This window comes from Aristolochia californica, unplaced genomic scaffold (assembly GCF_029961685.1).
Source record: "Aristolochia californica isolate CCGP_79_NKW_82.1479 unplaced genomic scaffold, dmAriCali1.0.hap1 SCAF_3, whole genome shotgun sequence".
NCBI lineage: Eukaryota > Viridiplantae > Streptophyta > Magnoliopsida > Piperales > Aristolochiaceae > Aristolochia > Aristolochia californica.
In genome coordinates, this window is record NW_027181992.1 from 2,951,294 (window position 1) to 3,082,200 (window position 130,907).

Below are 130,907 nucleotides of genomic sequence, written 5' to 3' on the forward strand. Positions count from 1 at the left end.
GTAGCCAGTATTTGCTCAGTAGAAGAAATACATGTATTATACAAGTCTAAAAAAATACGCAAGAGTCATTATGATTGTACCGTCAGCGTATATAAATGTTAAACTAATGCCAGATAACACTAATAAATATGTATTTCAAATCATGTTGGGTTTGAGTTGGCGGTAGTGTTCTTAACTAGTTAAAATTATTTTGGAAATTTTACTAAATTATCCATTTTTTAACAAATATTAACAAAAATAACCGACTTCTAAATTTAATATATAAAATATTCAATTTTGACTGGTCAACGATACATACTTACAGTCCAAGACAATTCATCTTTGACCGTATATATGGTACCTAAGCTTACCTTTTTTTCTCCCATTTTCCTTTTAATATCTAACACAAATTCATTAACTTTTATTTTAAATAATAAAAATATAATTTTTATTTATTATTTATTTAAAAGTATTTTTGTAATGTAATTAACACCGTACATTATTGATTTAAGAAATTATTTAATTAAACATAGAATTTTGTAAAAAATAATTTAATTTTTAAAAATATTATTTGTTGGTACATATTTTATTACCTTTTTTATCATAAAAAAATATAAAAAAATTATATTACTTTTTTAGAAGATCATATTCTTACCTATTTAACAACTTTTATTATTGATTTAAGATATTTTTAAATTTTAAAAACTGTTTTAGCTTTAAAAACTCATATGCATTGGTACATGTTTCATTAACTTCTATTTATTGTAATAAAATATCAATTTTCACATTAATTATTTTTTAAAATTTTTCTAATATAATTAAAACCTTTCATTAGTGATTTAAGATATTTTCTAATAATATATATATATTATAAAAATTCATTTTTGTTTTCAAAAATCATATATGTCAGTACACGTTTTATTACCTTTTATCTACAATAATAATATATAAAATTAGTATAGGGCTTACGGCTTAGGGTTTAGGGCATAGGGTTGACGGTTTAGGGTTTGAAACCTTAAGCCCTAAAAAATTGGAAAAGGTTTAAGCCCTAAACACTCAAAATTAAAATTTGTAGTAACAAAAAGAAATCATCCATTAGAACAAAAACATCATTACTTAACAGAAATAAAAGACAACATTCAAAATCATCATTATTGAATAATCTGCTCAATTTACCTAAATCAAATACAACGTTCAATGACATAAAAATCCATAAACTAAAATACAAATAATTAATAAATGAAGAGATCAATTCAATCGAGTTTCAATTAAACTTTGTAATAACTTCGGCTTTGAGGATGAAATGATAGGCTTCGGTAAAAACCCATAAACTCAAATACAAAAAAAGTTAATAAATGCAAAGATCAGTTCAATCAAGTTTCAATTAAATTTAATAATAACCTCAACTTTGAGGATGAAATGATAAGCTTCAATTTTGAGAGAGGGGGTAATAAAGGAAAATGGTGAGAGACATGATTGAGAAGAAGACCAGGTTGAGAGAAATGCCAAATGTGTGAGACGCAAGCATTGTGAGAGCGTGAGGGGAAGGTGTGGAAAACTCTGAAGTGTCTAGGGGGAAACACACACCAACAAGAGGAGCATCAAAAGAGAATGAAAGAAAAATAAAAGGGTCGAGAGTGGTCTATTGTCACGAAGCCTAAGCCCACGGCATACTCATTGGGCCTGTGATCCCTTTGAAGATACATAGAGGAGGTTCTTGCCCAAGCCCTCTATGGATGGCCCAACCCATGTTCTAGAAGGAGGGATCTCTAGAAGCTCTCTAGAAGGCTCCACACATATACCAAGTTGTTGGGTTCGGTATATGCACTTGGGCATACACCTTAGTATTGTATATAAGAGTCTAAAAAGGTCCATAGCTAGATGGTAGTGGAATAGTCTAGAAGGATCCAAACCATTGGATCAATGACAAGTGTATACAATCTAGAATATTCATTGCTCCCCCTCATAACTATAAATAGGGGAGAGTCTCTCATTTGTACACAACACATTGGAGTGTAATACAATCTCTCTTGAGCAAGTCCCTTGAGTCCTCTTAAGTTCTCTTATTGCTTTCATCGGGCGAGTGAGTGTAGCCCTTGCAAGTAAGAGTGAGAGTTAAGCTGACTTGTGTATTTGCAAAAGGAGTTTGCACACAAGTGCCGCACGGGTTAAGTAAAGGAGTTGCGACCCCGTGACAGTTGATATCAGAGCTTCGGTTCAAGAGGGGAAATTGTTGAGGATTGTTGTTGCATCATGGCTAGTGATTCGCAAGTGACCAATGTGGCGGTAGAAGGCCAGTCTTCAAAGTCAAAGAGAGATAGGTCAAGGGACCGAGGTCGGGAATCGGCGTTGGATGCTCGTATCTCTATATTGGAGACTCGGTTAGGTAAGTTCGAACAAACTCTCTTTGAATGTTTGAACAAGTCAAATGCTTTTGTAGATGCCTTGCATAGTCTTGAAGCCGACATGCGAAGTGAGGTAGGAGTTTTTAAAACCTTGGGTGAAAAGACATCAGAGAAGGTCGAGAGCATGTCCGAAAAATTTGAGACTATGGAAGGCGAAATGACTAGCCTCCGTGAGGAAGTAGCTGCGCTTGAAGATGTTAAAATTCGATTGGCTCTGTTAGAGAAGGCGGTGGCCACTGGGGGAGGGCTTGGACCAAGGGAGTTCGCTTCAAAGGTCAAAGTCTCAGAACCTAAGAGCTACAATGGGAAACGAGATGCCGAGGACTTAGAGAATTTTTCGTTGGCAAATAGAGCAATATTTTAAAGCTGCCCAGATTTCAGAGGAAGCCATGAAGGTGGATACAACCGCTATGTATCTCACCGACGATGCAATGCTATGGTGGAGACAGAGGTACGGTGATGTAACCGAAGGCCACTGCACTATAGCAACATGGGAAGATTTCAGGAAGGAGATCAAGTCTTAATTCTTTCCAGAAAACGTGGAGTACTTGGCTCGAAAGAATCTAAAACGGCTAAAACATACGGGGTCCATTCAAGAGTATGTCAACCAGTTCACAGCCTTGTTGCTGAATATATCTGACATGGCTGAGAAAGATAAGCTCTTCTTCTTCATGGATGGATTGCAACCTTGGGCAAAACAAGAGTTGCAAAGGCGTGGAGTTCAAGACTTGGCCACCGCACTCTCAACGGCGGAGAAGTTGATCGAATTCACAAAGAAGGTTGAGGGCTCGAACAAAGACAAAAAGGGCAAACCTAACCAAGGCAAAGGCGGGGGAGACAAGCCGAAGTACCAGAAGGAAGAAGGCCAGAAAACCAGCTATGATCAAAAGGGCAAAGGTAAGTTCGTCCCTCATCGCTCGGGTTGTTTCATTTGTGATGGTGATTATCAAGCTTTTGAGTGCCCAAAGAATAAAGCTTTCAATGCTTTGTTGGTAAACAAGGAAGGCTTTGAGGAGGAGCCTAAGATGGGGGCACTTAGACTCTTCAATGCCATGAAGGGGCAGGCTCATGTGGCCATGTTTGCTGCCCATTCAGTCAAGGAACTCATGTACGTAGATGTGTGTTTAAATGGCAAAAGCACACGTGCTATGATTGATACGGGAGCCACTCACAACTTTATCTCAGGAGAAGAGGCCAAGAGGTTGGGTCTCAAATTGGAGAAGGATGTAAGTAGGATGAAGGCGATCAACTCTGAGGTTAAGCCGGTGATTGGGGTTGCAAAGGGCATCGCCTTTAAGGCAGGAGAATGACAAGGCACCATTCACCTGACAATAGTGCATAGATGACTTTAAGGTCATTCTCGGAATGGAGTTCATTAGCTCGGCCAAGGCCATTCCTATGTCATGCTTGGGTGTGTTGAGTTTTCTGGATGAGAAGGTACCTTGCATGGTCCCGGTATTGAAGGATGGCCAGAAGATAGGTAAGATGTTGTCGGCTATGCAGCTGGTCAAGGGTCTCAAGAAGGGTGAGGTAACCTACTTGGCCACCTTGTCAAAAGAGAAAGACGGAATGCCCATGCCACGGGAAGTCGAGAAGGTCTTTAGTGAATTTAAGGACGTTATGTCGCACGAGCTACCCAAGAGATTACCACCAAGGAGGGAGGTCGATCACCAAATCGAGTTGGAGCCCGGTTCAAGACCCCCTGCACTAGTGATGTAAAATTTAATTACATCGGCTTTTGTACCTCGCAAGCGTACGAATCGTTCATGTAATTTAGCGGGAAGCGAGAGTCATATCCACAGGGAGGACTGAATTCTTCAGTCAACTAGCCTAACCAAATATGATGAATTAATCTGAACTAAACACTAATTATATCCTAAATTATCAAGCAATCATCTAGTTAACTACTTGCACAACAGGAAACGTCAACTCTGGATTTTACGGTGATTCGTGCCTCTCTCGAGCGCCACGTAACCACGGATCCGATTTCTCAATCCTTGCAACTAGCCCCTCTCGGGCGCATAGAGTGAAAGACAGAAATCGGATTAAAATACCAAAATCCAACCTAAATTATAATCCTACCCTAACTAGCTAATTTAATCAAATATCCGAAAAATAAATATTCAATAAACATTAATTATCAAATCACATTTAATAAACATTCAAAACCTAAGTTCAAACTATAGAAAAATTAAATTCCAAAATGACGAATTACTCCCCTTCTTCCTCTCGCTCGGGCAGCAGACTCGTTCTCACAGGTGCTGCAATTTCCCAAAATTGATGGCTTCGCGTAGCAAGAGCAAGTGGTCGGAGGTAGAGACGACGCCGACGAAGAAGGATAGAAGCCAACGGACGGAGGTGACGACCGGCGAAGAACGAAACGGAACTGAAGTCCTCTAAACAGCTCTCTCGAGTCTCAGTCGGAGTCGGAATAGCTCCGGGAATGGTCGGAAATAGGTAATCGACGTTGGAGGATGGTCGGAATGCGGAATTGGCACCGGAGGAGCCCTCTCGGGTCACCTCTGCGCCTGGCAAACAGAAACTGGCACTGTCGAACTCGCCGCGACGGAGACTCTCTCGAGCTCTCCTCAGGTCTGTTCTCGGTTGCCAGACGGTGGTGGACGACGGTGGCGTGGCGAACGACGGTGGCAAAATCCTCTCGGGTCTTCCCCTGTTTCAGTCCACGGTGCTCTGTTTCGGTCGATGCTCCCCCTTCGTTTTAATACGATTTCCCCCTTGTTTTAATACAATTTGCCCTAAAAACTCACCTCCATTTCACTAAGGGCATTTTGGTAAATATTTCCTTCACCAAAATTCTCCTGAAATTCCATAATTGAATCCATAAAAAGCATTTCAGGAAGAAATAAACCCTAAAAGCAATGAAATATAATTCAAGAGAGAAAAATATGCAATATAGACAGTGATTAATGCCAAATTCAATAAATGCACGTTTCATTTGAAAATCGATAAATAACCACCTATAACACAATTATAAAGGTTATTCTATTATAATTAACCTAGTTCTCATGTCAGAATATGACATCTATTAACTAGCCCTATATCGGATGTCGCCACCTAAGCTGGAGGAACTAAAGAGGCAACTACGAGAGTTGCTGGATGCTGGCTTTATACGACCGTCGAAAGCCCCTTATGGAGCCCCGGTATTGATCCAAAAGAAGCACGATGGAACCCTTAGGATGTGCATCGACTACCGAGCACTCAACAAGGTAACCATCAAGAATAAATATCTGATTCCGCTCATAGCAGATTTGTTCGATAGGCTGGTTGAGGCACGGTACTTTAGCAAACTTGATCTACGATCGAGGTACTACCATGTTGAAGGAAACGAGCCGAAGACTACTTGCGTCACAAGGTATGGAGGTTACGAGTTTCTAGTAATGCCCTTTGGCTTGACGAATGCCCCAGCTACGTTTTGCATTTTGATGAACAAAATCTTTCATCCATTCTTGGATCGATTCGTGGTGGTCTACTTGGATGATATTGTGGTATACAACCAAACGTTAAAGGAACACCTAGACCACTTATGAATTGTTTTCCAAGTGCTACGAGAAAACTCTCTCTATGTGAAGAGAGAGAAGTGTTCTTTTGCCTTGAAGGAAGTCTCATTCCTTGGGCATTGGATCGGAGATGGGCGGATCTGGATGGACAAGGCCAAGGTCCACATTATAGCAAAGTGGGAGGTACCCATGAAGGTGACAGAGTTGCGGAGCTTCTTGGGCCTTGTCAACTACTACTGGAGGTTCATTGAGGGATACTCGCAGCGTGCTGCTCCACTCACAAATTTGTTGAAAAATAACATCTCATGGCTATGGACGGAGCAGTGTAAGGAGGTGTTTGAGGACCTTAAGGGCGCGGTAACGACGGAACCAGTGCTCAAGTTGGTGGACCATTCCAAATCTTTTGAGGTACACCCTGACGCTTCTGACTTTGCCATTGGAGGGGTTTTGGAACAGGATGAGCACCCTATTGCATATGAAAGTCGGAAGCTGAATGAGACGGAGCGAAAATATACAGGAGATGATGGTCGTGGTACATTGCCTAAGAACGTGGAGGCACTACTTGTTTGGCTCTCGCTTCATTGTCAAGACGGACAATGTGGCTACAAGTTATTTTCAGACTCAGAAAAAGTTGAATCTGAAGCAAGCGTATTGGCAAAACTTCTTTGTTGAGTTCGATATGGTGATTGAGTACAAGCCTGGACGGATTAACCAGGTTGCAGATGCACTAAGTCGGAAGGCTAGACTCGCTCCTTGAAGCTTGAACACGTGGCTATGGTAAGCAAACTTAATGAGATTTTGCCAGACCGTATACGAGAAGGGCTTAACAAGGATGATGTGGCCAAATGCATCATTCAAGTTATTGAAGATGGAAGGACAAGGAGATTTTGGAAAGAGGATGGGCTTCTCTACACAAAAGGGAACTGTCTTTATGTGCCAAATTGGGGCACCCTCAGAAGAGAATTGATGAAGGAGTGTCATGACACCCTGTAGGCTAGCCAGCCAAGGCAGAGAAAGACCCTTGCTTTGTTGGAGATTAGGTACTATTGGCCACAGATGGTGGACGAAATAGACGAGTACATGAAGACATGCCTAGTTTGCCAACAAGACAAGGTTGAACATAGAAAGCAAGGAGGGTTGTTGGAGCCATTACCTGTGCCGGAACGACCATGGGAGAGCATATCTATGGATTTCATATCGACGTTGCCTAAGATGGATGGGATGGGGTCTATATTAGTTGTGGTAGATCGGTTCTCCCAAGTATGCAAGTTTCATTGCTGCTCCAATAGATTACACAACAGATGAAGCAGCCTGGCCGATCTTGAAAAATGTGGTGAAGTATTGGGGAGTCCCTAAATCAATTATAAGTGACCAAGACCCTCGGTTCACGGGGAAATTTTGGACGGAGATGTTCAAACTCTTGGGGACAGAACTTTGCTTCTCCATGAGCTTTCACCCCCAAACAGACGGATAGACAGAGCGCACGAACACATTGCTGGAGGAATACCTAAGGCATTTCGTGAGTGCAAATCAGAAAGATTAGGTGAAGCTTTTGGATGTGGCCCAATTTTGCTACAACTTGCAAAAGAGTGAGTCAACAGGCTACAACCCCTTTGAGTTGGCAATAGGCCAACAACCACTCACACCATTGACGGTACGGACTAGCTATGAAGGCAAGAGCCCCTGCAGCCTACCAGTTTGCCAAGAACTGGCATGAATAGGTTGACATAGCAAAGTCCTACCTGCATAAAGCCACTAAGAGGATGAAGAAGCATGCAGATGAAAAGAGACGACCACTTGAGTTCAAAGTGGGGGACCTCGTCATGATAAAGTTACCACCCTAACAGTTCAAGGCTTTGCGCGGTAAGTACAAGGGGTTGGTAAGGAGATATGAAGAGTCTTACCCCATCATAAAGAGAGTTGGAAATGTATCATACCAAGTCCAACTCCCACCATCCCTTAAGATCCATCCGGTCTTTCATGCAAGCATATTGAAGCTCTATCATGCAGATGCAAAGGATCCTTCACGAGGAGTTAGCAAACGCACACCGCCATTGATGACTTCGTCGTTTGACAAAGAGGTGGAATACATCATCAGTGATCGCGTAAAGAGACGGAGAGGAGTCCAGCCTAAGACGGAGTACTTAGTGAAATGACATGAATTGCCAGAGAGTGAGGCTACATGGGAAGAAGTTGAACGCTATGGTAATTCGAGGACCAGATCACGATGTACAAAGAACGCAACGAGGACGTTGCGTAATTTAGGTGGGGGAGAATGTCACGGAGCCTAAGCCCTTAGCATACTCATTGGACCTGTGATCCATTTGAGGATACATAGAGGAGGTTCTTGGCCAAGCCCTCTATGGATGGCCCAACCCATATTCTAAAAGGAGGGATCTCTAGAAGCTCTCTAGAAGGTTCCGCACATACACCAAGTTGGGTCCGATATATGCACTTGGGCATACACCCTAATATTGTATATAAGAGTCTAAAAAGATCCATAGCTAAATGGTAATGGAATAGTCTAGAAGGATCTGAACCATTGGATCAATGACAAATGTATACAATCTAAAACATTCATTGTTCCCCCCTCAAAACTACAAATAGGGATGAGTCTCTCATTTGTACACAACACATTGGAATATAATACAATCTCTCTTGAACAAGTCCCTTGAGTCCTCTTAAATTCTTTTATTGCTTTCATCGAACGAGTGAGTGTAACCCTTGCAAGAAAAGTGAGAGTTAGGCTGACTTGTGTATTTGCAAAAGGAGTTTGCACACAAGTGCCGCACGGGTTAAGCAAAGGAGTTGCGACCCCGTGACACCTAAAGTGGCATTATAATGACACAACATCCTTGCATAGTTATTCCATGACGTATCAGGTGACATGGCACCAAGTCCTTTAATTGCCGATGTGGCATGTTAACATAGCACCACATAAGCAATCAAAGCTGATATGTCGTCTTGGACTGTATACATATACAATTGACCAATAAAAGTTGGGAATTTTTTATATTAAGTTTGGAAGTTAGTTATTTTGGTTAATATTTGCTTAAAATGGGTAATTTAGTAAAATTCCCAATTATTTTCTATTCTATTCGTTACAAAAAAAAACAGGTTTTCTGGATCTCTTGCTGGAACACGTCTCCAAATCCTAAAAATAGAACAAACACCTTTATGCAAAAATCAGCCGGCCATAGGGTGATGTGATATATACTCAATTGCAAGACTGCAGGAATCAATCTTATCAGCTTCCTTGTCAGGGATCTCCAGCTTAAACTCTTCTTCTAGAGCCATTACAATTTCAACATTGTCCAAGCTATCCAAACCTAAATCTTTCTGGAAATGCACATCAGGAGTCACCTGAAACAGTAAAAAAATGCATTTACATTAATGGTAAATGAGTTGCTACGTAGCAGCAGGAACAACATACCAACATTTGCTAGGAATACTTAACAATATTTTTTTTTTCTTTTTTGAGATGGCTAGGATACAAGAAAAGAACCAAGAAGCAGAATTTTGAAAGGTCAGCAGCAGCAAGAAAGAGCAAGCAACAATACAGACGAGTGTTCTACAACTAAAGTTACTTGAGCCTTTTCGTTGTTAAGTGCCTAGAATAGTTATAAACAGAATGTTATCATTTGTTGAGAGCGATGATTAGCACCAGCATTGAAGCCTAGTCTCAAGCTATGTTAACGTCTGCTGTGTGAATTTTACATCATGTATTGCAACTGTTGTTAGGTTAGGCTTCTTCAACTCTTTCCTAACAACTACATCAATGCCATTTTAAGGGTTAGGTTCTTGTTGGTCCATCAACTGACATTTGATAAAACCTACCAAGTGATTGCACTACTAGGTATACATCCAGCACAACTAAACCATCTCAACAGGCTCTCTCCCATTGTCTAGTCTGTTGGTGTCAGTCCGATATTCTCTGATCCTCTTCTTTCCAATTTAGACATTCCATTTGCTACTTTGATTTGTATATCATACATAAACAAAAATTCAATGGCAGAACCATAAGATTTGCATTTAATATGAACATTCTTTGTTTTTTTTGTTGGGGAAGAGATGAAGTTTTGGAGTCAAAATAGAAACCATTTTGCCTGAAGAGAAAACTTCGTGAAGTTAAAATCCCCAGATAACAATTTGGGGTGTTTTGAACTTCTGCAATGTACCAAATATGCTGAACGAATCTAACTTTGCTACTTGCCCCAATCAGTAAAAATATCACAAGTCACTCTAAAAATAGAAGAAATATGATGGCTCCATGAATATCAGAAGCCTAATACTGCCCTGCCACAGAAACATGCTAACATGAATTCACCGTTCTTGTAAACATTAGCAGTGGCACATATTAAAGGTCAATACACAGGTAAGATTCCTAGGTAGAGAATCTGGATTAAACAATGAAATAAATAATTTAGAGATTAAAAAAGTGAAACCCAGGAATCTCAAAACAGTGAGAAAGGAGAAAACGAAAATGTAGGTCAGCTTACAGAATTCTGAATTTTGTTTTTGAGAACAATGAGAATAAGCATTCATTAAGAGGGCTCAAAAGGAGCAGAAGGGCTTCAATAAAAGAGACTCTCCCTTAGAAGCCTCCTAGTAAAAAGATATACTAGAAGCAAATAGAATATGGGAACTAGTTTTATTTTTATTTTTTGAAAATGGCAGAATTCCATCAAACCATAATGGCAAAACGAACGGGAACTAGTTTTGTCAAAGGCAGAAATTTCACATCTCTGGCCTTTGACAATGCCACAATGGCCAAGGTCATATGGAAGAAAAGGAAAGAGACATAGAGAGAGAGAGAGAGAGATCCCTGTGCATTCACAGCAAAACATCACAAGCATGTAGAGCATAGACTCTTATATGTATTTCCATCCATCCAAAGGAAAATGAAAATCACTGACAAGTAGGTATTACCGATATGCAGAACCTGAACTTGTGTTTGTTGGTCACATACGGTGGGTTTTCATAAATTAGGCAAGTTTATCAAAAATGAATTATACGTATTTTAGAGTGTTGCAGGAGTATCCAGTCCACAAGATACTCGAACTTGTGGCCCAGGCCCACATTTATACAAACCCTCAGCATCAGAATATCAAGTTTCCAGAGCTGGATAAAAAATTTCTACAGCCAGAGAGACAGCAACATAGTCTTTGGAACCTGTAGCAGCACTACAACTTGTAGCCTAATGTCAAACTTAAGCATATATTTCTGTCGGAGTTACAACTGCAAAATCGAAATTATTTTTTAGGAAAGATTGAATCCAATTTTTTTAATTCGATGTGACTGTGCCTCGACTTCCAAAAAGTTAGTCAAGAGTAGGTTAATTTCTTGCCACATATCTTGAATGACCATAAGAATTGTTCAAGTGACATCTCACTACAAAAAAATACATTGCTTTTTTTGCAGCATTGGATACTCCTCCACACCCCCCCCCCAAACAAAAAATACCTTTTAAACTATTTGTCATTATTATCATGTGCATCATCTAACTGTATTAATGCATTTTGTATGGTTCTATTTTTATATTAGGCGTTTTCATGCTCCCCCACCCCAAAAAAAACACAAAACCTTTTAAACTATTTGTCATTATTATCATGTGCATCATCTAACTGTATTTATGCATTTTGTATGGTTCTATTTTTATATTAGGCGTTTTCATGCAGATGATACTAAATCAAGGTCCGTTTGACCATTTCCTTTCATGTATTACTTGCACATAATCTGATATCCAGTATTTATATTCTTTACGAATATATAGTTTCCATGCTCATATAACAGTTACAGATATAAGATATCTCTTTTAACAAATGAAGATTAAGGTGAATAATATAAGATTTTTGTATTAAAAACACTATGTCATTTTTCCCTCAGTTTCGTAGAGTTTTACATGCAACTATGTTTCCATTTTCACAGGGACCAATGCTATGTATTCCCTTGATCTATGAACCAATACAGACTAACAAATACTCCAAAGAAAGAGAATATGTACCATAGTGTGCATGAATAACTGGGCCTCATCCATGGAGACTTCTTAAAACCAATGGAACAAAATAATCATATTTAAAAATGCAGCAAAATGGATATCAAGTAAATGGATTGTATTACAGAAAGAAAAAATGTAATTTAGCTACATGAGTTCTTGTCCTTGATAGAACAGAGAAGGTGGATTCATGGAGCTGAACACGACATAGTTGGGATAAAGCTACGTCGGTAATGTCTAAAGAAATCAAGACACGAAGCGCACGAAGAAATTCAATCTCCAAAGAAGAATCATGGAATCATTGAGGAAGATAATAAACTAGAAAGAAACTATAGCCAAAATAAAGTAGTATGGAAAATAATTTGCCACAGTTTTAGTTGGGGCCAAACATATAATCATTAGAAAATATTAAATAGAAAGGAATTTGGGGAGAAAAAAGGAGATCTTGAATAAAAACAAATAAGTACAAAATCAATTGCCATAGAGCAGTGAGCATTGAAGATGAAATGGTATGAATAAAGCTATACATATTAAGGAATTTGACGAGAGAAAACAAAAAGAAAGAAGACCGCAACTCTGTAAACTGCCGATATTTTTTAAGTCTTTTTTTTTTGGAAAATTAACTCCATAAGCAACATAAGACACATTGTGCTAGAAGTAGAGTCCAAGGTCATCCTAAAATTTGGTAAAAACTTAAGGACACTTTGTTTCAACACTGCCCATTGGAGCCCTTTTGCTCCCAATACACGTGGACAATGGGTGGAAGCCCACGTCTGAGCACCTGCTCTGATACTGTTAGAATCTGAGTCCAAGACTCATCCTAAATGACTAGCCTCCCAACTAATAAGCCCAAGAAATTTTTACTGTGGAACAATTCTTTCCAACAGATTGGAACCCATCAAAATACGAGGGTTTCAAAATGACATATATGAGTAATTCAGTAATAAAATTTCAGAAACTTGTCGGATATTGCCAAAATCAAGAGATCAAGGGGATTCCTCATAAAAACCAAAATAGGAGCTCTTGAGGACTTGAATAAAGAACTAACCTTGGAAGGATCGACTTTGGGAAAACTCTTGACCACGGAGAGCACTCTCTCTATCACCTCTTCCTTATCGAGATGATCGCCGCCGTGCGAAGACATCGACCGAATCCAGCTGCAGAGGCTCCATTGATGAAAGCTCAAAGTTCGATCTAGGGTAACCGTTTGAGCTTGAACGGGGATCCGAAGCCGACCCAAGATTGCAGCCCTCAGCGCCATTTCCTTCCTAGTCTCCCACGCTCTCCTTTCCAGCCGAGACGTTGCCTTTGTCCTCTGCGACTGCCTCCATTTGTCACAGACTTACCCAAGAGTACTTTAACTATGAAAGAAGGGTATGTTTGGAAAGCAAATAATAAGGTAGACAATATTGAACGTTCCGTAACAGGTTGACCCATACGACAATTTTGAGGCTAGGCCCTCGGTCAACTTAGCCCGACTTTTGGCTATGCCCAAGGGAGATGGGGGGGAGGGCAAAAACCGAATGCCAATATGAGTGAGAAGGGAATAGAACCTGACTCATGAAATATATTTTGAGTAACTGTTAGCTAGAGCTCGGGGCGTTACCCTGCAACCGACAGTTATCGTGAAAACGTATCTGTCTTCTGCTGGTATAGCTATATCCACCAACCGTCTACTGTTAACATCTGCGGACGGAAATTCTTCTTATCCAGCATCAAGGAAAACAGGAGATTTAGCGTTTAATGAGATATAACGTCGGATTCCCTTTCCCAAATTATTGCTCGTTAATATCACAAACAAACCCAGCCAATTTTCAAAATCCTTAATGCTTTGCGGGTTCTGAAAACCTGCTAAGAGACTATGTCAGTCTGTGCAACCTCTCAATCGTTTCATCCAAATACTGATATTCCCTTCAGGATAAATTTGCCTTGTTACCTGCCTTCTTCCCTTGCAAATTCGAAGTGGCGAAGGTTTTCTTTGACTGAGACTGGAAAGGATATAAAGTCGGGTAATAATTATGAAACAAAAAGAGTTCTGGAGTGCAGTTTAGTATCTAAAAGTGACTCATGGGTTACTGTTAATGATGCACTGCAGTCTTTGGATTTCGGTAATCCAGAGGAATGTGCCCGATTGTATGCTCTAATTCTCAAGAATTGTCGTCGAACGGGTGATCTGCAGCTGGGTCGTCAAGTTCATGCACATTTAACAGTTTCAGGTGTGGAGCTCTGTCCGTTTTTAAGCAGTCAATTGCTGGAATTCTATTGCAAGTTTGAGCTTTTAGAAGAGGCGCGTCAGTTGTTCGAGGAAATACCCGAACGGAACCTTTTTAGTTGGACTTCAATGATAGGATTGTATTGTAACTTAGCTGATTACGAGGAGACTATCAGATTGTTTTATTTGATGATTGATGAAGGTGTTAGACCGGATCATTTCGTCTTCCCTAAAGTTTTTAAAGCATGTTCCGAGTTGAAGAACTATAAGGTTGGGAAGAATGTTTATGATTACATGGTGCGTATTGGATTCGAAGGCAATTCCTTTGTGAAAAAATCTGTTCTTGATATGTTTATAAAATGTGGGAAGATGGACACTGCATGTAAGTTGTTCAGAGAAATAGAATATAGAGATGTTGTGATGTGGAACGTGATGATTTCAGGATTTGCATTAAAGGGAGATTTTAAGCAAGCTTTAAAATATTTTGAGGATATGCAGCGTGAAGGTGTTAAGCCTGATCAAGTCACATGGAATGCAATTATCGCTGGTTATGCTCAAAATGGGCAATTCCAAGAGGCTTCTGATTGCTTCTCCCAAATGCAGCGTTCAAAAGACTTCAAACCTAATGTGGTATCATGGACTGCTTTGATAGCAGGGAACGAGCAGAATGGATGTCCTTCACAAGCCTTGCAAGTGTTCAGGCAAATGATACTTGAAGGAGTGAAACCAAATTCAATTACCATTGCTACTGTCGTTTCTGCTTGTACAAATTTGTCACTGGCTCAACATGGAAAAGAGATACATGGTTATTGTATAAAGAACCATTTGGACACCGATGTCCTCGTAGGAAACTCATTAGTTGATTTCTATGCAAAATGTCGGGATGTGGGGATTGCACGGAGAAAGTTCAACAAAATCAGGAAGAAAGATTTGGTTTCTTGGAATGCTATGCTTGCCGGATATGCACTACGTGGTTGTAGAGAGGAAGCTGTTGAACTTTTCAATGAGATGCAAAAGCAAGGAATAGAGCCTGACGTGGTAACGTGGAATGGACTAATTACAGGTTACACCCAGTTTGGCGATGGTGAAATGGCTCTCGAGTTCTTTGAAAGAATGCGAGAAACAGGTATGGTGCCAAATACTATAACAATATCTGGAGCTCTAGCAGCTTGTTCACAAGCGAAGAATTTGAGATGGGGAAAAGCAATTCATGGTTTTGTTGTTCGAAATTTAATTGAAACTGCTACTGGTGTAGGTAGTGCACTTATAACTATGTATTCAGGATGCCACAGACTTGAATATGCTTGTTCAGTGTTCAGAGAGCTTCCTGTTAGAGATGTTGTTGTATGGAATTCAATTATTTCAGCATGTGCTCAAAACTTCTATGGAGCAATGGCTTTAAATTTTCTCAGAGATATGCAATCAAGTAAAGCTGAACCAAATGCAGTAACAGTTGTGTCGGCTTTGCCTGCTTGTGCAAAGCTAGCTGCTTTACCACAAGGGAAAGAGATCCATCAATATATAATAAGGCATGGACTTGATTCGTGTAGCCTGACATGGAATGCCCTGATTGACATGTATAGTAGGTGTGGTTTGATACAGAAAGCACGGAGAGTATTTGATTTGATCCCTCAAAGGGACATAGTTTCATGGAACTCGATGATTGCAGGATATGGGACGCATGGATTTGGAATGGATGCTGTGAACCTCTTTAGTTATTTGAGGGTCATGGGTTTGAATCCAAATTATTGCACATTTACAAATCTCTTGTCAGCTTGTAGCCATTCAGGTCTAGTTGATGAAGGATGGAAGTATTTCAAGATGATGCAATCAGAGTACAGATTGGACCCTGCAGTGGAGCAATATGCTTGTATGGTGGATTTAATGGCACGCGCTGGTCAATTTGAAGAAACCTTGGAATTCATAAAACAAATGCCAGTGGAACCAAATGCAGCTGTTTGGGGATCCTTACTAGGAGCTTGTAGGGTCTACTGCAATCCGGAGATTGCAGAATATGCTACAGGATATCTTTTTGAGCTTGAACCCAACAATTCAGGGAATTACATACTATTAGCAAATATTTATTCAGCTACCGGAAAATGGGAGAATGCAGCAAATATTCGGCGGTTGATGAAAGAGAAAGGGGTGACAAAGCCACCGGGTTGCAGTTGGATTGAGGTGAAACGAAGGGTCCACAGCTTCATTGTTGGGGATACTTCACACCCAATGATGGACAAAATATCAGAGAAAATAGAGTTTTTGTACTCAAAGATCAAGAAAATCGGGTATGTGCCGGATACAGATTTTGTTTTGCAGGACGTGGAGGAAAATGAAAAGGAAGATAGCCTTTGTGGGCACAGTGAGAAGCTAGCTATTGCCTTTGGTCTGATCACGACATCGCATGGAACCCCATTGAGGATCATCAAGAACTTAAGAGTATGTGGCGACTGTCATACAGCCACCAAGTTTATATCAAAGGTTACCGGTAGAGAAATTATAATGAGAGATAGCAATCGGTTTCATCATTTTGTAGATGGGGTTTGCTCATGTGGTGATTACTGGTGAGAGTGCTTTATAGGAAGTACAAATTGCTTGAAACTACCACCTTGCTCTACTGCACAACTCGAATTTCAATTTACAGAATATGCAGCTCTCTCAAGTTACTTAGAAAAATCTCACCAATGGAAGAGCCAACCTTTACAAAAACAGCAGGGAACCCAATGGGGGCTTCCACCCAAGCTTCACATCCATGCTTTTTGTGGCTTTTATGATCTGACTGCCCACTGTATATTGTACCTGTCCAAATATGTTTCCAGGAATATCCTCCTGTAAACGGGAAATAAACTTTAACTTCCTTCTTTCCTTTATCTACAACAGGTGCCACTAGGATTTCTGTACCAACCAAGAACTGCTGAAATGTTAAGCTATGTACATGATCATCATTTGGAAAATGTAGAAACAGATGGCGAGAAATGGGTAGGCCTTTTTGAGCTCCTTCCTGTTTTTGATTGATATCATCATAGCAAGAATTGCTTAGCCTTGAATGGAAATTAGTGAAAGAAAACTGTTGACAAGTATTCTTAAGAATATACCTTTACGAGTTGGATTCGGTAAAATTCCCACGCCTTGTATACTTTTGCAAAACGTGCAAAGTGTGATAATGTGTGGCTATTCGAGTAGAATTGTTTGTTGACAGATGGTTTGTTTCCCTGGGATTCAGTGATAAAGTGTTAGTTCACTTTAATAGGAAGCAGGTAGTGGCATTAAGGAAGCAATGGCCTGTTGACATCCAGAGAACAATATTGAATGAATAGTTCCAGGTTTGAATGGCATGTTCTAAGCACAAAAGTAGGTGTTGAAGCAAGCAATATCAAGCGATTGCATGTGCAGACTGAGTGCAACCATCAACAGGTTAACCCTGAATAACAGTGCAGTCTAAAGATGCTCATTACTTCCAAAAGCTGTGGCCATTGCACTGATATTTCCCTAAGTTGATAAAAACTCATTTACTACGTACTAGATGGCTGAGGGGTATAAACTCTTATATAACAATGTGAAGAGATAATCCATATGGGGAAAAAGCTATTTGCAGGCCCCTTTTTGAAAAAAGTAAAAGAACTACCCACTGAAGCATTATTATCAAGTCATAGGAATTGTGAGCCTCTAAAATCTTCTCACTTTTAATGAAATGTGGAGATAATTGGGGAAACATAGCTATTTGCAGGCCCCTTTGTGAAAAAAAACAAAAGAACTATCCATTGAAGCTTGATTATCAAGTCATATGCTTGAATTTGTGAGCATCAAGAATTCTCCTCATTTTTTTACTAAATGTAGAGATAACACTGATATCCAGACAAGGAAACAGAACTTACTTCATGTGTGCGGAAGACTGTGTTAAACGCATTTAGCTCCATCCAGCGAAGAAGTAACTCTTCATCTCTTCGATACCTGATGATGGGAATGTTCACTGCACAATAGCCTCCAATATCACTATGATTAAATGCATAACCAGAGAGCCCACTGCTGAGCAAGCCCACAACAGCACTCTTTATTCCGTCATTTTTCTGCCAACTAACCATTTGGTCACCTTCCCAAAACAACATTGCCCATCTCGGGCTCTCTCTAAAACCAGCTCTCATAAAAAAGACCAAGCTCTCTTCAATGTCTTCTCCCTCTGATTTCCATTCATCCACAAATTCTCTATTGATTTCAGCCCACAATTCGGGGTATCTGTTATGTGCAGAAATTGGGTCTTCACCTGCAATCAGCAAGAACAACTCCAGGTCAGTTGCTATATAGGAAACTCTGCAGGTGTTATTACAAGAATGCAGAATGACACCATGCAGCATTGTTTAGATGAAGATACATTCCTTTCTATTTTCTTCTTCGTTTTTCTTTCTCTTATTTGAGCATTATGAAGTTTACCATCAACTTTGACGTTTACCTATTTCACTAAAAGCTTCCAATGAAAATTAAATCTGGATATCCAAGCAGTAGACATTTTATTAGCATAAGCTGATAAATCTTCCAAATTATTGGAGTATCTGTCAATCCATGAGTACAACTGTTCATTCTGCTGATGAAATAGTCCATGGCCTTTAGAATCCATCATTCCTAAGACCTGCTTCAATATAGTGTTTGCAAGGAATTATACACAAATGATGAAATACATGACCAATAAGTACAGACCTGAAAAGAGGCATGCATCTAGTGGCAGTCCTTCACCAAAGTCTGCCATCCAACCACGGATTCCATTTTCCACCATTTCACGCAAAATCTGTTTGAACCAAGGTCTTGAAGCAGGGTGAGTGAAATCCAACATGCCCACATCAAAAGCTGTGTTTGGCATCATGTACGTCTCACCAGTTCTGTCTTTCACCAAGATGCCCAACTTATGTGCTTCCTCAAACAAGTTCTTCTTAACGCTTGGTTTGTCATTCATCTGCATGTAGACAGACAAGCTTTACAAAGGACCAGTACGTTGAGTTGATTCCATGTAAATTAGCGAGATGTGTAGAATAAATACTGGAACAAGACATGGATTGCAGTATGCCATCATTCTGATGTTCTCTCTACCGAGATCTTGGACTAGTTGTGCCCATCCTGGATAGTGAACTTTATCAACTTCCCAGTTCCACCAAAGCTGTGAACCAATTACAGTTTTTCTCTTTCCTACCCAATCCTACATGAAAGTGGTTGCTCTTTTAGATGTTTTATTATATACAAAAGTCAGCTACAGTAACATTGACATCAACATATACAACCAGTCACCTGTAACCAAAATGCAGAAATTGGAACATCGTACTCCTTCAACTGATCCCAAACATGCTTTACGGCACTAGTTCCACCTTGCATTCCAACAACAGCACCCGAAATGATCCAGTTTGGGAGCTCAGGGAGTCTCCCAATGGTTTCAGTAAAATGTTCAATGAGCTCAACTGGTGACTCCCCCTGTAATATCCTACCACGAGCAGTGCTATCATACAGCTGCAAATATAAAAAGATACTTAAATAAGGAGCCAGAACAAATTGATATATTTGCTTCAACAATGGCAATGTTTGCATGCTAAATGCTACGAGTACAAAGAAGCATCGGGCCCATATTAAGCACCCACAGGACAGAAGCAATAAAATATGTGCCAAAGCAGAGCCTCTAAGCATTGGCCTGAATGAGAGCTACCAATTCTTACTCTTATCGCAATAACAGTAACCCATTCTGCAAGTGATTATTTTTTTTATTTTTTTTTTTGTCCACCACAACGTAGTTAGGCAATATACTTCAGTTTCAGCACAAGAATGAAAAAACCTTTCGTGACTGAATTTTGATGTTGACCTAATGTAACTCTAACATTTTAGAGATAAATTTCAGCTTCTGAAGGCCATGCAATCAAGTGACAGCTAAAGAGAGTAAAAAGGAGTATTATACAGTATGCCACTATTAACTGTGATTGGTTTTCCGCAGCTGAATTAATGACAGTTCTTGAGATCCTGATGCAGGTGGAACCAACTACAACTTCTGAAAAATCCTACCAAGGAGATCAGATGACTATAATTTTAGCAGGATTACTCGAAGTCATGAATCTACTCAAACGTGTTTCAAGCATTTCTAAAACCAGATATGGCCGAACTTTGACTCATTTGTGAAGTGCTGTGGCCTAAAGAGGGGAAACAAACGAAGGAAAAAGGGGGAGCAAATGTGAAGCTTCCCTGTTAGATTACCTGAATCTGAACTCTGTCATGTCTTGTTAGATCGAAAATCGAATAGTTGTACCCTTCGAGATAAAAAGACCTCATCTTTGACGTCATGTAGAATGGAGAAGGAGCATAAGTTGTACATTGATCCCCCCCAGACCTTCAACGAAGAAAGGACATGTCAACATGTTTAAAAACATCAGTGTCAGAAGAACTCGTCTTTTAACAGGATGATGACATAAAACAATTTGAGTAGATGTTGATAATACCTGTAGCTGACCAAATTGGTAGCAAGAGTAATGGGTTGATCTCCTCTTCCGATCCCTTGCTCTTGCACGAATATGGGCACCCTCCTGCCCTTGAACTCCATATATGAGAACTGCTCTCCAAACCCATAAAACCTCTCATCTTTCTCACTCGAGTATGTCAAGAACACCCTATTGATCTCCGGGAAGTCCTTTACCTTGTCTTCCTTCTCATCGTCCTCCAATAATAATGAAAAACCTCTAGGCCTCGCCAGCAACTGAAGCCGCCGGCTTAATTTACGCGGAAAACTCGAGAAGGATTTGGAAGCGCTAGGAGGGAAAAATTTCACATTGGGTCGTCCAAACTTCACTTGAAACCCAACTTGATTACTACTTTTCTGATCGAACAAAACCCAATACTTCGCAACGATCCAAGGCTTTCTCTTACCTCCGAAACCCAACTTTCTGGTATCTAATTCGAAGCCCCCCTTGACAAATTTCTCAAGCTTCTTTCTACTGAAGACCCAACCAGTAATGAGCAAAGCCGGGAATTTGGCATCCTGAAAGACCTCGGAGAGATCGGTTTTCTGATCCGAGCTGGAGAACCCAGATACGTCCTCAAGAGTACTATTACTCTCTCCCGCACCATCCGGCCGATCGATCAACCTTATTTCCTCTACAGACTGATGCTTACAGGAGAAATGAATATGCCCATCTTTTATGACGAATGATCCTCGGCTCTCCTCGGCCTCGGTTTCTGCGGAAGCCGCAGAAACAAAAGCCTTTCCCGGGACGGTGGAAAAGATGATCTTGTTGGGTGTAGATTTGTGGGAAATCGATAGACTCCCACCACTCTCAGAGGTCCACAGCAGCTTAAATTCGTCTCCAATTGGGAAAAGTTGATGCTCGAGAAGCTTTGGGAGATTAAAGAAGAGACTTCCATTGACGTAAGGAAGAGATTTAGCGGTCGAAGGGAAAGGTCTGTTTAAATGTTTGTGATGTTTTTTTGAAACTCTAAGAGTTGGCATGGTTGCATCGGTTTGAGATAAAATTATGGGCCATGGAATCCATTTAAAGATTCAGAGATCTAATTCACTGTTACCCAATTGCATTTTGGATTGTTTTAGTCAAATTCGGAAATCCTGTTTGAAAGAAGAACAAACGTGAGAAATTTGTTCATACTTGTCCACTCCATCATTTGTAGTTCCTTATAAGAATGACCAAACCAGCAATTGAAGCATCCCTCGAGATATTTACCTTTAAAAATTTATCATTTACGGAGCTTGGCTGAAAGAAAGCTTTACCATGACATGAAAATGAGGTCTATTACTCTCCTTAAAAGTAATTTTATTCATCGTTTCTCCAGTCTTTAGGGGTCTGTCCTATCCTGTGTTCCTTTTCGTAATTGTCATCTTCTTCCACGACCAGACTACAAATGCACCTGGTCTTGGTTGTGGGAATGTTCAAAATTTTCTCCTTCTTCTCTAGCGCAACTAGCCGCAATTCTGGGAGTATCCATTTTCAAGTTTTTTTTTTTCTTTTTTGCGTGAAATTTTCTTATCTAGAGCATGCACCTTGCCACTATTGTCGAAAATGTTCATGGAGAAGATTTTTTATTAGATAGTATTTAGTTATTTCTTATTCATGTGAGAGGTCATGGCTGCTTGCAAAGACAGATCTGTAAGAGATGTACTTGGTACTTGGTCATAATTTGGGAGATATACATCAACAGAGTAAAATTGCTTAAACTTTTGAATGAATTCTATTGAAAAGATCAATCACTCTGTCCTGGGATCGGATTTGTTGTTTCAGCAAACCCAGGAGCAGAAGAGCAGCAAACCCAGGAGCAGAAGAGCAGCAAATTTTGCGAGTGAAACGGTTATAATTGAAGAGTTTATACATAGAACAAGAAGAGTAAACGCGGGGGCAGATAGAAGGAGAGAGCGGAGAAGATTGTCTGAGCGAAAAGTGAGACCAACGAGGAAAGCAGCAGCCATGAGAGAAATAACAGTCCAAGGACTTCTGAAGTAGGTCTCTTTCAGATTGTGACGCCAGTGATGAAGTCTCTTGTTCCATTTCTTCATGCTTTCAATGTAAAATGCTTGCAACTGCTGCTGAACCATGTACACCCGGCTACTTGGATCGATGCATACATCCTCCGCAAGCTGGTTGAAGAGCTTAGCAGTGGATTCATCTGTCCCCATGGCTATCTCTTCGGGTCGAAGCAACGTCTTCTGCTGAACTGATCACTTCGTGGTCGGTATCAGGTTGAAGCCGCCGGAAGGTCATAACGTTTACGCTGATGAAAAGAATTTAGGGGGGGGTTAGTCCAAAATGAAGCGAATTACCTGCACATTACTCGGTTCATTCAATTAGGCCACTAATGGTGAATGAACGCCTCCTCATTTGAATCACGCTAGTAATTTTCTCAGGAAAAAATCGGGTAATCGTGTTTCATACCTATTTTGCAAATCATTCGCATGAAGCGATCGCACGGGACTCGTCTCTCCCTCCCTCGACAAATTTTTTTTCCTCGTTTTGCTCTATTCTCCCTCTCTCGGTCTTCCTCTCCCGGAAAATTTTTCTCCCTCTCAACTTCTTCTCCCTTCTCTCCCTCTCGTCTACTTCCTCTCTATTCTCCCTCTTGGCTTTTCCCCCTTCTCATCCTTCCTCCCTCGAATTTTTTTTTCCCTCTATCTTCTCCATCTCAGCCTCCGTCGCAGAGCCACCATAGCAAAGCACGGGAGGCCGAGCCTCTATCATAGAGCCTCTGGCTTCCCTCTCTTCTCCCTCTCAGCGTACCATTGGAGCACTGCCTTCGTCGCCGTTGTCTCTCGCCATTACCAGCGTTGTGAGGAAGATGACGCATCGGCGCTGTGAGGAAGAGGACACTAGTTTAATTTTTACTAAGCTAGGAAAAAATAAACCAGCCTCATAACTTCATTATATTTATTTTGTAAAATAATCTATATTTTTTTATAAAATAATTATTTTTATTTATTCAGTATATTCGTTTTGTAATTACTGTATTAAATTAGTGATTTAATAGTCATAATTAAAATATTTTTAAAATAAAAATGTGATAAATTATTTTGGTTTAATTATCCCATTGCTATAATTAATTAAACCAATGGTTTTAAATTTTGTGGTAATATATTAATATATATTATATTATTGATAAAATAATATATTTATTTATTTATTATATTTATTTATTACTATATTAAATTAGTGATTTTTAATGTTAAAATATATCTTATGTTATTAAAATTATTTATTTATTTATTTATTGTTGATTTTGAGGACTCCATGAATTTAGCTCATGGAGAAAAAGGGAGATAAACTCATTGAGAGAAAACTGGAGGAAGAAGGGTTATGGAATTAATTATCCTTACCCTCCCATTGAAACTTTATTTATAGATTTATGAAACAATTATATTACAATAATACCCCTAAACTTAGGGTTTAAGGTTTAGGGTTTTAACCCTGAAACTTTAACTTAATTACATCAATGTCATCTCTATGAGATGACCTTTTATTTACTATCCTGCCATCTTGTATGTGGGCCTATGGGCCTTGAACCCGTATTCTATATCTCTTGGTTGCATGGGTCTTCCTTGGTCTTATGGGTTTGGGCCCATCTTCTAATACATTTGGATATGTGAGCCTTCTTTGAATCTTCCAACATTCCCCCTCACGTTAGTGCTCTCGTTCACGAGGCCCAACTGGTATAATAATAGTGAATGTAAATCACTTCTAACCACTAAGACATTGCTCTAAAGTGTCCACTTCCACCACCGTGTCCCTCCACAGGACAACAACTTTCAAATGGGAGAATAATATATGATACTAATGGGAGAAAGTAACATAAATATGATAATAAGTTCATCCGTCATAGAGTTCCAACCACAAAAATTTAATATTTTTGACGGAGATGAAGTTCCTTCGTCATGGACTTCCAACCACAAAAAAATTGATATTTTTTACGGGGATGAAGTTCCTTCGTCATGGACTCCCTACCACAAATAAATTTGATATTTTTTACGGGGATGAAGCTCCTCTGTCATGGACTCCCAACTACAACAAGTTGATATTTTTTACGGGGATGAAGTTCCTCTGTGATGGATTCCCAACCACAACAATTTAATATTTTTTTAGGGATAAAGTCCCTTCGTCATGGACTTCCAACCACAAAATTTTGATATTTTTATGGGGATGAAGTTCCTCTGTCATGGACTCCCAACCAAAAAAAAATTGATATTTTTTACGAGGATGAAGTTCCTTCGTCATGGACTCCCAACCACAAAAATTTGATATTTTTTACGGGGATGAAGTTCTTCGTCATGGACTCCCAACCACAAATAAATTTGATATTTTTTAACGAGGACATAAATAAACTATGGTATGAGGCTACCTCTTCTTCAATAATTATGTCTCATTAACAGAGACACAATAGCAGCAGCCGAAATGGGCTCTGACCCATTTAACACGACCCAAAATAATCCGTATAAAATAACCCATGAAATAGTCCAATGCACATATCTAGACCAAATAAAAATTACATGACGTGTTGAAATGGGAGAGAAACTTATTGGGCTCTGATACCATGTTGATTTTTAGGACTCCATGAATTTACCTCATGGAGAAAAAGTGAGAGAAACTTATTGGGAGAAAACTGGAGGAAGAAGGGTTATGGAATTAATTATCCTTACTCTCCCCCTGAAGCTTTATTTGTAGATTTATTGAACTACTATATTACAATAATACCCCTGAACTTAGGGTTTAAGGTTTTAATCCTGGAACTTTAGCTAAATTACATTAATGTCATCTCTATGAGATTGCCCTTTATTTACCATCCTGCCATATTGTATGAGGGCCTATGGGCCTTGAGCCCGTCTTCTATATCTCTTGGTTACACGGATTTTCCTTGGTCTTATGGGTTTGGGCTCATCTTCTAATACACTTGGATATGTGAGTCTTCCTTAGTCATGTGGGTTTGGGCCCTATCTTCCAACATTTATTATATTCGCTTATGTTATTTTTTACTTTATTTATTTATTTTTCTAATTTATTCTAGTCAAACGTAATTATTATATTAATTTATAATAAACTGTAATCATTAAGTAATATAATATAGTTTTTCATTAATTAGTTTATTAATATATTTTATTACTACACATTAGATCACTTATAAGTGTAGTAACCATGTTTATTTTGGTTCATTATCTGTTTAGATATATGTTCTATTTAAGTATATTATAAAAAATTACTCATTCTCTTGTTTATAACATATTTTTCATTTTGGGGCACTAACACTGGAATTTGTTTTCTAATGTACTTGAACTAGTCTACATTTGAACTAAATCTTAACTTTATTTCAAGTTCATAGTGGACTAACCCCCCCCCCCCCCCCCCCCCTTTACTCAAAATCATTAATGTGTGTCCAAGGATGGAAAATAAAAGTGAATGACTTGTAATTCACTATCACTCACTCTTTCTCAACGCTCTTTGCATCTCTCTCTATGCTCTCTTGCCGTTGCTTGCCTCACCTCACACTTGACCTTGCCGATGCTCCCCTCCCTCTCGTTGTTGCTCAGCCTCGCCCTCACCTCGACACTACTCCCTCCCTCTCGCCGTTTGCTCGACCTTGCCCTCACCACCTCAATCTACTCTCCTCCATCTCTCTGTTGCTCAACCTCCCCTACCGTTGTGCTGTTTCCCTCTCCTCTCTCCGCCCACTCTCTTAAAATCGAACCTTGTCATGAATAATTTTATATTTTTAATTTATACTACACTAAAATCTATTTTGTTTATTAATAAAATACCCTATTTATTTATTTATTTATTTATTTTGTTTACGTATTCTATATTTTATAATAAATTAAATTAATAATTTTATTTAATTAGATTAAACTAAAATCTATCTTATTTCATTAATAAAATATTTTATTTAATTATCTATTATATTAATGACTTTTAATATTATATTATATTACTAATTTAAGAGTGATAATTAAGATACTGTAAAAGTGAAAAAAATTAGACATTATAAAAGTATTTTTTTAAATACAACTATCTTAATAAAATTAAATTTATCATAGTATTTTATGAATAAACTTATTTTTCACTTTTCACTATATTTTCCATTGTGCACACTAACACAAAAAATTACTATATGCTACACTTTTCATTGAGGACGTTAACACGAAAAAGTAATTCACTTTTACTTTCACTTTAAAAATACATTAATCCCCCCAAAGTTTGAAGACCGATGTTTTGTAGTAGTCGCCCACTATTGAGAGAGGGAGGTTGAGGACCAGAGCTTTGGCGAAATACGTCTAGTAGGTGGTGACCTTAAAGGAACTTCTGGTTGACCACCCTCGGCTTCCCCCTCGCAACGAAGAGCAATCTCTCGATGACCACAAAATAAAAAGTATTTTTACTAGTTAAATAATAATTTTATATAATATCTATTTTCCATGTGCTTAGAATACACCAGTAATACAAAAATAATAGACCAAATTGACCATTGTATACAATATGCCATCGTTGCTTATGATGAACAATTTGAATTTGCTTTACAATTGGAGAGAAAGGAGGTTAAACTCAAGTTCTGCTAACCTTGGTTGTACCCATTTTTTCTTGCTAGAAAAATCATGTTATTGAAATAAATTTTTTATTCAATAATATTTATCTTAATGTCTTTTTCTATATTTTATTACTAAAGTTTGATAAAAAAAAAATTCACTTTTAGGAAAGAAAAGAAATAAATGTAAAATAAGAAAAAAATCAAGTTTTCAATCATTTAATACAAATTTGATGGTTAAATAAAAAATTAGTTGTATTTTAATTTAAATAAACTTAAATTATTGCTCCTCTTCTCTATACATTTATTGTCAACTACCCACGATGCTTATAAAGGATACTTAACATATAAGTAAGCAAGTGTGACAGTGACAGTATATATAGATCACATCAAATATTTACCTCATAATGCCACACAATACTGCCAATAACATATCAATACAAAAGCATACTCAGCAAATACATAAAGAGGAACACAATGGGGTGACATGCAGCAGCCACCACCGTGCATGCATCTTTAACATCCGACCCATTAACACTCTTATTAACGGCGCCAATACTTCCTCTCTGGTGCCGGCCATCCCTCCGATGGTAGAATCGGAGGATCCACTTCAGCACTGCAAGGAGTCTCCATTGAAGCCGCGCTGGAGGAACCCGACCTCGTTGAGATGGCTGACGTCGCTCCACGACTTGAACGCCCATTTCTCGTGGGAGAGGTGAAGAACGTTGATGGAGGCGTTCAGCACCTTCCCGGCCTTGGCCTCTCGAGTCAGCGCCATGTAGATCGCTCTGAGCACCCCGCCATGAGTCACCACGATGACTCGCTCACCTGTGTTGGAGAAAATGGCAATTGATTCGGTGAGGAAGAACCGATATTTTTCTTCTTTATTACGACATCATAAATGACTCGGAATACTAACTCGCTGGAGTTGACCTACATACTATCCATTGGACAGATTCACGGTTCACTTTAAATGGATTTAAGGTATTAAAAAACAATTTTAAATCCACTGTGACCTTTTGTACTCATTAATCTGTGGGCTTCAATCAGTTAATCTTTTTTTTTTTCATTTCATTTAATTTTCACCTTTGTGCCTGGAAGCTATTTCGTAAAGAGCAGCAAGAGATCTCTCACAGAGCTGGTTAAAGCTCTCTCCTCCACCCTGACAAATCCAAGAAGGAAAATTTGTATTATAACTTAATCATCTGTGATTCATGTTAGAATTAAGCGAGATAAAAAAAGGGAGAGTTACAGGAATCTCGGAATCATTCTCGGGAGAGAAAAATGCATGGTAGGCCTCAGGCTCCTTCTCTTGAATGTCAATCCAATACAGACCTTGTAAGCTTCCGACATGTCTTTCTTTCAGCTCAGGCACCTCAATCACCTGCCGCACATGGAAGCTTGATCATCAGTAATCTTCAAAAAATTTAGAAAGACGATGAAGTGATATTGAGTACTAGAGATGAAATTAAGAGCTCTACTTCGTGAACATGGCACTTCTTGGCAATCATCTCAGCTGTGTACTTGGCACGCTTTAGATATGACGAGTAAATCGCTGCTGGCTTCGTCTCCGTCGCCAACCTCTCCGCTATCTGCATTGTTTTACGATAACATATATCAGCGTCTGACAGTCTGTCGTCTTAAGCATCGTTTTAATGGCGGAAACAGAGAGAGGGGGGGTTCCAGATCGTACCGCGCCCGCTTGTTTCCATCCCACTTCGTTCAGGTCCGATTCCAGCTGTCCCTGAACCGATATACGATTAAATCAGTTTTAATCAGTGAGCTTATGTAACCATTTGACTATATTAAGATCATTCTGATGAACAAAAAGACTACCTGAATTCTTCCTGAACAGTTCCACGTAGTTTCACCGTGGCGGACGACGACTATCTCAGCGACGTCGTGAGGGATCTCAAGCGGAGCTTCAGTTTCACTCACAATGGCTACCAATGGGTTGATTCTGCAAATCAAACCAAACCCATTAACATAACAACGTTTCGGCTTTGGAGAAAACTTATTTCAAACGAAAATAAAAGAACTCGATGGTACAGAAGAAAGGTAAAGTAGTCGTGCCCTCACGTTGGCTCGTTGGAGACGAGGCAAGTCGCCATTGTTAGTACAGAGAGGTGACTGAGCAGAGTCTTATGAGAGAGGAAGAGAGTAGGGAATATCGAAAGAGTGAAGCTGATTCCAGTTCGTGAGGAAAGCGAGCAAAGACTCCGGTATTTATAGATCAAAAAGTGCTCATGCGCCTCCCTCAATAATTGAAAGTCCATTATTTTAGACAATAATTAAGAATAAAATAAAAACTGAAAATCATTTCTCTTCTCAATTATTGCAGAAAGAGGAAGACTATATCGGATGATTTCCAGCTTCTTAAATAAAAAAGACTCGACGAAACAAAAGGGCGGGCGACAAACTGTGCACTAATTCCAACTCTCAGGCCAAGAATCATAATCGCCAAGAACTTGGGAAGCACAAGCAAAGACCACGTATACAACCTCTCACGTCCCTTAACGTGGAAGTGCCGGCACCTCCTTCAATCATGGTTTGGTTCATGACATCAATCGATTCCGCGATAAACAATAAGAAAGATCACTCTTTCCTGCAAATCAAAACTAATTAACAAGGAAGCCCCTTTAAAAAGAAAGATCACATGTGTACTCGCGACACCTGGTAAAGTGTGACAGTAACCATAGTTGTCCATTTATGTGACAGATAACTTCAGTAAAATAAAATTAGAGATAACATGTGAAGCTATATTTTAATTAAAAATTCAAATTAAATCAATCATGACTATACAAGAAATACAAAGTCAAAAATATTCAGTGGATCCACCGATATTCAGTGAACAGGTGGCATGAAAAAAATGGAAGAGTGGGCCCAGGGATCATGTAATGATTTAGGTGGCTGTGTCCCACGATTATTGGGAATATAGGTCTACGTTCCACTCTCCAAGTGACGTGGCTGGTGATTGACGACAAATACGCAATTTTGGAAGTATTGCCGGTGCAATTCATCCAATCTGATTGAGTAGATAAGGAAATAAAAAAATCAATTAAAAATTAAAATTATTTATGGCAAAAAAATCAAGCTGGCATTCAATCATTCGCAACTTGACGTTCAAATTATTAATGAAGCGAATACCCAGAAAATTAAGTTTGACTAATCACTTGATAATGGACCCACTTTACGATTATTTAGATTGGATCCTTTTCAATATAACATAAAAGTATAAAAAGATTAGAAGAAGTTAAAAACTCGTTTTCCCAATTAGATTTTGGGAAATGCCGTTTGAGTTTTGAACTCCTCAAAACCATCCACATAGACTCCACTCACCAATGTGAAGTTGGGTCCAATGTCTATCTCAAAATGAAATCTCAATCACAAGGTGCATCTCAACTATTTTCCGTTTTTTTTTTTGGTTAGCAACCGCATTTGATGAGTTTGTTGCACATCCACATGACTGCGCATTGCTGCATCAGAATGTTTCCTCCATTTTGCTTGTTCTTTTTCGTATTTAATTTGAGGTCCCAGTTTGATAGAACAGGTTATTAAAAAGAGTCAAAATACATCACCACAATCATGGAGGGGAGAAATGGCAGCAGTCATGATGCCATATCACAGTTCTTGGAAAAGGCTTATAAAGCTTTCCCAACATACGTGGATGAGAAGCAGCTGTTGAAAGTGACGCTACTTCCAGAAATTGTTTTTATGTTAAAAGACCAGAACTTCCATTAATTTCTCATCCGCTTTGTCCGTTACCGTCATTTGGCTCCCACCGAAGCTTTCTTTTATCCACAGCAGCCAGGGATTAATTTAACCATGATGGCCGTGTATGATTCCAGATTACCTGCCAGCAGAACTTTACAAATTTTGGACAGGCGGAGAGAAGAGAATGGAAGCACCAGTAGGATTGCTTATTGGCAAATTTACACTGTTGAAACTCGATACTTGAATTGATATTGGACAGAAATGCTAAAGATTACAAAACTTAGGCAGACTTGCATGTCCAGAGTGCACTACGAATAGAGTAGGATAACTGAACATAATATATGGATTTGTCATGTTTCAAGGCTTAGCCTAATCTATATATCTAAAAGAACCTATAAAAAGGCCAATATTTAATTAGATCCCAAGATACTCAAACATCCTTCACCCCCTCTGCCTTCATGAAGAGTTTCACTGATTAGCCCATTGCAGAAGAGAATGCCGGTATTTACTTCTGGTGAAGCTCGAGAAACCAATTTTCACACATCGAACATCAGAAGAAGAAATTCAATCCTTCACTCAAGCAAAGACAATACTGATCCCTTCTTAAATCCATCTACTTGAATCAGCATGCCGGCCACTGTCTTATTTGGATGGATATTATCTGCTTTCATTCTCTCTCTGAACCCATAGGCAGGAGCCTTTGAATTTACATATGCCTGAAGGAGTGTTTGATACTGCTGCATCCGGCCCACATAACCTGCAAGTCTCAATCTATTAAAAATCTTCTCAGCATTATGAATGTCACCCCGTTTAGCATATTGGCTCAATAGTGCCATATACGAGCTATAATGTGGCTTTGCATTGCTATTCTGCTCACTGGCCTTCTGCAAAAATGAATCTGCCTTCTCCACCTCCCCAGCTTCCACATAGAGCTTAACAAGAGCATCCCATGTGTAGGGCCCAATCTGAATTCCAATGTCTGACATTTTCTTCACCAATTCTTTACCCTTAATCATAAGATTGTTACTAGCATAGACCCTCAACAGGGCTGTATAGTGTTTTGTAGACAGCTTGAATGATTTCTGCATCTTTTCAAACACTGCCTCAGCTTTATCTACTTTCTCCAACTTACCCCAAGCTTCAACTGCGGCAAGAAACTCACCCAGATGAGCCGATGCTTCACACACCTTCCACACACGTTCCACATCATTAGCACTCCCAAGAGTGGCATACAGATAGAGCAAATGAATGCAAGCTCCACGATTCTCCTTCAGATTGTCACCCTCCATCTCCTTCAGAATCTTCTCAGCTTTCTCACGGAAGCCACCATACATATAGTATTTTGCAATCATTGATTGGATGTACAAGTCAGGCTCCATTCCCTCCGCTTTCATGGTCTCAACCACCTGCTCCATTCCATCCATATCATTAGCTCGGCCTTTGGTGTCAATTAAGAGCTTGTATGTGAACAGTGACGGTTTCACACTTTCCTTCTCCATCATCAATAAAACATCTGCTATTTTTTTCTTGTCCAATTTCTTATACAGAATCAGTAGCTGATTGCAAGAAAATGTTGTTAAAGGGAAGCCTAAATCTTTCATTTTATTAAACACCTCTTCCGTTTTGGTGAGGTTTGTCGTTGCAGAGCAGTTAGCCAGTAAGGTTCTATAAATTACTTCTCCTCGAAAAGATTTTGGAATTCTTTCTATGTACTTTTCAGCTCTGCTGATGCCATGTACTTTAGCAATCAGATCCAAGTGAGAGGCATAATCTCTCTCTGTATGCTCCAGTTGCTTGTTTGCTTCCAACCATTCTAAAAGCTGCAGAAAATATCAAATACAATAAACAAATAACCAAAATTACAGTGCTATAAAAATGAGGAATCTACTGAATCCAAGGGGATCAGAATACAGAAGAATCTGTTCAAATCCATCCAGGTTTTTTAATTGAAAGCTTCAAAGATCAACATAGACAACCATAAAAGCATATACACAAAGAGAGGTTGACATTTCTGAAATTCTAAACTAGTCTCTCATTTCAACTTCCAAAGAATAGACTCAGGATTGACTACTGTCTCCTAACTAGTGAGGGAGCAATTTTGAAGACACAGATCAAATGAAGTATAACCTTGCCTTTGAAAAAAAAATCAAATGAAGTAATTAAATAATGAAAGTGAATCAATTATGTAAAAAGATTGTGAAAATAATTTCTATTATGATCTACTTTCTCAAGAGAAATACTTTTTTTTTTAGTCTGTGAGTATGTGTCTGCCCGATCCTGTAGAAAGTTCAGTGGAAACTCTAGGCTCAGTTGACATTATTCTTTTAATTTGAACAGTGGCTGCCATTGACATTACACCCTACACCACATTTAAACTCTTTCTAAATCATAAATTTTTGTGGGGCTGCACACTTTCACTCATTTAAGCTTGCATGCAAGAAAATAAATTTCTTAGTGAAGCAAATTGCCTCTGAAGCTCTGAGCAAATAGATGCATTTTTTAGGTGTCCATACTCTAAGAGTATATGAATTCTCTAGTAATTTCTATGTGTGCATCCAGACCCTTAATTCCAAAGTAGTGAATGCTTTTGGAGTGTTGAAAAAATTGGAAAAGCTTCAGCCAACTGCATTTTTTTAGTACTACAAAATGTGTATACCTAACAAGTAATCATGTCAATCAGAAAAACATACAGAAATAGTAAAATGCCTCAAACTCGGAGAAGAGATCATGATATTAAGGTTCAGGTCATTTGAGCCAACAAGACAAGTACAAACACAAGTTATCAAATAGTTTTTTTTTTTATCTTTGTTTAAGATTCACAGCTTAGACAAGCTCAAAGTTATAATATCCTTAATCTGAGATGAAATTCCATACAAGATTATAAACAATGAGAGATCTGCATCATTTAGTATCCCTCTGTCTGTAAATTTATTAAAAAAAAACAAAATAGAAAAAGTGGATTCAGTCATGGATATGATCGTTCTAAGGATGAAAAGATATTGTTATTTTATATTGTAATCCAGCTTTTCTAGTGAAAACAAACCTGTAAGGCCTTCAGAAACATCTTTCGTTTTCGTAGATTTAATATGGTAGCGAAAATTTCAGAACGCCCCAAACTATTTCCTTCTGCAACCCACTGATCAATAGCTTTGGGTACACCTTGCCGAGGAGCAGCAACAATCACTTTGAACAAACTTGACACTTTCTTTCGAGTATCCTTATCGGCAGGGTGGTCCACTTCAGCATCTGATAAAACAAGGCCACTTTGAGTGGTTTCCAACGTATCAGCTTCAGATTCATCATCAGAAAACTCAGATTCAGAGATTTGTTCCTCTGGTTTTTCTTCCGATATATTCTTCTCTACTACATCTTCAGTCTCTGAAGCGGTTTCCAGCTCAGAGAAACCATCATCTGCATCCTCCTCATCACTACTCTTAGCACCAGCCTGTGAAGAAAGAGTTTGCCGGCCCACAGAACATTTATAGCGAAAAGTAGGGATGTGAGAAAACCCCATGCTAGAGATACTTTGAACAGCTCGAAAATGGGCATACACATGACTACCCAGGCCTTGCTCTAAACTATCACCATAGAATTCTGATTTAGCACAAAATGCTTGAGCAATTCGGACATGAGAACTGTGGCTCCTGGGAATGGTACACATTGTATTAGCGCCTTTGGAGATCTTCAGGGCACATTTAACCTAAATATCGATAGATAATTTTGTGAAATCCCAAGAATTTTTTTTAATAAGCTATTGAATGTTGACATTGCACATAAGCCCCCCCCTGGGGAGGAGGTAGAAGCATCGGGTCTGTATCTGGATTGTAAAAAACAAGAGTATGGACAGACGCTAAAAAACAAAAAGTTTTGGAAGAAAATGCTGGCATCATCATACCGGAAGCTCTTATTTGTAAGGGCTCTCCACAACAAGCTTAGAAGCAGAAAGTCTCCCACACAAAAATGAAAAGTGAACAGTAGACTGACCAGAAATATGCAAATACAGTTAGAATTGACGAGAAAGAGCCAAACAGTTACACAGTACAAAATGGCATATTAATGCAAAAGCTATTAAAAAAGCATAAATATACTTCGGGCCGAAAAAACAAGAACCTCTCTTACCACAGTCGCTCGAAACAAGAATGACATAATATATAAAAGGGGCAAGTACACAAACGAAATAGTTCTTATAACGAAATGCAAATCACTCTAAGCAAAAATAACCACTCACAGACACGACCATAGCAGAAGCATTTCCAAAAAACAGACACTCAGCAATGTCAATCAAAGACGACTAAACATGCCAGCAGTGTTACCCACAAACGGCAACAATGTAAAGTTAAGTTGCCCAGCACGTCCGGAAGCAAGAAGAGGCAGTGTAGAAGGCGAACAGCACAAAGGCGCGTTACCTGATCGGAGCAGCAGCTCTGCGGAGCGCCCACATGATGAGTCAAACGAGACTGGAAGAAATCAAACACCTAAACGAGTAAACTTTAAAACCCCGCTAGCTGCCCAACTGGTATCAGATATCCTCATAAACCCAAAAAACCCTAAGACGTGCTGCGGAGCTCACTGTGGAGTGTGAACGTTCAATTCAATATTAGTTTATTAAGCCTCAAGATTGCCGCGAATCTCTGTAAGACAATTTTACTATGAGAAGCATTTACAGCCCAGGTCACTTACCTTCTTATCCAATCTTGCTCGAAGATAATTACCATCCAAACCATGCTTACAATTTGTTGGGTCTACGACTAGGCCTGATCAACCTAGATTTGAGATGGGTAAGGTCAGTGAAGGGGTCACCGTCGGACCATTTTATGTTCAGCAAGTTCCCTCTCGTTCACTTCAGGTCCAGTTTCTAGACTCGATAAAGCTAACTCGACTTAGATTTGACAGGGGCCTAGTCGGGTTCAAAATCACATAACCATGGTTCAAACCCAATTTCTTCTAACATAGTGGCCTGTTTCAGAATTGGACAGCTGCACATAAACGAACTCACTGAATCAGTATTTGTCATCCAAAGTGGTAACCACAAAACAAGAGCAGAATTTGAGAGGAGTCAAACATATGCAACTATAATGCACAAATGAAATTTTATTTTCATTTCATATGAGATTTTATATTGAGTTATACCAAAATTTATTTTACTGTTGGCTACCTTCAATGACAAGATGCTTCTCCAAGTTTGCCATTGAATTCCCATGATTATGAGTTCTGCAATAGGCCTGATCATAGAGAATATAGTGAGAAGCACATATACCCAAATGGAGCATAATATATTGACAGACTATATTTGTTTGGGATGATCTGGATCTGATTGTCCAATTTCACGTTCAATGTCTGATTGAATTTTGTGCCTGGGTTTTTCAAGGTAAAAAATCCTTTTAGCCCAAATAATACCCAAAATGATCAGGAAGGAAACACCAAACCCGAGCTCAATTGGTTGAGATCAGGCTTGAGTTCACCTAAGCTGTTGCATCATTGAGGAATAGTTGCCTTCCTACCACTTAATGAGGAACGAAAACAGCTAATTGCTATGTTTAGCAAACTAGATAGAAACCCGCTAACTGTGCTCAAGCTTACCGAACAGAAATACATGGCTCAAGCATAATTTCAACTAACCAAGACATTTTTCTATAGTAAGCAGATTCCAAGGGATGACTAAGACCATCTTGACTTTTTTTTTTTTTTAAGGTACAGGACTGCACTGGATATTTTAAGTGCATTGAATCTACAAACCTGCATAAATCTTCTAATTCAACAGGATCCTGGGCAGTAGAGCCATTATATCAGAGATCAATGGCCTTCCCTTGGGCAAACCCAACAAGCTCCACTTGTTAAAAGCCTGTACTTGTTTCAGCATGCTGGTAAGCTCCTTTTGAGCAGAATGTTTTCTGCTTTCAATCTTTCTCTGAACCTATAAGCTGGAGGTCATTCAGATAGGCCTGTAGGAGGCGCTGTCATTGCACTGCAAGACCAGCTTCTCTGTACCCCTGAAATATCTTCTAGGCGTTATGGATGTCACCCCTTTGTGCATATTGGCATAACAAAATCATAAACGAGCTGTAAGGAGCCTTTAGATTGCCATCTGCAAAGAGTCTGCTGTTTCCACCTCCCCAGCTGCTGCATACATTCTCACTATGGCATCCCATGCATAGGGGCCCATGGGATGCTTATTGGCTGACATTTACCTTAGCAAAGACTTAGCCTTGTTCAAAAGCTTGTTATGGGCATAAACCCTCAACAGGGCTGTGTACCATTTTGAAGAGACCTTCATTTTCTCCATTTTCTCAAAAAAGTTTCCTCAGCTTTTTCTACCTGTCCAAATTTTCCCAAGCTTCAATCACAGCCAAATACTCATGGACACCTATAGATGTCTCATGTAACTTCCAAATCCGCTCTATAGAATCAGCCTCACTAAGGAAAGCATATAGAGGAAACAAGAAAATGCAGGCCCAATGATGCTCCTCCATCTCTTTCAGAATCAACTCAGCTTTCTCACGAAACCCGCCATAAATGTAAGACTTCATCACCACTGATTGGATGGGAAAGGTGAGTCCTATCCCCTTTGCCTTCATTCTCTCAAGAATGTGCTCCATCCCAGCTATGTCACCTGGCTGGCCTTTGGCAACAATCAAAAGCCTGTATTCATCAAAGATGGTTGTACATTTTCCGTCTCCATCATCTAGAGAACATCGACTATCTTTTTCTCATCATATTTCTTATAGAGGAGAAGCAACTGATCACAGGAAAATGCCGACAATTGAAAGCCCAAAACTTTCATTCTACTAAATATCTTCTCTGCTTTCTTGAGGTTTCTATTGGCTGCAAAGCTAGCCAATAGGGTCCTATAGACCAGCTCTTGTCGAAAAGGTTCAGGAATCTCGTTTATGTAGTTTTCAGCTTGGCCTAAGCATTGAACTTTTGCCACCAAATCCAAGCGAGAGGCATAATCCTGTTCATTGAAATCAAGCCTCTTTTTTGTTTCCAACCACTCGATAAACTGCAGACAATATTGACAGCCAATTACCATGAAAGAATTCTCAGAATGGAAGAAGAACAAATTCATCACATATTCTATCATAACCACAAGAAAAAGTAACAGAAAACATAACCAGCAGTTCTGACAAGTCTTTTTCATACAAAATCAATTCAACTCCTTTTTTGACGATCAATTAAAACTACTTAATTTTATGCAACATTGCAAGGATTATTTACAGGTTCTGCAACATGAATGAAAAAGAAAAATGGTGCCTTAAATAGTTGTAAATCAACCATAGATTGCAAGTTCATAATCAGAACAAACAAAACCTAGTCAGAGCAAAGAACTAAAAACTATTGAACACTGAGGCTTCATTCTACTGAAAGGAAACAAAACCTCCTCAACTGTTCTAGTATTTGCTAGCTCTGCTTCTTTACTACTTCCATGCATGTCAATCTTCGACATTCTACTGAAAGGAAACAATCATGCTATAGTGGTCAATTGAAATCAAGGTCCTGCATTTTTTTTTTTTATTATTTTGTGAAAGGTCCTGCATTTAGAGAATGAGAAAAGCAACCACATTGATATAGACATGTTATTCATGGCAGTGCCTGATTTACTCATCAAGAAGAGTATTGTGTAAACTGTACAGTAACTTCCTGCTCCAGAAACTACGTAAGAGTATCAGTCAACATCTTTCCCTAGTCAAGACCAGAAAAGTAAACTCGTTGGTTTTTCGATTTTAACATCTCAAAAAGTGGGACTTGGAAGTATGTAAAACTATGTGAACTAAGATCACATCACACCGTTATGTGATAAAAAAAGAGAGTATATAAACTGAAAAACTGCAGGAGTGTTACACTGACACCAAGATACCACAAAAAGAAGGCACAGAGGGGTTCAATCCATTCTCTCAGAAAGAAACCAGGGCCAAATTTTCATCAAGGAGCTATGTAGAGGCCCCTGCAACGTGGAAACACTCCTGTTACATCCCACTGCAGAGCACACACAATCACAAACCATCCATGAAATGGACCAACAAGATAGAAATAAGAGAAAACCCATAATAACAAACACCACCCATCGCCAAGTTCTCCAAATTCAGTCAAATGTTCGATGAGATAATCTAAGGAGATATGGTTTATTGGAAATAATGAACATTAAAAAAGTAAACGGATAAAAGGGCAAGTACCTGCTAAGGTTGAAAGCTCTTCGGACTGCCCACATGGTCATTCAAATGAAATCGAAGACAGTGATAACCCTTCCGAGGCGCCCAACTGCTCATAAACCATGAAAAACTTCCCTCCACGAACTGTTGGTCTGTCACCCGGGAAGTAAAATTAAAAAAAAAAAAAAAAAAAAAAGTGGTGAGCATCAGGGTTTTATTAAATATGAGATTTTGTTAATAAATATTTAAATATGAAAATTTTATAATTGGTTTTAGATATTTAATAAGATCACCTTCTATTTTGTGCATGAATGGTGTTAAATAAAATGGTTTTACCATTTAGTGGGTTTTATTAAAATGAATTTCAGTCAATAGGTATTTAGGTATAAGATTTAATAAAAGGGCATTTTGGATATTTTATTGTTTGTAAGCAATATTCAGAAATTGGCCTAAGTTTTCAACAAAATGGTATCTAGAGTAATTTTAGGGTGTTTTTTTAATATAGCCTCTAGATGTTGTATTGTTGTATTTTTTTTAATATAACTAATACAATCCATTAAGATTAGGGGTAAAATAGTTAATATATTTGTTGCTAAAAATATGAAACTTTTTTTAATAATTACATCTTTGTAAAGATATCATCCATAATATAATAAAATATTAAATATATATTTTAAAATATATTTTAAAATTTATAAAAATAAATTATATATAAATAATCATGATCCCATTTCCCTAAATTTACCTAATACTTTTATTATTAATAATTTTATCTAAATCGTAGAGAAACCACCTTAGAGTGTGTTTCTCTCTACACGAAAACACGAAATACCAAATAATTTTTTGTTATTTAAGCAGGCTTATAACGGAGGAATTTTTATTAATAAAAATTATTAATTAATAATGTTAATATAATCATTAGAACTCTATTGTAATATAAATTCCAATATTTTTTATAAAAAAAATTATGTAAAATTTTGGGTCCACTTGATGATTAGTATCAAACAATTTAAAATTTTTAGTCTTTTAAGTTAACCCTACAATTTGAGGTATGGTAGGGGCACATTAACCTTGAAGGGAACCATCCCCTCTCTTCACTCCCAAAGTGACTTTTGAATCCCCCAAAAAACAAAAAAGAGACTCCCCATACCCAAAAAAATTGGCAAGCATACATCCTGATGATTGAAGCATTATGCTATGATACCTCGTGTAATATTTAGAACTCTTCTCTGGTTAGATTTGCTGCTATGCAGACCTCACAACCACATGCGAAAATGAACCAGAAAAATGCTCTTATAAATCAAACTCTCTTTATATATGATTGGGAAGGAGCACAGTTTACTGCTTCATTTGGAGAAGCAAATCTCAGCCCTCTTTGTCACTGTTATAACATCATAAATCCTTTGCTTAACACCTCATTAACAAGATGGAAAGGCAAGGAAATGGAATGGAATCAGAATCACTTACAGTACATTAACAGCTTAGCCTTTTTCTTGCTTTTTTTGACCCAGTGCAGTCAAAAGAACTCTCCTCCTAGGCCATGCTAAAGCAGATTGACAAAGAGTGCTTACTTTATTGACAAGTTTAATTTCCAGTTGGTCTCAACTCTCAGCCTTTTAGTATGGACCATACGTTAAGAGTTCTGAAATTTAAATCATCTGATCGATTTGCTAGAATAGGCTATCGGATAGCTCTGTAAAATTCAGATCCGAGATTGTACAGATAGTGAGAGAGAGAGAGAGAAAGAGAAAGAGCACACAGAGCTGTATCTTTTCATCTCCTTTAAGTACCCACATATCAATCAAATTTTTGAAATGCTTTGTCAGCACATGACCCGTGTAAAATCGTCTTTCATAAAGATGAAAAAAGAAGCAGCCGTCTGTAAAGCATATTTTGTCTCGCAATCTCTCATCTCTGGAGTATCTTTTTCCCTTTCTTTTTGTAATAATAAAAACTTCATCAACAAGACAGCATCGTCTGGATATCCTCTACCCTTCCGGACTCTCTTTTAAGCAGCAGCTGATGAGATTTTAGAATATACAACAAACGGGGTCGCCCCACTTGAGAAATAAAGAGGAACAGAGAGAGTGAAGCGAGAGGCCCTTCTGTAACCATTTTCTAATACTTATGATCAGATTGCGGAATGGGTTTCTCTAAGCTTCTCAGTTTCCTGCCTAAAATCTTTTTTAATGATAATGACAAAAGCCATGAGAGGCAATGATGCATAAAACCAAGATTGCGATCTTTTTATATTGAGTTACTAGGTAAAGGAAGGAAGATCCCTACATGTGAGTGTTCATGATTTTGCCTTCAGCAGATGGTGGTGTTTTGCTCTTTTTGATCATCCTGACAAAACGCATTTTCTATTTCATTTCTTTACCTGGTTTGCTGGAGTTTGGCCCTTATCACATGTAAACATCCTGATTTGTGCAGGTTTACTGCCATGGAGAAGGAGCAGATCAAAATGAGACAAAACGAAAATGTTATAGTTCTCTTTCTAAAATGGTCGAACAGGTTGCAGGCGTTCCCTCTCTCTTTCCCTCTCTTTCGTACATGTACCTCGTTCTTGGTTTCTTTTATTTACTGGACTTTCAACATTGGTAATAAAACGAAAAAATCAATATCCTCTCTCTCTCCCCTGTCCCTCTCTAAAAGACACAACAAGTAATATTGTGCTGGTCTTATTAGGCTAAATCAAGAATTGATATAAATAGAAGAAAAAATCCCTGAAAATAAAGTGTATTTAAGGCAGAACGTTTAGAGAGTGGGTTATCTTTAGAAACAGATACAGCAGTAAATTCATTCTTCACCAAGTTCTAAGAGTTTTTTTTTTTTCTTTTACTTGTATTTCCCAGCGTGAAGATGCACAAATCTGATCATCCAAGCCATTCTATTACTCTTTAAGGCAGGGAGGCTCAGCTGTGGATCAACCCATTTGACAGCTGACATTGCTGATGATGCACCGGAAAGATGACAAGAAATAAAGGAGATCAGTCACTGAGATGCATGGTTTGAACATGTAGTTGGCAAAGACATAATAGTGCATGCACCAGTACTTGGATGTTTTCGTCAATGGAGGTTAGCAGACCTGCAAGAAATAGGGAACTGTCTAAAATGACATAGCTGAAAGTAAAAGCGAAAGAGCTGAAGAAAACCAACCCAGCCACGAAAATAGCAAACAATAAAGCCGAATGACGGAAGAAGTCTTTTAAGAAAAAAAGAAGAAGAAGAAGAAGACATCATTGCTCCCGCAAACCCATCAACTATAGTAAACACAGGACCTACATCAATTTTATATCCATGGCTGCAATCAATACGGCAAGATAACGGCTCTCCATCCATCCACCCGTGCGTGGTTTAATGCATGCAAGCATGAACATGGTTCATATTATGTTAGAAAAAGGCCATGTGAGATGAGCATCAGCACTAAAGAAACTCTTAGCAACTGAAAACCAAATCTTCCTCACTATCTACAGACATTCTACCGTTCATAGTTTTCAGTTTGGAGAAAATGATTAGTTTCTTCTTCTCTAATTTGATCTCTCCATACCAGTTTAGGCTTGTAGATCTATGTTTTTGCTCTCTTTGTAAGAGAGTCTTTCAGCCTTTTTCCTATCTAATGACATTACTGTTTTAAGGATACAGATAACAACCCAAGAGCTCTGGACTGCTTCAAGACTATCCCAAAATGAGAGATGACTTGTGTTGGCCATGAGTTGTAATTGAAGGAGATCTTACGCATAAGCTTTCATTCACTTTGGCGTCATGAAATGAGTTTGCCAAGAGTTCTCAACTGAAATTATCAAGATTTCATAGTATTGGGCAGTATTTTCTAATCTAGACAGGTTGATTAATAGATCAATTAAGAGACTTAAATTGATCGTTATGAACCTGCAGATCAGTTACATCTGGGAAAGATATGTAGTCAAAGACAAGGAGGGTCAAACAATTCCCAGCACTTCTGGTAAGTATATCAGTAAGTCAGAGAAGGCAAAAATGGATCACAGAAAGACAACTTCTCTCATTTCATGAGTCATAGTTATTATACTGGAAATGCATGGGAAAGTAGACGTCTCGGGCAGGCATGTGGGTAGAAAATCTAGAAATGCTGCTATGCATGTATGTTTGATTATTTATTAATAGAAAAGAGCAGCATTGAATCCCATGATGTAGGCCAATGACAGAAACGAGCAGCAGAAAACGATTTTTCACCAAAAGGGTCTGTAATCAGAGGATAAATAAATTATTCCGTCCACTAAACTCCTTTCCAATACCATCTAGATCACGGGCACGCCTTGAAATTGCAGATGGAACAAAACAATATAAAATAATAGAACATTCCTCCACCAAAAGAATTCTATAAAATTCGAATTTCGATTAGTAAAGTCCATACAAGGGCTGCAGCTTCTCAGCAACTTCTGTGATCCTCAAGAACGTGTCAAAATTACAAAAACAAAGAGCAAGAAAAGACATAAAAAAGGGAGAAGCCAGAGAGATTTTAACTTGAATCTACATGAAACTGCTGTTCCTTTTACTGGGAATGAAGCGAATGGAGGAAAGAAAAAAAGGGGTCCCACTTTATCATAAACAGCCAAATCCCAGTCCCTGGCGCTGATCATTATTAGCGGTATTCTCGCTCGGGGAGGTAAGCGAAAGCAGCTGTGGGTAACACAATGATGAGACATGTTTTCGTATTGAAAGGAAATGACATGATATTGATACAAACCTAAACAATAGAATTGAGCAGATAGGTTTCTGCTTTTTATGATAAGGACCCGTTTTTTAACGAAGCAAAGCAATGATGAACATTACGAGGGAAACAATCAACAACTGATTAATGGCTGATTGAATCGCCTTACTGGTAAATTATCAAAAAAGAAAAACTCTTTTTGCGATACCTCATATGTTTCTTAAAGTCACAGAGCTTTTAATAATTTACAAGTCGTGGTGGTAATACAAATAAGTACCTGAACATGCAGAAAGAAGATAAAATATATGCAATTGGAGCAACTGTGTTTCTAGAGAGAGAAAAAGAGCTCTAGATCTTTCAGCGAGTGGGGAGGAGTGGTACTAGTGTTTGTCTTTTCTTCTGCTTGTTGAGAGCGATGGCTTTCTTGGTGGAGAGGTGCGGAGAAATGGTGGTCTCAGTGGATTCACACAAGGCTATTCCAGCGCCTTTTCTCACCAAGACTTACCAGCTCGTCGATGATCCTTGCTCGGATCACATTGTTTCTTGGGGGGAAGATGAGGCGACCTTTGTGGTATGGAGGCCACCTGAATTCGCCAGAGATCTCCTGCCAAACTACTTCAAGCACAACAATTTTTCAAGCTTTGTCAGGCAGCTCAACACCTATGTAAGGCCCAGATCTGGTTCTCTTCTTTTTCATGGTTGCCTTGTCCGTTTGATACGGATTATCAGATGGGCACTTTCTTTTCTTTTGTTAATTGGAAGATCTGGATGATTATTTCTTCTATTCCCTTTCACAGTTAATTGGTTCAGTCTGTGTGATGATATTTTTTTTTTTCTCTGGAGTTCCAAGAAAAAAAAGCTCCTGCAGTTTCTGGGCTACTATTGTCATCTAATTATTCCATTTGCTTATGGTTGGTGGGAGTACTGTGTCTTCAAGTTAGATTTGCAGTACTGATTCCGTCTGAATATGTACAGTGAGCGTGAGCCTGTTTGCCTTGTGAAAAGAATATGAGATCTGAGAAAAAAGCATCATTTCTTCTTTTTTTTTCTGCTGATTTGCTTGTAAGAATATTGGTGGAGTCAATTTTAATTCCTTCGGATAAAGTCATTCGAGTGTCTTCGTCCAGTTCATCACAGAATACAAATTGACTGTTCGATCATTTGGTTCTTTCTGCTTGACTCTGCATAAGTGTTGCAGAAAGATAGGATATTAGTTTCTGTCAACATGCAAATAGGATTCCTCTCTCATCACTTCCTTCTTACAATTCTTGGGTCTTTTTACAATTAAATCCGCGAGAAAAAAAAGCATTTTATGCCCGCTCTTTTAGGTGTTCTTATCTCGTTGTCTGAAAATCCATCTGTGAAGTGCCTATTTTTCTGGGTGAGTTTTTGACTGTTCTCGAAACGACAGTTTCTTCAGAAATTCCTCATGATGCTGGCATGAATATGCTGGGTTACAGCCGCGGCTATCTTATCTACAGTGCCATCTCGTGATTCTCTCATGAAAAAATGTGCACGGAGATCATGTTGTTAAACCTTGTCACTAGTGTCGTGATTCTGAGGAGACGTTTCCTTCTTCCCGTCGTTGAGTCAAACTGATGCCGGTTTGTTTCTCTTTTTTTCTTTCTGCTCTTCCAGGGATTCAGAAAGATCGTTGCCGATCGGTGGGAGTTTGCGAACGAATTCTTTCGGAAAGGAGAGAAGCATCTTCTGTGTGAGATTCAAAGAAGAAAAAGCCCTCACATTCCTCCCCAGCTACATTATTCCGATTCCCCAAAGTTTCCAGCTTCAGATGAAATGGGTTACTGGTTTGAATCTCCACTGCCATCACCAATTTCAGAAGCAGAATTCTTATCTGCTCTTACTGAAGATAACCAACGTCTGAGAAGACGAAACTCTTTGCTTTTGTCTGAACTCAGCCACATGAAAAAGTTATACAACGACATTATCTACTTTCTGCAAAATCATGTAACTCCAGTACCGAGAGAACCAAGAATCGTCAACCAAGGACCAAAGTTCATTGAGCTGAGCCCTAATCATCAGGACCACTCTCTTCTTGCCCCACAGGCCTTAAAGAACCATGGCACGATGACTTTTGCAGAAGAATCTAACAGCACCGTCATGCTCTTTGGTGTTCCGCTCCATCACCATGGAAAGAAGAGATTGCACCCAGAAACACTGATTCCGCTGGAGGAATAGGAGCAGGGAACTGTTGACTGCTTCGACCGTCAGTATCTTGTTAACCATGTTTTAGCCCGGTGCTCGGGAAGAATTTACCGGTGCTGTTTGTATAGGAAGTAGTGGTCCGAGCGTAGGGAAAACAGCTCGTTCATGATCAAGAGAGTGGAGTAGACTTTTTGGTTGCTTGGTGTAAATGGTCAGGAAGTGGTACTCCTTCAGATAAGTAGTTGCTTAGTTTGGATCAGAGATGGCAAATGTCGCTTAGAAGGTTAGAACACCGAGATAAGAATATTTAAGGTGCCTTTTATCTGCTTTCTTTCTTCTGCTTTCTTATACTGTCTGATCAGTACACGACTAATTAAAATTTCCTCATGCAAGGATTAATTGGACTGTCGCCATTAATCTTCTGTGTGTCTGTTCACTCCAAGCAGAAACGCAGTGATGAAAAGCTTACACGGACAAATATGCGATAAAGATCGATTGACTCAGATTAGTTTTCAATACACTGTACACGATGAATTTATCAATAATTGTACTGGTTTGAATCTGATGTCTGGCTTTGATATCTGGCCAAGATTTTCGTTTCTCAATGCGGTGGGTCAGCAGGAAAAGTGGGAATTCCAAATTAGATGTCTTTATTTTCGCGACAACTTTGTTAAGATGGATTCTCATGGCTCCCCATGGCTCAAAGTCGTCATAAACAGATATTCAATCTCAGTCAGGAAGGAAAAATTGAAATATACGACCTTCTATCCTTCATAAAGGCGAAGAGATCTATCTATCTGCAAACGAAAGTAAATGGGCATATTGTGCAATCATTGCTTCTTGCGTTCGGAATCTAACCTTCTTTCTGTTCTGAAAAGTAAACCGAGGGTCTCTAAAGAGAAGAAACAGTAGCCATTAGAGCAAACAGGAAGAGAAAAAGGCTGTGAAAAAGAAAGCAGACGGACAAAGATTGCTTTGGGATTGTGTTCTAATGCTTTGCATTGTCATTTCTCGAATTTGTGTTGTCATTGGTTTCCACTTTGATCTTTGGAGTATCTGCCATCCACCATCACCATAATGCTGGGCAGCTACAGTCCCCAAGAATCATGGCGATTACTGGGTTTTAATGAGATTTCAAGGACCCAAACACCCTTCCGTTTTGATGAACAATGGATTGGGTATCTTTGCTTTCCCTTTTCCCGGGGGGTATCTTGGTGATAAAGACACTTTCTGGGATTAGAAAAGAGATGGTGCCCCAGATTGCAGTCTCAGAGACGATTAAATAACTGACATCTCAAGCCTCACTACACGAATTTGAAAGTGGCTTCCCTCCCAGAAAACTAAACCGCTTAAATCCGATTCCTGTTCATCGCAAATGGTGGCAATTCGAGAAACGCGCAGAGTAGTAATCGGAGATCCATTGTGAGATTTTGGATACGAACCAGAACGGAGTCACTATTCACTAATTGGCTTGGCCTGAGTAAACAGAAAATCTCTCCTGCGTACTGCTCCCCTTTTGCCTTCCGGGATCTTCATCGTCCATGATGACGATATTTTCCTTGCTTGGCCTCAGGCTACTTACCTGATTTGACAAAACATGATCCTTCAGCACACTTCTTTCGTCTTCTGGAACAAGGATAACGACGCACCACACTCGTATCAATGTGCTTGTTTGAGGAAAGGAAGAGCCATTCTGTACTGTTTTTGTTTCTTTGTTTTTGTCCCGAACATTATTACTTTAATTTCATGGTGGAGTCAGGAGAGTGCCAAGTAGAGTAAAGATGAAACCCTGTGTTTTCGTTATCAAAAAATAAAATAAAAATCAAGTTCTGGATCAGATTTTGGTTCTTCTTGTTATATATTATGTGCTTTCTCAGAAAGAATTGATAATGTTCTTCTGCTGGGTTATTTTGGTTTGAAATTAATAAAATCTATCTTTTGTTTGCATCAGGTACTAGATTCTGCAGCAAAGGTATGTATCATATTGTCGTGGTTTCCTCTGTTTTGAAGGCCAACGTGGTTAATGGCTGAATAGTCCAAAAAAAAAAAAATGAAAAAAGTTATAAGCTGATGTATTTTTCTTTTCGTCTTATTTTAAGCTAAATTTAGGTTCTTCCTGTTTATAGTTCTGGATGACTTGTTCTTATGGTTCTGATACCTGTGAACTCTGTAACTGCTTTATCAAATTCCAGTCCTAGTGGCTATCCAATGGGGAGATTGACATTGAAGTGACTGATTTGGCAGATTCTGTGAAAATCATCAAACGGAAACTACTTCCATGTAAAGGATTGCGAATATCACTGAATCAAACTACTGTACTGGGTGGAGTAAAATGCCTAGTGCTGTATGCCTGCATCTGTTAATAAACACAGAAAGAAAATGTATAAGGTAGAGGATGGGTTTGCCGTTTTAGATGACCGGCTGGCTTCCAGGTTATTTTTTTGCAGAATGAATTTCAGGAAAGGGTGCGAAGGATGTCTGTTCTTGCTATGGAAGCAAAAAACAGGTATTAGTAGTACTTAAAATGGAGATGTATTTGGTTTCACGTTCTTAAATCTGCAAATTCGTCAACAGATGTGCTTGCCAAGGAATGAGTTTTCCTGTAATTTGCTCCCTCCACCCTTGTAATTTTCTCTTGTTAATAAAAATACATCTTTAACAAAAAAAAAAATACTTAATATCGGATAAGGATTTTGTCAACTATCATAGTAACTTTATAATATTACAGTTTACATAATTTAGTCATCTAAATCATAAATTATCAAGGCCTTTTGGAATACCACTAAGGGGCAGGCATATTGTTGTTGATGTTTTGTTGAAGAACAAGTATGAAAGAATATTACATGACTCTCACAACGAGAATTTTAATAAAAAACTAATATAATGGAATATGGGAGTACTCTTATAGGAAAGAAGTCCTACAAAAGAGTCTCAGTTTAAAGGTGTTTCAATTATAATAATTTTTTATTTATATTCAGTTATTTAGCTATTCTAGTTTTGATCTTTTAATGTTTTACTTTAGGTGTAACTGGGATATAAGTTATTTTTCAGAAAAATCCATCGTAACCCTTGCAATCTTGGGTCAAGCTTCGTGCAGGCAAGACCACCCATCTTCTCATTGAGCATTAACCTTAGCATAAAAAAAAACGCATATTTATTTGAGTGTCCTTACTCATAAATTTCTGAAATTTGAAGCCTTCGCTTGAAAACGTAGTCATATTTAATTCTCGCACTTCGCAAGACGGATACCGGTACCGGTTTCGAACTATACATTTTTTAGCATCTGGCGACCAAAGAGAAAAAGAAGCCACAGAGGATATTTTTATCGTTGTGTGACAGCACACCCTATCTCTCGATACGTGAGGGAGCTGCTGAAACCCTAGGAAAGACGAACACCAAATTCGGCTACGTCCTTCAGAATTCTCGCAGTGTTGCCGGGGGACCTATCACCTAAGTTTCAGGTATTTCTCTTCTGCGGCCAATCTGTTTTACCCATGATCATGTTCATGTTCTACTTTCCACCTTTCCCTTATTCCGTTTTAGTCTGATTCGTTATTTTGAGTGCCGGTGTTGTATATCTCCTTTTTATGATTTCAATTCTTGGATTTTATTGTCGAAGTCTCTCATCTGTATGGTTTTCCCTGCGTAGAGGAGGTCATTTAATGCCTTAATCTGGTGCACTTCGACTTTTCATGAGAATTTTAGGGTTCAGATGCCATCGGATTTCTATTCTTATGAAAAATGGTTGTTTCTACCATACAGAGAGGTCAAAGTTGTGCGGTTCAATTTTTTGTTATCCCTCCCCGAAAAACACGGGAGTCGTGCTTTAGATATCAGTACTGTTAATTCAGCTTGTAGGGATTCTACAGTTTTCTGCATTCCAGATGTTGCTGTCTCTTCCAATGCTAGATTACATTTGGCAACAATAGATAGGGACTGGTATTTTCACCGCGACACTCCTTTACTCTGTTCTTTGACGTATTTTTCATTTCATTATAGCTGTTTCTTCAATTGAAATATTTTCTTGGGTAGTTCTCGTAAGATTACTTTCTTTCATTTCAATTTTTTGTTAGTTTAAAATTATTTTTATATTTCTTGTTGAACTCATGGAAGGTGTTAGTCTTTTTCTCGTTTATGATTTTTTCAAGACACTTATGGGAATATGCCTTTCATATTTTCCCAAAATTCACTCTATGGTTTCACATTTTGTTGAGTTGCTTCAGTAAATGCGCATTTTATGTATCAAGCGAATGCAGCTATAGCATCATGCAATTTGTCTTGCATGCGATAATGAGATGTTTATTCCATGGGGAGAATATAAGTCCATGTCATGACATCAACATTATTATCTTGGTCTTGCTGATTTGCTACCTTTTACCTTCTATCATCTGCACTGTTAATTTTGTGATACAAATCTTAGAAATTACAAAAAAAGAGCATTTGCTGAGTCCAATTAGACCAATGTCAGTTATATAAAACAGTTTCAGCTAAAGTTTTTTTAATATTTCATCTTTCATGGTACTAGTGGAGCTATTGATGTCAAAGTTTATGCTATTAAAGCAGCTTCCCTGAAAAATTTTGTTCGTCTTCCTTTATTGGATGCAAGCGCATTTTATCTTGGTCAGGCTTTTTGAGATCTTCTATGGGTTTTAAGTCATCTCTTGATGGGAACTTTTGAAGGATTAACCAAGCGTTGTCTCTTGCCTGAAACGAACTCTTGAATTTTTTTGTCCTAATTGTATTATTGTTGATGGCTTTGGGAAGCTGAACTTACCACTTATTTTTACCTTTGTGTGTTGAATTTATTTTCCATGTTATTGTTCCATTCTCTAATATGCTTAAGGACAGCTGCTTTACAAAAAAATATGCGAAGACACCTATATAGCTTTCCTAATAAGGTTGTGCTTGACTAAAGGAGACCATTCATTTTCTAATCAGTTTAATCAATCTTCTATTTTCGTTTTCTGACACATCTATGATCCTGTCTTAAATGTAGTAAATCTCCTGTTGAAAGGAATGTGCAATTCTTTTTAAATCACAACATTATTTAATTAAATCACTAAAAAGAGTACACCAAGAAAGGCAAGTGCTAGCAAACAAAGATGCTCAAGGTCACAGGGTGGCATGAAAGCACAACAAAGGACAGAAGAGGAATACAGTGAAAAAAGAAAAATACAATACAATGATCTGCAAAGTGGCTACCGCCAAGCAATCCTTTTAGGTCCCTTCACGAGCAAAGTCTGCTCTTCAGCTGCTAGAGGAAGGCAGTTGCTACCAAGTAAGAGAGATAAAGGGAGCAGTCACCACAGTTTTCTCTAAGAAATGCAGAGACTGCCTAGGGGGCTCTAGGTACAAGCAAACCAACAACAATCACCTTAACCCTGAACCCATGGAGGAAGGTGTAGAATATGACTTGTTATTTGTTTTTTATTAGATTGTGTCTTAATTTGGTTTTTATTTGGCTTGCAATCGTTCTATTTCAATTGACCCTGAAGCAGCTGTCTAATTTTTCATTGCAAGGCAAGTGTCTGTGGGTCAGGAAAAAGAAATCTATTTCATGTCCATATTTTATACATTCTTTATTTTAGTTACTAAATTTAGATATATTTTGAATATAGCAATTGATTATTGAATAGAAGGTTTCTTAAGCATGGTGGTTGGTTAAGAGATAAATGCAAAGAGTTTATAGTCATTTTTAAAAAATTTATCAGGCATTATATTGGTTATCCTTACAGTTTGAGGTGTCTGTTTTGATGTATTTTACCCGTTGAACTTATGCATAATAATGTTTTCATGCTCAGTTAAAATGGGAACCAGTTCGCCATCTCAGCTGCCTGATAATGTTGATATGAAGCCATCATTCCGGAAACTCTCTAATGATGCAGCTCAAAGGAAGTATCGCCGGCGCTCACCTGTTGGTGGGTCTGGTTCTTCTTCATCGAGCGGTTAGTACTTCTCTGTGCTTCACAAGATTGAATAATTTTGGTGAATAGGTGTTGCATGTGTTTGCTGCTTAAGCTTGGAATGTGTTTAAGGCTTTTTTTGCCTTGAGCTTCCGTATAATTCATGAAGGGTTCCTTTAACTATAAGGGGGAAGGAGAAATCGGTCCCAAAAAATCTCACTCAATTGTGAAGGAAGCAAAACTTAAACAACTAATTCGACATTAGTGAATGTTTAAATAATGATGAAGAAAGTTCCTAAACTGTAAATCTACATCATTAATTGATGTATTGCCTTGTATTTGAAAGCTAATTGTAGTTTGGCACTGATTGATTGTGAGTACACAGCTAGACAACACAGAGGTATTATGTCTATGACTGTTCCGTTTGTCCTTTCAAAACCTCTTGGTAATTGTGGCAAGGAGCAGCGATCTCTGTACAATTTCATGGCTTGAATTGAATTTATGTTGGAGTGGCTAAGATGGGATTGCAGTATTTTTTTTTCGTTTGGAGAAAGAGGTCATGGTACTGTCTATGACTGTTCTGTTTGTCCTTTCAAAACCTCCTGGTAATTGTGGTAGGAAGCAGTGATCTCTGTACAATTTCATGGCTCTAACTGAATTTTTGTTGGAGGGGCTAAGATGGGATTGCAGTATTATTTTTTGGTTGGAGAAAAAGGTCATGATACTGTCTATGACAGTTCTGTTTGTCCTTTCAAAACCTCCTGGTAATTGCGGTAAGGAGCAGTGGTCTCTGTACAATTTCATGGCTCCAACTGAATTTATGTTTGAGGGGCTAAGATGGGATTGCAGTATTATTTTTTCGTTTGGAGAAAGAGGTGATGGTACTGTTTGTTTGGAATTTTCATATGCAAATAGTTATCTTGCAATTTCCTCCAGTTCCAAAATTGTCAGTCTTTTTATGATGGTGAATAATAAGTTTGGGTGATAATATGTCTTCATTGCCCTTTGGTGCTTTTTTTATTGGCTTTTTTTCTATTGGGGTTTTGGGGGTTAGACTTTCAATTTCGCAGGGTATTTTTTTGCTGTGTGCTTAAGCCAACCTGGAGGGCATACATGAACATAAACATTTAAAATGTAACCTTTGCTCCTATTGTCATTTTTTGGTAAATAAGAGTAGCAAACTATGGCTGTGATCCTCTTTCAGTATTATGTACAATTGCATGTCAAGAAGTGGGTTTTTCCTTCTTGTGTGATGGAGAAACATGAAGTTTTGCTTATGAGTTTCCTGACTGATTTTGTCTCTCATATTATGCTGTCTTTTGTGCATTATGTTCCCTTTTCAGGGTGTCTTATATTTAGTTTTTTGAAAATTCTTTGTAGTATATTAAATCTTGCAGGTTGATTGTTTTCTAACAAACAAAAAGTGAAATAAAATCCCAGTTGGAACTGTATTTCTTCTCTTAGCTCAGTCTGAGAGTTCCATTCGGTGTCCTTGTATCCTGGCAGGTAGTCCAAGCCATGACCATGGCCATAGTCCAATTTTTCAGAAAGCAGAGTCCAGAAATATGTATGATGATCGACACAGAAGGAAGGAACATGGAAGGGATACAGAGCGGGATTCAAGCCGGTATCGTGGTGGAAAAGATAATGACTATTTCAGACATAAAGATAACAAGTCCTATGGGAGTTCCCACGACTACCGCAGGCATAATGATGATCACAATAAAAAATACAAGCATGCAGATGAAGATGACAGAAGTTACCACAGATCAGCCCCTCGTTCTGTACGAGAATCAAGGGGTGGGATGCGATCAGATCATGCAAAACATGAAAGTGATCATGATAAGTACAGAGAGCGCGGGCGTTTTTTGGACAAGTACACTCAAGAGAGCCCAGATGATGCAGGATATACAAGCAGGGATAAAGATAGAGAAACCACGGGTCTAGAGCGGGATAGGTATAGAGAAAGGGGTCGAGATGGTAAAAGGGATCATCGAAGAAACTCTGGAGATTATAAAAACAATCCCCCGTCGTCTTATGAAAATTCAAAAGGACATGCAAGAGAGTTGAGTTCAACTAGAGCTAGTGGTTTGCATCACTCAAAGGAAGCATATGGTACCTGCAAGAAGGAACCGGATGAGTGGAAAGAAGAGAAGAGGAAGTCAGAAGATAGGGAAAGGGATTCATACAAAGAGCGTCGTAATAGAGAAGTGGAGGAGCATTTGCAAGGGAACGATAAAAGTTTTGCCAAATCCAGGGAACGGGATGTGAAAAGTGAGCCTCATGATAAAAGTATTCATGTTAATGAAAATCTGGACTCTTCTGGAAAAAAAATAAAGTTGTTCCATGCAGAGATGACCACTCCTTGGGCCGAAGATGGTAAGACTGGAGAACCTTGTTTATGGTATTGCATATCATGGTCTGTCATACAGGTTCAGAAACCGTGTAACTATGTAACACCAGAGACATATGCTGTGGATAACATCTTAATCAATATAATCAATGACATATGCTAGTCTGTGCCACATTTTCTGTGGCTGGTCCACCATTATAATTATCATTATCATTCTTCTTCTCCTTCTTCTCAATCTTTTTCTTTTTGATCTAAGCCATCTACTATTATTTGTGTTGAATGACGTTTTTGTTGTTACCACCACCACCACCATCATCATCACTTGTACAACAATAGAAAATTGTTCATCATCTTCTTCTAAATGCATGATCTTTTCTCTGGTTAATCATTAACAAATACAGGCTCATTTGCAGCTGATGAAAAACCAGTATCCAGTTCCAAAGCAGTTCAGGATGGTAGTTCTAAAGTTACTGCTGGATCGCTTCATTCGTCTGCTAGTGGCACAGACACTGCTCATGATCTGAATGCTGCTAAAGTTGCCGCTATGAAAGCTGCTGAATTAGGTATGGATAAAGTCCTTCTGTTGTTGTAGGTATGTTTTGTGTCAGGCCGTTACATAGTTAATTTTTGTTTCCCTTGGTTCTTTTTTTCTGTTTCTCCTAATGCAGATAAATGTATGACATTTATGTTTGTTTAAATCTTTGGAGATGTGTTTCCATTGGAGGTATATGAGGATTTTTGTTCTAAATATAGTAAGTTAAAACTAGCTGAGCACTTGAAGGTCCCTTACAATCATCTTAGACAAAGCTGAAGCTGTAATATGGTTCATCTATAATGGCTCCTTGCAAGACATGGGCAGCACAACTTACAAGAAGAACACTTTTAGGTCGAAATTCACTGACATTTTTTTTTTAAGTACACCCTTCTACTGCCAAACACAGTCATGATCAATAGATTGGCAGCTGTTACATATTCATTTGCAGTATGATTGAAAAGAGAAAACTATGCTTTGTTGCATTTAGCAATCTAAATCATGAGCCAGGTCATTGAAAATATTGGTGAATGCACGTACTCTTCTTTGTGGTACCACAGCTTCAGATCAATCTTTGCTCTATGAATTGTTGCAAAACATAGAATGCCTGTATTTCATCTAGCAGCTGAAGTAGGTGTACTGGATAGTCAAATTCACAACTTTTGAAAGGGTTATTCACTGGGTCGGACATGCTTCAGGAAACTTTTTCTAGGGATGGTGGAATGCTGAAGTGCTAAATTTATGTAGTTGGGTTGGCTGAATCTCACCGTTGAGTTGGGAAACAAAGCTGAGGCCTCGTCATTGAACCATTCTATCACTTTTATCGCTCTTTTCCCTTTAAGATCAAGTTGCTTTTTTTGTCAAATGATGAAAACATGTGGATGTCCTTCAACGGAATCTTTTGTGCGTATTAAAGAATACATTAATGAACTGGGCCTAGTAATTGTCTGAGTAAAGACATCTGTCAGTAGTAACGGATTACATTCACTGTTTTGGTCACATTTTTTCGATTGGTGATGGTGATGGTGATGGTGATGGTGCAAGTCATTATTTTTTTCTAGTATAACAATGAATTGTTTACTGATTGCTATGTATCACTTATTATAAAAATAGTTTAAAAAAAAAGAACCTATCATGATGCTTCATTGACCTGAGTGTACAAAATGCAGTAAATAGAAACCTTGTAGGAGGTGGATTTCTCACAACTGATCAAAAGAAAAAGCTATTGTGGGGGAACAAAAAGAATGCATCTACAGAAGAGGTGTTCTCTTGCTGCACATCAGTTCCTATATTTTGATGGGTTACCTGCAAATCCGTTCTTACCTTTTCTTTGGCTTCTGTGCTTGTTCTTCTTTTTTTGTGGCTATAATTGTATCAGTCGGGAAATCGCTGGGATACGACTCTGTTTCCGGACCGGGAAAGACAGGAGAAGTTCAACAAACTCATGGTAATTCCTACTTGCATTTCTTCCTTTTAGATGCTTTGTTTAATATGAAATTTAAACTTGTGTCAATAAGAAATAGATCAACTGCTAATATCATTAAAAAGATAGCCAAAATAAGTATTAGCAAAGATACAAATCATGGAAGCAGAGAAGCCAGATTAAATATGATTTTTCTCCCGACAAGAAATATTCCATTGATAGGTAAATATCTCAGTGCCTTGTTGTTTCAGTTATAGCATATCATGAATTTTTACATTAGTATTTTTAACCCTTACTAACACTGTTTTAGAGTCTGAGGTTGCATTGGTGGCTATGGCCAATTGTAGGGTGTGAAAGGAGATCTCAACCCGGAACACAAGCCCAACGAGATGGATCCAGACAACCGCCTCCAAGCAGAGAAGCAGAATCAGCTCCAAATGGACTTGGAGAAACAGTATACTGCTGGACTCCGTCGAAGAGATGGCAGGACTGTTGGATTAGGCTTGTAAAGATCACCACCCTTTGGTTTCGGATTTCAACAAAGAATGGTCACATTTACCTACGCACAATTTTGTATAAAAATCTTGGTGTCTATGATGTTTCTCTCATGTCACTCATTCCATTGATATCCTGTCAAAAATATGGCCAGATTTTTTGCCTATTTTTAATCTTTCGAGTGGGAACTAGCATATCTCGTGCAGCTGGTCAGATATGGACAGACGCAATTCTCTTAGTGTTTACACTGATACTAGCACCTTTGCTTCATGCTTGCCTGCCTATGCCAAGTGATCATGTGGATGAACAACATTTACGTACTTTCTTCTCCAAGTGAAGTGTAGAGATTAGGTTTCCAATCCTATGGGGTTCTGTAAAAAGTCCTATGTGCATAAAGATAAGATTTAATTATCTCTGATCCAATTTGGTCAATCGCATTGTTAATATGCCTCACAAGCGCCAAGCAACTGGAGAATCTGATTTGAAGCAAATGAATTCCATCTTTAGTAAATTTTAACGTCTAATTAAGAATTTTTCAAGATATTCAAAGACCTTCAACATGGTATATTTTCTTGCAAGTCATCCTACCATTCGATCATTTGAAAGTAAATACATATTTTAGTAATTTTTACATTTTTTTTTTCATTTTCCCCTTAGCCAACCTGACTCGTTTGATCAGACTTGGAATTTCCAAACCATCCTTTCCGTTCTGAGTTGGAAAACCATGATGCTGTTTTCATATTTAGAACCAATGAAAGTCGCTTGATTGGAAAAGTGTGAGAACTCTGATAGTCTCTGGAATGTTTAGAACCAATGAGAGTTTCTCGATTGGAAGAGTATCTGTCCTCTTATAATTTCCATCTTTAATCTCTGTTTCATCGTGAAAAAAAGAAGGCTATCTATCATAAATAGAAAACGCGTCAAAGTGGGATAAGGTGATGCAGAATGAGAATTTGAAAAGCATAGTTCTAAGAGAAATAAGCTTCCAGAGAGCATTTATAATTATTTTCCTACAACCAATTCCAAAACACAACAATCGCACTCCATCACTACTACTACCAGAGGATCTTTTTTTTTTTTTTTCAAGCGAGTATTCAATCGAGTGAGAAATAATGGCAGAAAGAAAACTATTAGACAAGTACTATGATCTTGACATCGATCCTCTCATGTTTCCCAAACGCCGACTGCCCAACAACAACAAGATGAAAGTCTGCTTGATGCTCTTGATGAGTATCAGATGCAGCACCTGCGACAACTACATATACGAAGGCACCAAGTTTAATTACCACAAATAAGACATCGTTGGGTAAACTTATCTGGGTATTCAGATTTTCAGGTTCTATTTCTAATGCACAAGATGCTCCTTCAAGATCACGATGACCACAGATCCACAGAATTCGGATTACATCATTGAATCGGGGGCTGCCCACAACGACGAGTCTTGGTATGCTTGGGAAGAAGAAGAGGCCACAGAAAGACGTCGAAGAGAAGGGAAAGAGACAGGGAACACAATGAAAGCACTGGAGAATAGATCTACAAACTTGCTGACATAGATATTTATCAACACCACCCTGGATGAACTCAAGTCATTGAAGTCTAGACATGCAGGTTTGAACGTTGAGATGATGCTCGAGGCCATGCATAGGAAAGCTCAAGAAAGGGAGAAAAGAATCAAAAGTCTAGACAGCCTCTTAAGAGTTCCCTGATATGGAAAATATTTTCCAAGGCTTTACCCTATAAATATGGGGATTGAAACTCTAGTGCAATATAGAGATTGAAACTTCTCAACAGAAGGTGAGCAAATAAACAAAGAATGGACTAAACGATTAAATGTAAATAACTAATAAAGATTCTTAATTAAGAACAGACGCAAAATTATGTATTGTTGCATCCAACACTCCAATCGTCTAATCTAAAATGTGCTCTCCTGCTACCAACATGTACATCAGAACAAAATAGACTGTAATTTTTGCTCCAGGCTCCGTTTAAACAGGAGAAAGAACATTTTTATCTGCATATGAAATAAAAAGAAAAAGAGAAAATGGCGCAGGAAACAATCTAGAGCTCTTAAAAAAACCTAGTTAATTTCTTTCAATGTTACATAAGTTGAACTAAGATGATGTAGTTAAGAAAAAAAGAGAAATAGGTGCATAGAAAACAATCTAGCTCTTCAAAAACCTTGTCAATTTCTTCCAGACTTACAAAAGTTGGTGTTAAGATCATGTCTGTGATTCTAATTGACAAAATCTTTAAGAGCCCGGGATTGCATTTGTACCTACGGCCATGAAAGATCCGACCATGGAGCACAGAAACGAGGAGGGAGAGCGTCGAATGGCTTTGTACAAGCAGGAACAATGCACAGTTTCAAACTGAGATCGCGAAGAGCAGACCAAAATTCGGGAATCATGAGTTGATTAAGCCAGCAGTAGCATTCAGCATGTTTTATGTTTCAAGGCTAATCATCCTCAGGCAGCGATTTTCTGTTTTTCTGCAACCAAATTCTGCCTAGAAACTTGGGCTTCTGTTGCATTTGCGTTTCGATCTTCTGTAAAGGTTCAAATTCTGACAAAGAATATGGTCAATTCAGGACCACTGTTGCCGTCGGGGTTCATCATGTAGTAAGTCTCAGAGTCCTTGGATCCCACTACCCGCTCAAAATGGGCTCTCATGTAGGTCAATTCCCCCTCCGCCGAATCATCTCCGTCGCTGGGGATGACGCCGGCGCCCACGGAGATGGCATGTAGCAGCTCCATCAAATTGATGTCCTCGTCGATGGGTACTCTTTTAGTCCCGTAGCCGGTCTTCCGGCCGTTGCAGTACATCGTCCAGAGCGGCTCGTCGACGAGTTGGGTCTTGCTAGCGTGCTTCTTCTCGCATTCCAGCGCAATCCTGACGAGGCCAGCCCCCATCTCTTGCAGAAGCTTGGTCGTTGGAATAGGGAGCTCGAGGAGGAGAATGGGAAGGCACCTGGACGACTCCTGAATGGCCAAACTGACCCTTCCCTTACGATAACCAAACAAGGTCCCCGTCATACGAACTCCACCTTGGATGTGCCCGTCGTGCCGGCTTCCGTTTATGGTCTGGGGGAGTTTGCAGGCGGGGCTGATGATGGGGAACGACCGGAAAGCTGTATGACAGATGCGGAAAAACCTGAACTTCGCCGTCCCCTTCTTCTTGGAGGACGGGTGGAGGAGCGACCGGGGTGGTGGAGGAGGAGGAGGCAGTTGGGTGGAGGATAAGGGGGGAGGAAGGCAGTGAGCGGGAGAAGGAGGAAACATGGGGATTGAAGCTGGGGACGGCAGCATCGGTGATCGAGCAGGAGTGCTGAGAGTTTGCCGAAGCAAGGGACTCAAGGGGGCAATAGAACTGGTGGGTCTCGCCCGTGTCTGGGATGGAGTGGAGCGGCCATTGAATCGTAGCCTCATGTTGGCATGCAGAGCCAGAGACCTGGGAGGGTCTTTTGAAGCAGAACACAACGTGGGTTGCACGTCAGAATAAAATTAAACAAAAACAATGTTCTCTTCGTCGTCCCCCCGCTGCCAAAAAAATCTCCTTTTCCCCTCCCTTAATATAACTCAGTTTCTCGAATCTGTGAGCAGTTACAAGAGCTTGTGATGAGAGGGGTTTGTCGAGGAACCGTCGAGGCGATTAGCTGGGAATGAGGTTACAGAAGACTTAAAACCCACAAACCAGGGCTTTTACTATACTTGAGACTCCTTATTTTAGAAGGAGTCTGTTATGTTTTTGACCGTTATTTTACACTGGAAAACAACGAAAAAACAAAAATTGAAACGAAACTGTCAAATTCCCTATTGGAAGGCTTCTAAGGCGTTGACTTCCAGAACAACAAGTCAAAAGGCTTCATAGCCTTGACTTGCGCAATTCGCATGTTTTTTTTTTTTTTTTTATATATATAAGAGGGGGTTGACATTACAAGATAATTTATGTTTATATGTCAACATTAAGCTATAATCTTCAATCATTAATAATAAATTAAAAAAATTAAATACTTAAAATGAAAATATAGTTCGAAATCCTCTTACATACTGTTTTGGATTTTAGTAGAATTAAAAATTAAAATTTGAATTAAGAATATTTTATAATTTCAATCTGGCAAAATGATTAATATTTACCAGTAATTTTAATCCAACTTCTGGAACCTAAACACGTACCCAATGCTATCTAAACAACTGACCTCTTATGTGCGAAAATTATTAGTTAACCCATGATCGAGCTGTACGAAGCACGGTCACACGGCTGGCTAGTTGCTAACATGCTACTAGTATTCGATTCGATCATTCGAACATGGGATCACGGGCCGACCCGGTTTCCAGCCCTTTGTAGTACCGCCGTACACTTCGTTAGGGTTTTGGCGCAGAAAACTCTAGAGGATTTACGATTCTTCTCTCTCTGCTTCGCGAAAAGGTCACCACGACGGCATCCACGCTCTTCGTCGCCCTGTAGAGTCCTTCTCTGAAGATGACGCAGGTCATCTCAATGGCCGACATCGAAGCTACGGCTGATCGTCTGGGGATTGACCTGTCTGGAGTCAATTTGGACTCGATCCATCTCCCGCCTGTGAAGATTTCGGCATCAAAAGGTACTGAAATCTTAACTCTCAACTATCAAACTGCCTTTTTTTTGGCTCCACTCCTCCCCCAATCTTATGTTTTACCTTTTTTTTCTGCAGTGATGATGACCAGGACTTACTTGAAACAGATAATATTGAATTTGAGGCTGGATATGGTAATGTTATCATCGTGGACAATCTCCCTGTAGTTGCTCCGGAGAAATTCGAGAAGCTGGAAGGAGTCGTACGTAAAATCTATAGTCAGATTGGGGTGATAAAAGAAGATGGACTCTGGATGCCTGTGAATCCTGACACTCAGAAAACGTTGGGTTATTGTTTCATTGTATACAATACTCCTCAAGTAAGTAGTTTTTTTCTTTCTTCGAGTTCTCTACTTTTGGGCCGTGGTGGTGGGTACTCCCATCTTTCAGTGTGCAAAAATTATGTGGCTTTCACTATTGAATGATTTTGAATACTTGGTCCAAATATTTTTACCTGATTACATTTTTAGCTGTTTTATTCGTGCAAAGAAATGCTTTTATTTCCTCACTTTTACTTTACCCGATGTTTGTGAGATTGTGGCAATGGAATTTGGCGGTTTATATTTCAATGATTTCACTAAAGTTATGAGTTTTCAGTAGCATCTCTTCATTGCACGTATGATGCGTAGTCTTCTCCTTTCACATGATGGATATTTGCATAAAATTTTCTAGAGTTGGCCTACCAAACCCACTGGATAAGTTCACCTGAATGGTCTTTCTTTTTTTTTTAATGTAATAGGAAGCAGAACTTGCAAAGGAGAAGACTAATGGGTACAAGCTGGACAAAGCACATATATTTGCTGTGAATATGTTTGATGACTTTGAGAAGTACATGAAAGTTGCTGATCAGTGGACTCCAGCCGAGATTAAGCCATACACTCCTGGGGTATGTATTACTCTCTGCACCTTCTTTTTATTAGAATAGTTGCACTTCTATTTGCCATAGAGGAAATGTCTGTGAAGCTTGAGAAAAAAATACTGTGGATTCAGATTTTCTAGGATATCTTATTCAATTATTTTGGACCTTTTCTGATTCCAAAATCCTCTTCAACAAAACTTTACTTGGATGAATGCTTTGAGTGTAAGTCTTGTCATTGCTATGCTCCTGGGTCTTATGATACCATCTACTAGCATGATCCTTGTCAAAGCAATGTTTGTGTGCAAGTTCTGTTGCTAATGGTGTTGTAATACCACCAAAATTCATCTTATAGTATCAATTTGCCATCATTGTCACTCAATTAAACAATTACACCTTGTTTCAGGAAAATCTGCAGCACTGGCTTACTGATGAAAAAGCTAGAGACCAGTTTGTCATTCGTGCCGGTAGTGATACAGAAGTTCTCTGGAACGATGCTAGGCACTTGAAGCCTGAGCTTGTTTATCGCCGTACCGTATGTGAATGTCAATTTTCTCTTCTTTCCATTGCTAGAGCACTAAGATTTTCTTTTCTTTACTTATTCATTCCTATTGTCCTGCTTCTAAAAAAGTCATGTTTAACTGGAGATTTTTATATCCTACCACTCAGAGAAGATAGAGCAGTCTGTGGTGATTATATCCCACCCGTGTCAGAATTCATTCTTGAGTTCTTTTTATTTACATGTATTTCTTTTCTTTATTTGGATGTTCACATCTTCTTATTGAAGTGAGCTCATGAAGACTTGATTGTTATGTTTGGTTGACAGTACTGGACTGAGAGCTTTGTCCAATGGTCTCCTCTAGGAACATATTTGGCTACAGTTCATCGGCAGGGTGCAGCTGTCTGGGGAGGTGCTACCACATTCAATCGCCTTATGCGATATGCTCACCCCCAGGTTGTCAATCTGTCCACAAGTTTCCTTAATTAACTTGTTTGCTTTTGTTCATCTAATGTCAATTTTTTTAATACAATTACAGGTTAAGCTCATTGATTTCTCTCCTGGTGAGAAATACTTGGTAACATATAGCAGCCATGAACCAAGCAACCCGCGTGATACACATGTGAGCAATTGCTATCTGAGTGTACAAGTGTGTCATTAGTTGACCCTCATCATCTGTCTCTAATCTAAAAGATATTTTCTTATCTTTCTAGAGGGTTGTTCTGAATATATTTGATGTGAGGACTGGAAAAGTGATGCGAGATTTTAAAGGAAATGCTGATGAATTTGCAATCGGTGGGACTGGTGGTGTTTCTGGAGTGTCATGGCCAGTTTTCAGGTGTGACTGTGCTTCCATTGGGAACGTGTTGCATTGGACTTGTGTAGTTGCAGACCCTGTACTGGATCCTTAGCAATTTTTGATGTTTTGACTTCACAGATGGAGTGGTGGAAAGGATGACAAGTACTTCACAAGGATTGGCAAGAATGTCGTCTCTGTTTATGAAACAGAGACTTTTACTCTTATTGACAAAAAGTCTATAAAGGTGGAAAATGTGCTAGACTTCAGCTGGTCCCCAACTGATCCCATACTTGCTCTTTTTGTTCCAGAATTAGGTGGTGGAAACCAGCCAGCAAGAGTGAGTTTAAGACGTTCAAGTTGAAGCGGTTTTATTCTCGGAATGAAACTTTCCTCTTTTTTATACATGAATTTGATTTTTTTCCCCTCAGGTGAGTCTTATACAAATTCCTGGCAAAGAGGAATTAAGGCAGAAAAATCTTTTCAGTGTTAGTGACTGTAAAATGTACTGGCAAAGCAATGGAGATTACCTAGCTGTGAAGGTTGACCGTTATACCAAGACGAAAAAGAGTACATATACTGGCTTTGAGCTCTTCCGGATCAAAGAACGAGATATCCCAATTGAGGTCTTGGAGCTTGAGAATAAGAATGATAAAATTGTTGCCTTTGCTTGGGAACCCAAGGGCCACAGATTTGCTGTTATCCATGGAGATAGCCCAAGGCCTGACATAAGCTTCTACTCAATGAAAACTGCCCACAACACAGGTCGTGTTCAGAAGCTCATGACTCTGAAAGGCAAGCAAGCTAATGCTCTTTATTGGTCTCCAGTTGGCCGATTTATTGTTCTGGCTGGATTGAAAGGTTTCAATGGGCAGTTAGAGTTCTATAATGTAGACGAGTTGGAGACTATGGCCACTGGTGAGCATTTCATGGCAACTGATATTGAGTGGGACCCTACTGGAAGGTAATTATTTGCTTGTGCATTATTATCTTCTTTTGAATTTAGGAAGTTTGAAGTGAATTGACTCTTTGGACGTTCAGGTATGTTGCAACCTCCGTTACTTCTGTGCACGAGATGGAAAATGGGTTCCATATTTGGTCCTTCAATGGCAAACTGCTGTACAGAATACCAAGAGATCATTTTTTCCAGGTAAAATGTTTATGAAAAATGATGTTATGAAGCAACATTCTAATCATGTACTGTGTGCATATGACTGTGCATAATAGATGATATCTTAAAACCCCTCTCTGGTTCTTGGATATGTCTGAAAAACTTCACATTAGGATGCGGTGGATAAGAACATATGTATTTTGTCTACTGGGAATTTCAAAATTTATCAAGTTTTTGTTATGAATGTGATCTTCATGTCTAAATAAAGGATTTAGTTCATGATATAATGTTATCTATCACCATCTTTATAACCTTATTTTGGAATGAGAGCGTGATAAGTGGTAGCGTCAAGATTTATGTAATGTGGAAAATGGTTGAAGTTTAGGAATAATACCAGTGTCCCACAAGAATCTGTAGTTGGTTGGATTTGTCTCGAAAAACCATTTTTTCTGATCATTCTCTGAGTTTCTGCGCATTCAGCTTTCTTATCAGATTATATATATTTCTTTTGCTCTTGTTGACGATGAACAGTTTCTATGGCGTCCAAGACCACCCTCATTCTTGAGTCCTGAGAAGGAGGAAGAAATAGCAAAGAATCTCAAGAAGTACAGTAAGAAGTATGAGGCAGAGGATCAGGATGTTTCGTTGCTTCTGAGCGAGCAGGATCGTGAGAAGAGGAAGATGGTCCAGGAAGAATGGGACAGATGGGTGAAGGAATGGAAGAGACTACACGAGGAAGAGAAGGGTGAGAGACAGAAGTTGAGGGATGGCGAGGTTAGTGATGAGGAGGAAGAATACGAGGCCAAAGAAGTGGAAGTAGAGGAAATTTTAGATGTCACAGAAGAGGTGGTCTCGTATGAATTTGAGCAGGTAGAGTGAGAAAAGAAAATGAATGGCTTTCCTTCCACTTTTTTTTTTTTTTTAATTCTGTTGTTAGATGTACAATCTGACTCCCAAATTTTGCGGGAATTTGTTGCTGGGTATGAAATGAGTATGTATTTATATTTCCAGCCATGTTATGCCCGTTACAATTATTAGTTTGATCTGATGTAAGAAGTCCGAATTTACCCATGGCTTTTAGAGTTCAGTGATGGCTTGTAACAAATTTTCATTTTTTTTTTGTCAGTTTATACTTAACATGTTGTGTGGCCCTTGATAATGGCGGGCACAATTTTGGTACATGTTGTAACATTTAACACATATTAGAGACACTAGGGATGTCACGGGTTAGTGGGACTGTCATGAATCGTCATGGGAGCAACGTAATGTTCATATAACTATAAGGTTGTGCACATCACAGCCATGAATCACTTCCTAATGACTACACCCTTAGTTTATCCCTAACAGTAGATTTGAGATGTATTAGGAGGGGTCTTGGCATTTGGAGGCACATCTGTAGAGAAAAGTCCCCGTCGTAAGCAGCACATCTGGCCGAGTCTGACCGTTGACTCTTCCCCTCGCCAAGACACTTTACTCTTTCTACTCTATTCACGTACTTTGAAGGCATCTTTTGGAGACAGAAGAAAGAAGAAGAAGAACCTGATTGTAGCCCCGCGACGAGTTGCATAGCATCACACATTTCCGATAGCAAGTGAAGATGGTAGAGCCTCTTTGTCAGCTTGTTTTGGAGAATTTGAATTCTCTGATCCAAAACGAGATCGGTCTAATTTGGAATTTCAAGACGGAGTTTATGAATCTTTCGAGCATGTTTACAACCGTACGAGATGTTCTTGAGGATGCGGAGGACAGAGGTGTGAAGGATAAGGTGGTGAGAAACTGGCTCGCAAAGCTGAAGGAGGTGACCTACGAAGTGGACGATGTTTTAGACGAATGTGCAGCGGAACCCCTGTCAGGGTTCACGTGGAAAGGAAGCATTTGTATCAATCAGGTACGCAAACCCTTCATGTTTCTTTCTTGTTTCAAGCGTGTTATATTTCGCCATAACATGGGCCGCAGGATAGAGGAAATCAACGCGAGATTGGAGGCACTTGCAGGGGAGAGGTCTAAGTTCCATTTCAGAGAGGAAGGTCTGAAAAAGGCACTTGATAGTGAAGAGATGATACCCACGGATTCTTTAGTTACTGAATCACAAATATATGGAAGGGATGAGGATAAAAGGAATATTGTGGAATTACTGCTAAATGTCGCCAGTAATCAGGAACATTTGTTGGTCATCCCAATAGTTGGCATGGGTGGTCTCGGGAAGACGACCCTTACTCAATTGGCTTATAATGACGTAAGTGTGATGCATCATTTTAGCTTGAGACTGTGGGTTTCTGTTTCTCAAGATTTTGGGTTGACAAGGCTTGTGAAAGCAATTATTGAATCTACAGGTGAAAAGGCTCATCAGCCGAATGAGTTTGATCCCCTGCAAAATTGCCTCCGGGAACTGATCAGGGGCAAAAGATTTTTGCTAGTGCTAGATGATGTTTGGAACGAATATCAGGAGAAGTGGGAGAGATTGAAACAAATCATAGCATGTGGAGGAAAAGGAAGTTCTGTTATAGTCACTACTCAGAGTGAAAGAGTTGCAACAATAATGAGCACACTCCCTGAATACTACACATTGACAGGGTTATCTGTGGACGATTGTTGGTCTTTGTTCAGGAGAAGAGCACTTGGGGACGGAAGAATAGAAGAACGCCCCAAGTTGGTTGCAATTGGAAAGGAGATTGTTAAGAAGTGTGGAGGACTTCCATTGGCAGCAAAGGCCCTAGGAAGCCTAATGCGCTTTAAAAGTGTTGACAGAGAGTGGGAGACAATTAGAGACAGTGAAATATGGGATTTACCTGAAGATGAAAATGGAGTTGCAATATTACCAGCTTTGATGTTAAGCTACCGTCAGTTATCATCACTTCTAAAGCAATGCTTTGTTTATTGCTCCGTGTTCCCCAAAGGTTATGAAATTGAAAAGGAAAAATTGATTCGTCTGTGGGTAGCCAATGGTTTTGTGCCATACACAAGAAGAGTAGAGTTGGAGGATACTGGAAATGAAGTTTTCAATGGTTTAGTGTGGAGATCATTCTTCCAAGACTTGAAAAAAGATGCAGATGGTAACATAATAAAGTGCAAGATGCATGATCTTGTGCATGATCTTGCACGATCACTTGTTGGTGATGAATGTTTCAACCTTACAGATGATTTTACAGAAAACATTCCAAGGAAGGCTCGACATTTCTTCTGGAACCCAGGGTCATCATCAACCATTGCAGGGAGATTATGTGAAGCCAAATATTTGCGCACTTTACTCTTTGAAAATCGTCTAAATATCAACAAGGTTCCTGATGCCATCTTCAAACTCAAGTATTTAAGAGTGCTAGACCTTACTCATAGTAGCATAACAGAGTTGCCACCTTCCATTGGTGCTTTGAAACACTTGAGGTATCTCAATCTCTTGGGTTCTTCAATTGAAGCATTACCAACCTCAATCTGTAATTTAAGAAGATTGCAGACTCTGAATCTACGGCACTGTAACAAGCTCCAAAAGTTTCCCCAGGGCATGAGACATATGAGCAGTCTCAGACATCTTGATGTAATTGGATGCCAATCATTGACTTCCATGCCCAGTAGGATTGGTCAATTGAGTTGCCTTCAGACATTACCCATTTTTCTTGTAGGTAAAAATGATGGCGACAAGATAAGTGAGCTTAGTGATTTAAAACTTGGAGGAGAGCTACACGTCAGACACCTCGAGCGAGTGAGACATGCTGCAGATGCCAAAGATGCCAAGTTTCAAAATAAACAAAACCTCCGGTCATTGGTGTTATCATGGGAATATTTTGGTGACATGGGCATGCAGCAAAACAATGAAGAAGTGCTAGAAGGCCTCAAACCTCACATAAATTTAGAAGGCTTGCAGGTTAACAACTTTGGAGGAGCCAAATTTCCAGAATGGATGCAAAGCTTGTTTCTGCAAAACTTGTCCACATTGTCTCTACTTAACTGCAAGAGATGTGAAAATCTCCCACCACTTGGTTTGCTTCCCTCTCTTAAGTCCCTTTACCTAAAAGGAATGGATGCCCTAAAGTTAATTGATGGTGACTTCTATGGTAATGGTGTATCTAAGGGATTTCCATCGTTGGAAGAACTCTGGTTAGAAGAGATGCTTAATTTGGAAGAGTGGCAGGTTGTTGGAGGAAGAGAAGTATTCCCATGTCTCCACAAAGTGACAATCTACAAATGTCCAAAATTGAGGACCTTGCCGTTTCTTCCATTACTTTCCTCTCTCGACATTTTGTATCTCAATGAACTGACTTCTTTTCCTGAAGGTTTGCTATGTAATGTTGGTCCTGTCAAATCATTAGATATTGGACGGTGCCCCAAACTTCAGAGGCTACCTGGAGATATAGAAAATCTTGTATCTCTCAAGTCATTGAAGATTTGGTATTGTGAAGATCTTCTAACTTTACCAGATGGGTTGAAAAATCTCACCTGCCTTGAGAGACTGGAACTCAGAGGTTGCCGCAGCCTGACTACTTTGCCAGAAGAAGGGTTACGAGGATTGGTTTCTCTTCAACGTTTAACAATTTATAATTGTCAGAAGCTAACATCTTTGCCGAGTCAATTGCATGGTCTTGCCATGCTTCAGCATTTAGCGATAAAGATGTGCCCAAATTTTCATTGCCTCCCAGAAGGTATATCTCACCTCTCAGCTCTTCAAGTTTTGGAAATTTTGGATTTGGGGATGCTAGCGTCTTTGCCAGATGGCCTACAGCATCTATCAGAACTTCAGCGGCTCGAAATTGCTAGCTGTCCATGTCTTGTGGCCTTACCAAACTGGATTGGGAGCCTGACATCTCTTCAATATTTGTCCCTTCAATCCTGTAATAGCCTGACATCCTTGCCGGAGGGAATGCAGCATTTGACCAATCTCCAAAATCTCACTATTAGAAGATGCCCCGAATTAGCTAGAAGATGCAAGGAGGGAGGTGATGACTGGCACAAGGTTGCACATATCCCATTTATATCCATCCAATAAGTGAAAGGTCTTGGATTTCATAAATTTGTCCATCGAATAAGTGAAGGGTCTCGAATTTCATCAATTGATCTCTCTATATCCATCCATTAAGTGAATGGTCTTGGATGTCATAAGTTGGTTTTCATTTTCTAATTTTAGGTGTGCTATGATATTTCTTCCACTAATCCTTTCTGACAATCACCTGTTCAATGCTAGAGTGAGACTACTTCACAAAGGGCATTCTGCAGTAGTAGATGAAGGTTCCACAGATACTTGCCTTTTTTACGTCCAACTTCAGGGTGGCTGTTACCGGTAGTCCCACTTCATCCATCACTTATGATACATGGCAATGATTAGTGTTAGGAATTAGATGCCCTAATTGAAAACTAACGAGAGTCATAATATCGTAGAAGAAGATAAAACAAATATGAAAAAACACGAGATTTATACAAGTTTGTTTCAAAGTGAGATTATGTTCTGTCTTTTGTTATTACAGTAATTTATTATAAAGATAAAATAATTTACAAGATAAATTATATACACTCAGTGTTTTTTCTCCAACCGTTCGCAGTTTTAATTGATGATCCTCTTTCAGGTAATAAACTCTAACAATGGTGATGGTGCCCTTTGACCAGTTACCCATGATGTTTCATGGTATGTGAAAAATTATTAGTCATTCGTTTTTAATTCGAATAAACAAATGTATGAAAACGATATAGCTTCATGGTTCGTTCCGGCTCATCCTCACATGATCTCCCAAACAAACCACCGACACCCTCTTGCTATGTAAACAATTCGATGCAGATTGAAAACGAAAGCTGCTGCAACATCAAGCTTACAGTACTTATACCCATTCAAGATACGCACTTTTGTTCTATCACTCTCTGGTCTTTTCTGCTTTAAGTCAGATACGGCCGCAGGGATTGGCATGTTGTCAGTCTGGCAGAATCTTGTGTCTTATCTCTTGGCGCTGCAATCTGCAAAATTCCTGAACCCTTCTCCATTCTTCGCATTTCCCAAAATATGGAGGTGACGCAGAGGAGGAATTTCACAAGTGTTGTGTTCTTGTTTGTCTGTGCTTGTCTTGTCTTTGACTGTTTCGGGAGCTGGAGCATCCAAGAACTACACGGTCGGAGATGATTTGGGGTGGTTCGACAATCTCAGGAACTACAAGGTTGGAGATGATCAGGGGTGCTTCTAACGCGAATAGGTTGGACGTCAGCCCCCTCGTCAGACTCGACTGTCTCAATCTCACGAGCTTAACAGATTAACCTGATGTGGCAGTTATACAGGGACTCCTTGATCCAAACGGCTTTGGAAACAGTAAATACGCATTAATTTAACATCTCTTTCCTAATCTAACAGATTTATCTTCTTTATCTTACCTAATTTAACATGTTTCCAAATTTAAACGCCTTAAAAAAATTTATAAATTCTAACCTTATAGTCAAGCGACAGTGGTAACACCACCACCAGTACCCCCATCGCCACCACAGCAGCAGCCAGTGGCAATGCGGATGCCTGTTGGGTTTCCATTCAACCCTACATATGTCGAATTAGTGGCTTATTAATTTCGGAAAAAAACAAAACTTCACTCTCCATCACGTCCTCATCCACAAGGTTTATATCTACAGCTTTAGTGCCAGGACCTTGGCACATACCTACCCGTAGGTGATAGCAAAGTGTATTTCTTGACACCTTGGGAGCGTAAATATGTTAATGGATGCCACCCCAATTGAATGGCCGTAAGACATTCGTCTTCTTCGAGGGAGACTCTAAGCACAAGATTAAAACGAATTGGATCATGCACGAGTATGTTAAAGATGATCAAACCAAGATGTTCAATTCTTGAGTATGTTGCAGAATTCACTACAATAAAAAACAACCTAACTCTTCAATTTGATATGCTTCTTGCTTACGTTGATGCACAACCATTCTCCACTTGCTCGGGCTAAAGTCTTTAACCGGTATCGTCAGCATTACCATATGTCAATGGATGACACCCCAATTGAATGGCCGTAAGACGCTCATCTTCTTCGAGGAAGACTCTAAGTACGGGATTAAGATGAATTGGATCATGCACGAGTATGTTAAAGATGGTCAAACCAAGATGTTCAATTTTTGAGTATGTTGCAGAATTAACTACAATGGAAAACAACTTAACTCTTCAATTTGACAAACTTTTTTCTTGCATTGATGCACAACCATTCTCTACTTGCTCGGGCCAGAGTCTTTGACCGGTATCGTCAACATTACCATATGTCAATGGATGCCACCCCAATTGAATGGCCGTAAGACGCTCGTCTTCTTCGAGGGAGACTCTAAGCACGGGATTAAGACGAATTGGATCATGCACAAGTATGTTAAAGATGATCAAACCAAGATGTTCAATTCTTGAGTATGTTGTAGAATTCACTACAATGGAAAACAACCTAACTCTTCAATTTGATAAACTTTTTTCTTGCGTTGATGCACAACCATTCTCCACTTGCTCGGGCCAGAGTTTTTGACCGGTATCGTCAGCATTAACATATATCAATGGATTCCACCCCAAGTGAATGGCCGTAAGACGCTCGTCTTCTTTGAGGGAGACTCTAAGCACGGGATTAAGACGATTTGGATCATGCACGAGTATGTTAAAGATGATCAAACCAAGATGTTCAATTTTTGAGTATGTTGTAGAATTCACTACAATGGAAAACAACCTAACTCTTCAATTTGATAAGCCTCTTTCTTGCGTTGATGCATAACCATTCTCCACTTGCTCGGGCCAGAGTCTTTGACCGGTATCGTCTGCATTAGCATATGTCAATGGATGCTACCCCAATTGAATGGTCGTAAGATGCTCGTCTTCTTCGAGGGAGACTCTATGCACGGGATTAAGACGAATTGGATCATTCACGAGTATGTTAAAGATGATCAAACCAAAATGTTCAATTCTTGAGTATGTTGCAGAATTCACTACAATGGAAAACAACCTAACTCTTCAATTTGATAAACTTTTTTCTTGCGTTGATGCACATCCATTCTCCATTTGCTCGGGCCAGAGTCTTTGACTAGTATCGTCAGCATTAGCATATGTAAATGGATGCCACCCCAATTGAATGGCCGTAAGACGCTCGTCTTCTTCGAGGGAGACTCTAAGCACGGGATTAAGACGAATTGGATCATGCACGAGTATGTTAAAGATTATCAAACCACGATGTTCAATTTTTGAATATGTTGGAGAATTCACTACAATGGAAAACAACCTAACTTTTCAATTTGATAAGCTTCTTTCTTGCGTTGATGCACAACCATTCTCCACTTGCTCGGGCCAGAATCTTTGACCGGTATCGTCAGCTTTAGCATGCCCCCATTATCTTTATGTTATGACTCCCACTGTCCAAAACCAGATATCTCATACCATACGCCTGGACCATCCACTCCTGGCACTTGGCCTTGCCACCTCCAACACTTACGGAGACTTCAGACTGTTTGCTCACCCAAATTCCACAAACTACAGATTATTCCAGTTACTGCCCTATTATGATAACCACATCGATGAAAGAAGTCTACCCATGTGATAGTCACACTGGCACGCCAGACTTCTCACAGGTCACTGGGCTCTTTGAGACAGAGTTTGGTTTCTTCCACGTAAATTGGGATGATTTCATACACGAACTCGATTATCTCTTACAATATAATTTTTTAGATGGATATCAGGATTGAATTCGATCATTGTTTCAATTATTTTATACCATTAATTTTTTCTCCATGTTTAAAATCAGAAATGGTTTATAGGTAAACACAAGATTTTTTTTAATATTAATGAGAGAATCTACTTTTGAATAATGTTCTAATTGTTCTTGTGATTGCGAAGAGTTACGCTATCTCTTTTATGACTTTCTTATCAACTTCCGTTACCTGATCATTTTCATTTACTAGCCTGATTCCTTCGTTAGGGCTGAAAGTGTACCTTTTATTAATCATCGCTCAATTTTTATGTGTTCTAGAGAGCAGTGCTCCTTTGAAGTCGTATCTGTTTAGGAGGTACCGGAGAGAAGGCATCCTCTCCTTAACGCCCTATGCGACCTGTACATTGATTCCAAGAGCTAGGCCGATTGTTCTACGCGCGCACGGGGCCCGGTAGTTTCTAAAATGGCGGGGTCTGGACTCTCGAGAACTTACGTTGTCCGTCGCGGTGAACTGCTGAGCAGTAGCGACTACCGAGACGAATCAGAATTAGAGAGAAGAAAATAAAGCGGCTGGAGGAGAAGGAGATGAGGTCGTCTAGAAGAAATGGCATTGCAGTGGCTGATATTGACCTATGTCGTGTCCGCGGAGGCAGTGATCGCACTCATCCTTACAGTTCCCTTGCCGAAGCTACTTAAGTCGAAAATCGTCTCACTGTTTTTATTGATACTCCAACCGATGATCAGTATCGTGTCCTTTACGGGATTTCAGATTATGGGTATTAATTCTCTCTCTCTCTCTCCGGTCTTGTTTCTTATGGTTTTGGGGTTCTCAATATGCATTTCATTGTACTTGAATTTTTCCCTTTATGCTTGGTGAAATGTTTGCAGGTATTTATTGAAAAAACGAGCACCGGTTGATGTGTACGGGTGAGATCTGCACTGCAACGGAAAGGGATCGATATGAAAAATCTGTAAGTTTCAATTTTAGCTTCGAGCATTCTATTTATAGGAGATAAATGGACGATTAATGTTTAGTTTTTTTCAATTACATATCGGATCTTGTATTTCTAGCATTTGGGTTTATGATGCATCTGCTTAATGTAACTCTTGTTGACATTCCATTATTAAGTTGAATTTGTCTGGGATTGATTATTAGATACCTGGTGGGGCTGCCTGACCAAATTCTGTGGGCTAGATGGATTGCTCCCATGGAGACAGCTTGGCGGTAAAGAGTCATCTGAATTGATTGGCTTCAGAAGGTAAAATAGGACGACTGTAGTCGTCTTTGGAAGGAGACGTGGACGCAGTTAGGTTTCGAATTTGTGATCGTCTTTTCCTCTGGTTTTGTAGTTTTATGATTAAAGTCGTTAATGCTTGTTTTAATTAGTTAGGCAATCAGGTGAAACGGACAATTAATGGGTAAAGTAGCAACCTGCAGATTGCCAAGCAACTAGTGGGATTCAAACTTTCGTAACATGTTGATAATTAATGTGAGTAGCATCCTCAGAAGAGAAGAAGGGATGCTCGTGGATTTCTCTGGAGTTGTTAAGGTAGCAAGAAGATGAAGACCCTTATTTGGTTGTTGAGAACTGCAGACATTTATAATTAACCTACGATGAATAACAAAAATTGCGCCTCTGCTTACATATGCCTGCATGTTGTTTGTAAATGGCAAGCTTCTTCATGCAAGTGGGAAGACAATTAGCTTTTGTGATTTGTCTCTAGAAACACAGCCTTTGTGGACATAACATACACTGCATCTCATGTATTGTGTCGTACTTGTGTATAGTTTTTCCTTAGCGTAATAGATGTTGCATAGTTTAAGGTAGTTGAGGCCCTTGGTCATTTGTCTGCTTTTATTTTAATTTGAGACGGTAAGACCGGAACACCTCATAGTACCATATTTCCTCAAAGCTCTTCTGATAAACAAGAGTGCCTCTACTTTTGGTACTTTACTAGATATCAAACATGAAATTGGTTTATTAAGCCCGTCATCATCATGGTAACCTAACCTTATCAGAAATATGTTGTGGAAGTTTGTTTGAGCAGTATAATAGAAAATAATGTTCTAATTTGCTGAAGTCCAATTACTGGTTCACTAAGGGGCAAGAAAAAGCTAATCTACTTGTGCTGAAATTATTTTCTACAGAATATCAGTGAGCATTTGGTCTAGCGCTCTTCAAAACAGCTACCAAAGCTGAGTTTTAGACAGCTTCTGGGTAGTTTGATTTTAGATTGTTTGCAGGCGATAACTTGGAACTTATTACTAGTTTTCATGAGTATTGCCTCTTACCATTGGAATAGCTAGCCATAATAAAATGTGGTTGTGGTATCATCCTTGTGCTATCTGAGGTATACTAGAAAAATGTTCAGAGAACAAGGTTCACTGCTGAGGAAATAAAGGATTCATGTTAGATCATGTCTTGTATTTTACATGAGACAACAGTGCTGCACTGGTATTTAATTTTCCTTGTTGCTGAGAGTTCAGGATGAAGCCATTAGTCCAGGGAAGTAAGAGAGGAGGCTTTTTCAGTTGGATGTCCATTGTGCATGCTCAAGTCTTTTGTTGACCTAAGGTTTCAATTATTCCAAAATTGAAAGTATCAGAATGTCTACTTCCCTTCTTTTGGAGGCGGTCTAAAGGATTTGAGATTAATTGATTTCTCTTCTCCATCATTCAACTGACAGTGGGTGGGCTTGGTATAGCTGACTTTGTCGTGCATTTTGAAATTGGGAGTACAAAGTTCCTAGTTTTTTGTTTTTCATCTAATAGCCTTGTGTCAATATCAGACCTCGATAGATGTATTTTTTGGCTTAGGAACATTTGAACCTATGGGTTAGCATCAAATTACATAGACTAGACTCTTTCTTTATTGCTTGACAAACCTCTGACAACCAAAACAAGATCTTCATCAGAACACCTCATGTTCATCTTATTGTTTTGGAAAATAGAACAGCATTTACCTTGTGAATAATGACGCAACAATCAACATGGTAACTGCAGATAGACAAAGGTCAGAGGAATGTTGTACTCTGTGCGGCAGCATGCCTTCTCTATTGGTAGGTGCTCCTCACCTCTTAATGATGTTTCATCTGACTTTAAAAAGCTGATAATTTTTTTAAGCTAATCAATATCTCTTCTGTTATACAGGTGCACCAGATTTGTAAGTATCACAAGGAGATCCAAGAATTGGAACAAGTTGAAAGGAGGTACAAGAGTCTGTAGCTTTGAAGTCATATATAGGATATAGTTTTGCATGCTATGAGCTATGTCATTATCGTGGTGTGTCAAAATTTGAAATTTTCTGTAGCTTTTGGAACATTGTATTGGTTTCTCAATGGTGATGTTGAAATTTTTTTATGCAACTGGTACTGGTAGTAGAGAATTCCGTCAAGTGAGCAGGCCTGTTGCGTAACCTGTGGTTTCAGTTGACCTGTAAAACTCAGTTGCCACAGTTTAACATGTATGGAAAATAGATAGCCATGTTCAATTTGGTGGCCTTATCTCATGTGTATGGGAGTCTGTGATTCCAAAACCTTGTATAAATTGAAGGCTGCCTGTGAGATCCTCGCGTTCTAAAAGTTGATATGGAAAACTTGAGATGCGAAGCTTCTCTGGTGTGCGGAAATGCGAAATAAAACTCAGAAATGATAAAAAAAAATAAAAAAATCAGGTACGAGGAGCATCATCTAACTGATCTAAAGGAGTACAAAGATGAAGCAGAAATGCTTAAGAGAAATGAGTTGACATGTTAAACCTCTGTGAGCAAGTCTTCTAACTGATCTAAAGGATTAATTGACATCCAGCTAGGTGAACAGTCTACGGGACTCCCATCTCAGAGTGAGCAAGTTTTCTCAGTTCTCTCCTAGCTCTAGAGAAAATACAGGGTTCACAAGTGTTTTTGTGTCCTATTCTTTCACAGCGAGGAAGAGATATTCGATAGAATCGTTAGGGGTAAAAGGGAAGAAGGCGTCAATGTTCCACTCTACAAATTGTGGAATCCGTTCTTTCTGCCTCTTGTTGCGTCTCGGTCTTGCTCGAATGCTACCGCGTTTTGTAACCTGACCCAGCCCCAGATAAATCCAGGTTTTGTCACCTGAGTCAAGTCAATTTTCCGAGTCATACAAAAGACGAGTCTAATCCTTCGATCTAAGTCTTGAGTCAGCCCAACAAGTTGGTTCACCATTATTGTAACAATTCAAAGAGAGGGGACGACTGTTACAAGGCGTTCTACCTCTGATCTTTTCCATCGAGGTAGTTCCTGCTTCTCCTGTGACGATGTTGGCTCAGTTTATACTCCTTTCTCTCCGTCGCAACCATATTTGATTCAGTCTGATCGTTTCTTTTGTCCTCTAAACGCAGGGAACTCTTAGTCCACTCCTCGAAAGTAGACGAAGAATAGTCCAAGAATGAGCCTTTGTTCGTATAGTCAGTGGGGCACCTCGCCGCCAAAATGGACCGTTATCTGTTGTCCTTCTCTCTCCTGGTAACAGCAAGATAGTGCGCACTTTGCACTGTGCAAACAAGGTTTCCTTCTCTAGTCCATGAGAGCCCGGAAGAAAAAACACAGAGAACACTAAAGCCTGAAGCATTGTACTCGAGACCGAGCTAGCTTAACCGTTTTTACCCAGTTTTCACATGCTTTGTTGAAACCAATGCGTTAAAAGGTTCGAACCTATTAGGAAAACATCCGCACAGATCTTATACAAGGACTGCCCTGGTCGATACAAATAAATATTCTAACACTCCCGGGAAAAACCCATGGACAAACTTACCCAAAAAACCCGAAACAAATTCACCAGAAATACCTAAGACAAATTCGGTAGGAGCGGGACTAAAACTCGGGACCAACCCGCTTTGATACCATGTTAAAACCAGTGCGCTAAAAGGCTCGAACCTATTAGAAAAACATTCACACAAATCTTATACAAGGACTGGCCCGATCGATATAAACAACATGACACCCGGCACCGGAAAGCTACTACTGCGATACTCTGGTTTTCTGGCTTCTCGAATTCTACAAGGCTGACAAACTGAACTGGCCCCGGAAGTGAAACATGAAACTTTAGTAGTACCTATTACAATTCATTCATAGAAAGAGTGACCCCCATTGGCTGTTTACTATCTGTTTCATTTCTTACAGAAGAGCTATATTTTTTTCGTAAGATTGAAACTAAAAAATTGCATATTTCTAAAAAGACTCGCTCTGTTTGGAAGGTGATTGAGACCTATGGATGGATCATAATCATCTCAAACCATTTTCCTATTTCAAAGGATCCAGTCCCCACGGAACTCGGTGAGTAAACCTTGGACCTTCATTTATGTCAGGATCAGTCGTCCATCCCAAGCGAAGACCAGAGTTCATAGCCCTTTCATTCTATTCCTAGACTGTAAAAAAAAATCTCCGAGTCCATTACTTGACGAATGAATGGTTCAAGAGAGCAGCACTGAAGCATGGAGCGGCCATGCATCGAGGCCATGAAGAAAAGCAGACCGTCAACAAGGACGATGAATGCAGACGCAGATAAGGGTTTTCGAATTTTCCCATTCGAGCGCCGGCCCCAAAGATTTAATTTTTGACCAACACATCAACTTGAGCTACGATCGTCTTCTTGGCCGAACAGTGCAGACCATGCAGAATTACACGACGGATACGTCCACATCAGAGTATCCTGCGAGAAGAAACAGATAGGGTTTTGACAAACTTTCCAGCCTAGCCCTTCGCAAAAATCCTATTCCAGTACTTTCTCTGCGTGTGCCCAGAAAAAAAAAAGTGAAAACAGAAAACCGCGTGGCTTTACCTTTCGACGAAATGCCCATGAAGGATTAGGAAGGCCTCGCCGACCTCTTCATCATCTCCAGAGAAATCTTTACTGTCATGTCCATGAGTTTACACCAAAGAACGCTACTTGTGTGGCTTTTCTTCCTCCGGTGGATGATAGTAAACCCATTCTAGAAGCATGAACAAAGCATATTATCCTTATGATGGTTGATTTGGTTCTAGAAACGAGCCCGCTTCTGATTTGCGTTTGTGGTCGCAAAGACTTAATTTAGATTGAACAAGCGGTTGAGGGCAACTAGAACTGAACCTTCCACGGAAGATGTCGACGTGCGTTGTGAATGAATTTGACGATGACCTGGAGTTGCTTAAGCCTTCTACTCCCCGTTCCATTTTCTTATCGCATAAGAGCTGGATGGCTTTCCACCAGTGATCCGCCACACTCAGCAGTTAACGTTAACGATTACACGACCGGATCAGGTTTGGGGCAAATGTTTCTCATTCTTGGTTCTGATTGAAGTACCCAACTGATTACAGTTTTGAATTCATATAAAAGAAGAGATTATTGAATGGAAACCTTGCACAAGGATAAGCATTATCCAATTCCCTCATTGAAACATCTTTAATTTGATACTCTCTCCAGAAATCTTCAAGCTTTAGGAGATGAGAACATCAAAAAGTCATATCTGTTTGCTTTTTTCAGTACAGATTTTGTTAGTCAAAGATCAGACAAAACGTCATATAAATCCACAGTAAAACAGGAGTAAGTAAACTCCCGTCTCCTCAAATAACTCACAGCTTTATAATATTAAGACAATAACAATCAGCGATTGAGATGCTGTAAAGTCGGTGGTCAACAATCAAGAAAAGCTTAGTTTGAACGAAGAAGATTTGGAATGCATCAGCTTAGACTGTGTCCACAGGTCTAAGATATCATTTGGGGCCAAACAGTCTCCTTCTTTCATCTCTATTTAATAAGATAAATTTGATTTCATTACAGTGATTCCTCTTTCTATTCTCACTTAGTCAAATCTGTTCAAGCAAATATTGGGAGCAACTAATCTTGGATTAATCTCGTCCGATCGCCATCGTGAGTACTGGTTTTGATGGCTTCTCACATTGCTGAGTACATCCCATTCTAATAATAAATGCTTCATGTGTGTAGATTAATTCATAAATCATCGATCAACCTGTTTGTTGAGCGAAGTGGGGGCATGACTGGTAAAGAGCTCGTACACAGTCCAATCAGGGTAGCCAATTTGGACTTTCTAAGGCAGCTCCATCAGTAATGCCCTTTGATCGTAATTTGAAGACAAACCAAACATTCAGTATCTATATATCAAATAATTCTTATGCTTCAAACTACATATAAGACCATAGCTTTATTTTTCTAATCTCCAGCATTAAGAGCTGATGAGAATTAACAAACCCCCATAGAAGCAAGCATAAAACACCAAGCACACATCATATGTATTTTAGATAAATGGTAACCACACCTTAATCATATTCTTCTGAGACGGATTTCAAAATTGTTTTCGATCGATTCAATCCATGAATTTTGTACAACTGTATGGTTTCTGTTCACTATCCCGATTGCAGAAAAAAAAACAGAAAAAAAGCTTCCTGTGGTGAATTAAAACGAGCGCTTCAACTGCTTGAAATCCATCGAGTCGATGCATTCCCCTCTTTCCCTGTGGATGTTCAACATTTTCAGAAGCTCTGTAGCTTTCTCCTTTGTTTTCTCACTGCACCCCACTTGAAGAAGGAGGAGGACTTTCTGAAAAGCTCCCGCTTGAAGAGCCTCCATTAAAACCCCTTCGTCTCCTTCATAATTCTTGCCGAGCTTCCAGAGAATGGAGACGATGAATCCCGTCGCCAAATCTGAGACTCGGAACATCTTCTTCACCAATAGAGGCAATGTTAATGCGTGACCGTAAGCGGCTTGCCTCCCTTCTTCAGAATTGCAAATCCCGTCCAGAACGCCCAAAGCTTTCTCACAGATGCTCTTTTCCGAGTTCACGAGCATCTCAAGGAGCAACGAAACCAGACCCATTTCCACAAACCTTGAACTGATTTTCTGGTTCTGGGAAGAGGTAACCAAGTGGTAAACGGTGGCCAGAGATGCTTTGGTGGTTTGGGGGCAAATGGGTTCTCTGATAATTTTGGTGAAAGCTTCAACGAATCCTTCTGCATCGCTCAAGGTATCCACATGCCTCTTATAGGCGGACACGAGCTCCTTTATCAGCAATGCGGCATTTCGCCTTACTGTCAAATCCCCACATTTCAAAAACCACTGGAGGGCACGAAGAGAGGAAGCAGATGCGAGATAAGACCGAGCCTCTGAGTCAAGTGGGAACATCCACGTTATCGCCTGCAAGATCTCCTCCAATCCAGTCGTATGATTCTCAAAGGAATTCGCCGCGAAGGAATCGAAGGCCGCCGATAAGACGGCGGCGGCTCCATTGGCGACAATGCAACATCTATCCCGTTCGCTCTCCCTGCATAATCTGCTCATCTTCTTCACCGATTCCCTGACGCAAGAGTCGTCCTTACGCCTTGTTGCACCCGAAATCTCCAATGATATCTCCGAAACCGCGGCGGAAGAGATGGGAATCCTGGGGGTGGGAATCCGCTCAATCCCAAACGATCGGTTCTCGACGCACCAATCCTGTATCATCCTCCGGATGTTGTGGTTAGGGATCTGCTCGAAACTCTTCAGAACCTGGTTGGTAACCGGGCAGGTATTGTTGCCGGAGTCGAGCCATGTCTCGATGCTTTGGCGGTCGTAAGTGATTCCAGTGCACAATGTGACGGGGTCCTTCATGAGGTCGAGCGAGATGGGGCACCTGAAATGGGTCGGAGTGGTGAGCTCAGCGGCCGGAGAAATAGTCCGTCCCTGGCCGGCCAAATTCCGTCGGCCGGCTTTGAGAATTCTGAGGGTAGAAGTCATGTTGGATTGCAGAGAGGTCGAAGAGGAGAAGCAGACGATTGGTGTTGTTGTCTCAGTTGGAAAGGAGAGACGGGAGAGGGTGGGTATATATATCTGTCTGTGAAGGAGGGAATTGAAGACGCGGATGAAGGTAGGGAAGGGACGAATGGTTCAAAGAGAGAGAGAGGGAATCAGGAAGGCTAAGGATTTGAATATTGACCGTTGAACGTTTGAACGTGTAAATGGAGTGTCAGAGAGGGGAGACGAGAAGTGGAAGCCGTTTTTGAGCCTATATGAGACGACACGGTCGTTCAAATATAAAAAAGGGCTTCTCTCTCTATAATGTATAGCTCGCGTTCTCAGGTCCGAAGACCAGAAGAACTCTTCCGAGGTTTCACGAAGATGGATTTGACCATCCAAGGGTATACACGAGAAAAATAGAAAAATTATTTATACTGCTCTTTGCTCTTATACTGTTCTTGAATCCATTCCTTGCCATCGAATTTTTCTTCAAAACTTCAGGCCACAGTTTGAAAGCAGCCCAAAATGGATTCTAACATTTGTTTCTTTATGGCCCTTCACCTGAACAAGATTTGCTTCGTGCTGGAATCCATTTTAGACCAGAGGAGATCAGATTTCAGGCCAGCATGTACAAGAATGGCACGCCTGTCATGGTCATTTCTTTAATCTTCTTCTCGGAGATGTATTTTGTATAATTGGCACGAGCTTGAAAACTTCAGTGCAGAAGCTAGTTTAAACCCGTTTCCCTCACAAATTAACCGCGTCAATTTTCCTTCTCTTTTGTCTTTTCCTTTGATTCTGCTTGCAAGTTAATGGGTTGGGGACTCGGGAACAAGAGAGACCACCTCGTCCTTATCCACAGTGGGTAGATCATGTATGTCTGTCTGTCCCTCAAATTATCGATTTGATTGCGATTTACATTTATGTGCCAAGGGAGGCACTCGCATTCTTCCTTCCTCCATCCCACAGAAATGCGGCGCACTTTCGTGATAAAATCGTTCATGAAGTAAAACCCAAACCCCAATCATGAATTACCACCAGACCAGACGAAACGTATTTCGTCGACCCTCTTTTATGTTTGATTGATTGTCGATTGACAGTTTGCGTTTGCTGAAAACACAAAATTGCCCTTCAAATTCTGTAATGTAAGGGTAGAGCAAAACTGCAAACACCATCATCTATTTGCAATTCTGTATATTTACCAAACTCCACAGAGCTTCCAAGACGAACCCAAATAAAATATATATATGAAAAAAGAAAGAAATTTAAACAAAACCACCATCCAAAACCAAATTACCCGAGTTGAAAGAAAAAATGAAAACCAGAGATTCTACAGATTAAAAAAAAGTTTGGATGCATAGAGAGAAGAACTGCCATTGAACTCTCCCCCTCCTCTTCATCTCCCATCAGCTGAGTTGAATGATTCAAAAGGTCTAGAGGGTATGCTACTCTGAGTATTATCTAGACTTGGGAGGAAGGAGGAAGTTCCTCCATCTGTAGCCACCCATTTCTGCACCACCTCCGCCAAGGGTTGATCTAAATCAATACCATAGATGTCATCGGAATCGGGCTCGGCTGGTTTCCAAATTTCCACTAGAGAAGCAAGCACATTCACAACATGGCCCATGTCAGGCCTCTGGAGAGGCTCTCTAGCACAGCAGTGTCCTGCCAACTCGGCCACAGTTTGGATACTTGCAAGACTATCTTCTGTAAGATCAATGGTAGTATCGATGACTTTCTGGAAGTTCTCCTTGTTAAGCAACATTCTTCGAAACCATGTGACTAGGTATATGCTTTCCTCTGGCATCCCATCTTCAATGGTTCTGCGGCCGGTAATTAGCTCCATCAGTATCACTCCAAAACAGAACACATCCACTTTAGTGGTCACACGGCCAGTAGCTGAACAACACAGAAAAAAGAACAATATGTTAATACAACAAAAAAAATTCAACATTTTTTTGGTGCATCAGTGGACTATTGCATAATCTGACACATTTGCAAGATGGATAGTTAGAATAAAAAACATGAAACCCATATTCAATTACACATATAGTCTCAATACAATCAACAAAAGGAACAAAAATCTGGAACAACTATATGCCTGCCTATGTAGCTAGGTGGGTGTGCATTCTTATCAGGGCAAAAGAACATCCACCAAAATAACAACGCAACAATCTAGAAAATTGATAAACCTCAGAGCCCTTTGATACCAGTTCTTCTTCCTATCATATAGATATCCAAAAAAGTAAAACATAAAAAAGAAAAGAAACAGAGAAACAAATGTAGGGTCCTCGTCAACTTTCAATAAATCGGGTTCCACTATGAAACCAGAAAATGAAACTAAAAGGGACAGCTTGACAAAAAGTTCAGCATACAAAGGTTTAATGCAGTGAGCTAAAAAATACCTGACTGATACTTGCAGTATCAATGCAGGAAGTGTGGAGTAACACAAAATAGAACGAATTTGTGATTGACTACATACAAGCATTCTCTGACGGTTGCAAAACACAAAAAGTACAAATTGGACAACCTTTGCCCTACCAATCCTTTTGGCTGCTCACTATGGACAAGGGCCATCGACCATTTTAGAACAACTGTGAAGGGTGGAAATTATCCAATTCTAACCATAATTTACATCAAATCCAGTGGAAGTTATTACCACCTGACACTAGATACCATGTAGGCATCCAGTGAACTAGCGTTAGTCTTCTGAAGAATTTTATGCAATTAGATAATAAGAATCATCAAACCTAACATTCTAATATTATTTTAAAATGTGCACAAGTATGATTAAAGCAAACAGTAAACAGATACTACCTGCATATTCTGGTGCAAGATACCCGAAAGTTCCAGCAAGCCTTGTCACAACAGAAAGGACTTTTCCATCTTTCTCATCGGGGGCAAGACGAACGAGACCAAAATCCGAAACCTTTGCCCTCATATCATCTCCCAAAAGAATATTAGAAGGTTTGAGGTCTCTATGGATGAAGCTCTGATGAGCCAAACTATGCAAGTACTCAACTCCTCTTCCCACATCCAAGGCAATACTTAATCTCTTCTTCCACTCCAATGGCTGCAAACCTTCTTCCTTCCAGTTAAAAAGATGCCGACTGAGTGTTCCTTGTGGCATATATTCATACACCAAAAGCCTCTCATTCCCATCCAAACAATAACCCTGAAGATTCACCAAGTGCCTGTGCCTAACTTTGGTGAGTACCGCAATTTCTGACTTGAACTCATCCAATCCCTTAGTGCTAATCACTCCTGATTCCATTCTTTTGACTGCAATCTTGGTCCCATCATGCAATTCACCTTTGTAAACTGTTCCAAACCCCCCCTTGCCCAAAATATTTTCATCGCTGAAATTGTCAGTCACCTGTCTAAGTACTTGAATCGAGATAACCATGTTTCCTACTTCAACTACATGGAAGTCACTGGTCCCAGTGCTTCCCTGATTGAAGCTTTCACTTGCACTTCCACCATTGACACTGGAACCTGCCACAGTGACCTTGATGATATCCTGATCAGACCCTGAATGGCGAGGATGAACAACTGTTGCATGTGGCGTTTGTACTCTGCTGAGCGAGTGTTTTTTTCTCCTCCACAGGCATAAGCCCAACAAGCTGACCATAAGGACTCCGGCAACTACAGCCCCAATAACAATTCCTATCAAGATAGAAGACTTTTTGCTACTGCTCCCATTTCCATCTTTCGTCCCTGGAGATCCTGAAGGGGTCGGACCTCCTCCAGAAGGTGTAACAGGTGTCACGCTGCTTGAATTGCGACCAAATTGATTCCCTTCAGTCCTCAAAGTCACCTTCGGGTTGAACTTGGGGACCTTTCCCGTAAGTGAGTTGTTTTGCACATCCAGTAATATCAGGTACGGAAGAGTACCAAGCTCGGGGGGTATAACCCCAGTGAGGTTATTGTCAGCAAGAACCAACTTACTCAAGGATGTAAAGAGAGTGAAGTTTGGCGAAATTGTACCAGAGAAACCCATTCCTTGAAAGTTAATCACGTCGATACTGCCCACGGGGCCCGAGGCACATGTGATTCCCGTCCAACTTCCGCAAGGATCATTTCCCTGCCACCCGCTTGCAAGCCTCTCAGGGTAGTTCAGAGGCTTTGCAATAGATAGTAAAGCATCTATGCGAGGATCACAGGGACCAGGTTTATCCAAACAGAACCTATTATTTTGGGTGAAATCATCGGTAACCACTGAAGAATCAAATTTCGGGACAGGTCCTTGCAGAAAATTATTCGTTAAATTCACTTTTCGCAGAGAAGGGAGCTTAATCAAGGAGTCTGGAACGATACCAGTTAACTTGTTAGTACTGACCACCAATTCTCCCAAGGATGTCAACTGGGTGAAATCGGGAAGTGGTCCTTCGAAGGAGTTTACGTGAAGCCAGGCTTGGACCAAAGAAGTCATGTTTTGAAGAACTGTGAGGGGTCCAGAAAGCTTCGCTGATCCCTCCTGACCATTAAGCCAAAGTGTATTAATCCCAGACACAGCAAAAGACGCCGGTAAACCGCCTTCGAGCTTATTGTTCGCCAAGGCCAAGTGCTGTAAGCTATTCATGCCACCGAAGAAGTCCGGGATTGTTCCGATAATCTGGGCCGAGTTCGCGGAGAAATTTTTAAGGAGAGTACAATCACGAAGAGCGTCAGGAATGGTCCAATTGTGCAACTGGTAGTTGTGATCCAAGACGACGATTGTGAGGCTCGACATGCCCGAGAAGAAATCATTGGGGATAGAAGTGAAGTTGTTGTCGTGAAGCAGAAGGCCTTGCAAGTTCTTCAAGCCCTTAAGACTCGGCAGCGGCCCGGAAAGAAAGTTGTTGAACAGTTCCAGAATCTCCAGATAGTCAAGTTTCCTGATTTCTGGCGGAAGCATCTTCCCCTGAAGCACATCTTTGTGGTCTTTTACTTGAATCCTGGTGACCCGACCACTCACACAAGACACGCCTTCCCAATTACACTGATCTGCCTGCGTCCATTTCAGCGTATTAGCAGCGTCTAAGCTCTTGGCGAGAGCCTGCAAGGCCGCCGCATCGCCTGGATCCGTTTGAGACACGACAAACGAAATGCAAGACGAGAAGAAAACCACAGCGGAAAGGAAAAAGGCGATCAAAGAGCTCTTCTTCTTCATCCTAAAAAAAAAAAAAAAAATCAAAACGAGCACATTCCCTAGAAGAAAAACGGGGAAACTCAATGGGCGAAAGGGAAGATGAAGAAAAAGGGAGTTTTGTTCCTGGAAAGCAACGGAACTGAGGGTTTCGGTAAAGACAGAAAGAAGCCTGGGGTGGTGGGGGAGGAATGCACTCGAGAAGTGCACATGGGGTGTCGGCCCCACTCGGTGGTAAATTTAGGAGATTCTGCAGCAAGAGATGTGCAGTCGCCAGCTTGCGAGCAGCTTCTCCTTCAAATGGCGCCGTATCGACATCTCAGCCGTTGGTTTAGTTCCTCCCTGATTCTCAGTGTCACGCATTAGCTTGTCTGGGCTCTGGAGTGGAGACTTCAACTGTGGAACGGCGGCGATCCTGAGACGTCCGATCAACTTCTTCATTCGGTTCGTGATTCGCTTGGACGTCGAAAAGGGGTAGGGGCGGGCAGTTGCAGAGGTGACGGACTGGCAAAAGGTGGGAATATCCAAAAATGGTGGCTCGGATTGCGGGATTTGTTGTCCAAATGGGTTGATCTGACGGAGGGGAGATGGATGGGAGCAGGTATTTGGTGGTGGGAAAAGTGAGACAAATACAAAGAGGTTGAAGAAAGAAGGCGCCGCCCAGAATTCATTCCGGATTCTCAGTCGACTTGCTAATGTTTTTAGGGATAAAAGAATAGCTGCCGAGGACGACACCACCGTTAATGTCCCTTGGCCTTGGATGTTCGTTTCATGGAATTCGAATTCGAACATCCTTGAGACCATTCTGTGCTCTTTCCACCATGCACAGAACCATCGAATCAACAACACAAATCTTGCAAATGATTTTATAAACTTAAACAAAAGTATTATGAAGTATGAACCATCATTCCTCATCAATTGCATATGGATCTGTTGGATCTGAATCATGACCCTCAAAAGGCCAAAAAAATACCAATAAGAGAGCTTGGAAGAGCTCACGGGAGGGACAACTAAGCTGTTCTTCTGTCGGGGGGGTAGAGAATCCAGTTATTTTTTATAATATACCCAAACAAAAAAAATAAACCTAAATAAATACGGTTACTTTTATAATGAGTAATTTAATGTAATATTAAAATATATTCACATAATAAATAATTAAGTAAGGTATTTTATTAATAAATTAAGATAGATTATAGTTTAGTCTAAATCCATACAATAATTAAGAGTTCAAATTAAAATTTTGATTTAATTAATTATAAAAAATAGAATAATTAAAAAAATGTTTACTTTTATAATGCCCATATACTTTATCAAATTCTTATTTTAACAATATCTTAATTATCATTCTTTAAGTACTAATTTAATATAATATTAACAGTAATAAATATAATAAATAATTAAATAAGATATTTTGTTAATAAATTATAGTTTAGTATAAATTAATACAATAACTACAAGTAAAAATACATTATTTATTAAATATGTTAATTTTTCAGGCATCCATGAATTTAGTTCATGGAAAAAATAAAAAATAAACCAATTAGGAGAAAATAGGTGGAAGAAAATAGGAGGAAGAATGGTTATAGACTTATGATTCCAAACCCTCCCCCTAAAGCTCTATTTATAGATTAATGAAATTATTATATTATAATAATACCCTTATATGACTTTTTCATTTTGATTCTACCGAAGATTTCCTGAAAGTTTAGATCGCTCAAACCAACAAAATAAAAAATAAAATACCAAATAGGAGAAATCGAAGGGGGAAAGCTTAACGTTTTTGGGTAAGTAAGGGTGTAATTGCTCTCAATAATTAGTGGAAGTAAAAACAAAACCCATTGTTAATTGTTAGGGAGTATAGCTTAAGTTCAATTCTTCCCATTGTGTCCACTTATCAGTTAGGGTGAGTTACGTAATTTCAATGGTTAATTATTTCCGAGAATCTAATTTATTACTTGTTTTTTCTCTGCCACCGATGTGGGCATGCGTGGAGGGAGTTTGTCGCGATCGATAACGTTCACGGCGACTAGGCTGTTTTGAACTTTTAAAAGCTACACGGATCGCCAGTGACACGTAGTGGGTCCCTTTGTATCACCAAAGTGCTTTTGTGTATACAAATAAGTAATAACTGATAAGTGACCTTCTTTATGATTTTCCAGTAATTAATTAATTAATTAATTAAAAGTTTTTCATGAATGAAATGACCGAAAAACCCCACACGAGTAAAAGCGATTATGATTGCGACTAACGAGTAACGTAAGCGTGCGCCCGCTTCGCCACGAGGTTAGGTTACGAATTGGAGTTTGACGAGTCAAAAGAAATTAGCTTTGCCGCGGCTTCTCACCGTGCAGATGGGGGGGGGGGATGTTAAAGTAATGATTATATTATAAAACGGATTAAGTTAATTGATAGCGATGTGATCCTCGTCCACAGGTTTCTGAAGATGGAAGGTTCGAGAGGGCAGAACACAGCAGGGGCGTTTCCGTCCACACACTTTCAAAAGTGAGGGCATTTTGGTCTACTGAAACGAAATCGAGTTCTCCGACCGGCCTACGTAAATTCCCCTCCAAGAGATCAGAAATCCCAGAGAATGTCCCATACGACGGTCGGGTTCTGCGTCCGAAGCCTCCACAATCATACACTCGTAACTCTCTCCGGTCGTTCGCTCTTCGTTTCTTCGAAGCAGAAAAAAATGGAGTCGCTCGCGCTTCTCTTCGCCTTCTGCAGCGTGGCTCTGTTCAGACTCGTTTACTCTTCTTCCGATGCCTTCCTCTACGCCGGCTGCTCTCAGCTGAAATACGCTGGAGATTCCAACTTCCAAACGAACCTTAACTCGCTTTTGACGTCCATCGTCAACTCTGCCACCTTTGTCTCGTACAACAACTTCACCATCTCCGGCACCTCCTCCGCCGGCCGTGTCTACGGTCTATACCAGTGCCGGGGCGATCTCACCACCTCCGAATGCGCTACCTGCGTGCAGCACTGCGTCAGCCAGCTTGGAAACCTCTGCCTGGATTCTACCGGAGGGACGCTCCAGCTCGACGGGTGCTATGTTAAGTATGATAACTTTTCCTTCATCGGAGCACAGGACAAGAGCCTCGTTCTGAAGAAGTGCGGATCCACGAGCAGGTACGACACCGACGTGTTCGCTCGCCGGGACGAAGTGCTCGGTGGGCTGGCCAACGGTGGAGGGACTTACAGGGTTGACAGCGCCGCGTATGTAAAAGGGATGTCGCAGTGCGTCGGGGACTTGAGCCCCGAGGCTTGCTCCGAGTGCGTGTCGCAGGCGTCGGAGACGATGAAGGGGGTGTGTCCCGGGAGCATCTCCGGCGAGGTGTATCTCGGAAAATGCTATGCTCGGTTCGCCGTTGGTGGCTCCTACTCTAAAGCCTCGTCCAATGGTAAGCAGCAGTTAACTAGAGGTTCATGGGTCTTTGTTTTCGCCGGACTTTCCACGATCTGGAATTTACTAATTTCCCCCTGAAATGTCTCCCAAATCATCAGATTACCTAGATCATGACCTTCTGAAAGAAGGATATAGTGGTCATTCTCTAGGTCATCGTGGTCGTATTTGGTTGATGGATAAGACATGAATATGAAAACCATCTAAAGCCTCTTTTTCTTGCTTTCTTCGTTTCTTTTCTTCTTGTCTGGTTGACTGAGTGACATTGTTCATTGTGGACTGAGAATGTTGAAGTGACGCAAAACGCCATTCTGTACAATTCTCTGTAAAAAATCGATCATGGGTCGAATCGATTCAATATTAGATTTTGTTTCCAAGGGGAGTTGAAGTATCATATTTCGATTGAAAGTTGAAACAGCAGCAGCCGCAAGAACAATTCGAGTCTCTTCAAGGATAATGAAACACTTTCAGACATTGAATCGCCAATCTCCAGCTGTCACTAAACGGGCTGTGGCTTCAATTTTAAATTAGTCCGAGCACACCCAATAAGTCTGCCTATCGTGAATCTCATCAATTAAACCAAGTTGTGCTACCTCTTCATTTTTCACTGTTTTCCATATTGATCATCTTGATCTCTATCATTCCACTCCCGGGCAGTTTTCCCGTTCACGCTGCGGGTGAGCAGCAGAGTAGACTCCAAAATTTGTGTAAGGTTCTGAATACATAAGCCAAGAATCATTAATTTCATAAGGAGACACCCGAAACGACGAGCTGCAAAATAAAAGCCCCTGCTTTCATTGTTTCAGCTCAGTCTTTATGAATTATGAGTTCTCTTTTCTGCAATGAGCTACATAAAGTTAGAATTGATAAATCAATAAAAACAAAGTGGGTGACCTTTGTTAATTTTTTTATGGAAGGAAAATATTACCGGGATTTTTTCGTAGATTTACCTCTTTCTTGCTGTTGTTGTTCGAGGATTCTACCAGATTCAGAAGACGAGACAGGGAAAACCCTTGCCATAATTGTGGGACTGGTAGCAGCGGTAGCTCTCATTATCGTCTTCCTTGCTTTCATAAGAAAACTCTGCGAAGGCCATGGTATCTCTCTCCCACTTTTTCCTTTTTTTCTTTTTTTTCTTTTTTTTTTTTTTTAGATTTATCTTTGCATGTTTGTTCTGTAACACTCCCTTCTTGCAAATGGAATACAGGAGAGGGAAAGCTCTAACAGCACCAAATTCTTTCAAAAGGGTAACAACATGCCATCCCCTTTTAGCAGAAGTCGGTGGGAGTTTGCTTTTTGGGGTTTTCTGGGTCATCTTTTTCTCCAGCTTTTCTGAGTTCTGCTCTCTCTTTCTTTTGATCTTTTTTAGAACTTTTCAAAAACAAGTTTTCCAAAGCAGTTTACAGAAAGATGTGGAGGCAGGTTTCTTGAAAGAAGCAAAAGGCAAAGTAATGAGGGAGAGGGATTCCAAGTCCACTCACTCACTTGCCAAATCCTTGTCAAGTGGAGTGTAGAAAAGAAGTATAATGTTTTGCTTGTAAGGCAAATGATATGCCCATGATGATTCTCCACTACTGGTATCCTTGTTTACTGAATTCTGATAGTTTTAGAAATGAATTCTTCTTGTAATCTCATTATTCACTTCCAATAACTGAACCCAGTTATCAATCAGACTCTTACTTGAAATTTTTGAGTTATTCCTTCTCACTTTTTTGTTCTCCATCACAGATTGCTTTGCAAAACTGTGCTATGATCAATAACATAGATCATCCTCCCATGATAGATCTAATATCAGTACTAAGGTAAAATGAATATTCCAGAATTTGATTCATTACATTGTTAACAACCCAGAATTTCTTTGACCAAGAGACACTCTAATGCTTCACCAAGAGCAACCATCTGCAGAGTAGTAAAAAAAGGTTGAAAGTAAAAGTAATATCTACATTTCGATGCTTAAGAATGTCTTGATTAAGTAGATCTGAACTTGGTGCTTAAGTAACTTTTCAAACATGTGCAGCCCACTTGAGGCTGTTGCTGGTCACTGTAAACAAACTTTTATGTTCAAAGACATGTAGAAGGTGATGAGCTCTGAAAACTTTTGAACAGTATGAAAAAGCTAAAGATGATGCACTGGTAGAGTTCATTTTTCTCAGAAAGGTTTGATTTCCTGTTGCCATTATTTGCTGTTTTACTCTCCTTTTCATGCAGCTACTTCACCTTTAAGTTTCTTAATATTTCTTTTGCTCTTTTGATTTCAAGGGTGGCTACAACTACAAGTAATTAAAAACAAACCATGTCAATTTCTCTTTGTTTTTCAACTACAAACAGTCCTTTTCTGAAGTGACACCAAATAGTGATGACATTGAGGTTGGTATATCATGGGTGGATTAAGTTAGGCCAGTGAACAGACCGAAAACTTAAAAAGTACAGAGGAATACCCACTTTGAGACTTTTAGTGCAATCATGGATTTAGAGTGGTCTCATCACTCTTCATAGTTTATGAAATAGTTCATTAAAGATGAAAAAGGAGATTTGCTTATCCTTATAGTTGATAGACAATGGAATGTAAGAGAGAGAGACAGAGAGAGAGAGAGAGAGAGTTGGTTTTTTAAATATTGGATTTTAAGCAGATAAGAAAGTTTGTTAAGAATGATTCTAGAATCAGTATGAAGTAATTGTATCCATCTCATGAAAGAGGGTATTTCTATGTGGCCAACCAAAGGAATAAAGTGACTACACCTCTTAAAAGGAAGGAATGACATAAGAGGAAGCAAATCATATCTTGTCACTCGTTCTTTGATTTGCAGTTTGCACCACCAACTCTGTTTAAAGACAGATCTTGTCAAATTTTGTTGGACCACTCTCACAACTAAAACAAAATTAAGCCAGTTTTCTTGTTTCTAGATTGTGATTTTTTATTTTAATTCTAATATCACTTCCCTCTGCAGAAACTGAGTAATTTTAGCAATGCATTCCCTCTGCTCCTCTCTTGCTGAAGAGAGTACAGAAGAAGCCCTGCTACATTCATGTACCCAGTGGCAGAACAGGAGCTGGGGCATAACAGGTTGCAGAGGGTAGGTTTGCTCCTTCAGAAGGGCTACTGTAACAGTACCGTTTACGGCTGTATTTGTTCTACAATGAACTGGACTTTTGACCAGCACAGGAACGGCGAATTTGGCTCAAAGTGAGATAGCAGAGAAACCAGAACGCTGCTGCTCTGCTCAATCACTATTTGACGACATGGGTAACTCAAATCACAGAGCATCAAAGGCGATCAGAGTTAATTACTCTGCGGCTCTGCCTGTGTGAGGATTAAAATCTGGTTGAATCAGATATTGCACTGAGCGATGGTTCACAGAAGAACTACTCTATGGTTTTTAGTCTGTGAATAGGCCATGAAGTTCCAAACTGTTCTTTCAATGATGCTTTGATGTCCTTTCTCAACTATTTTAGGTTCATGCCCTTTTCTCCATTGCCGATGCTGAATAGTCTATTGGAAATCATCCATCAAAGTACGAATTGGTACTTTGATAATTGTGTGTATTGTAGCTATTAGTTATTTTAATTTTATTCTAGAAGTATGTAAAACTACATGAATCCTATTAATCGAAAAGAAAAAAACTGGATAAAAGAGTTAATTTGACATATGACATTAGAGGTGGTATCGAGTCGAGCTAAGCTCGAACCTGTGTAGGGTTGAGTTTGGTTTGACCTTAAAACTTCAAGCTCGTGCTCTAGCTGATAATTGTGTGTATTGTAACTATGGTTTATTTTAATTTTTTTCAAGAAGTATGTAAAATCACAGGAATACTATTAATTGAAAATTAAAAAATTGGATAAAAGGGTTAATTTGACATATGACAGTAGAGATGGCATTTGAGTCAAGCCAAGCTCGAACCAATGTAGGTTTGACCTTGGTTTGACCATAAAACTTCAAGTTTGAGTTAGAGCAGATAATTGTGTGTATTGTAACTATATATTTTTTAATTTTATTCAAGAACTATGTAAAATTACACGAATACTACTAATCAAAAAGAAAAAAAATCGATAAAAGGGTTAATTTGACATATGATAGTAGAGGTGGCATTGAATTCGGCCAACCTTGAACCTATGTAGGTTTGAGCTTGGTTTGACCTTAAAACTTCAAGCTCAAACTTGAGCTTAATGTCGAGCCTGAAATTGAACTCGAGCTTGAGTGGGGTTCAAGCATAACACACATTAAATATTACAAAAATTATAAAATTATAAAATAATAAAGAGTATATTGTGACTAGTTTAGTACCATTGAACTGAAAATTATCATAAAAGAGTTCAAAACTTTGCAATGGAGCATATTAATTTATAACAACCAACTTAATAGACCTAATAAAAAAAACACCTCCATTAATAGTGTTTATTCGATAGATAAGCAATAACATTAGATGTTGAGAGGTCTAAAAGGGCTGAACAACCGATGGACTTTGAGGTTTGAAGTAAATAAGAACAACTATCAACCAACTAAAGAACGAATTGACCAGAACTAAGAGTAATGAGCATTTTTGTAAAAAATCTATGTTAACAAGTCCGCTCATGAGTTAGCAAGCCGAACTTGGAAAATCTTGAATTTGTTTTATTATATTTTAATAAACTTTATTTCAAATTTGAGTTTGACCAAAACTCAAGTGCAAACTAAGCCGAGCTTTTTTCCACCCGAGCTCAAATGGTTTGCAAACCGCATTGGTGCTACCCCTATATGTAGCATAAAAGGAGCCTTTCCGTGCAAGTGAGCGTCTCTTTGAAGTCGACTAGGTTTTCTTTTTTCTCTTCCGTGGTTCAGAAGTAACAACGAATTACTAAGGGGGGGGGGGCTGGAAATTTGATCTTCATCTTCGAAATGGGTGTTAGTGTGAACAGTTCATGTTCGAAATCTTCGAAATAGGGTGTTAGTGTGGATAAGTTCATCTTCATCTTCATCTTCGGAATATAAAACTATTGATTTTATTAATTATAAAAATGAGTTAATTAAACCAAGTGTTTGAGTTAACAATATTTTAATTACCACTATTAAATCACTAATACAATAGAGTAAATAAAAATAAATATGATCAATGAATAAAAAAGTATTATATTAATAACATAAGATAAATTTTTTACATGGTATTAATTAATAATATATTTTCACAAAATTAAAAGTAATTAATTAATCAAATGCATACTTTAATTATATTTTATTTACCAAAGACTTAAATATGAAGTTTAATATGAAGTTTATTGGCCTGGGTTGACACGGTTTGGTCCGACGCGAGACTCAGCTTACTGCGCTGACGCTGATTAAATTTTCCTAACTTAGGAAAATTTAATCGGAACCCGTCTTCTTCCTTCTGCAACTCCCCAACTTTGCGGCCGTCGGTTGCGAAGGTGGATCCTGTCCTCACGGCACCGACGAAGGCGGGCGATGGTCGTCTCTTTCCTCTCTCACAGCACCGATGGAGTCGCTTGCTTTTCCGGTGGCAAATCGCAGCTCGTTGAGGTTGCGCCGCCTGGAGAGTTTCCGAGACAGAGGGCTCTCAGAAACGTGTGAATCGCTGTTTATTAGCCCCTCGGAAGCTAAAATTTCGCTTACGGCGCTGACAAAATGATATGGCCACACGAAGAGACCACGAAGGTAGAGCCGTACATGGCTAAGGTCGTTGGTAATTAGTTAGTGGGTTAACAGTTATTTACTTTTAATGGGTTAATTAGTTCCTTGATCGTAGGAGGTTATTTCCGTTTTCATAGTCATGGGTAGTTTCTTGTATGGCTATATATAGCCGGGATGAAATGTAACAGAGATATGGGATTAATCTTGAAATCTATCTTCCTTACTCTGTTTTCTCCTTCTCTGTTCATATATTCTTCCTCGTCTTAAATTCTTGTATCAGTGGTATCAGAGCTATTACGACTCCGGGATTACGTTCCGCGAGTTCCTTCCTCTGTCTCTGCGTCTCTCTCTGTCAATACCTCCTTCCATAAGCTTCAAATTCCTTCGCTTCTGTTTTCTTGGTGCTTCCGATCTCTTGGCACTCAACGGCGATGGCACTGAACTGAAGGGAATGAGAGTGACGAGACAGGGGACCGAAAACCGTTCTTAACTGAAAACCAACCTCCCATCAAGGTTCATGGTTTCGTGTTACCGAGGGAGTTGCAACTGCTGGAAGTTGCAACTGCCAGAAGTTTGAGACCACGTAATGAGAAAACCGTTTCTCATAAGAACGGTTTACATTCTCTTACTTGGTCCAAACTTCTAATATAATCTTAAACCCATCGATAATCTGAATTTAAGTAATAAATACATGAATCATGGCGATAGGTCCTCTAATGACGAGTATTATCTTCCATGTATTACTATGTATGTATTACTTATACTTTATGAATAAACCCTATGTTTACTCTTGGTCCAACGCAGATGAATTTTCTCACAATTAAAGTGCACATAAATATGAGAAAAAAACCTCACATTAATTAAGAATTTCACTGAAATAACATTGTTCATACAATGAAAAAATTTACATAATGGAACCAAGTCCCATATTCACAACATGATCCTTGAATTTAAACGGTGGCATGCCCTTAGTCAAAGGATTTGCGATCATTAAGTCAGTGCTGATGTGCTCAATGACCACTTTCTTTTCTTTAACATGTTCTCTTATGGCCAAATACTTAATGTCGATGTGTTTACTTCGACTTCCACTCTTGTTGTTCTTGGCCATAAAAACAGCAGCTGAATTATCGCAATATATTCTTAATGGCCTAGAGATAGAATCCATAATTCTAAGCCCAGAAATGAAACTCTTAAGCCATACACCATGTGAAGTCGCCTCAAAACAGGAAACTAACTCGGCTTCCATAGTCGACGTGGCGGTCAAAGTCTGTTTGGCACTCCTCCATGATATTGCTCCACTAGCCAACAAGAAAATGTATCCTGATGTTGATTTGCGGAATCAACACAGCCAGCAAAGTCAGAATCTGAGTAACCAATGACTTCTAAATTGTCCGTCCGCCTATACATCAGCATGTAGTCTTTGGTTCCTTGAAGGTACCTCATGACTTTCTTTACAACTCTCCAGTGGTCTAACCCAGGATTACTCTGATATCGCCCCAACATCCCAACAGCAAATGCAATATCAGGTCTTGTGCAGACTTGAACATATATTAGGCTTCCAACAGCAGAAGCATATGGAATGTCCTTCATTTGTTCCCTTTCAAGGTCGTTCTTCGGGCATTGGTTCAAATTGAACCTATCACCCTTCACAATGGGAGCTACACTTGGTGAACAACTCTTCATCTGGAATCTCTCTAACACTGTATTAATACAGGTTTCCTGAGACAGACCTAAGATACCTCAAAATCTGTCTCTATGAATCTTAATGCCAATGACATAAGATGCCTCACCCATATCCTTCATATCAAAATTGTTGGAGAGAAATTGTTTCACCTTATGTAGAAAACCTTTATCATTGGTTGCTAGCAAAATGTCATCCACATATAAAACAAGAAAACAGATTTTACTCCCACTGACCTTCTGGTATATACATTGATCCATAATGTTTTCTACAAAACCGAATGAAGAAATTACATTATGGAATTTCAAATACCATTGGCGGGATGCTTGTTTTAATCCATATATTGACTTTTTTAACTTGCAAACCAATTGGTCACCATCACTAGAGGGGAATCCTTCAGGTTATTTCATGTAAACCTCCTCCTCTAGATCTCCATTGAGAAATGCAGTTTTCACATCCATTTGTTGCAACTCTAAGTCAAAATGGGCTACTAATGCCAAAATAATGCGCAAGGAATCTTTCTTAGATACAGGAGAAAAAGTTTCCTTGTAATCGATTCCTTCTTTCTGAGTGAATCCCTTAGCAACGAGTCTTGCCTTGTATCGCTCAATGTTGCCTAATGAGTCTTTCTTTGTTTTAAAGACCCATTTACATCCAATGGCTTTAAATCCATTAGGCAACTCAACAAGATCCCAGACTTCATTACTCTTCATAGAATTCATCTCTTCCTTCATGGCATTGTACCATAATTCTGATTCTTTGCAACTCATGGCTTCGAAAAAATACATGGGATCATTTGCGGTTCCAATGTCAGATTCTTGCAGATACACTATATAATCATCAGGAATTGCTGATCTCCTGAGTCTAGTAGATCTTCTTCATGTAGAACCATCATTTTCCTGAGAAGTATGTGGTTCAACTAGTTGTTCAAAAGTGTTTGGCAACTCTTGAAGAACTTGATCTACTGGAATGTTATCAGCAATTTGTGGAACTTCAATGATTGGTTGTTCAACACCAGTTTGTACTTGAGGGGTGCGGTGAACAATAACCAATCTATCACTTAAGGTGGAAGATTGAGATTCTGAATAATCCTTCTCAAAAACTATGTTTCGAGTTGGATTCCTCCCACTGATCAAGTCATGTTCAAGAAATTTTGCATTTCTTGATTCCACTATCCTAGTGTTGTGAGATGGACAATAAAATCTGTAACCTTTAGACCTTTCAGCATATCCAATGAAATACCTACGAATTTAAGATGAAGAAGAATATATGAACAGAGAATGAATAGAGAAGGAGAAGATAGAGTAAGGAAGATAGATTTCAAGATTAATCACATATCTCTGTTACATTTCATCCCGGCTATATATAGCCATACAAGAAACTACCCATGACTATGAAAACGGAAATAACCTCCTACGATCAAGGAACTAATTAATCCATTAAAAGTAAATAACTGTTAACCCACTAACCCACTAACTAATTACCAACGACCTTAGCCATGTCCGACTCTACCTTCGTGGTCTCTTCATGTGGCCATATCATTCCCCACCCCTTAAGAATCTTTGTCCTCAAGGATGAAATCAGGATAAGATCCTTATCCTTAGGCTAGTATATAAGCCACCAGACCAACTTTCATAATGACTTTGTAAACTTCATGGAGGTTCTGGTTCTGGTTGATCGCCCTCAATATCCCCGATGTCCGTAGGGAAAAAATCCTCGATCATAAATAATTGTGGTCGTTCGCAACGATGGCATGGAATGAACTTCTCATCACAATAATAGCATAACCCCTTCTCTCGACGTTCTCGTGCCTCTTGGTTGGTTATTCGGCGGAAGGTTGTTGGTTGAGTATATGAGCTTTGGTTTATGTGTTGGGTTGGTGGAGGTCCTAACACCCCAGCTATTGGTTTGGCTGAGACCTTTGGTGTTGCAAAAGTTGGTTGTGAAAGTAGTTGGTGATTTGGTTGCCTCTGCAGTTGATTGCGTTCCTCGATGAGCCGAGCCACTCCTATTGTATCTGCCAAGGTTCTAGGTTGTTTAATTTTAACGTCGATGTGAATGTTGTCTCGAAGTCCTGCAATAAAACAACCAATTAGAAATTTTTCCGGTAGGCCGTCCACTCGGTGGGAAAGCATTTCAAAAGCTTCTTGATAAGCTGCTACGGTTGTGGTTTGTTTAAGGCGATTCAAAGCTTCTGAAGGGTCCTCGTAGTCGGTTGGACCAAATCGAAGTTGTATAACCTTGGTAAACTCATCCCATGCAAATGGTCCGCGAAATTTCGTCAACCACCTGTGCCATTGCAAGGCGATGCCCTCTAAATGAAAGGAGGCTAGCTGAACTTGTAGTTCTGGTGCAATGTGTTTGAATTCAAAGTATTGCTCAGCCTTGTAAATCCATCCAGTTGGGTCGTCTCTGTTAAACTTTGGAAAGGACAACTTGAGGTGGTGATGAGAGTGGTCATTTATAGTGTTTGAGCGAGAAATATGTGGGTGTGAGGATTCATTACGTGCAAATGGGTTGGTTTCAGAAAGACTAATGTTTTGGCTACAGAAGGCTCGAAGAGCCTGGAGCTCGGTTAACACGACTTGTAAGGCTGCGTTCACCTGATCGAAACTTGACTCGTGTTGTGCCAAAATTTCGTTGACCTCGTTGCGGAACTCTGCGTTCGTTTTGCCGCAAGTATCCATAGACTGCAAACTTTTTTTTTTTTTTTTGAACGACAAAAAAAAAAAAAAAAATAATACTAGAATTGGTTAGGAAGAAAATATGATCGTTTTAGAATGAGAGAAGGAGAAAGAAAGATAATGAATTGTAAAGAAGAGAAAAAATAAGACAAAGGGCTATTTTTTAGAGAGAAAAAAAATGGAACAAATTAAGGGAAGTTGACGACAGGAGGGAGAAAAATGAAATAAATGCGAGGGACGCGGGGCGGAAACAGGAAGAGAGAAAAAAATTCTGACAGAAAGAAAAAAAAATGGAATCGATTAAGGGAAGTTGACGACGGAAGGGAGAAAAAATGGAAAAAATGTGAGGGCGCGGGGCGGAAACAGGAAGAGAAAAAAATCTGCTCTGGTCTTCGGAAACAAAAAATTTCGTCGATTCCGGCAGCGTTGAGGAAGATCTGTGGTCTGAGTCTCAGCGGCAACGGCAGCAGCGAGGATGTAACGGCGATGGTCTGATTCCTTTCCGAACAGTGATTTTTTTTCGGATTTTCCGGCGGCAAAAAGACGAAGAGTCAGAGGACGGCTTCGGTGGCAGAGGTCGAGTTCCGGCAACGACAGCGTTGAGGAAGTCGGTGGCTCTGTTTTCTTCCTGAACAGAGATTTTTGATGCGGATTTTCGAAATTTTCTTCCCGGCGGCAGAGGAAAGAAGACGATTCTTGCAGAAGACAGCGACAAAGAGACACGGAAAGAAGGAAGGGAAGAATTTGATTTTCTGGGTAGAGAAGCGGAAATTGAAGAGCGTTGATAGAGAGATGTAGAGACGCGGAATGGAATCCCGGAGTCGTAACAGCTTTGATACCACTGATACAAGAATTTAAGATGAAGAAGAATATATGAACAGAGAATGAACAGAGAAGGAGAAGATAGAGTAAGGAAGATAGATTTCAAGATTAATCACACATCTCTGTTACATTTCATCCCGGCTATATATAGCCATACAAGAAACTACCCATGACTATGAAAACGGAAATAACCTCCTACGATCAAGGAACTAATTAACCCATTAAAAGTAAATAATGTTAACCCACTAACCCACTAACTAATTACCAACGACCTTAGCCATGTCCGGCTCTACCTTCGTGGTCTCTTCATGTGGCCATATCACAAAATCTCCTGCTTCTCCAATAGCGAAGAGAGAGCAGTGATGTCGGAAGCGCAGGGAGACGAGAGAGGTGGTGTGGGAGAGAGGGAGGAAAAAAAGGAAATGAGGACAAGCAAGAGAGGGGGGTGTGAGGAGAGAGAAGGGAAAAAAAATTAAGTCGCACGTCCTTCGTCTTGAAGAAGATAAAAAATGGTCTTCAACAAAGGATTTTAAAATGTGGAGATGAATGACCACTTCATCCTTAGCATCCACATGAAATGTCATCTTTCGTCTTGAAGAAGATAAAAAATGGTCTTCAACAAAGGATTTTAAAATGTGGAGATGAATGACAACTTCATCCTCAGCATCCAGATGAAATGTCATCTGTGCTTGTCTTCAACTTATGGTGTATCGGGCTTCAAGTTGACTAACCCCCAAAGTACAAAACTAACACAGGGAAAGCTATTTCCCTTCACGCTTTCGTCCTCTTTTTGGTGCTTGGGACGGAAAAACCAACGTACTGAGCTTTTTCTCCTCTGTTATCAGTACGTGCGTGGCTATTGCAGGCGCCGATTACTATGTTATCGCGGCCGATACAGGGATGTCCACCGGTTACAGCATGCGCCACTACTCAAAAATAATCAAGCTGTACTATTTTCCTGTTCTCTGCTACTTGTCTTTTGCTATTATACTTCTTCTACTTTCTCTTTTGATGGAATTCAAGATGAATACTGACTGAGGAAGTGGTTCTACTATTCAGTGATCGTGTTTCCTGAAACTTTAGACTATTAAGAAAGTTAATGGCTGTTCTGTTTACAAATGAACCTGGCAGCAAGGCCCTTGGGAAAGTGGTTAAGTGTAAAAGATTTAGTAGCTAACATAATGTCTGGGAAATTTATAATCCAACTAATGTACAGTATATACTTGAATAGCTGATGATCTACATCATCCCAAATAACCTTCCTTTTATTTGAATTTAAACGGAAATCAGCTTTGAAACAGATGATCTACATCGCAATCGATACGAAAGCATGAGCATTCATGAAGAATTCCTCTGCTTCAGCTGTTCGAATAAGCTTCCATCATAAACAGCCCTGATCGTCTCCTTCTGCAGCAGACCATCCTTGTCCTTGCACAAATCGTACAGGACCTTCCACTCCGCCGCCGCCGCCGCCCTTCAAAAAATTCATACCATTTCATTTTATCGATCGAAATCATCATTCCAATAAACCGTAGCGGATTTAGATTTGGGTAAGCAGACTCACCATCCTGCGAAGTCCTTGGGTTGTCGATTTGCCTTGAGCATCTCTGAAAGCTCGTTCGAGGTCAGAGCAGTCGGGATAGAGTGTGCGTGCTTGGTGAAAATTTCCTCAAATTTTTCTGGCACGAACCTTCAGGACGAAATCGATGAAATCGCATTAACGTTAGCAAATAGAGAATTCGTCGACATGGGGATTGGAGGAAATGAAATTAAGAAATGTAAAGTGCGTCATTTACCTTCCTTCTGTATCGTAGGCTCCAGTGTCGCTGCCATGTTTGGCTAGTTTTATGTTCTTAATGTAGATGGGAAGGCGTGGATCAGTTTTCCCCTGCATCATCGTTTTTCAGAAATTAATCAAACAGTTATAATGAGATGCTATTACACGATCGTAGAAGAAATTTGTTCTAGTGTAATAGTTGAATCAATTTAATGCATGGAAGATTAATTAGATAAAGAAGCTTCATTAGTTAATTGTATTTCAATCAATTTATCAATTGAATATACAGGTTTCCTATACTAAAAATCTTCAGATTTATTGCAAACAATCCTTTTCCTTTAAACCCAGATGTTTTTAACAATGGTTTCCGTAGGTTTGCCGGAAAGAGATTTATCTAGTTACGGAAAAGAAAATAGAATCAATCGACTCATAGTGACGGAAGCAACTTGAACAGCTAAAGAAATGAGAACTCGGCGAAATAACTGAAATGATTTTCTTCTTTAACATACGTATAATTTTACTTCATTTGAGAACTAAAACTGTTCCGAAACAGATTGTTAGTCGGTTTGGAAGAACTAAAATGAAGTTTCATTTTGCTAATCTGTATCTGCTTAACTTACTGGATTTGTTTTCGAACTAAGGGCGCCATGGATGAGCGCCGCACTGGCTGCAGACAAGGCCGCATTTACACCAATCGAACGAAACCCTAAATCAGAAACCAGAGAAGACGATTCCAATTCATAAGAACTTCAAAACCCAGCATCTATTGATCGTTAGGGAATTAATCCTTCAAGTTCAAATAAATCTACCATCATATGTTTCCGAAGGATAAATAATCCCGTCTCCGTTACTGTCGAAAAAAGTCACGTGCTTCTGTAATGTGGTCAGTTCCCCTTCCACTCCTGCATAAAGAATAAAAAATCAAAAACACAGAAATACAATTTCTTATAAACAGTTCATGCTACACAAAACCCAGAACCAAAAATAGAATTACCGGCGTCCTCACTCCCAGCAGCCATTAGAGTTGTCTCGGGTCCGGCAGAGAGACAAGGGCCTTGAAAACAGAAGAAGAAAAAGAAGACAGCAAGGAGGGTGGGGAAACGTGATGGAAGAAAGAGGAAATATCTCCCCATTTTTGAGTTACACTTAGCGAGGAATTGATGTTGATGCTGAATTCAGCTTGCGAATTAAAGAAGAAATCGGTGCCTTTTATTCTTCGAAACTTCTTCTCGTACAGTGAACTTCGTGAAAGGACAGCTTATTGCCTTTAAAACTCCAGTAAATAAGAGTTAAGACACAGAGGAGAGCAATGGGAATGTTATCTGTAAGAACTGGAAGGCGAAAAAAGACAACCAAGCATTCAATCAGTCCTTCCTTGCAAAGACCAAGAGTAAATTCGAACAGTCTGTCTTCTTCGTTCACATTCGGAAATTAAAGCAACTTCGATTTGTCTTACCAAAAGAGAGGAAAAGGCACAACCATTTACACCCAGAAAGTCTCGATCCTTTATACCTGCCTTCCATCTATAAACAAACGTAGGTAGTATGCCAGAAGAGTAAAGAATCGATATGATCTGTTGCCACAATTGGAGGAATTAAGGTGGTGGGAGCGTGACAGGTTTCGAAACGAAAAAACCCGTTTTCAGTCCACAAGGTTGAGCGCTATATCCATTTCTTATCCCCAGAAAGCCATGAAAATTATATCTGCAATTTTAAACTGATATCGTAAGGACGGAGAAAAACATGTGGGAGCTCTTGGACAGTGGAATCGTATCGATCCACGTTGTCCTTGATTGGACCAGGAAAAAAAACAATATAAGCTTCTCTTCCAACAGATAAAGACTGATTCGAAGAAACATATTCCATCTCTAGTTTTGACGACACGCGGTTATAAATTACAGAAATCCGTATGAAAAACAAAGAATCGAGAGCCAAGTTGGAAATACTATTTTAAAATATGAAGATTGCAATTTTGGAGTAAAAATATCAGGTAGCCGTGTAAGCAATGGAATTGATTTATATATGAATTGATGGGAGTCTCGTTTCAGGAACCAGCTGAAGAAATCTTTTCAAGGGGATGGTCATGCAAGACAAACAGAGGAGTCTTGATTACTCTTTTTCTGTTTCCTTCTTAGAGGGAGAATCATTTGATGAAGAAAAGTAGAGAACAGCTCTAAGACGCGATGAAACGGGATTCGCTGGGCCTCTATGATTAGTTGGGTGAATGGTCTCAATTCATAAAGGGTGAAGACTTTTCTGCATGCGCTGACATCAATGGGAATATAGCAGGTTGGTTTCACTTCTACAAGCAAAGTTAAATTGTTTCTTCTTTCATTGGACAACGTAGAATAGGATTTCACTGATAATCTCAGGAAGGTGGATGGCTTCTTCTTTAAAATATATCTACTCCTTCCGTCATCGACCGTTGCTGTTCAATACGAGCTATTGCCTGTTCCTTGTAAATTAATTGAATTGGTTTCTGAAATGGATCGAAGGTCCTATACAAAATAACTAGTTTATTAGGAAACCAATGAATAATTGGGTGGAATGCCCAGATACTAAGTGGTTGACAGAAACAAGACTGGAATCATCTACCCGTGGGAGAAGAAATTGGGAATATTAAAACTGGATTGCGTGAGTAGGCTATCTTCTTGTTATTTGTGTTGCAAGTCAAGTACTGTCAAACCTTACAGAATCTATTTTCTTCTTTCACGAAGAGTTCATACCTACTTTGCTTCCCGTTTCACAAGGGAAGCAAAGAAGAGACACAGAGTCTTCCGATACAGAAGGAAGGAAGGTCAGTGCCGTTATTTGATTCCTCACAAATTAAGTTCTACCAGCCAATTAACCTGCTACTTCAGACAGCATTACGAAACGAATGAAATTAAGCCTGTAAATGGCAGGTTAGACCAGGCAAAGTTCGATCGCAATCACTTACCCTGATGCATGAAATACTCCGAGAGGTATTCCGAAGCCTTCCACAAAAATGCTCAAATGTAACCCTGGTCGTGGCTGACTTCTTTGGAGCGTAGGTTCCCTGCTCCGCCTGCTCTTGTTCATCTCCTCTTCTGAGAAAGGAAAAACTGATCGATTGTCGTCGTTAAGATTTGATACAGAATAGAGGCGAAGGACGCCAAGAGTTGGATGGCTTCAAAGGGACACCGACTGAGGCCTCCTCGAACGACTTATGTAATAATAAAAAATATAAATTTTGTATATAATTCATTAAAAATCATTATCAATTTAAGATAATTTTATAAAATATGTTATATATTGGTACATGTTTCATTACCTTCTATTTATTGTAATAAAATATTAAATTTATAAATTAAATATTTTAAAAAAATATTTTTCTAATGTAATTAACTCCATTCATTATCGATTTAAGATATTTTCTTATTAACAAGATATTAGAATGTTTATTTTACTTTTAAAAAATCTTATTTGTAGGTACTCATCTTATTACCTTTTATTTATAATAATAAAATATAAAATTAAGATTTTTAATGAATTAATATTCTGATTTTATATTTTTATAACAAATAGAAGGTAATAAAACGTATAGCAACGAATAAATTTTTTGAAAAAACTAAAAAATTTGAAATCGATAATGAAAGGTGTTAAATACTTTAGAATATGATGTTTTAATCAATTAATATACAAATTTTATATTTTATATTTTATTAAAATAAATAGAAGGTAATAAAACACGTATCAACAAATAAGATTTTTAAAAATAAAAAATATTTTTTCAAATATTTTAAAATTTCAAAAATATATTAAATCGGAAACAAAATCTGTAAAATAGATTAAAATATATTTTTAATTAATTAGTTTAAAAAATTAATATTTTGTTATTATAAAAAAGTAAGTAATAAAATATGTACCAAAAAAAAGATTTAAAATGGTAATTAATATTTTTACAAAATATAGTATTAAATTAAAGAATATCTTAAATCGTTAATATAAGGTATTAATTACATTAGAAAAATATTTTGAAAATAATTAATAAAAAAATTATATATTTTTATTATATTAAATCGAAGGTAATGAAATGTGTAGGATTTTTAAAACTATAAATTAATATTTTAAAAATATTTTTAAATTAAAAAACAAATAAATAACAAAATAAAAATAATAGAAAAAAGATCTACGGTGCATTAAAGACGTGGCATGATGACATGTTGTACACTGTCTGATGCCATGGGGATACGATGATGTGCCAAGTGATAGGTAATTCTGTTAGGTGCTTATCTACAGCAAAATCCAAGACCGTTGGGAGAGGTAGGGTCAAAGCTATAAAAGGGCAAGAGGGGGAGGCCTCCTTTCCCTCCCATGGGTTTTCCAATGCTGAGTGAAATTGGCGGGTGGGGGGCCTCCCCCTCCTCCACATCCGTCAATCCCAATTAAAGCTAGCCCTCTCATCTAAACTCCCTTCTTCGTCAATGTCAGGTCCTTCACTCTGGTTTACATAAACAAAGAAAGGAATGGGGGAGGCTCCTTTTAGAACATGGCAACATGTTAGATTGTATGAAAATTAAATCAAATGAGGAAAGACTGCATGGAGGCTCCCTTTTAGAACATGGCAACATGTTAGATTGTATGAAAATTAAATCAGATGAGGAAAGACTGCATGCATCTCTCTCAGCTTATCCTTTTCACTTCTATTAATTTGTTAATAATGTAATATGCTGAGCTGTAAAGAGTAACATGCTGAGTTGTGTAGTTAGTCAGCCGACTTAGTCTTAGCTGGCTTCATTTTTTGTTCTGTATATAAACACTTTTGTACTCTGTTTTTATTAACAGAAAGAGTTCTCTGTTTTCCATAAGAATTGCATAGCACATTTTATCTTTCTGTTTCATACAAATTCCAGAACAAATTTTATCATGGTATCAGAGCTAGACGAGATCTTGAGTTCTGTTCGTCCTATGGATTCTTCGAATCCATATTATCTTCATCATGGAGATAGTCTAGGAAATGTTCTTGTCACTCAGCTTCTCACCGGTGAAAATTTCAACACCTGGCGTCGCTCAATGTTAATAGTGTTAACTGCCAAGAATAAAGTCTGTTTCGTTGATGGATCTCTTCCATCTCCTTCTGAAACATCCTCTATGTTTCATTTTTGAACTCGTTGCAACAACATGGTTCTCTCCTGGATTTTAAATTCTCTTTCACGGGAGATAGCTGCCAGCGTCATCTATGTTGATTCTGTTCATGCGATGTGGTCCGATCTCAATGAAAAGTCTTCACAAAGTAATGGACCTCGCATTTACCAATTGCAGAAGTCTATCACTTCTCTTACTCAGGATGATCTTGTTGTAAGTGCTTATTTTACAAAAATGAAAGGTCTCTAGGATGAGTTACTCAATTATCGTCCACCACCTGCTTGTTCTTGTGGGGCGTTGAGATTTTTTATGGATATGCAACAACAAGAATATATAATGTGGTTCTTAATGGGACTAAATGACTCATTTTCACACATTCGAGGTCAGATCCTTGTTAATGATTCTCTGCCTTCAATTAATAAAGTGTTTTCTCTGGTTATTCAAGAAGAACGCCAACGAGAGATTGGATTTGTGTTGTTACCTGCCATACCTTTTGTTGCTGCTATCTCTTCAACTAAACCAATTTCTCAGAATAAGTCTAACACTCGTAGACCTGTTTGCTCTCATTGTTCCATACCAGGCCATACAGTGGAGAAGTGTTTTAAGTTGCATGGATATCCTCCAGGATATCGATCTAAAAGCAGGTCATCAAATTCTTCTACTTCTTCCAATTTTTCTGCTAATCATTATGCGTCTGTTAACAATGTTGTGGCAGAATCATCAATTAGTCTTGCATTACCTTTCACTCCAGAGCAATGTCAACAACTTTTGGCGTTACTCCATACTCAATCTTCCAATTCATCGTCACACAATGCTAATATGGTAACATCTCCACTTGAACATTTATTTGGTGAGCTAAATTCTATCACATTCTGTTTTTTCTTTTAACACAGTTAAATCTAGTTTGATTCCTAGTGGTGAATTGATCATTGACACTGGTGCCACGGACCATATGGTTCATTCTACATCTTTTTTTTTATTCCTATCAGCCTATTCATAATTCATTTGTCAAAATGCCAAATGGTTCATCTGTGCCAATTACACACATTGGATCCATTCACTTATTTCCCCAACTCACATTATACAATGTTTTGTGTGTTCCTTCCTTCCACTTCAATCTAATTTCTATCAACAAACTTACTCAGTCTTCCTCATGTTGTATAACATTCTTTCATGACTTTTGTTTTCTTCAGGACCCCATCCATTGGAGCATGATTGGGAAGGGTAAAGCTTGTGAAGGACTTTATCTATTGCAGAAACCAGATTCACCTATGAACTTTCCTAAAGATGTGTTTTCTAATTCTGTTTTTGGTTTTAATTCCAAACTTTCAGTTTTTTACATTTGGCACACATCCATCTCAATCTCGAATGCAATTGTTATCTTCTGTTGTTCCACAAATTGTTGTTCCTAATTCAATGGTTTGTGATATATGTCCTCTTACTAAACACAAGAGATTGCCTTTTCCTTTACAAAGTCAGACAAAATACTGATATCCGTTTGAACTAATACAATATGATATATGGGGTCCATTTCAATCTTCTTCCTTGGATGGTTTTAAATACTTATTAACAGTAGTTGATGATTATACTCGTAATACTTGGGTTTATTTGTTAAAATCTAAATCTGATGCTCGAGTTCTCTTACAACATTTCATAGTTTTAGTTGACACTCAATTTCACACTAAAATCAAGTCTGTGAGAACTGATAATGGCAGTGAATTTGTCATACCTTCATTTTTTGCTAGCAAAGGTATAATCCACAACTATCTTGTGTAACAACTCCATAACAGAATTCAGTTATGGAAATGAAACATCAGCACATTTTAAATGTGGATCGTGCACTCATGTTTCAATCCCATTTACCGTTGCATTTCTGGTCTGATTCAATTCTTACTACTGTTTATTTAATAAACAAAATTCCTTCTCCATCCTTACAAGGCAAAAGTCTTCATGAGTTGTTTTTCAATAAGCCTCCTGTTTATGATCATTTGAAGGTCTTTGGATCGTTGTGTTATGCTTCAACTTTATCGCATAACAGATCCAAGTTTGCTCCTAGAGCTCGTAGATGTATATTTCTTGGATATCCTCTTGCCATCAAAGGTTACAAATTATATGATCTTGATGATCATATTTTTTTTGTTTCCCTAGATGTAACATTTCATGAACATATATTTCCTTTTAGATCACTATCTCAAAATTTGCAATTATTTGTTCTAGTTGTTCTTCCTAAACCATTGGTTAATATTTTTGTTCAGCATTCTGATATTGCATCTTCTTCAAATGATCATTCCTATCGTATAACTCTTGAATCTGAACTTTATTCTCGAAATCATCAGCCTCATATCATTCCTGAAACATATCACATATTACCTGTTTCTAATGGTCTACCTCTTTGAAGATCTTCTCGAGCTCACAGGTTACCTGGATATCTGCATGATTTTCATTGCCATATGGCCTCTTCAACAGTTTTACCTCCCACATCTTCTAATATGATAGCTGGTTCTAAAATACATACTTTGTATCCCCTTTCCAATTTTGTTTCTTATTATCGTCTTACATCTAAACACAAAGCTTATGTTCTTGTTTTTTCAACAATTTTTGAACCTAAAACATTCACTCAAGCTGTCAAAATTCCTCATTGGAGGACTGCCATGGCTGAAGAAATTACAGCCTTGGAAACAAACAAAACATGGATTTTAACAATTCTTCCACCTGGTAAGGCTACAATTGGTTGCAAATGGGCCTATAAGGTGAAGCTTAGTTCCAATAGGACACTTGAGAGGTATAAGGCTCGATTAGTTGCTAAGGGGTTTACACAAAAAGATAGTGTTGATTATTTTGACATTTTTTGTCCAGTTGCTAAGATGGTGACAGTTAAGTGTCTTCTTTCCATTCCTGCCATTAAAGGTTGCATCTAATTCAATTAGATCTCAACAATATTTTTCTTCATGGAGATTTGTTTGAGGAGGTATATATGGACTTACCTCCTGGTTTTGGTGATAAAGGTGATAAAATAGTGTGTTGGCTAACCAAGTCCTTGTATGGATTAAAGCAAGCTTCCCGACAATGGTTTGACAAGTTTTCTTCAACCATTGTTTCTCTTGGTTTCAAACAGTCAAAAGCTAATTATTCTCTCTTTACCAAAACTCAAGGATCAAGTTTCATGACTTTATTAATCTATGTAGATGACATATTAATAGCCAACAATATATGAAATTTGTAGATACTTTCAATGTGTTTCTTCACAAGCAGTTCAAGCTTAAAGATCTCGGCCCTTGAAGTATTTTTTGGTACTTGAAGTTGCATGTAATCAATCTGGTATATCTCTATCTCAGCGCAAATATGCATTAGAACTTTTATCTGACACTGGTTTTTTAGCCTCTAAACCTGCCAAAACACCTATGGAGCAGCATCTTAAACTTTCAAAATTTGAAGGAACACTTCTTGAGGATCCCAAACCTTATAGAAGATTAGTTGGAAGGTTGTTTTACTTGACTATTACTAGACCGGATTTAACTTTTGTTTTGCAAACACTAAGTCAGGGCAGCCTCATCTCCAGGCTGCTCATCAAGTGTTGCAGTATATTAAGAGTTCACCTGGCCAAGGCCTTCATTTTCTATCTTCCTCCAAACTTGAATTGACTGCCTTTACTGATTCTGATTGGGCAGGTTGTCAGGATACTAGGTGGTCTATCACTGGGTTTTAAATCTTTCTTGGCAGCTCTCTAATTTCATGGAAATCAAAGAAGCAAACTGTGGTTTCTAAATCATCGGCTAAGGGCGAATATCGAGCACTTGCAAACACTTTTGCTGAGTTGCTTTGGATGTTTTCATTGCTAAAGGATCTTAAAATTTCTCATTCAAATCCTGTGGCTGTTTATTGTGATAATAAATCTGTTGTCCATATTGCCATAAATCCATTGTTTCACGAACGAACAAAACACATCGAAATTGATCGTCATTTTATTCGTGAATCGTGACAGAGTTCAAGATGATTCTATTAACCTTTTTCACATCAATTCTTCTAATCAACTTGCTGATTGTTTTACTAAACCTCTTGGATTACCGTTGTTCTCTAATTTTATTTCCAAGCTTGGCATTCTTAACATTCATGCACCAGCTTAAGGAGGGGATATTAGGAGTCTTCGAATGTTGTATTAGTTTGTTAATAATGTAATATGCTGAGCTGTAAAGAGTAACATGCTGAGTTGTATAGTTAGTCAGCCGACTTAGTCTTAGCTGGCTTCGTTTTTTGTTCTAAACACTTTTGTATTCTGTTTTTATTAACAGAAAGAGTAGAGTGCTCTGTTTTTCATGAGAATTGCAGAGCACATTTTATCTTTATGTTTCATACAAATTCCAGAACACGTTTTATCAGCTTCGTCTCGAAGTTTTCTGAAAGTCTGAGCGCCTTTTCCTGGGTGGATCCAGCGATTATTTTGTTCATTAAGAAGTCGAACATCGACTCTAGGAAGCAGCTAATGGAATGGGAAAAAAAGTAGGAAAAAGGGTCGCAACAACGTGTCACACGCACCTCACAAAATCTAAAGACGAGTCTTGATAAGAACTTTGTGACAGAAAATCAACTGAGATACGATCGTGTAGCAGCAGGCTTTTCCATAAATCATTACCTTCTTTCTTTGCTTGCAGCATCAATCGTTCCCACCATCCATTATCATAATCTTGAAACGGAACCGAACACCACAGATACTTTCTCTGCAAGCGTCTGTGCTTGTCTCCCAGATTCCAAGTTCATGAGTGCAAGGCCAAGCTTATCTATCTACTCTCTCCCACTTATTTCTTGACGTGCCGAGATACCCTTTAACTCTCTCTTTCACAACTTCACTATTCATACGAGTTGGCCGGAGAAGAAGCAGAGCTCCATATTCGCTTAGAATCAATTCCTGTTAGCGTTCCAACTACAGAATCCTTCTTTTCTTAATAAGCAGAAGTGGAGAAAGATTTTCCGACGGACCGACCGTCCAAATCCAGAAGACTTCCAAGCCAAAAGAAAGAATGAAACCGTGAGAAGAATTGGGTAATCAGAAATCATCAATTTCACTTTAAGTTGTGCTTGTCCTCTCCGAATTGTTCAAATAGAAACAAGTTGTTAAGTCCAAATGAAAGTCGAATTACATCATTCTCACTTCTCCTGTGAATGAATTCCCTCTCAAAATCTCAGTGCCCAGTAATCGCTTCCATGGGTCAAAAGTAAAATCATGTCGTGATAAAACCATTTGATTTACATTTCTTCGTACTGAGAGTTTTGAAATCATTAAATTGCACATCTGTTCCTATTCTCTACTTCCATTCAATTTTAGTAAAGATTTTAATTTCAGAAATTTAACCAGGATGAAGGTTTGAGAAGAACGAATAAAGAAAAAGATTGGTCTTGGATAACACCTCTTCCTGCTACTGACTTGGACTGGTTGATTTGAGTTCCTAATAATCAGGCTACTATCTAGGGAAGAAAAAAATATTCGTTTTTTTACTTTATTCCGAGTCACAGTAAAGTGATTAATTGATAATTAGAAAAAATTACAAGCCAATGCTCCCCAAATAGGGCACCATTTCTCCTACCTTCTTCAAAAAACAAAAAAAAAAAAAATCAAAAGTAAAAGTAAAAGGATTCCCTGAGGATAAAAGTGGTGAAAGTACAGGGAGCTCTTATCTTCTTTGCTAAAAGAAATCGGTAACTTCTCCAATCTCAGTTTAAACCGAACTTGCCACATTTTCATGCTACAAAAGCTTAGACCATGGCATCAAGTAGGTCCCACTCTAAGCAAAAAAGAAGGTTCCGATTGATCAAACCAGAGAGCTTTTCATATCTGAAGCTTGTTATAAGTAATCATAAGCCTCTCAGCAGAGAGAGAGAGAAGATAGAGAAGCAAAAATGACTACTGGAAGACGGGAACGAAGCAAGAAGTCACTGTGCGAGAAGTCCATGAACATTGTGGTAAACATCATCAAGGTGTCGTCTCTTTCTCTGGCCAAGATAAGCCTCGGATCAGTGGCCGAACCGCCGCCTCTCGTTACCACGTTAAAGGCTCCAGTGGTGCCTCTTGGGACTACTACTGGGACGACGACGACGAAGAAGCTGGTGGAGCCGGAGACAGAACAGAAGCTCTCTTCTTACTTGATGGAGCCCGGCGACGATATAAATTGGAGAGCTGTTCAGTATATTAACGGGATCCATGAAAGAAATATACATGAATCGAAGAAAAGGTCCGGAGCCGGCGACTACATGCTGATACCTCCACCACCTTACAGGACGAAGTAGATCGACCCTCTGTTTTCCTGCAATAAGGTTACCTTGCAGCTTAATTTATTGGGTTTCTTCTTCATAGACGTATTTTGCTTGTTTTTCTTATAAGCTCTTAATTTGAAGGATCGACCTCTTTACTGCGTTTATCTTTTGTTCTTCTTTATTCAGTGAAGAGAAACCGAGTTGCTTGTCAACAACTGCAACAACACGTCATGGAAGATTCCTATTAGTATAACTACCCATCAGGGAAGAGCTTACCTGACTAGTTCGATTTCTTCTCAATGAAGGCTTTTATCTTTAGTGCAGCCTCAGACTGCCTTTTGGCTTTAGTTAATAGCTAAGTAGTTCGATTTCTTCTCAATGAAGGCTTTATCTTTAGTGCAGCCTCAGACTTTACTTAATTTCGCCTTCCATGGAAGCTGCTACTCCAAAATGCAATTAGAGGGGGGAGGGGAAAAGAGAGCTCTCCTCAGATTCTGAGTTCAGTGTCCATAAACTTTCCCTCTTGTTTCAAATTCTCATTTCTTTAGCTTTACAAGCTCAGCCAGGAAGGCAATTTTGGACGCTTTTTTTTTTTTTTTTAAACTCTTTAGGGCTTCTTATACAAATCTAGACCGGCAATAACTCTCCCCATCTATCTAACAACAACAATATATACAAAACCACAACATTCAGTAATCAGTCATATTCAGAGAACGCTGCACCGGATAACCAACCCTTTCTGATCTCCCCGCTGCTCTTCATTTCCTGCATTGCGACAAGACTTGTAACACAACATTTGCACTAATATATAATGACACCATGTATCTCGCATGGTTTAGATCCAAAGGCTCATCTTTTTTAACCTTAAAAATGTAGTTTACCTTCTGGTGGCTGGGCCAGCTTCCGATTCCTTGGAGACATCATTTCTTTCTTCAACTGGACCAATATGTCCTCCATGGTATACTCCCTTTGCCAGTCAGCTAGCATTGGGAAGAGAGCAGGTTCTACCTGGTTCAAAGTTGCAATGAAAATCCACAACTCAAATTTTCAGTTAAAGCAAACTAAACAATTCAACAAGATTTTGGAGGGAATCCGACTAAGGCAGAGTATAAAAAGTTCCAGAGGTAATACCACCCCACTGTCTTGGTTCACACACGTCATGTTTATCCGTGTCTGGAACCTCACAGTTGGAGGGTTATCGGGATAATCTTTGTCACAGAATAGTTTCAGCTGATGGATGCGCCCCTCATGAACAGTCTGAAAGAAAAAATAGTATGTGAGTGACAATAAAAAGTTGCAATAAGGTGTCAAGAGTTGTGTTAATATCTATCTATAGCATAAGTCTCAGATGCTACTGTACCATAAAAATGTGCCAAATATTTTCATGTAAATTACAGGATATGCCACATCATCACCCTTTTTCTGGAGGTATATATAATAAAGGGCATACCCCACTAATATTTACAGGACAACATATAGATCATGCCAAGAGATAAGAGCTCACATTATGAGGACCAATGATGGTCCCAGTCCATGAACCCATGTAAATGTCATCTGCATCATCCATCCCATAGCTAACAGTTCCATCTCCAATACCTTTTTCTCCTCTCTCAAGTTCTTCAAGTAATCTGAAATTTCTGGGAACTGCAAAACCACAACAACATATTTAGCTATAGATGCAAAAACATTTACCACAAGCATTGTCCACACTACATAACCTATGTATTACAGAACTACTCATGTCTGGTTGTTAGCCGCAAAAGGCATCAGACACTAAAGGGAAGTATTGTTAGGTTTCACAAGCACAATAAGTTGAAGATTGCAATCAGATAAGAAACCTAAGTCAAGTTGGGAGTTTACCAAGCCCCATCACCTAGATGATGACAGGCATAAACTTAACAGAGAAATGGATCTATCCAATCCCAGTTGACATGCCTAATCCACCATATTGATTTTAAATTTTGATCCTTATGAAACCATTTCGATGCAGGTCACACTCCGAAACAATGACATGAACTGTACTTGACCATGACGGTATCTCAATCAGTTAGCAACTGTTATATATACGCCATATGTTATGCAACAGCCTGAGCTGTAGGTCTAGAAACCTGCTTTAAACTAGTTTTTTATTTAATTTATTTTTCTTATTTCTGGAGCATATGAAGGCGACCAGAGAAAAAGCTCAAAATTCCCGTGGAAAATCAATCTGGAGTTTCAGAAGCATGTAACACAGATACCATTATCCAAGGCCAAAACACAGTGAATAATGAGCCACTTAATATTATTAATATTACTTAGGTAGATAAAGGGTGTGATTGCAGTCACTCAAAAAGATAGTGCATGCATGAATGTGACACTAAACCAGACCGATATGCCAGATAAGTAGACATGAATGAGAACCAGATCCCCTTATGCATGAATGGTCTGAATAAAGTACTTCCAACACATAAATTGGCACTGGTTTCTGAACCTTTTATTTATTGGAAGTAGCACATGAACACTTCTAGTCAATTCAATATCTGAAGGATCCCCGGCTAGGTGGGAATCATCTAATTTGTTGGACTTGGATCTAACTCGGTCCAGCTCCTTTTGGGCCTCAAATGTGCACTACAGTCGCAGGTGATCTAACTCATATTGGGCACCTCATATCCAATTTTAAGGGCCCCAGTACAGAACCCAATACTTACTAGTAGAACCATAGAATCTGATGTCATGGCCCCAAAACAAATCTTGCCTTTTCTAAAACTAGACACTTTCTTCAGCATGTCCTTTTTTGCAAATAAAATAACAATCTTCTTTCCTATTTGGTCATTAGTGATATGCAGACGGACGCGGCATAGGTGGCACAGCCGAAGACAAATGCAACACAGCCGAGACAACCGACAAGCGCGAAATCAGATGTTGCAGAGCCAAAAAGGAGTGCACTAGCCACATTGCTAAATGGGGTTTCCAAAATGAAATGGCAGCCCCAAATGACCAAAATGCCCACCTGTGGGTACCAACACCTTCAGACGGCACAGAAACGCGAAAACAGCCAAGGCGCAGGTGCAACAGCAGGGGCACAGGGGCACGCGTGGCCAGCAGCTGCTACTCAGGTGTACACGCACGGAAGAGCTCAGGCATGCGGCAGGCAGCACGCAGAAGCGCCCAGGCGCGCGGGGCGAGGGCAACAACTCTGCAACTAGCAGGTGGCTGGCTGTTCAGTTTGAAATTTGATTTAAGGGCTATCCAAATGGATCAGGATAGGATTATCTGAGACAATTTAAGGCATGTTTCATAATGCAGCATTTGAATTTGAATAAAGGGAAGATTTGCCATGCTTAGGTGGCAAAATCTCATAAGGTCTTGTATGATAAAGGGATAAGGAGGGTTTATCCTTATTTTGCCTATAAATAGGTTTTGCAACATGATGTAAACCATCTCACTTACATGCAAAGGAGTTCTCATTACACATCAGGCTATGTTTCTCTTCCATTTACTTTATTTCTTCTTGGATGGGAGGTTGACTAGACTAATTTTCATACGAAGTAAACTAGGACGCACCCTAAGGTTTTAGGAGTGATTGTTCACTCAATCTAGCGGCATAGGCACCAATTCTCACAAAGTGATCCACAGATTCATCAGCATTGATGAATTGTCTATTATCTTTGTTAACTTCAATAAAATCTCATTTTTTTTCATAAATGTCAGAATAAGTTCAATGGGAGAACGTTTTGCTTCCAGAGGAAATTATTTACACATTACATGCAACCATATAAAACAGAAATATTTATAAAATGTCAAATGATTTTGGGCTGAAAATATTACTCTTCTTGAATAGCTTTTAACACTAAAATACAAATGATGTAAAACAGATATTAGATAAAAAGAAGACTGCAAGTGCCAATAGGAGGCAAAGCTCAACAAGCATACACACCTCTAAAAATGAATGGATTTTTCTAGGATATTGATATTGTCAGATAAAAGATACTCAACTTCACAGATCTCATAGTGTTAATGCCCCATCCCCCACCAACATCTAAAACCTGAGTTTGACGTTAAGTTGACCTTCCTTGATTTGGTTTCTTTTTTTTTTGGAAATTGGAATTTGACATCGGAATATAAAATAAAAATACACCCGATGGATAATGCTAATGACTGCAGCCACAGAACAACCTGTGCCATAAATTGATTAATATGCAGCAATCATAAGAACCTAACCTATAGGGACATGTACAACATTGTCTGACTATGTTGATTCTATCAACTCATCAGAGGAACTTGTGGGAACCAATAGAAAATGTCATGTCAATCTAGTTATGTACAAATACATCAATGAAGAGGTGCCTTAGTGAAATTGGCCCAGTACGTGGGTTGAGGCCAGGACTCAAAAGCCAAAATTTGCCTTGGTATGTATCAATGTGAGGATTTTGGTTCAGCCACAGAATTTACTGTCAATTGATTTCACCCTCTGTGTGTGTTTGAAAGAGAGAGAGAAAGAGAGAGAGAGAGAGAGAGAGAGAGAGAGAGAGAGAGAGAGAGAGAGAGAGAGAGAGAGATGCCTATCTTGCAAAATGTCAACCCAACCAAGGGGATCATGCAGATCCCAAAGAGGAAGTTCCCCCGGTATCCCCTTTTATAAGCTTGTCACACCTTTTCACGACTTGAGCTTTTGAGAAAATTCAATGTGAACAGATTTAACCTACGTCACACAAAATGTTTATCCACAACAACTATTCACAGCCTATGGCTACGGGAAAAAACCATGAACTAGTAATTTGGAATATACTTGTTTGAATAGAGAAAATTCAGAGAAAATAAAAAATAAAAAATAAATAACGAGCAAAGCCAGAAACATCCCTGAGGTCAACTCAAAATGCAGAGACATATTAAACGCTTTGCCTATTGTACCTACAAGTTCATAGCGTTCATGCACCTCAAAAATGAAAGAAAAAGAAAACAACAACATCTACAACAACAAAAACTCTATTAATACACCTACAAACCACAGTAATACCTAAATATGGAAGCAACCAGTAAAAGAAGTACACTGTCTGAAAATAAAAGAAACTCAAACCCAATATATTTCATATCAGAAAAGGTGACCTATCACTGCAATTAAATATGCAAATATAAACACTGAAGGAAAAATTAAAAGAATAAGAAGAGGAAGAAGCGAGACCATCCATTTGACCAAATGCCACCAGAAACTAAACTAAATATCATCAGAACAAAGTTGATTTGGTGAACAATAAAGATAAATACTAGCACAACTCTAGAATTTACTGGCATAAGAGAAAATACTGTCAGAAACACCAAATTCATTCGTACTCAGTGATCAATCAAAACAGTGAGATAGCAACATCTTCATCCCTCGGGAATCGCACACACGAAAATTCCACCAGAATTTAACGACAGTCACATGAAATACACGCAGAAAAGAAATTTCGTCAGGAACTAACCGACAACCCTTGATCCCTCGGACCCCATTTCGCAGCAAGAGACAAATATCTATGGTTCGACCTTTCCTATGCTGCAGAAGAAAACCGGAGAAACGCAGTCAGAGTAGAGAAGAGGCAATGATAAAGGCAGAGGAGTCCAATCCCGGTTCAGTTAAAGAGAAGGAAGTCGTAAGGGGCTCGAAGCTCGCCAACTACCACTCCCCCACCCTTATATCTGGAAATCCGGAAGGGTAAAGGCGAGCGGAGGTATAGCGGCAGGAGAAGTGGCAAGAGGGAAGGAAAATGGGAAATTTTCTGCTGACGCTGCGCTTTGTGGGCGGCATAAATGTGTACTCGTAAGCAACACATCGTTATCTGTTTTCCATTCAACATCTACGATCAGAATCGTTGACTGAGGGGGCCACCGGCCACCCCATTCGAAGGGAGGAGGGTCCCTTAGCATGGGTTCATCAGGGTTTAAGTGCGTTAGGTCACGAATGGTTATGTTAGGTGAACTTGGTACTTGTGATTGAGAGATAATGAATTGGTTTGTCCTTTTAAACTGAAATATGTACACCCCTATGTATCTATGTACAAGTGGTTTATTACAGGCTCATGAAATATATGTACATGCCTTGCTAATGATGATTTTAACTGATCCAACAATATAAGTACTCTTATTACAATGTATGATCAATAGTGTTGATGTCCTACAATTTTCCCTAGTAGAAGTGTGAAAGACAATTATTTTATTACGTATTTACTAATTCATGAGCCGAAGTCATTAAGAAATTGTATTGATGTTTATTGGCGCCCATTCATAGACAAGTTGGAGTTGTGGGAAGAGGGAGTGAAAAAATTTGTGCACTTATAAGAGAGATTTTTATGATAAATGTTGTACTTTTTTTAATCATAAATGATTTGTTATATTAGGTTCTACTATGAGGTTAGAGTACTAAAGAAATATTGACATGCCCGATATGTACGAGTCAAAAATTTATACGACCCTCCTATTTAGCTATCAAGTAGTAACATCTTTGGATAATTTCGTGAGCTCCCCTATGTGCCATAATAGAAATCTCAACTAATATAGTTGTCAAGTAGTAACATCTTTGGACAATTTCATGAGCTCCCCTATGTGTCATATTAGAAATCTCAAACTAATAAGAAGCAGAGGAACATATTTTTTGGGTTATATTATCAGTCAAAGTTGAGATTGAGGCAAAATTTGGATGTTATACACATTAGGAAAAATATTTGTTACTATATTGTGGAACATTTTTCCATTCAACTACTCCATTGGACTGATGAGAATAAGGAGTCATGGTCTCATGTATGATACCATGTTACCCATAGAATTTTCCAAATTCTATAGAACCGTACTATCCTCTTCTATCTAATCTAAGCCTTTTATTGTTTTTTGGGTTTCATTTTCTAATTCTCACTTATAAATTTTAAAATTTTATAACGCTTCATCACACATAGTAGTATTTTGACATATCATCTATAAAATGTAATAAAATATTTTTTTCCTCCTCCGGTCAAAATGTCATTTATCTCACAAATGTCATTGTGTATATGCTCTAGAAGGTTAGAGCTTCCACACGTTGACTTAAATGGCTTTATAGGTTGTTTCGATTCTACACATATCTCACATTTATTTTTTTAACTCTACTTTATTTTTATGTATTAAATCTAAGTTCATCATTCTTTTTGGAGTGTTCTTATTTACATGTCCAAGTCTACTATGTCATAAGCCAAAAGAGTCAAATAGCATGACATAAGATAAAGCTTTATTCTCATTAATATTTTTGGTAAAAATTATATTTAATTTAAATAAACCATCAAAAACATAACTCTTCCCTACAAAAGACGCACCCTTGGTAATTAGAATCTTATTCTATTCAAATACTAATTTGTAGCATAACTCACCTAGAAGGAAATCGCTAACAAGATTCTTTTGTACATCTGGCACATATTGCACATTGTGGAGAGTGTGAATGGTCCTAGATGTGAACTTCAACTCTACTCCTCCTTCACCTATCACTTGAGCAACACTGGAATTGCTCATTGTCATGGTTTTCCCTTTGACTTCCTGGTAAGAAGAAAAAGAGAAAATATCAAAACAAATATGGATAATTGTTTCTGTGTCAATCCACCAGTTAGTTGGATTAAATGCCAGATTTATTTCTAAGTTAGTTATCACTAACATTTCATCGGTTCCAGTCGAGCTAGTTTTGATTATCATGTTTGCCTGAAGAGTTGTACTATCACCTTGCCCTTTATTTTTCTTGAGTTTACAATGTTTAACAAAATGACTCAGTTTTCCACAGACATAATATGCCCTCTTGTTTTGTTCCTTCTGAATTTTTTGTTTAGGTTTTCCAATGTTTGGGCTTCTTCTTCATGAAGTTCGTCTTCTGTGATTCTATAAAATTTGCTCTTTCACTAACTTGATATCCATTACCCAAGTTTTTCTCAATGTTGTTTCTGTGTTTTTCTTGTATCTAAATTGACACCAACACTACATTTAATGTGGGCAATTCTCTTTTATGTTTCATCTAGATCTTGAAGTCTAACCATGATAGAAGAAGTTTTTTGTATGACGACAAATACTTGTGTTCTATAATCTATAGGAATGTTGGCGATAATTTTAGCAATAATATTTGAATTTCATGTGCTTGATCAATCATTGATTTACCATCTACCATCATGTAGGTCAAATATTATCCTACAAAATTTTTTGTTCAAACTTTGTTTCTTGCCTGTACTTTGACTCTAAAGATTTCTATAAACCTTTCGCACTTTTTGCAGCAAAATACAAGTTATATAAACTATTGCTTAGTACACTAAGGATCATATCACAACACAAATAATCATCTTTCTCATATTAGTGTTTAACACCTGATCTTGTTGGTTCATGTTCCTCTGGGCTACTAATTGTTAGGGTACTCACAATTACATAGAACAACTCTAGAATTGTTAACAGTGTTCTATTCATTTATGCCATTTACTAAAAAATATTCTCATCAAACAGTTTGGGTTTCAATGTTTTGTTTAGTAAATTTATGGATTTCCTCGTTCTAGAAGTTTGAATTTCATTCAAAATTGTCGAAAATATATAATACAAACATAACTTTAATAAACACTTTAAGAAACCGAAATTGATATCTAGTGTCGATGCATACCTTTTATCAATCCGCTTCATCAATCAGACGGAAAATAATCAAATAACTAAATAATACCTCGATCAGGTTTGAGCGTGTATTTATTGTCCTTGAAAGAGATTCACCTCCTATAGTGCATCGGATACTGACGATCCTTTCTCAAGATACAACGGACCTTTCTGTCCTATTAACGTGCACAGTGCTAAGTGGGCCAATGAACTCTAAAATACCTTTTTTGACTACTCAAACTGGATCAAACGAAGGATATTTCCTCCTTTTTTCTTTCAAAACACTAGATCTTCTCTCAAGAACATGAAAAACACTTTATTCTTTTCAAAACCCTTTTTAGAGCTCTGGAATTCTTTATCTAACTCTCTCAAGTTTCGTAGCTCTATTTATAGAGCTTCCTAACTCTTATGGGAAAAACCACCCCTTGATTTAACCGTCTAGATTTGTAACTGTTTTGATCTGACATTTCAGATCTATAATCATTTCCATCCAACAACTCTGACCTTGATCCATCCCAATGATCAAATCGATCTAATAAAAAAACTCATCGTACTTTGGCCTCAAATGTCAAACATGTGACATGCAGGCCTACCCAAAGACATGTACGAACATGAGTGATAGACCACACACATGCCAAACAACACGTATATGCGAGCATGAGAGCGTCACACATGAGCGTGTGTAAGTCTTGCACAAACTCAAGGAGGACAAAAGGGTTTCTGTATATAACCAATTACTAAACATTGAAACCCTTTACTTCTCAAATAAATATGTGACTACAATGTCGAGATCAAAATAGATGTTATACATAAAGGTTCGGTTGTTTAGGTTGGACTATATAGCAGATCATCTTGGGGATGACTTTTTCAGTTTAACAAATAAATATGTGACTACAATGTCGAGATCAAAGTAGGTGTTATACATAAAGGTTCGGTTGTTTAGGTTGGAATTTATAGCAGATCATCTTGGGGATGACTTTTTCGGTTTAACAAGTTCCAAACTTCTAGCTAAGATGTTTCGTGTCCAACTTAACAAAATATGTGTGGCACATCCTCATTGGAGAGATGTCAATGATGCTCTCATGTAAATTTTAGTTGGTTGAAGGAGACAGGAACATCTCTTGCTCCTATTTCTTTTCCTCCTTTTATATAAAATAACCATTGTTTTTGGTAATGTGGGACTAAGGAAATGAGACGAAAGGAAAATATATGTCTATAGTCCATGCAAGACTTGAACCTATGACCTTTGCATTATAAAAGGGCGATCTAACCATCCGAGCAATAGGCACGTGTGCATACCTCATATGCATGCGCGTGCCTTTTTTTATTATAAAACTCTAACAGAAAAAGCTAAAGAAGTTTGGTTAATGAATTTATTATCACTAATTTAATCATTTATTTCTTAATTTTATTTACATAAAAGGAGGAAAAAAACGGAAGCAAGAGATGTTCCCATCTCTTTCAACTAACTATGATTTACATGAGAGCGTCATTAACGTCCTCCAATGAGTAAGGGTGTCACCAAGCCAAACCGTTTGAGTTCGGCTCAAAAAAAGCTCGGTTCAATTTAGTTTTTACTCAATCCTGGCTCGATCTCAAACTTGAAATAAGGCTTGTTAAGTATAAAAAGCCAAACTTCAGATTTTTGAAGTTCAGCTTGTTAGCTCGTGAGCCAATTCGTTAGCATAGATTTTTTTTTTATGAAAATACCCTTTATTCTATATATTCTCGTCAATTCCCTTTTTAGTTAGTTGATAGTTGATCTTATTTACCTCAAACCTCAAAGGCGATCGATAGTTCATCCTTTTTGGGTCCCTCAATATCTAATGTTGTTGTCTGTCAATGAAATAAACATTATTGATAAAGGTATTTGTTTATTTTTTTAGGTCTATTTTGTTTGTTATTATATATTAGTATGCTCCATTGCAAAGTCTTTCACTCCTCTATTATAGTTTACAATTCAATGGTATTAAGTTCATCATAATATTTTCTTTATTTATTTTTATAATTTTTTTATAATTTTTTTATATTTTAAATATAGTTTTGATCTGAACCCAGAACTCGATCTCAAACTCAGTTAAATTTTTTGGGTCGAGTTTGATAACCCCTACCGATGAGGATGTGATTGTGCCCACACATATTTTGTTGAGACAAGGAACATCATAGCCAGAAGTTTGGAAGTTGTTCAAGCAAAAGAGTCGTCCCCACGATGATCTGTCCAACCTACACAATGGAACCTATATATGTAGAAAACCCAGTTTGATCTCGACATTGTAATCGCATATTTGTTTGAGAAGTGAAGGGTTTCAGTATTTGGTGATGGCGAACGAATCTTCTGAGGAATGTTACGATCGAGCCAGAGAAGTTAAAGAATTCGACGACTCCAAGAGCGGAGTGAAAGGCCTTGTAGACTCTGGAATCACAACCATTCCCCGTTTTTTCATTCACCCGCCTGAGAATCTCACTGGCATTCGATCCCATCAGCCGGTTACAATTCACATCCCCATCATCGACCTCTCCGAGTCTTACTCCAACCCCAGACCCCAAATCGTCCAACAGATAGGCGACGCGGCTCGTGAACTCGGCTTCTTCCAGATAGTTAACCATGGCATCCCCGTTCACGTCATGGATAGTACGATTTCAGCTGTTAAAGCCTTCCATGAACTCCCAACCGAGGAAAAGAAGCCGTACTACGATCGGTCGCGCAAGGGTGGTGTCTCCTTCGCTTCTAACAATGACCTTTTTCGATCCAAGATGGCTTCTTGGCGCGACTCTTTAAGCGTAGAATCTGCCCCAGTTCCGCCGGACTGGGAGAGGATCCCGACCATCTGCCGGAGCGAGCTATTGGAGTGGAACAGGCAGACGAATAAGCTCGCACAAGTATTGGCTCAACTGCTCGGTGAAGGCCTAGGATTAAGACCGGACAGGTTGGATGAGTTGAAGTGCATGGAGTCCAAAACTATGTTGGCTCATTGCTACCCGCACTGCCCACAACCTGATCTGACACTGGGAATCAGCTCCCACACCGACCCTGCTGTGCTAACCATCTTGTTGCAGAACGAACTGGAGGGCTTGCAGGCAAAATTCGGCGACGACTGGATAGACATTAAACCCATCCATGGCGCCCTTGTCGTAAATATAGGTGATCTTCTCCAAGTAAGATACATCCATCCGAATTACGGTTATTAACAGTAGTTGATATTGAATCTATAGAGAATTTGAATGCTTTAACCGGTGGTTTCTCTGTTTCAATGGTGGAAATTGAAGATAATGTCGAACGGGGTCTATAAGAGCGCTGAGCATCGCGTGGTGGCTAATTCTCACAAGGAGCCGCGCATCACCATCCCGATTTTCATTGGTCCAACCGGGATTGGGAACTGCTATCACTACGGACCTCTTCCAGAATTGCTTTCAGAAGAAAAACCAGCTCTTTATCGAAACTTTACGATGGCGGAGTTCATGACGGATTTCTTCAGTAAGGAGATATCCGGCTTAGTTAACAATTACAAGCTATAGACATAGCTTGGTGTTTTCTAATATGCCATTCAAGCGCTTAAGTAATCATATATTGACACGTATATGATTTGGACTCACCAAATGGTAATCTAGTGGTTGGTACAATAAGGGCCAAAATAAGATGAAATATTATAAGCCTACAACATTGTAATAAGGAATTGATGATCATTGCATAAGAAAATATATATATATATATATATATATCTATATATTTGTGTCACGCGGCTAATCAAACACAAAAATTTGGCCATAAAAAAGTTTTTAGGTTGTTTTAAATAAATTAAAATATAAAATATGAGGTTATTTACTAATCCAATATTGTTGAGGAGAAGTCGTGAGGCGTTGTTCAAGCAAATATTTAAGACTGTAGTGATCAGTGCGAATAATAAATGCACGTCCCAATAAGTAAAGTCTGCAATGTTGGATAACTTTGGCCAACCCGATTAACTCGCGTTCATATGCTGCCAATTTGTAATGTCGTTCTACCAATTGTTTGCTGAAATATGCAATAGGATGAAAGTTTTGTTGTAGAACGGCCCCAATGCCCCTACCGGAGGCGTCACACTCGACTTCAAATAGTGCCTCAAAATTTGGAAGTTGCAGAGCTGGTGCAGATGCAAGAGCTAATTTGAGATCAGTGGAGGACTGTATGGCTTGGTCATTCCAAATAAAGGAATTTTTCTTGAGGAGGTTTGTCAATGGTGCTACTAACTGCCCATATTTTTTTATGAATTTTTTGTAATATCCTGCTAATTCCAAAAACCCTCTCAAAGCCGAGTTATTCGTAGGTTGCAACTAATAAAAAATGGCTTGAATCTTTTCGGAATCAACTGTGACCTCATCATGGAAAATAATATGGTTGAGATAGGCTACATGTGAATTCGCAAAAGAGCATTTAGATTTCTTTAAATATAATTGATGTGCTCGTAACTCGTAACAATTGAAATACCAATCTTACATGCTCTAAATGTTGAATTCCGGACTTGCTGTAAATAAGTACATCATAAAATAAAATAAAATAAAATACAAATTTGCATAGATAGTTTCAGAATACCTCGTTCATTAACGCTTGAAAAATGATGGGGCATTGGATAACCCAAATGGTATCACAACAAATTCAAAATGGTCGTGATGAGTGCGGAAGGCAATTTTCTCAATGTCAATTGGATGCATTCGAAGTTGATGGTAGCCGGAATGCAAGTCCAATTCGATGAATACCCATGAACCATGTAATTCATCTAGGAGCTCTTCCACCACCTGATTAAGGAACTTATCTTTGACACTTTGTGCATTCAAATCCCTATAATCGACACAAAATTGCCATGTACCATCATGTTTCTTAACGAGGAAGATTGGAGAAGAAAATGGTGAATGGCTGCTGCGAATAAGGCCTTATTGCAGTATTGCTTGGCACTATCTTTCAATTTCATCTTTCTGGAGGTATGGATATCGGTATGGTCGAATCACCACTACATCTGAATCAGGTTTTAAACAAATCTGATGGTCTCAATGCCTCAAGAGAGCTGCGAATAAGGCTTTGTTGCAGCATTGCTTGGCACTGTCTTTCAATTTCATCTTTCTGGAGGTGTGGATACCGGTATGGTCGAACCACCACTACATCTGAGTCAGGTTTTAAACAAATCCGATGGTCTCAATGTCTCAAAAGAAGCAACCCTGAAGGTTCTTGGAACAAGTCCGGAATTCAAGAAGGAGAGGTTCTACAGTGTTGTCCATATTGTCTTGTGTGTGTAGGGTATGAATGTGATGTAGCTTGTCAACTTGACTGCCCTCTAACAATATTTGGCGTCTGCCCATTGCAAAACTCATAGTTAAAGCATAAAAGTCCCATAAAATAGAGACCAAAGTTTTATATTTTAAAATAATATAATAAATATATATAATTAGAATAAAATGACAATTATTTTAAGTGACAACTATAAATACATTTCTTTATTAAATCCAAAAGGTGTATACACCTTTATAGCATTTAACATTTGCCTATATATAACACTATTTAGATAATTAAAAAAAGGAGTGGTTTGAAAATTAAACCAAATAACTAATTACTAAATGAAATAATATGAATTTATTATAAAAAAATAATTAATTTCACTCTCAAATAATATTGTCAATTTTTTGTTGTTGTTTTTGAAAACTTAAATCTTTTTTGTATTTTTATCATAAATTTAATAATTGTATATAAAAATACTTTTTAATATTTCTCATTAAGTTATACTTATATTACTTATGTTTTAATAATTTCTCCTATTATTTGTATTAGATATAGTTATTTATTTGATTGTCTATACACCTTTATAACATTTTAATAATTAAAATTGGGTCGTTATTACACAAATACCTTACTTTATTATGGTTATTATTATGTTATTACTCCGTCATGGTGCTTTCCCTTCTCCCGTCCTCTCTCTTGGCGGGACGGCGGAGTTCTCTTTCCCGGCTTTATTTTATTCTTTACACCTGAGGAGTGGATCTCTGGCCTTCTCTGCCATGGTGCAGAAATTCTTGCTTTTCTTTTATTTAGTGATTTCATGTCTTGGTTTTGCACCACCAACTGGTGTCGTTACTGCTGAAACTAAAACAGGAGCAAACGAAAAAGAAGAAGCAAAAATTATGGGAAACAAATATTTCTTCATACTTTTTTTCTCTCTGCAACTCCATTTACGGAATACAGAGAAAAAAACAATACGAAATCAGAACAAGAATACTCTCAACTTGATAACCTTCTGCATTAGACACGCTACACAATTAAAAGAGGCGTGTGGAAGCCAACCATGAAACATTAAGAGAACAGGAAAATAAATCATCTCCTTGGCCTGAAAGGTGGAGGGGGCAGCAGTGTATAGTCACTGCCTGCTCCCCTTTTCTTTGATTCATCTATATTTCTCTTGCGAACCCCGTTAATATACTGTACTGCCCTCCAATTTATATCATCATCTTCAGGCTCCATCAAGTAAGAAGACCGCTTCTTTTCCTTCTCGAGCTCAACCAACTTCTTCGTCCCACTACCATGAGCCTGCCCCGGGACCTCGATCGTGCTCGAAGGAGGCGGCGTTCCGACCACGTATACGAGGCTCATCTTGGCAAGAGAAAGAGACGACACCTTGACGATGTTCACCATGATGTTCATGGACTTCTCACAGATCGACTTCTTGCTTCTTTTGCCTCTGCGGCTCGTCATTTTGCTGCTGCTTTTTTTTTTTTCTCTCTATCAAGAGAATTACAGAAGCTTCAGATATTTTTTTTATAGGTGAGGGAACTTTGCTGACCGGTTGGATAATTGAGAAAGTGCTATGTTCTCCGGGGCTGATCTTTTACTTCCTTGTCCTTTCACTGCGGCTGCATTTGATGCCATTGTTCTGTTTTCTCAGATGAAAAGTCAGTGATCAAGGTTTCTTTCTTTCAGTGTTGCCTATTGCTTTGGCTTCTGTATCAAACGTGAGGCAGGTGTGAGAGGTTCTCTGGCAAATACCAGTCCCATTTTGCTTGTAAGAAAGAAAAGTCTGTTAAGGGGCGATGGTAGTGGAAATCTAACTGGAATAGATTCCATATGATTGAGTTCTACGTGTCCTCGACCCCATTCCAGGACAAGTTTCAGTCTAACTTTTCTCCAGCCAATTTAGATGTACTGATATGTGAAATCAATCATCGCAAAGCTTTTCTTTCAGAAGTCATGGATTCCTTATACTCGTCCTGAAATGTTTAATCTCTTCATGTCAGGAAACACTAAAGTACAGCTAATGTGATGAAGAGGATAAGCCCCCATGGACTGGGAATCTGGGTGACATCGACTCTCACTTCAAAGAAAATATCACCGATTTCCAGATGATGTAATTGTGCCCTTTTTTTAAGTGAAAATGATGGAAACAGAATTGTGAAAGCGCTGTGATTAGCTCTTTGAGTGGAACCAATCACCCTCGTGAGACTCGAATAACTTCCATTTCCAGAATCTTTACGTCTCCACTCGTTTTTTTACGCGATGATCAAAAAGTCTGTAAATTGAATGGGATAACTAGCATTTTATGTAAGCTTTGTCAGGTAATTTCCCAATGGGAAGTGTAAATTGAATGGGATAACTAGCATTTTATGTAAGCTTTGTCAGGTAATTTCCCAATGGGAATTACTATATTACCCATTTTTGTACAATTATTAACACAAATAATAAACTCCTACACTTAATACAAGGGGGTTAGTCCAAAATGAACTTGAAATGAATTTAAGAATTCAATTCAATTTAACTCATCATTGGGTGTTAGTATAGACGAGTTCAAGTGCAATAGAAAACAGATTCCAATGTTACTGTCCCAAATAAAAAGTATGATATAAACAAGAAAATGAGTAACCTTTTATAATATACTTAAATAGAATATATACCTAAGCAGATAATTAACCAAAATAAACATGGTTACTACACTTATAAGTAATTTAACATGTAGTATTAAAATATATTAATATCCTAATTAATGAAAAATTATATTATATTACTTAATGATTATAGTTTATTATAAATCAATACAATA

At 38.9% G+C, this 130,907-nt stretch overlaps 17 protein-coding genes, 1 long non-coding RNA gene and 2 pseudogenes across 21 annotated transcripts; 10 read left to right on the top strand and 10 right to left on the bottom strand.

The window, feature by feature from the left end:
* Positions 1–9,052: 9,052 nt before the first annotated feature.
* Positions 9,053–13,228, bottom strand: LOC137960014 (acyl carrier protein 1, mitochondrial-like). The gene is made up of 2 exons (XM_068807461.1): positions 12,946–13,228; positions 9,053–9,265 (listed from the first exon to the last, which is right to left on the bottom strand). The coding sequence occupies exons 1-2, from the start codon at positions 13,156–13,158 to the stop codon at positions 9,089–9,091; spliced, it is 390 nt and encodes a 129-aa protein (XP_068663562.1). The 5' UTR covers positions 13,159–13,228; the 3' UTR covers positions 9,053–9,088.
* Positions 13,229–13,758: 530 nt separating this feature from the next.
* On the top strand, positions 13,759–16,674 carry LOC137958917 (pentatricopeptide repeat-containing protein At1g20230-like). Its single transcript, XM_068806125.1, has one exon. It carries the CDS (start codon positions 13,759–13,761, stop codon positions 16,672–16,674), a length of 2,916 nt encoding a protein of 971 aa, XP_068662226.1.
* Positions 16,675–16,697: 23 nt separating this feature from the next.
* On the bottom strand, positions 16,698–21,577 carry LOC137960426 (uncharacterized). The gene is made up of 8 exons (XM_068808056.1): positions 20,571–21,577; positions 20,329–20,461; positions 19,381–19,596; positions 19,136–19,291; positions 18,799–19,051; positions 17,982–18,367; positions 17,202–17,318; positions 16,698–17,107 (listed from the first exon to the last, which is right to left on the bottom strand). The coding sequence occupies exons 1-8, from the start codon at positions 21,572–21,574 to the stop codon at positions 16,745–16,747; spliced, it is 2,628 nt and encodes an 875-aa protein (XP_068664157.1). The 5' UTR covers positions 21,575–21,577; the 3' UTR covers positions 16,698–16,744.
* A 5,935-nt stretch (positions 21,578–27,512) lies between these two features.
* LOC137959180 (metal-independent phosphoserine phosphatase-like) lies at positions 27,513–29,651 on the bottom strand. Its single transcript, XM_068806533.1, has 7 exons — positions 29,212–29,651; positions 28,969–29,092; positions 28,826–28,876; positions 28,614–28,724; positions 28,385–28,516; positions 28,219–28,294; positions 27,513–27,960 (listed from the first exon to the last, which is right to left on the bottom strand). Exons 1-7 carry the CDS (start codon positions 29,406–29,408, stop codon positions 27,743–27,745), a joined length of 909 nt encoding a protein of 302 aa, XP_068662634.1. The 5' UTR covers positions 29,409–29,651; the 3' UTR covers positions 27,513–27,742.
* Positions 29,652–31,075: 1,424 nt separating this feature from the next.
* Positions 31,076–35,395, bottom strand: LOC137958890 (pentatricopeptide repeat-containing protein At1g80270, mitochondrial-like). The gene is made up of 3 exons (XM_068806090.1): positions 35,253–35,395; positions 33,890–34,490; positions 31,076–32,666 (listed from the first exon to the last, which is right to left on the bottom strand). Exons 1-3 carry the CDS (start codon positions 35,285–35,287, stop codon positions 31,419–31,421), a joined length of 1,884 nt encoding a protein of 627 aa, XP_068662191.1. The 5' UTR covers positions 35,288–35,395; the 3' UTR covers positions 31,076–31,418.
* A 1,304-nt stretch (positions 35,396–36,699) lies between these two features.
* On the bottom strand, positions 36,700–38,290 carry LOC137958588 (pentatricopeptide repeat-containing protein At1g80270, mitochondrial-like; annotated as a pseudogene).
* A 5,599-nt stretch (positions 38,291–43,889) lies between these two features.
* On the top strand, positions 43,890–46,451 carry LOC137959247 (heat stress transcription factor B-4b-like). Of its 2 annotated transcripts, XR_011114058.1 has the most exons (3): positions 43,890–44,347; positions 45,322–46,161; positions 46,296–46,451. XR_011114058.1 is itself a non-coding variant. In XM_068806631.1 (2 exons), the coding sequence occupies exons 1-2, from the start codon at positions 44,099–44,101 to the stop codon at positions 45,880–45,882; spliced, it is 810 nt and encodes a 269-aa protein (XP_068662732.1). In that variant the 5' UTR covers positions 43,890–44,098; the 3' UTR covers positions 45,883–46,183. The 2 variants fall into 2 exon arrangements, 1 of the variants encoding a protein (XP_068662732.1); XM_068806631.1 differs by lacking the exon at positions 46,296–46,451 and having other exon boundaries at positions 45,322–46,183.
* A 2,661-nt stretch (positions 46,452–49,112) lies between these two features.
* LOC137960308 (uncharacterized) lies at positions 49,113–56,913 on the top strand. Of its 2 annotated transcripts, none has more exons than XM_068807894.1 (7): positions 49,113–49,310; positions 51,651–51,794; positions 53,259–54,131; positions 54,519–54,668; positions 55,807–55,898; positions 56,016–56,084; positions 56,371–56,913. In XM_068807894.1, the coding sequence occupies exons 2-7, from the start codon at positions 51,656–51,658 to the stop codon at positions 56,890–56,892; spliced, it is 1,845 nt and encodes a 614-aa protein (XP_068663995.1). In that variant the 5' UTR covers positions 49,113–49,310; positions 51,651–51,655; the 3' UTR covers positions 56,893–56,913. The 2 variants fall into 2 exon arrangements, with proteins under 2 accessions (XP_068663995.1, XP_068663996.1); XM_068807895.1 differs by having other exon boundaries at positions 56,408–56,723.
* A 754-nt stretch (positions 56,914–57,667) lies between these two features.
* On the top strand, positions 57,668–58,261 carry LOC137958589 (uncharacterized; annotated as a pseudogene).
* An 849-nt stretch (positions 58,262–59,110) lies between these two features.
* LOC137958590 (protein MIZU-KUSSEI 1-like) lies at positions 59,111–59,980 on the bottom strand. The gene has a single exon (XM_068805653.1). It carries the CDS (start codon positions 59,978–59,980, stop codon positions 59,111–59,113), a length of 870 nt encoding a protein of 289 aa, XP_068661754.1.
* Positions 59,981–60,884: 904 nt separating this feature from the next.
* Positions 60,885–65,607, top strand: LOC137959863 (eukaryotic translation initiation factor 3 subunit B-like). Its single transcript, XM_068807264.1, is given in 12 exon segments — positions 60,885–61,131; positions 61,134–61,155; positions 61,246–61,486; positions 61,906–62,052; positions 62,429–62,557; positions 62,849–62,977; positions 63,060–63,143; positions 63,235–63,359; positions 63,459–63,657; positions 63,749–64,281; positions 64,359–64,467; positions 64,960–65,607. Coding segments are annotated over 12 exon segments (2,163 nt in total). The 5' UTR covers positions 60,885–61,034; the 3' UTR covers positions 65,308–65,607.
* A 282-nt stretch (positions 65,608–65,889) lies between these two features.
* On the top strand, positions 65,890–69,601 carry LOC137958839 (disease resistance protein RGA2-like). The gene has a single exon (XM_068806013.1). The coding sequence runs from the start codon at positions 66,026–66,028 to the stop codon at positions 69,404–69,406; it is 3,381 nt and encodes a 1,126-aa protein (XP_068662114.1). The 5' UTR covers positions 65,890–66,025; the 3' UTR covers positions 69,407–69,601.
* A 3,870-nt stretch (positions 69,602–73,471) lies between these two features.
* LOC137960467 (uncharacterized) lies at positions 73,472–76,525 on the top strand. The gene is made up of 5 exons (XR_011114171.1): positions 73,472–73,838; positions 73,951–74,033; positions 74,219–74,321; positions 76,067–76,122; positions 76,214–76,525. It is a non-coding gene; the product is annotated as an uncharacterized lncRNA (long non-coding RNA).
* Positions 76,526–80,411: 3,886 nt separating this feature from the next.
* LOC137958591 (U-box domain-containing protein 21-like) lies at positions 80,412–81,792 on the bottom strand. The gene has a single exon (XM_068805654.1). The coding sequence runs from the start codon at positions 81,790–81,792 to the stop codon at positions 80,476–80,478; it is 1,317 nt and encodes a 438-aa protein (XP_068661755.1). The 3' UTR covers positions 80,412–80,475.
* Positions 81,793–83,019: 1,227 nt separating this feature from the next.
* Positions 83,020–87,677, bottom strand: LOC137958922 (receptor protein kinase TMK1-like). Its single transcript, XM_068806133.1, has 2 exons — positions 84,610–87,677; positions 83,020–83,691 (listed from the first exon to the last, which is right to left on the bottom strand). The coding sequence occupies exons 1-2, from the start codon at positions 86,942–86,944 to the stop codon at positions 83,189–83,191; spliced, it is 2,838 nt and encodes a 945-aa protein (XP_068662234.1). The 5' UTR covers positions 86,945–87,677; the 3' UTR covers positions 83,020–83,188.
* A 1,849-nt stretch (positions 87,678–89,526) lies between these two features.
* LOC137959025 (plasmodesmata-located protein 7) lies at positions 89,527–93,909 on the top strand. 2 transcript variants are annotated; one of them, XR_011114033.1, is made up of 5 exons: positions 89,527–90,321; positions 91,310–91,420; positions 91,531–91,570; positions 91,693–91,900; positions 92,052–93,909. XR_011114033.1 is itself a non-coding variant. In XM_068806285.1 (4 exons), the coding sequence occupies exons 1-3, from the start codon at positions 89,613–89,615 to the stop codon at positions 91,545–91,547; spliced, it is 837 nt and encodes a 278-aa protein (XP_068662386.1). In that variant the 5' UTR covers positions 89,527–89,612; the 3' UTR covers positions 91,548–91,570; positions 91,693–92,043. The 2 variants fall into 2 exon arrangements, 1 of the variants encoding a protein (XP_068662386.1); XM_068806285.1 differs by lacking the exon at positions 92,052–93,909 and having other exon boundaries at positions 91,693–92,043.
* An 8,446-nt stretch (positions 93,910–102,355) lies between these two features.
* Positions 102,356–104,213, bottom strand: LOC137960349 (probable peroxygenase 5). The gene is made up of 6 exons (XM_068807945.1): positions 103,902–104,213; positions 103,717–103,809; positions 103,528–103,613; positions 102,927–103,018; positions 102,695–102,820; positions 102,356–102,604 (listed from the first exon to the last, which is right to left on the bottom strand). The coding sequence occupies exons 1-6, from the start codon at positions 104,038–104,040 to the stop codon at positions 102,469–102,471; spliced, it is 672 nt and encodes a 223-aa protein (XP_068664046.1). The 5' UTR covers positions 104,041–104,213; the 3' UTR covers positions 102,356–102,468.
* Positions 104,214–108,048: 3,835 nt separating this feature from the next.
* Positions 108,049–110,408, top strand: LOC137958592 (uncharacterized). Its single transcript, XM_068805655.1, has 6 exons — positions 108,049–108,225; positions 108,400–108,862; positions 108,906–108,967; positions 109,206–109,301; positions 109,345–109,431; positions 110,268–110,408. The coding sequence occupies exons 1-6, from the start codon at positions 108,049–108,051 to the stop codon at positions 110,406–110,408; spliced, it is 1,026 nt and encodes a 341-aa protein (XP_068661756.1).
* Positions 110,409–114,934: 4,526 nt separating this feature from the next.
* Positions 114,935–119,993, bottom strand: LOC137958891 (ubiquitin-conjugating enzyme E2 variant 1D-like). Its single transcript, XM_068806091.1, has 5 exons — positions 119,700–119,993; positions 115,763–115,902; positions 115,390–115,515; positions 115,140–115,266; positions 114,935–115,023 (listed from the first exon to the last, which is right to left on the bottom strand). The coding sequence occupies exons 1-5, from the start codon at positions 119,725–119,727 to the stop codon at positions 114,965–114,967; spliced, it is 480 nt and encodes a 159-aa protein (XP_068662192.1). The 5' UTR covers positions 119,728–119,993; the 3' UTR covers positions 114,935–114,964.
* A 5,179-nt stretch (positions 119,994–125,172) lies between these two features.
* On the top strand, positions 125,173–126,369 carry LOC137958594 (1-aminocyclopropane-1-carboxylate oxidase homolog 5-like). The gene is made up of 2 exons (XM_068805656.1): positions 125,173–126,009; positions 126,121–126,369. Exons 1-2 carry the CDS (start codon positions 125,173–125,175, stop codon positions 126,367–126,369), a joined length of 1,086 nt encoding a protein of 361 aa, XP_068661757.1.
* The last annotated feature ends 4,538 nt before the right edge of the window (positions 126,370–130,907 follow it).

Excerpts from the sequence above, each read along its gene's own strand:
- LOC137960014 (XM_068807461.1), bottom strand. The coding sequence starts at position 13,158 with ATGGCGCTGAGGGCTGCAATCTTGGGTCGGCTTCGGATCCCCGTTCAA. Across the intron at positions 9,266-12,945 it reads CCAAAGTCGATCCTTCCAAG|GTGACTCCTGATGTGCATTT; the intron begins GTTAGTTCTTTA and ends TTACTGTTTCAG.
- LOC137958917 (XM_068806125.1), top strand. The coding sequence starts at position 13,759 with ATGTCAGTCTGTGCAACCTCTCAATCGTTTCATCCAAATACTGATATT.
- LOC137960426 (XM_068808056.1), bottom strand. The coding sequence starts at position 21,574 with ATGCCAACTCTTAGAGTTTCAAAAAAACATCACAAACATTTAAACAGA. Across the intron at positions 19,292-19,380 it reads TTTCTGCATTTTGGTTACAG|GATTGGGTAGGAAAGAGAAA; the intron begins GTGACTGGTTGT and ends ACTTTCATGTAG. Across the intron at positions 19,052-19,135 it reads GCAATCCATGTCTTGTTCCA|ATGAATGACAAACCAAGCGT; the intron begins GTATTTATTCTA and ends GTCTACATGCAG.
- LOC137959180 (XM_068806533.1), bottom strand. The coding sequence starts at position 29,408 with ATGGACTTTCAATTATTGAGGGAGGCGCATGAGCACTTTTTGATCTAT. Across the intron at positions 28,877-28,968 it reads ACTGTTCAGGAAGAATTCAG|GGACAGCTGGAATCGGACCT; the intron begins GTAGTCTTTTTG and ends ATATCGGTTCAG. Across the intron at positions 28,517-28,613 it reads AGAAGTGCCATGTTCACGAA|GTGATTGAGGTGCCTGAGCT; the intron begins GTAGAGCTCTTA and ends CATGTGCGGCAG.
- LOC137958890 (XM_068806090.1), bottom strand. The coding sequence starts at position 35,287 with ATGTGGGCGCTCCGCAGAGCTGCTGCTCCGATCAG. Across the intron at positions 34,491-35,252 it reads AGAGCTGCTGCTCCGATCAG|GAGCCACAGTTCTCATGTCC; the intron begins GTAACGCGCCTT and ends TACCATTCCCAG. Across the intron at positions 32,667-33,889 it reads TGTTTCTGAAGGCCTTACAG|CTTTTAGAATGGTTGGAAGC; the intron begins GTTTGTTTTCAC and ends TATTTTCTGCAG.
- LOC137959247 (XM_068806631.1), top strand. The coding sequence starts at position 44,099 with ATGGCTTTCTTGGTGGAGAGGTGCGGAGAAATGGTGGTCTCAGTGGAT. Across the intron at positions 44,348-45,321 it reads TCAGGCAGCTCAACACCTAT|GGATTCAGAAAGATCGTTGC; the intron begins GTAAGGCCCAGA and ends CTGCTCTTCCAG.
- LOC137960308 (XM_068807894.1), top strand. The coding sequence starts at position 51,656 with ATGGGAACCAGTTCGCCATCTCAGCTGCCTGATAATGTTGATATGAAG. Across the intron at positions 51,795-53,258 it reads TGGTTCTTCTTCATCGAGCG|GTAGTCCAAGCCATGACCAT; the intron begins GTTAGTACTTCT and ends GTATCCTGGCAG. Across the intron at positions 54,132-54,518 it reads CACTCCTTGGGCCGAAGATG|CTGATGAAAAACCAGTATCC; the intron begins GTAAGACTGGAG and ends GCTCATTTGCAG.
- LOC137958590 (XM_068805653.1), bottom strand. The coding sequence starts at position 59,980 with ATGAGGCTACGATTCAATGGCCGCTCCACTCCATCCCAGACACGGGCG.
- LOC137958839 (XM_068806013.1), top strand. The coding sequence starts at position 66,026 with ATGGTAGAGCCTCTTTGTCAGCTTGTTTTGGAGAATTTGAATTCTCTG.
- LOC137958591 (XM_068805654.1), bottom strand. The coding sequence starts at position 81,792 with ATGACTTCTACCCTCAGAATTCTCAAAGCCGGCCGACGGAATTTGGCC.
- LOC137958922 (XM_068806133.1), bottom strand. The coding sequence starts at position 86,944 with ATGAAGAAGAAGAGCTCTTTGATCGCCTTTTTCCTTTCCGCTGTGGTT. Across the intron at positions 83,692-84,609 it reads TCTTGCACCAGAATATGCAG|CTACTGGCCGTGTGACCACT; the intron begins GTAGTATCTGTT and ends TGTGTTGTTCAG.
- LOC137959025 (XM_068806285.1), top strand. The coding sequence starts at position 89,613 with ATGGAGTCGCTCGCGCTTCTCTTCGCCTTCTGCAGCGTGGCTCTGTTC. Across the intron at positions 90,322-91,309 it reads CTCTAAAGCCTCGTCCAATG|ATTCAGAAGACGAGACAGGG; the intron begins GTAAGCAGCAGT and ends GGATTCTACCAG.
- LOC137960349 (XM_068807945.1), bottom strand. The coding sequence starts at position 104,040 with ATGGGGAGATATTTCCTCTTTCTTCCATCACGTTTCCCCACCCTCCTT. Across the intron at positions 103,810-103,901 it reads TGCTGGGAGTGAGGACGCCG|GAGTGGAAGGGGAACTGACC; the intron begins GTAATTCTATTT and ends TTCTTTATGCAG. Across the intron at positions 102,821-102,926 it reads GCCTACGATACAGAAGGAAG|GTTCGTGCCAGAAAAATTTG; the intron begins GTAAATGACGCA and ends TTCGTCCTGAAG.
- LOC137958592 (XM_068805655.1), top strand. The coding sequence starts at position 108,049 with ATGGTTCTCTCCTGGATTTTAAATTCTCTTTCACGGGAGATAGCTGCC. Across the intron at positions 108,968-109,205 it reads CTGGTGCCACGGACCATATG|GACCCCATCCATTGGAGCAT; the intron begins GTTCATTCTACA and ends TGTTTTCTTCAG. Across the intron at positions 109,432-110,267 it reads TTGTTGTTCCTAATTCAATG|CATTCTGATATTGCATCTTC; the intron begins GTTTGTGATATA and ends ATTTTTGTTCAG.
- LOC137958891 (XM_068806091.1), bottom strand. The coding sequence starts at position 119,727 with ATGGGGTCCGAGGGATCAAGGGTTGTCG. Across the intron at positions 115,903-119,699 it reads CGAGGGATCAAGGGTTGTCG|TTCCCAGAAATTTCAGATTA; the intron begins GTTAGTTCCTGA and ends GTGGTTTTGCAG. Across the intron at positions 115,516-115,762 it reads CCATCATTGGTCCTCATAAT|ACTGTTCATGAGGGGCGCAT; the intron begins GTGAGCTCTTAT and ends TTTTTCTTTCAG.
- LOC137958594 (XM_068805656.1), top strand. The coding sequence starts at position 125,173 with ATGGCGAACGAATCTTCTGAGGAATGTTACGATCGAGCCAGAGAAGTT. Across the intron at positions 126,010-126,120 it reads ATATAGGTGATCTTCTCCAA|ATAATGTCGAACGGGGTCTA; the intron begins GTAAGATACATC and ends TGGAAATTGAAG.